The 144,179-nt window shown below is 41.6% G+C and overlaps 6 protein-coding genes across 8 annotated transcripts; 2 read left to right on the forward strand and 4 right to left on the reverse strand.

The window, feature by feature from the left end:
- Positions 1-11,469: 11,469 nt before the first annotated feature.
- On the forward strand, positions 11,470-14,128 carry slc35g2b (solute carrier family 35 member G2b; the record flags this gene model as incomplete). Its single annotated transcript, XM_080050543.1, has 2 exons — positions 11,470-11,586; positions 12,846-14,128. Exon 2 carries the CDS (start codon positions 12,878-12,880, stop codon positions 14,126-14,128), a length of 1,251 nt encoding a protein of 416 aa, XP_079906669.1. The 5' UTR covers positions 11,470-11,586; positions 12,846-12,877.
- A 2,596-nt stretch (positions 14,129-16,724) lies between these two features.
- On the forward strand, positions 16,725-48,548 carry nck1b (NCK adaptor protein 1b). Of its 3 annotated transcripts, XR_013845424.1 has the most exons (6): positions 16,725-16,862; positions 27,928-27,981; positions 29,021-29,261; positions 43,087-43,841; positions 44,311-46,733; positions 47,193-48,548. XR_013845424.1 is itself a non-coding variant. In XM_080050393.1 (5 exons), exons 3-5 carry the CDS (start codon positions 29,036-29,038, stop codon positions 44,509-44,511), a joined length of 1,182 nt encoding a protein of 393 aa, XP_079906519.1. In that variant the 5' UTR covers positions 16,725-16,862; positions 27,928-27,981; positions 29,021-29,035; the 3' UTR covers positions 44,512-48,548. The 3 variants fall into 3 exon arrangements, 2 of the variants coding, with proteins under 2 accessions (XP_079906519.1, XP_079906520.1); XM_080050393.1 differs by having other exon boundaries at positions 44,311-48,548; XM_080050394.1 differs by lacking the exons at positions 16,725-16,862; positions 27,928-27,981; positions 29,021-29,261 and adding an exon at positions 32,434-32,535 and having other exon boundaries at positions 44,311-48,548.
- Positions 48,549-48,837: 289 nt separating this feature from the next.
- On the reverse strand, positions 48,838-55,216 carry bdh1 (3-hydroxybutyrate dehydrogenase, type 1). Its single transcript, XM_080050621.1, has 5 exons — positions 54,916-55,216; positions 53,326-53,436; positions 52,999-53,140; positions 52,757-52,909; positions 48,838-51,939 (listed from the first exon to the last, which is right to left on the reverse strand). Exons 1-5 carry the CDS (start codon positions 55,126-55,128, stop codon positions 51,473-51,475), a joined length of 1,086 nt encoding a protein of 361 aa, XP_079906747.1. The 5' UTR covers positions 55,129-55,216; the 3' UTR covers positions 48,838-51,472.
- A 3,178-nt stretch (positions 55,217-58,394) lies between these two features.
- On the reverse strand, positions 58,395-69,074 carry gyg1b (glycogenin 1b). Its single transcript, XM_080050252.1, has 7 exons — positions 68,946-69,074; positions 66,789-66,924; positions 66,510-66,684; positions 66,249-66,411; positions 61,118-61,244; positions 59,832-60,048; positions 58,395-59,315 (listed from the first exon to the last, which is right to left on the reverse strand). Exons 1-7 carry the CDS (start codon positions 68,950-68,952, stop codon positions 59,166-59,168), a joined length of 975 nt encoding a protein of 324 aa, XP_079906378.1. The 5' UTR covers positions 68,953-69,074; the 3' UTR covers positions 58,395-59,165.
- Positions 69,075-70,454: 1,380 nt separating this feature from the next.
- cpb1 (carboxypeptidase B1 (tissue)) lies at positions 70,455-76,698 on the reverse strand (the record flags this gene model as incomplete). The annotated part of the gene is made up of 11 exons (XM_080050521.1): positions 70,455-70,787; positions 71,098-71,182; positions 73,413-73,615; positions 74,219-74,309; positions 74,444-74,554; positions 74,637-74,741; positions 74,834-74,935; positions 75,039-75,138; positions 75,291-75,415; positions 75,851-75,926; positions 76,634-76,698. The coding sequence occupies 11 exons, from the start codon at positions 76,696-76,698 to the stop codon at positions 70,600-70,602; spliced, it is 1,251 nt and encodes a 416-aa protein (XP_079906647.1). The 3' UTR covers positions 70,455-70,599.
- A 366-nt stretch (positions 76,699-77,064) lies between these two features.
- Positions 77,065-84,061, reverse strand: agtr1b (angiotensin II receptor, type 1b). The gene is made up of 2 exons (XM_080050524.1): positions 83,926-84,061; positions 77,065-79,194 (listed from the first exon to the last, which is right to left on the reverse strand). Exon 2 carries the CDS (start codon positions 79,086-79,088, stop codon positions 78,000-78,002), a length of 1,089 nt encoding a protein of 362 aa, XP_079906650.1. The 5' UTR covers positions 79,089-79,194; positions 83,926-84,061; the 3' UTR covers positions 77,065-77,999.
- Between the last annotated feature and the right edge of the window lie 60,118 nt (positions 84,062-144,179).

The raw sequence follows: 144,179 nt of genomic DNA on the forward strand, positions 1-144,179 counted from the left end.
GGGGCTGGTGGCTAATACGCTTCGATGGACTTCCCGTCACACAGCTGAAGTATAAAACAGAAAATCCTATTGATCTGTTTTCCTCTTTCATGGCTTTGTACATGGACAATAGTATAGGGATACTACAGTTTCCCATCTGATACCATGTATAAAGCTAGCCGGTTATACTCTCGAAGGTGCCGTTATGAGTTTATCCTGAAGTGAAATGAAACCAGACAGACCACAAAAATCGAAACGCTGTTTGACTACATGGAAAGTCAGTGACAATGGGATATCAGCTTCCAGTGTCACTTCCCCATGCTCTTGTCTTGTATTCTTTCAGTAAGCATTTAGCTGGAACAGTATTCCTCAGATGTCTGTGGCCTTTGTAAACGAATCATGACATATGAACAAAAAGTTTCAGAACAGTTACATACTCCAGTGATGTGCTAAATTTAAGGCTGGGTCAAATTGGTATTTAATGAGATCTAAAAAATACAATGTTAGACAATAGTGTCAGGCATTCTGCATTGTCTCACCATGCTTTTGCATTTTATCGACTAATCGAAAAATTGCCTGGTCTGTAAAATGTCAGAAAATAGTGAAAAATGCCCCAAAGCATGTTTTGCTTTTTGACTGACTTTCTCATGCAATACAATAAAAATTAAATGAATGGTGAATAATTGTCATAATTTGCTTTCAGAGAGTGACATCGTTATATACATGCATCAATAAGTTCCCAATGCCATTTTTTAAGCTTTAGCTCTTGGGAAATAATTTTAGATAGTAAAATGTTTTTACTGGCATCAGATTTGTGTGTTGGATACAGTCACTCTTTCTTATAATATAATCAATACTACTATTGATGCTAAATGCATCCAGTTCAAACTGCAGGTGTGACTTGCTGACTTACACCTTCGCACTCCAACATTTTCCAGTGTCTGAGGCTTTGATCGATGTTGTTATTGTTCTGTGTTTCTACAGCAGCTATACAGCCTGCAGTGCCCTTGTTACACAGTGAGAGTGTGATTCATGGAGACACATTTTGGCTCATTTTGCACCTCTTCATTTGAGCGACATTTTGATGCTCTACATTATAGCATGGCAGATGTATCCTAATTAACTTGCGTAGCTTTCTGCCCTGTAATAACAAAGCCAACACAGCTACCTCTTGTACGTGTGTACTGTCTACAGTCTTTATCTCTATCTTTTTGAGCTTCAAACTGTCCCTGAGAACAGAAAGGCGTTTGAATAAAATAGGAAGCATGGCAGCATAATGACCCCTTTTAAGACATTGGCATAATTGTAAATGTAATAAATTGAGCAGCACGTTTCTATGTGAATCGGGATCAGAGGAGATGTAACGTTTTAATGGCCGGTCAGATGCAAAGAAAAAGGGTATTCTCATGAGAGGAGGTGTCTGGTCAAAAGTGTCACATGCATTATGGATCAGCACCTACTCACTCCCAACACACAAATGCTGCTGTACCAGGCTGCCTTGCGGGCTGGTCTGTGGCAGCAGTAAAGGGGTTAAGGCACAGGTTAATCTAAAGCAGATATGACCATGTCCTAATCAGAGACTCTGACGTAGGGGAAAACCACCTGGGGCAAAACTGGATGTTTCTGGTCCAGATGGTCCTTCTTCTTTTAGTAAAATAAATAAAATAGTCTGTAAAATAAGAGACTTTTCTTTCTTGTCCATTGAATTCGACAAAAAGAATTAGGCTTGATTTAATGTTGTACAGTCTAGGGTTACAAAAAAACTAAAATATTCCCTCTTGAAAGGGTACAGTGCTCTCCTTCTCCTCCTACATAGTCATAGTGCCTTTTAAACTGTTGTTAGGTTTTTCAATTCCACTTACAAGAAACACAGTGGTACAACTGTAATTAAAAGACTCTAACTTCGAAATGTCACTGAGCCTGGCTTTCCAGCAGACCCCCCTTTTAACTCAATTGTCACACATGCAGAAAAGGCGTTGAAGGCAGTGTGCAGCACCTGCTCACAAAGTGTTGCCTGCAGAATAATTATTCACATAGAAACAGTGAAGCATTGATCTAATGTTTATGTGCATCTTATCTGCCTTCATTTGGATGCCATTCTCAGCCTGCTTATCAGTCAGTCCTTAGTTTAACTGTTAAACTGCATAGTTGGATCCTTAACATTATTGTCTCCAGCCTTACCTTTTGAAATGCCAGCTATAATAATTAATTAGATTTTTTTCATTTTATTTGAGGGCGCCTTTCATAGGACCCAAGGTCACTTTACAGGGCAGTGTTTAAAAAACAAAATCAACTATTATAAAAAACACAAGAACAAGATACATTGAAACAATTCACGCAAGTGGGGTGAAATGGGTGGGAGACAATGAATTAGATTGAATATGTCAGTTTAAAAATATGTGTTTTTAGACGGGACTTAAAAGTGGAGAGAGTGTCAGTTACGGATGTCAGATGGGAGGGTGTTCCAGAAGTCGGGGGCAGATCGGCTGAATGCCCTGGACCCCATGGTGACCAGGCGGGCGGTTGGTACAGTTAGTTGAATGGAAGAGGAGGACCGGAGAGCGCGGGTGGGTGTGTTGGTGCGCAGGAGTTCACAGATGTATGGAGGGGCGAGGTTGTGGAGGGCCTTGAAGGTGAGGAGCAGAATCTTGAAATGGATGCGGGTTTTGACCGGGAGCCAGTGAAGCTGCTGAAGGACAGGAGTGATGTGATTAATGGAGGGGGTTCTGGTGATGATGCGAGCGGCAGAATTCTGGACCAGTTGAAGCTTACGGATGGACTTGAGGGGGAGACCAAAGAGGAGGGAGTTACAGTAATCGCTGCGGGAATTGACCAGGGTGTGAACAAGGATGGCTGTGCTATGGGGTGTGAGGGATGGGCGGAGGCGGTTGATGTTGTATGTCTGGATAGGCTATTTCCAGAATCTGTGTCCCATCCAATGACAATATCCCATTCAATCAAACTGAGTGTTTTGCCTATTCAAAAGAATGTTATGATTTATGCAAATATAGGCCTGCATTAGGCTAAATTATTTTGGGAATTGGTGAAAGGTTTCTCAAAGCAACAGATGCCCAAAGATGCCTTTGTAATTAGACCCAGATAGCCTATCCCAAAACAGGTGCTCCACGAAGAAACAGGATGCAGCCGACTGTCCTCTCTAGCGAACATGTAGCATTTCTTATTTGAATTAATAGTTTATTTTGGAGATACTCTCATTTCCTTTGTTCCCTATGTTTGATGAGAAAATTGATAGGCTACTACTGTCGCTGCGCAGTCAATATGATGTTACATCAGCCAGTTAGCTTAGCCTATCCAAGGAGAGACAACAAGCGGGAGCGTGCCTGTTCCCACAGCCCTATTTTCCCACAGCCCTAAATTCCCACAGCCCTATATATACAAAATTAGGCCTTATGGGGCGCTCCGGTGGCGTACTGGATAGAGCGCGTACCATATTGGCTCCGGCCTTTTGAACCCGCGCAGTAGTCGCGGGTTCAAATCCGACCCGTGGACCTTTACTGCAGGTCATCCCCCCTCTCTCTCTGTCTCCCCATTTCAACTCTGTACTATCTAATAAAGCTTAAACATGCCAATGAATTATCTTTAAAAAGAAAAAGAAAAAAAATTAGGCCTTATGTTCCCAAAGCCCTATGTTCCTAGGCGAATTTGGCAACATTTGGACAGAGCCAAGCCAGCTTTTTGCCCTATTTCCATTTTTTGTGCTATGCTAAGCTGACCGACTGCTTGTAGCTTGATAATGTTTAGACATTAGAGGGGTATCTTCTCGTCTAACCCTCTGCGGGAATGCAAATTGTGGCCTATTTCCCATAATGTCAAAATTTCCCTTTGAAAGTTGGATCTGATCCATCATGAGACCATGTTTTGACATTTCTATATTCATAGGCTGATCTTAGCCTCGTAATAATGCCAGTTATGCTGGCTATGTAGTGATTTTTGAAAAATAAGCCTGATATTTGCCATGCTAGTGTGATAAAAGAAGGCCCATGCCAATGCAGTCAAACAAACTCATTATCAAAACGTGCAAAAAGGAACAAAAAAAACTCTCCTCAGGCTAATACACAGTGAAAAATAAATGAGGAAAACTATAAATGCGACCCATCTGCAGCTCGCACTCAATCAAGCAAATCAAAGTCTCAAGGTACAGCCACATGTAGCTGTCAGACATCTGAAATCTCCCAAATGGTGCTGTGATTTACAAATCCCTTTAGAGAGAAAGGGAGAAATGTCCTGGCTGGTTGAGTTATGAAAAATGATCACAGGCAAAGCAAATGCTCTCAGCAAACTAACTAAAAGAGAGAGTGAGAGAGAGAAAGAAATAATCATCTGCTGGAACTTCAGGATCCAATTAAATGTAGCCTCAGCTGCTCAGAGGAGCTGATAAGATCATACTAAGGGCTAAAAGAAAAGACTCATCATCTGCTACAGTGAGGTTTAATCACAAGTGTCTCGAGGACGATCCTAAATAATAAGCTTGCCACAGTGTAATCGCATCAATGTTTTATAGATTACATCTTTTGATTGATTTAAGTGTGAATTCTTTACACAAAGAATTCCAAGTAATAATCTTCATGTGCTTATCACTTTCTAAAATGTAAACACGTGCATATGGTTAATTATCTCCTTCTCCAAGATGTAGGCCTACCTCTGGTGTTAATTTGGATTCTAGTTGAGAGGATACTTGATGAAACATTCAAGTTTATTTTGACGCAACAACTTTGAGTCTTTGTGAAACCATAACTATTGTGAGGACTGATGATTTACCTCAATATTCCTCATAGTTTTCTACTTGTCATTTTGATTAAGTTTCACCAATTAATCTTGGGTTACCTGTCTGTAATACAGCAGTTGTTTGAGGCTTTTTGGTGTCTGGATGAGGTGGTTGGGTAGGCCAATCATTTTAAAGTTTCTTGGTGAAATAATAGGTGCTGGTTTCTCTACAGAGTTTTTTTTAGACTAGCTTAGCTAATGGTATGTCGATCAACCTCTCTAACATATCCCAAAACAATATATGGTATGGTTTCATGACTTAACAATGTTTCGTAATAATTAGCTAATGCTTGCATGTCAATATGCTACAATGATGGATGATGGCCAGCCTTAAACAAATAGCACCTTGCCATTGTGAGCATGCTGTGTAGTGTTCTGACATTAACATTTAGCTTGAAGCAACCTTAAGTATAGCCACGCCGTGCTGTAGCATTGACATATTTATTTAATTGCTCACAATGCCTGTTTTTGTCAGTGTGGAAGAGAATATTATAGCCAGATGTAATCACCCTCTGCTCATCCATAATTAAAAAGGCTCGATTTCAAATTTCTGAGTTGGCCCATGTCTGATTCATGGTATGAGTATAATGCTCTGTTTGATTTTGAAATCAACTCTGGGTTTATCAAATAGACAACAGCAAATAGACAATATCTTGTTGACGGAGATAAGCTATTCTGTGAGAAAATGTTTGCAGGCGGCATCATGTTGGATACAGTTTGGCTTGGTAACTGCCAGTTAGGCGAAACGTTACAGTGTGTTCTCCCTATCAACCTTGAGCCTGTCCAAAGGAACCTTCGATCAACGGATACACAAGCTAAAATTACTGTTAATGTGTTTATAAATTGGTAAAATATGCACTTCATGTTAATGTGTGGATATTTAACAATGGTTTTGTGTAAGAAAATTATAATTGAGCTCTTGATCCTATTCACTGTGGTTCTTGGATTCCTCAGCCCTAAAGTACCATCCATTCTCTCACCACCCACACACTGCAGAAATTGCCTATTTAAGCCACACTCTTCCATTTAATCCACCTTATTTCCTCCAGGTCAGTGACAGCCCTGCTCCCGGCTTCCCTATTCCCCAAATACTTCAATTTGCTGTATTAGCCTGTCAGTCAATGCACCAATTGAAGGGTCGCTTGTGGCTCTCCAGTCAATGAATTGGAGACATAACTGCTTAATCAATGACAGACGGCATAAGCCAGATACCGACTGTAAACGAGCCACATGTGCATCATAAAAGCCTTTTGCAGGGACAAGACCAGACAAGCGGTGGGGGGAGGGGGGTGGCAAAGGTGATCAATACAAAACACACCTCAAGGCTTGTATATTTTCTCCAATATGCTCACCAAAAAAAGCCAATCTGGGCTTGAAAAAATTGCATATTCAGAAGAAAACTACTCGGGGAAAGAAAATGATAAAAGGAGTAAGAGAATTCCAAGGTGATGCTTGCAGAGACAGGTTAGGAATTGTAGCTTGTACCCCTCTGAGTAACTACGCCTCAAAGGTCTAGCCACGGCTGATATATGTGAAAGCGAGACATCAGCTTGCCGATATGGGAATGGAAACGCTTGAAATGTCAACCTAACAAAAGCTCACTGTGCAAGTTTTGGCGTAAAATCCCTGAGATCACGAAATCGGTCGGGTGCCCTTTCTCATTTCTGTTTTCAAACACGACAGGCTCTGAAACTGAAATAATTAGGTGTCCCATAAAGAAAAAAACATTTTCTGGCCTCTGCCTGTTCATTTCCACTACACTGTACTAATCAGTGCACAGAGAAAAAGTAAAAGGTTTGGCGCATGACTTGATAGGTTACCACATGTGGTGCCATGTGGAGTGTTGCTCTGTGACAAATTCTCAAATGATCAATTGCTGTATGAATGCAGGATTTTTTATTGTCATGCAATCTGTGGGATCTCCTGAAACTTGCTGCATTTTAGGGCATCATAAAAAAACTTGACCCACCATCGCCAGTGGCTTAGTTACTCTTCGTTATGTGCTCACATCTGTTTAAAATGGTCCTTTTTCACATGAGCTCAGGCAATATGAGGTATGCAAGCAAAAGTTTGCAAAAGCCTCAACTTTCCTGGCTGATATAAATTACAATCAATTCACATTTATCTTATGGAAAGCTTCTGCCAGTAGAGCCTGAAATATAATGAGTGTAGTCAGGGTTCAGGGAAGACGAACGTGTTGCTCCCTCGCTGGAGATATTCAACAGAGCCGTGTAATTCCCCTGGTAAGTAAGATAATAGAAAAACCTCCAGCGTTTCACTATCTTCAATCCCCACTTCAACAGTCTGATTGCTTTCTTCAAGTATATCATCAAAAATCATGCATGGATTTCTTATTACACGATTATGCACCCTGGATGGTATAATAAAGAGACACCTCGCTATTGCTCCCCAGTTTCATTGTGGTTCAATGAGCCTTGAGGCAGTTGAGAGTTAATGTTATTTGGTTTGTTTTTTTATTCTTCTATTCTTCGACTTGTTCCGGTGGCACAGACAGCTATAGCCTTAAACACACACCCGGCAGTTTTTATTAAAGTCAAACAAAGGTGTTTTTTTATTAGTTTCGACAGGGAAAGAACACATTTAACTAACAAAGATCAGAGAAAGGACTAAATAAGCTCACAATCAATCAACCAATGACAAGATTTTAAAGTATGCAATGGTTTATATTTTTGGGCCAGACACCAGAGTGGTATCAAGTTTGCCGTCAACACATGGACTAATACGATGATGTGTCAGTCACAGCAACCTATTTTGTTAGGATGGTAAATATGTTGTGTTATGGATATGTTTTTCTTTCATTAAAGCACAATTCAAGCAATATTCATTGAAGTTGTGATTATTCTGGTAGGTAGTTATGCCAGTTATTCTAAAAAAGTCATTATCCATCGTACCCAAATGTATTTAAGCATTGACCTTAACTGTGACATTACATGTGTGCTGGACAATCGGTCTGTCCTCAAAGTCACATTGTTTGCTTAAATGTAATTCCCATCATATCAATTGATTTGCTTCTGTTTGTGCGGGAAGATCATGATTGAATACTTCAATTATTACAATAATAGTAGATTAATGATATCCCTTAAAGTTCATATTCCCTGCTGTTGGATTTATGGGGACTTTAAACTCGCTGTAAATGTCGACAGAGTTAATTGCCACGGCATCACAAATCACCTTCTGTTGTGGACTAAGTCATTGAAAAGCACAGCAGTGTAGCAGAGGCATTGGCAGTTAGTGGTTGGATGATCAATAGGCTATTAGCCCACAAGCTGAGGTTCTTATTGCACAGGATCAAACAGAACAATCTAATTTTAGTGCCTTTACTCCGTATTCAAGTGAACTATACAGCATTATGCATTTTCACCAGCCTGCAATTAGCATACCATTAACCTGCCATTGATGTGGCTTCCTTTATGCAAAATGGAAAAAGAAAAAATTGATTTAGCATATGTAAGCAATTGTTAAAAGTGTTCATCTGAAAGGTGTCACTCATGGGAAGATAGCGAATTGTTGCACAAAAGACAGTGCCACTGTTCTCATTAGAGTTTTCTTGGGGCATATTAGAGGATCCTAGAGAGGATTATGGAAATTCCAATCACTTTAAGTTGCAACACCAACAAAAAAAGAAGAAATCCATCCAGTATATCTTTTTGCAGATGTAGGCCCTGTTGCAAAAAATTATGAGCAGGGGGTAGACTAAACCCCACCCATTTAAGCTAGGCTTCACCATAATGACAGAATGTGTGTCAATTTGAAATGCAATTAAAACTGATGCATGTTCAGCATGGACGTCGATTTGGCTAAACAAGTGGGGGGGACAAACAGGCATTCTGGAGTGCATTTTCAAAAGTGGGGGGGACATCTTTTTTTCTCTTTAGTGCAGGTAATGAACGGTTCTGAAAGACGGCATACCCGCTCACTAATGAATACAATGTATACAAAACACTGATGTCTGACACATTTGATGAAAAAAGCATTTTCAAAAAGCAGCGGACATATGAGCCACTAGCTGCCCAACCAAACATGACGTAAACAAAAGGAGCTTGGGAAGGGTTAATATGTTTGATGCACGCGCGCTCACCGGCCGGCGGGGAGACAATTCTTATCAGCGGTATCTTGACAGGCTATCAACACACACCTCAGAAGAGAAGGTGCAGAGGGGTATACTACGAAACAAACTCAACAGAGCCCGGCTCTCTTTTTTTGATCTGGTTCAACATAACACACACCCTCGCTCAGAGCTAACCGGTATCACGAAGAAAGTTATCAACCTCTTATGTTGAACGAGGGTTTCGGCTTCAGGCTCTGTGCGCGTCCCCATGAAAGGGGGCGTTTGACCCGTCATTTGACTCTGCATCCGCACAAAATGGACTGATCTTGTGCCGCTAACTTTACACAAACGGACTGATTGTGAGCAGCTGAGTAAAACAAAAGTGTGTCGCCAACTTCATTCAAGAGGAAGAGTTTGTCAGTCTGAATTATTACAGCAGAAATCAGAGAGCCGAAAAAAACTCTTACTGCAAATAGGCTAAGGAGAGTGGAATGCTGCCAGCATGGAAATGATTTATTTATCTTGCCGATCGTTCTCGCAGTGCGTAACGTGACATTATAAAACAATGAAACGTTGAACTCGGATTTAAACACTATACCATTTAGCCTAATATATATATATAGGCTACTTTGCTATATGTATAGCACTACGCCTATAGTCCCACACTTAAGAATGTAATTTAAGTCTGACACTGTCCCCAAATGAATAGCCTATGGAAAATCACTTTAGTTTTGGGCCACATCATAATGAATACAATTTGATTTAGACTATTAGCCTTTTATTTGAATCTTACAAATACCAATAGGCCTACATTAAAAAACCTGTAGTCTGGATTTTTCGGACAAATATGAATCTACTGTGAGAAGCTTAAACTGCGAGTCTGCAGCGATGTCCGAACTGTGACAGCTGTCACCTGTCACGTCCCAACTGTAATCGCTACTGATGAAAAGAAAGAAGCCCACAGTGAAATAATGTTGCAAACTGTGATTTTATAGAACGCTTTATTAAGAGCCAGTGTGTGTATATCGCCAGGTAAAACCATTTGAGGTGAGAGCATAGAGTAGCGCTGCATACAGTAGGTCTAGGCCATTTAACATTTTCTGCATCAATAACTATGCATGTGGCAAAAAGCCCCAGCGCGATGTTACAGTTCACTCTGCTGTAAGCCTTATGTTACGGCTTCGTTTCGTTCATTAACTTACTGATCAATAAGTTTACTTATTTAACGAGTTTCCTCAGTGAGAATATATCGCTCAGACAATATAGTCAGGTCCGCGGGATTTCAAAATGTGTAGTTTCCTTAAAGGGCAGCGCTCTGAGCCGAATTTAAGCTCAAACTCTGAAACAAAAACTGCTCTGAGCAGGTTAGCCGTGCAGCCTGTGTTACCACGGTAATCTAGCCAGGTAAAAAGGGAGCCACCTTTCGTGATACTGAAAACTCTGGCTTTAGACTCGACAGACCTCGCTCAGCCCTTAATCTCGCTTCGTAGTATACCCCTCAGGTAGGGGGCTCGCCTGTCCCGCTTCTAATGCACAGTGCACATCAAACATAACGTTAATGCGCGTTCAGAAAGAGGAAGTCACGGCACTCATGTCTGTTAGCTTTTCAAAATAAGAATTTGAAAATAAAAGTCCGCAAAACAAATGTTATTTTGGGGATTAATTTCTCCGCGTGAGAAATTTGAGGTGTGGCGTGTGAGAGTGTGAACGGGTTGATTTGCGTGTGTCTCACGGCCAAATAGTGAGACTTGGCTACCCTGCTTAAAGCCACTCGCCTTTGTCTCTCTGCTGCTGATTGAAATGCATCAGTCTTCTCTGGTGTGCAAACTAGCGGAGACTTCGGAGCATGTTCACTGTTTTGTCGTTGGTAGGCTATCCACTGCTGTTGTGCTATTTAAAAAAAGTTTACGGTCTAAGCCTACTAGTGCCGCTTCTACGCTTATCTGTTTAGGTTTAAACAGAGAGAAGGCGAAAAAGAGAGGCGAGAGGCTCACACCATGAGCCGACAGTTCAGCGCGCGCACAGAGAGAGAGAGAGAGAGAGAGAGAGAGAGAGAGAGAGAGAGAGAGAGACACGCTGTGTTTTAATACGGCTGGACGCACTCCATGTCCGGCTTAAAAAGTGGGGGGGACAAAATGAGTCTTGACGAAAAGTGGGGGGTACATGTACCCCCCATACCCCCCGTAATCGACGTCTATGATGTTCAGGACGCTGCAGACTTCTATTTACGTCAGCACGTTTCGACTAACGCATGTAGCCTAGGTGAATGAAGTATTTTTCTTCAAGGATGGGTTTTGGGTTTTAACCTCAAGAACATGTGGATGACGATTTGATGATGACGTTTTGATGAAGACTGGCCGACGCACATCATTTATCCCTTCAGAGAGATGACGAGTGTGGAGAATAGGAGGAGGAGAAAGTAGCCTACTTGCTGTTGCAGTGACAGTTGCTTTCGCCACCAACCGGCAACCACCCACCCTCTCAATACATATTCTTCATCGTCATCTTCATCACCCTCAGCAACAGCAGCTTCAGCCTCAGAGGCAGAAGAAGCAGCGTCCGTCGACAGCGTGAGCAGCGAAATAGGCTACTAGCATCTCCAGGAGGCGCTCCACGCGAAGGGAAGGGGGAAGATGGGGAAATGGCAGATGCAATTGGGCGAATGTGAGGATCAAGAAATCAAGCGAGGTCTAGGCTTATGATACAAACCAAGGTTCATGCAGCAATAGGAACTATTCAAAGAACAAAATAAGGTAAGACCTTTGCCAATTAAGTGTTTTCGTGGCTGCACTCAGTTACTTGGACAATGCAATTATTTTTTTTTAATTACACTGATAACGATTTCACAGAACGTACCTGCAGGACGACTGCAAATTCACGCTCTTTATTCCAGTTATTAGCAATACTAAACTCCACTTTAATAATAGGCTCCACTCGACAAGATCTGCATTTATCGGCCTAAATGCTGGTCGAAAGGAGAAATAAGGATTTGAATCCGTGATTTTTTTCTGTCGAATTTCTAAAAGAAAATTATATGTTTGACTGTTTCTCTCCAAGATATTAAGCCGTCGTTAAATTGGCTCTAAGTGCTCACAGCATTTCCCTGTGGTGTGTTTTCAGACTCCAAAAGATAAACAAATGTTTCCTTCCATTTTTATTATGCCACTATCTCTCATCATCATATTGCCATCGTTTATTTATAAAGATGTAGTTATAATGATGTGTATTCCAAAAAGGAGGAGCAACCGCATATAAGAGGAGCGTCTATCTGCCCCCTTGTGGTTTTGTTTCTCGTTGTGACAGGATGGATGTAGAAGTAAAAATGAAAGAAAAAAAATACACAAATTAATTGATTAGTTCCTGATATTTAATAGCTTTTCTCTTTTAAAAAAATGATATTATTATTATTTTTTTTTACCAACATTTGTTAATCTCTTCCTTGAACCAACTCTTGTTATTTAGAGCAAGCATCAGAAATCTTTCTCATGACCAGAGGGACCATTCTGACTATTCACCACCATTTAACTCTTTCCATGCAGTCTCCTTTTTTCCAGGGTTTGATCATTTATGGTGTGCAACTCCATTCATCCCATAAGTGGCCCACATCCATGCATGGTGCCCTCTGTGGTCGCCTCTTATGTAATTTCATCCCCATCGGTCTGCATCAGCCTCAGAGCGATTGCTGCTTGGCTTATATGAGCTTGCATAGGATATTTATAGAAGTAGCATTACACAAGTGTAAGGCTTGGCAGAGTAAAAAAAAAGGTAAGGGAGATGGGGGTGATAAGTGTGCATGTGTGAGTGTGTAAGCATATGTGTGTTTTTGCACGTGTGTGTGTGTGTGTGTGTGTGTGTGTGTGTGTGAGGGTTGGATACTGTGAAAACAAGTGATGAATGATGCAAACACAACTAGGGATCAGGGGGAAACAAAATCAGACCATGAACGTTGCAACAATAGTTTAATATTCTTTTAGCGCAATAACACTGCAATGATTTTTATTTCATTTTTCAGACTCCAGCTGACACTTAGAAAATAAAAGAAACATGGATTTATCATCCTCCTCCATGCAGTATGGATCAAAGAAGCGGGTTAAGATTCACCCGGACACGGTGACAGTAAAATATGCCAATCACACGCCCCAGCCTGGCGACGAAGGGTACGATGATGCGCCCTCATTTGAGGACTTTGGCGCCTTCGCGGAGGCTAATGTGGGAAAGAGACTGGTGTCAGACAGCAAGGGCGGCAGGACTTTCTTTGGAACCTTGGAGACCCCTCCTAAGCCGCCAAGTGTGCAAAAGGACAAGGGAGTGGGGGGCCAGCTGGCCAGCTTCGGCGAGGCGAATGTCTTGGCCTCCAGGGTGACCTGGATGGCCTTGTTTGGGGCAGCGGTGGCTCATGGCTGTGTGGCACTCATTACTCGCTTGGCGGCCGACCGCTCTAAAGTGCCCTCCCTGGAGCTGCTCTTCATCCGCTCCGTGATCCAAGTGCTGTCCATCGTGGTGGTCTTCTACTACCACGAGGCCCCCTTTGGTCCCAAGGGCTACCGGCTGCGTCTCTTCTTCTACGGCGTGTGCAACGTCATCTCAATCACCTGCGCCTACACCTCTTTTGCCATAGTACCGCCCAGCAATGGCACCCTCATGTGGCGTGCCTCTACCACAGTCTTCAGTGCAGTACTGGCCTTCCTGTTGCTGGACGAGAGGCTGGGCTACACGGATGTGGTGACGGTGGTGGGGAGCGTTTTCGGTCTGTGCCTGGTCATGGTTCCAAACGTGGCGGACGAGGAGAAGTCCAGGTTGGGCTTCTGGAAGGAGGCCTTTGGCTACACAATGACAGTGGTGGCCGGCTTGACTGCGGCCCTCTCCATGATCGTCTACAGAGCCATCAAGGAGCGCGTCAGCATGTGGACGGCGCTCTTTACCTTCGGCTGGACGGGCACGGTGTGGGGCGCCTCCACCATGTTTATCATGCAGGAGCCCATCATTCCTCTGGATGGGGAGACCTGGGGCTATTTAATTGGGATCTGTATCTGCTCCACCGTGGCGTTCCTGGGAGTCTACTATGCTCTCAACAAGTTTCATCCAGCCTTAGTTAGCAGCGTGCAGCACCTGGAGATCGTGGTGGCCATGTTCCTCCAGCTCATCGTTCTGAGGATGGTCCCGTCCGTCTACGACATCCTCGGAGGCCTGGTCATAATGATCAGTGTGTTCACACTGACAGGAGTCAAGCTGTACAGGGTGAGCAGGGCCATGCGCCAGGATTATCAAGAGATCCTAGACTCGCCCATCAAATGAGTTTGGATATGCCAGCCTATCTGTTTACAATGTTGCTTGGTTGTGCAATTTAAAGAATGTCTGTATCTTCATCTGAGGATTTTTGTATTGTTGTGTTATTGAAAGCGTGCCAGTTGTGTAACTAATGTCTTAATATTTGTGTGTGAAATAAAAGACAAATAGTACTGCTGTAATGTCAAATTGTGTCAAAGTCCAAAAGAAAGGGAACAAAACAGAGTCTGTTTAATATTTGTGATTATTATTTATTTTTATTTTTTTGCCCTGACATTTAAAACCATGTTGAATCTGGTCTTGTGAGTGACAGTGTAAGGTGATCATTTGAGTGACATGCACCTTTTTTAAAATAATGGTTCCATCAACAAGGTATGGTGTATCCCTCTGTTGTCACACTGCCACTCTGTGTAAATGTCAGCCCAAGAAATCGTTCATACTACGTACAAGGAATGAAAGAATAAAAAATTATTACCACCCACGTTTCATAAAATAACTGGTATTGCTTTTCTTAGCCTTTATCTGTTGCTGTGCAATTTTATCTACATAAAATACCATTATACAGGAGCCAGCATATCGATCATATCGATGATCGATATGGTGAATATGAGCTGGGATAAAGGCCCTATCATACACAGTATAATTGGGAATGTTCTTTGGAAAATTTACTCAAAATGTACAAGTAGCTGTTCAAGTTTATGGAGGATTAAACCTGGCTTTGTGCACCGGAAAGCACTCTGTTTGTCCATATGTTTTGTGCACAAAAGGCATCTTTCATTGCTTTCTAACTGCCTCTCACGTATGTTTTGGCCCGAACAGCTGCTTGATATTTAACGCTAGTGATTACATGCCGGGACGCTGCTTCTGTTTACTTTCAGACGCATATCAAACTAATGCCCAGAGGCAGGTGCCCTGTATTGAATTAAAGTCCCCTTTAACAACATAAGACCATTTTCTTTTCTTTTTCTGTAGCAGTGCTGCTTCCTTTCTCTGTGTAGAAAAAACAAGCAGAGGCAGTCGGCCTCTGCTTGTTTCCTCCCGAGGCAAAGCAACAGGGATGGAATAAAACAAAGAGATAATGATGATTCAGAGGGGATGGAAGACGACATGTTGCGGTTCAAAACTGACAAACTGTAGATGTTTCACTTCATGTACAGACCAGCAGGTGGCAGTCACAATCAAATTCATTCCTCAGTCATACTGAGCTGAAGTCATAGTTCTATTACAGTCGATTATTATGGTAATTAGTGCTGTATCCATAGATATATAAACTTGATTCTGATTCTCTTGCATCAAAACAAGTTTTAGCACATGCAATAACAAACTACACAGAAGCCTATGTTCCCTTAATGAGCAGTGGCAGAATTATGGGACAAATGTATGCTGATTGAGTAAACAGTGTCACCTGTATGAATATATGACACTGCTGATTGTTCAACATATTTCTATTTCAACTGGAAATACTACATCTCGTTGGTCTAACCACAATTATGGAAGAGCTGTTACTATCAGTGACAGTGCAATAAATGTAATGGTGTGTAAACTACAAGCTCATTTAATTTACAACCAGAAGTTGAACAACCGCCATCGTAAAACACATAATAATGTGGAATTGTCATTTACTTTGAAGGCTGATCTTGTTGCATTGTATGTATCATATTCTTGTTCTGAGATGGGGTTTTGGGTTCAGCAAGCGGAGTACATGTAGAGGTGGCCCATCTGTTTGAGCAGGAAACAGATTGCATCCTGCAGCGAGCTGCACCACCTTCCAAATTACTCTGCAACACTCTTCACCACATGTTTCCATGGGGCCTGAATGGAATTTGATGATGAGTTATTGCATGTCGGCTGCACTGTAGGTTGTAGATGACTGATCATTGTTTTTTATTAAAGGCTCAAAAACACCAGAATATCCAAATATGAAATATATATTTGTATTCATCAGATAAGTCCATATAAGTAGCCTACAGACACCATATTGCAGGCAGCTGCATATCAACAACATTAGGAAAAAAAGGTTCATATACTTTTTATGTAAGCTGATTGTGCACACATTTATACTTTAACCTTTTATTAATTAATTCAAATAAGAAATTAAGATTTAAGATTAGATAAGATTAAGAAATTTCAAAAAGGGCAAAAAGTAGACTATCACTTTCACTTATTTATAGCTACAGGATGCCACTTGTGTGCCAACAACACAAAGTTGTGTTTGTGTAGCCTACTGTGTTTGGACAGTTGATTTGTAGCCAAATAAATAAATGATTCAACCTCAAGAATTAAACAATACACAATATCTCTTCAGTGGTGAAGAGATTCGGCGTAGGTTGACCCTATGGCCTCACAGAAGGAAAAACATGATGGATATGGAAACGCGAAACATCAGCAGCTGGGGTGCGAATTACTGACAGCGCCGTTGTCCAATCAGCAGAGAGCCGATTCCCCGGCAGCCAATTGGATGCTGGTGGGCGGGACCTTGAGCCTGAACAGCTTGTGGAGCTGCTGCTAGCTAGCCTAGCTGTGCTGCTGAGCAATGACATGCTTTGATATAGTAATGCTATTCCAACGGGGCACCGTATCTCATCAGCTAGGCTAGCTTGTTGGAGTGGGGAAAAAAATAGCTGTTAGCCCAGGGGTCTGGATATCATTTATGTTGTGCCGCCAGCTACATTCTGTGTCACGCTCCTACACGTTGAAAATTCCCTAAATAAGGAGATAAGAAGAGGTGGCCGTCAGCAGTCGGGTAAGAAGTGGTATGACTGAGCAATGTATGAATCTGAGCTGAGGTTATCTGATGCAGAGCTACAGGCTAGCTCCTGCTATTCTTGAATTCACCGAGTAACGTTTCAACTTACGTCGGCTAACAGCTAACTGTAAAGTAAACCCGAGACAAAACCAGTCTGTCGCCTTGCCAACATGGCTAGCATACTGTTAACCAGCTGGCTAACGCCTGCTTCTGCACTAACCGAGACATTTGTAATCATTGAAAGCGTTTTCGTCTGACTGTGTGTGTGCGTGCGTGTGTGTATTTTCTGAGCCAGCGTAACGCCAAGTTTTACATAGCATGACGCGCTGTCAGACTTAAGTTATACGATAAAAAGACTCCAGTCAGGAAAAATGCTGTACAACCTTTTAAAATTATGCTACAACACTTTCATTTCGTGCAATGGACCACGTTAACGCGTTTATTCCCGACAGTGAAAAATGGAGAGGACGCCTCATCTGTAGCCGCAGTAAACGGCTCTCAGAGCAAACTGCATCTTCCAATTCACTGCAGTCACTATGTTTTGCTTTAGTATGCTGACTAACTAGTATGCTGACTTGCATGAGGTTACGTTAATGCTCAAGTTGAATTTGTTAGGTGTTGTGCTGCCTGCACCTATATGACACAGCTCAGTCATGGTCACGACGGAGGCATTCTTCCCTCACATTAACTTATGATTATCTGCACTGGTGTTAAGCAGCCTGTTAGCTGTGATTTATAATGGTTATTCTAATCAGTCTATCTATCACCTCTTCTTATATGGTATTTTTATTGATGCATTGTTGGAATGCATTAGAATATGCATTATCTTGTTTTAGCTGAGCAACAGTCCCCACATATACCCTAATCTGTTTAAAATGATATAAAGTGCAAAAAGAAAAACGTCAACCATTCACATCAGAGAAGCCTGCGCAATCTGACAACTATCTATGCATTGTGTACCCTAAATGACTCGGATAACTCAGTTTTCAAAATCTTATTCAAAGAGGGAAACTAACACCTGCGTGCATACTAGGAAAATGTGAAGTTCCAACTGCATAGGGAGACCGGTAAAAGGCAAATGCACTGTGCTAGTGATAGACATTATGTTACGGCAGGGGTTTTCATAATTTTCTCCCTCTGTTTACCTCATATTGTTTCTACCTTACACAACCAAAGCCCAGAGAAAATGTCATCGTTCGGCAGCACAATGGGCGATAATAATAATCATTGGCAAGCTCTCATGGCTTATGTTTGTGTGTTGCCTGTCGCACAACTTCACACAGCAGCGCTAGTGCGAAACAATCGTCAGATTGATATTGCTTGAGTGTTTTTTCTCACAGATATTAATTTAGGAAATGTGTGGTCGGTTAGATGTGAATGATCTAAAAGGGGTGGCAGGCATGTGTGTCTTTCCAAAACGCCAAAGGGTGCTGATGGTGGGGGTGTCTTTCACAGCTGCCGAGTGTTATAGTTTCTGTAATTATTGTCACACTGACAGACCTCTTCACAGTCTCTCATTAAGGTTTCATGGAGGTGAGAGAAGGGAGGAGGAGGAGGGAGGGCGGGATGGGGGCATTTGGTCTATGCTCTCAGTGGGAGTCAGAGGGAAGATAGCCACAGTTTGCAGGGAGAAAGATGGCGGAGATCTTCTTCTTACTTAGCAGCGTGATCTGCTCGGGCCAATTTGTGAGATGTGAAAATGTCCATTAGGAGACCCATGGAGAACATTTGCGCCCTATCAGCTGCCAGACCGTTCAGGATAGAGAAGCCCCCCCCCCCTGAACGGGCGCTTCCAGCATTCAGCCTAATGTTTGTTGATATTGCAGTGATTTGATTTGCCCCCACTCTTTACTTCACCCGCGGCCTATTTATAGTTCCTGTACACTCAGATACCCTCTAGCAGCTGCCTTTGTTTGAATGTTATGACAGTGTAATCTTAAGGATATGCAGTGATGAGCTAGCCTGGCATTCCCAGACCTGCCACTAGGCGCTGGCAAATTAAATTTGCTGCGCCTGTTGGTCTGGACACTCTCCATTGAAGCTTTTTCAAAAAGTCGAGAAATCCCGACTCACGTTTCAATTGGTTCTATCTAATATGGGCGCGCCAGAGCCCTTTGTATGGTGCTCTGGGGCGGACGTAACCGGATGACGACAGTGACGTACATGCGACGTCGAAGCCGTGATAGTAAACATCAAAGATGGCTGCGGATATGTTGTGTGAGTTTGAGACTGCTTTGGCCTCGACCCTTTACGATTTGGAAGACTGCACTGAAATCTTTCATTAGCAAGTAAGTGGAATGTTCTGTTTTGCCGACCGACCACGGCAATAGTTTAATTTAACAGTTTAACAGCTGTTTGCTAAACGAACGGGGCTTAATACGGTTGTAGTGCTATCCAACTGCGTGCAGTGGCATTTGAAATGCACGAGTAGGAGCCGCCCCTTGAGTTGGAAATTACTATTGATCGTGGCCAGACCCTCTATCGTTCAAGATATCAGGGTCTGGATTTCCAGGCTAGTGATGAGCCCTTATTTGTATCAGATCCTGCTCTTGTCTCTCTCTCTCTCTCTCTGCTATGTGCCACCGGTGGCCCTCAAGCAGCCAAGTCTGTTCCCACAGCCATAGGGGAAAATACCAACTGTGCATTTTCATGATAGCCAAACAGCTAATGTGGCTGAAAAGTTCCCTATTTTCAGATGACAACACCAAGGATTGTAGTCTATTAATTTCAATTCGGGGTTGCATTTGAAATTGAGAAATGGGGAAATTTTTTTCCTCTTTACTTAACTTTCTCTTCTCTCTTGTTATCTCCATAATCTCAGTCGTTGCTACACTTTCTTCCATTTCCTGATTTTTCTGTCAAGGTTTCTTCTCTTTCTGTGTGACACGTTTTCCTTTTGACGTGTGTGAATGTTTGAACAGTCAGTAACAGGTGCTTTCTATGTTAACCTAGGTAACCTGCTGAAAAGGCATTTGAGCCCATTCGTCAGGGCACAAAGAGCAGGAGCAATAAAAGGAAGAATGACAAGTTGATTTAAATTTTTTTTTTACCGTTATCTGTATAATGAATTAAATTTTTATCGCAATTACAATTTCGACTTTTAACAATTATGAAAAAATTAAGACAATGGACTTTTACAAGATGTTTTTAAGTCGGGTCAAGCCAGCAGGTCATGTTTTTATTTTACAGTTGAACTTAATTTGAAGGGAATCCAAAACGGCAACGTAAATCAACGTAATCATGATTTTTGGCATAATTGAGCAGCCGCCCTTACCGTTATCAGTCCACCACAGAATCACTATTCAGCTTTGAATATGTGCAAAGTCACCAAGTTCCTCAAACTGCACAGTTGATGGTGTTTGGTGTGACAACACTCCTCGCCACTTCTGTAAACCTTTACAGACTAATGTGTGGTCAAGAGATAAATGCTATCATTTCTCATCTGGAGTGAGTGATTTTGACTTCCTCATGTGGGACAAAAGACGTGTGCAGTCTCAGTGGTGCTTTTCTCTATTAGCTCATTATGATGTGGGGGTTTTCTTTCAGTGGTATTGCGCGAGTGAAAATGAGGATGTGTGTACTTGCAACTGCGGCTGTTATTGAAGTGACAGTTGATGTGTATCCATGACTAAAAAAAGCAATATTGTCCAAATGTGTCCTAAAAATTGTACATTTTCTTTGTGGATGAAAAGTAGACTTATGAGGCACCATCACATCGTCACTGTGACCCATTGAAGCTATGTTTAGTCTTCTGTGAATGTGTTGAACCAACAGTAGATGTACTGTAGCCTACAAGTATGTTTAGCTCTTCCAGTGTTAGAAACATCTAAGCATCTCCTAAGGACTTTGAATCAATCGTTCCTTCATCAACATTGGTCGCTTCATATGAAGAACTATTGAAACCTTCAAATGGTTCTTGATATAGCTGAAGTAGGGCAATATTCTTTATTTTTTATTTTTTAAAGATATATCTTTTGGCATTTTTATGCTTTATTGATAGTGTAGAGACAGAGTTGAAATGGGGCAGAGAGGGGAGTGACATGCAGAGAACGACCGCGGGCTGGAATCGAACCCGGGTCCGCTGCTGGCCGAGGCCCATGGGGGGGACGCCCTACCAACTGAGCTAAGGGCGCCCCAAGTAGGGCAATATTCTAACTAAAACATTGTAAGAACCATTTTTTGGGGGAAATTATTTTGGAATTTATTACGATTTTTCAAAAAATAAACAAATAATGCCTGCAGACCGCAAACACTGCAGGCAGCCTTGTCAGTTGGCTGTGGAGCAATGTTATTGTTTTTCATTTTTCACCTAAATATTTACAGAGTATTTAATTATATAATAATCAGTCGGCAGGACAGACATTTTAAAGAGCCAACGCCAAGGGATGCCAAGTGCAATAGACAATGCACATTTTCTATTTTCAAATATTTATTTGTGTCTACATTTATTTAATTAAGGTTAATTTAAGTTCTATTTTGTTTCTCATTTGTTATTATTAAATGGTTATGTTCTATCAAATGCAAAAAAAACACAACAATAACAAAGTGCTATTTGCAATACATCAGCCATCGGCCCTCCTGTTCTCTGAATATCAGCCACAGCATGTATGTGTCCAATAATTAAACAACTAAAAAGATCAACAGACCTGTAAAGAAAAATCAACCATCCAGGTAAAAAGTTTAATGTGTTCTTTATAAATGATACCTTTAGGGGAAATGACTTGACAACATTCTAGAGATTTCTGCCAGTAGTTTAAAACATGAGTAGGCTGTCTCAGAGGTGATGCTTTTTGTGGAAATAGTTTTTTATCTTTCATGTCTCTCTCATATCAAACATCTTGTGGATTCGCGCAGACTTCAGATTTTTTGTGGCATTGCAATCGCAATCTGGAATTCCTTCTGAGCTCGAGATACTCGTACACAAGTTGCAACACGTAGCCCTCCCAGACATGTGTCCCAAGTGGCTTGTTTGGTTCTATTGTGACAGCACCCTAGGGCTCATATATGCCAGGATGTAACGAAAACTAATAGGAAGCCAGTGTATCCATTTCATCGCTCCAGCACACGCTGTCTGGCATTATTATCTTGTGGTTTACGAAATGAGCTGCTATTTTGACTTCAACAATGGCTTTTTCCAGAAGGCTGCAGTTGCAACGAGGTATACTGCATCTACACTACACTGCGTGGCCAGATTTAGATGTTATGTGAATTATCTCTTTTACTGACTGCTTAATTATGTTGCTTTAAGTAGCCACACAAAACCAAACCACAGAAAGATGTATTGTACTGTAGCACTTGGATGATAGGAATCCCTCTGCTTTGTAAATCTATATTAGTCATAGGGGAAATCCCCCGGCGTGAGCTCTCTCCAGTTGGTGAGGTAACCTGAAGGTTTATTTTGCTGTTGCCTTGATCCCAGATTTCTTGGAACTTGTCATCATTTGGACTTAGTCGCTGTAAGCAAAAAGGCCATCCAGAACAACAACTGGACACTCCAGCAACTAGCAGGGCGTGGATGCGGCTGTGTAAGCTCTGCTGATGTAGGTGGGGGTCTGCGGAAATGGATCCTGTCTTATATAGAGGTTTTACATTAGGATGGGTTATTTTCTTACAGAGAGGAGGTAGGTGTGTTCATGCTGATGGGCTGCTGATGAGGACATGCAGTGTAACTGGAAGGCAATATTTAGATAATGTGCGAGTCTGGCTTATTTTCAGTTTTCTTCAAATACTAATGCCTGCCTGTTCTACAAGATTTCAGGTTTATTACACACAGTTATTTGGTTATGTAATAAGGCTTTTAAGGTCTGATACCACTGATTCACTTGGTTGTGACAATCTTTTTTTTATTTTTATTTTTTACAAGAGACTCTGTGAACCCACTGATATTGTCTTATGTTTTGTCATCACTTTTTTACGTTTAGCTAGTGTCACCATTCCAAATATGAAGGACAAAAAAAAGGATGACTGCATTAGACATTATTTATATGGAAAGGAGACATCTAGCTAAAATTGCTGTGTGCCATCTCATCCCGTTGTCCAGCCATAAAAATGGCATGTCAGTTCAGCAGTGCCTCCTCCCTAACATCCAGCTGAGCTCATTGTGAAGTTCGCAATATGCTGTTGTAAACCAACTGGAAAGTGAAAACACTTTGGAGCAATGCTTGTTTATTTGCCTAATCTAAAATACTACGATCAGTTTTTATTGTCACGTTAAATAATGAATACTCTTGTTATGAATGTGTGCCAAACATATCAGAATGTGTTTTTTTTTTCTTCAATAAGATTGACAGCTTGGATTTTAATAAGGAATAGTCTGTGATTTAAAGCTTCAATAACATGTTGCCAAGATTTCCATAAGCTTCATAAATACTGTTCTTGTCTTGTTTGTGAGAGGTTGGGCTCGATTTTTTTCAAACGATGGAATTTGTGTCGCTTCTCACAAAATGAATTTGGAGCACAAGAGAGTGCGCCTTTTTGATGTGAAGTTGGTCCGAAAGAAAGCCTGAAACTTTTGGTGTCGGTCGTTGCTACGATAGTAAATCTTTGGCGATTTTTAAAGGACATGAGCCTGGTCTATTTAAGGCCATTCCCAACTGCTGAGGGTGATCCCCAGGGGTGAATAACCAACTGCTTTCACACAGTGAGGCTATGTGCTTAGGCCCAACCACTAGAGGCCCCTCTGCCCTTAATTAAGTTTTAATATGATATTACTGCAACAACACTGTTTTTTAATACGCAACATCCTATTTTGTCTCTGGTGTTTTAAGTTTAAATGTGTCCCAAACTCAATCTCTCATCTCATAAATGAGGTACATTAAGCGCATCAATGCAAAGAAGAGATAAGATAATTACCCATCTGAACTCAGAGGTCAAGCCTGCACTCTGTCAGATTGCATCACTTTCCCATCATCCGGTCACCCCTTGTGTCCACACTTCCTGTCTCACAGCTGGCCTGCCAAGTCTCCCATGACCCTTTGCTGCTATGCTGCTGTTTTGTTTTGAGAGAATCTAGGACAGCTGGGATGAGATGCAGTCCCGTGGGTTTTTTTTCCTTTTTTGCTGTGGTTCCACGTGAAAGAGAAGAACCTCAAGTACCTATACATCAGTCCACCTCCGTCTCCCCAGTCTGGCCCGTGGCCAAACTGTGAGTTTTGGTGTAAGTTGGAGGAAGTGCAGCGTTGCCAAAGGGGCTGAGTGAGCAGTGAGCACATTCCAGAAGGCAGCAGAGGCTGTGATTTTAGCAGGCTGTCACAGGGATTAGGTTACTCAGTCTGCCTCTGTGAGCTCATGCTGTTGCTGTCTCAGTGCCTCAGCAATCCTGTCCAGCAGGCAGTGGTACACTTGCTATAACACTACCACTGCGAAGAGACACACAGATCCCTCCTGGGCTTGTTACGATCATACAGTATCCAGTTGTTGTGACATAATTTATTTTACGGAGAAGCTGTAATGTCAGTCTGCTAAATAATTAATTCACTGTAATCCATTCTGAACACATAACACTATTCTGGTCCTTTCCTTCTTATTCAAATCTCTAGTGTTGTATCCACATATCATTGGTTATCAAATAGGCCACTGGGTGTGCTCTTTGACTAGAACTCTACTTGTGTTTTATTTCCTCCACAGATACAAGGGTTTGTGTGGCAGCAGCTGTAGACAGCAGGATGTGGTGAACTCATGTCACTCACTGTTGTTTCATAGTTACTCGCTGAGTTACACATAGGTCCATGAGTTACACTCTGTATCTTTATAACACCGCTCATAACGCAGTTGTTAGATTGGTGGTTAACAGCATTGTTAACTTAGGCCTCTTCAAATTTGACACCCTGACCCTATGCTTTTTAAATCAATCTTAACAATGCTGTAGATGTGGGTTGGTGGTCTTTTGCTGATGGGAAACGGTTGACCAGTGTTAGCACTTTGGAAAACACAAGTGGATTACTGATAACAACACTGGTTGACCTGTCACTGGCCCACGACTGCTGCTATGTCCATAGATAAGATGGACCCACTCTTTCAGCTTGGTATTTAGTAGGTAGTTAACAGTACTGTATATTTGCATAACACAAATGGGCTCACCTCTCATTTGTACACATTATATCATGTAGTAATATCACATCACAGTTTATTAATTATTTTGTTTTGTTGTTTTAGTGTGTGGATCATCAAATAGGACTTGAATGACGATTATACAATTACCACACAATGAAATAAATAAAAAGCAAAAATGACGCGGCCTTTGTCTAAATTATATAGTTTAAATGTATTATTAAAAAGCATAACCCATAGTTTCATTCATAACTAAAATAATGATTGCAGTCCTAATATATAGTCTTATCCATTGTTGCCTTTGGCGTACCATAGTAATCAGTAGGTGGGGTAATAATTTGCCATATATGGGAGCTATAATTAAGTCCTCTGCTGTTAAGATAGTATTAAGTAATACTGTCTGCTCCTTAACCACCGGTGAACCACTGGAAAACTCTTAATGTGAAGCAGCCCCTTTAATTACTTACTGTATGTTTTTTTTCTTCTTTAAAAACAAAAATATCCTTGGGGATATTATTTTTGGTGCATTTTCCGTCTGAAACTGTTTTGAATATTTGGAGGGCAGAATAGTACTAGAAGCAGTAGCCACAATTAGCTGAAAAAAACCCCTGCAGTTCTCCCCCAGCCAACTGCCTGCCACCCGTTCCATGTGCATATAGATCCTGTTTTAAGTCTGGTAGTGGTACCCAAGTTGGACACTGCTCCTTATAAAACATCTAGTTACTCATTACAAAAGTCATATTCTATTTGATGGAAAGCACTGACTCATCATTACATCTTAGATAAACTTTTCCTGATTCACAAATTAAATTTTTTTTATCAACCCTTTAAAACAAATCTTTAATAGTTCTCTCCACACTTATTGCATATTACGTCCCACTGTGGATTGTTTGCAATTACAACATTAGATGAGGTTGTTTAAAACTCCAAAAAGACAACAACACATTTAGCTCTGGTGCAATTTTAGATTACTTTTTTATTTATTTAATGGAAGCTCAAAAGCTGTCGGAAATTGATCAAAATTGCAGAACCCTGCTCTAGTTTCATGTGCACTCACTGGGTGGGTGGATAAGGTACCTGTTAATTCGGCTAGGCGGCGTGGTCAACGGAGATCCACTGTGGATATGACACCATTTGAGCAGTTTGACCTGTCTGACCTCGTGTTTTAGTGCTTTGGAGTGGCAAGTGGCCTTGGCTCAGTCTGGGGCTGCGCGGTTAGCTGGGAGCATCTGTCGCCCAAACGTTTTGATCCTCCCTCACATCTGCACCATCGTAAGTCACTGCGGTGTCAATGGGCGCTCAGCCAGCCCATAGAGCCAGCCTATTAGACGCGGGGGGTGGTGGCAGTTTTTTGAAGATGTTAAACTGAGAATAAAAACATAGGAGATAGCTGAAAAAAGGAATAGTCCTACATTGATGATTGCTTCCATGCACTGGTGGTAGTGAGAGCACAGAGAGGAAAGAAAACATGAGGGAGGGATGTTGTAAATGGAGAAGGAGCACACATACTCACTTTGGCAGACAGTTATCCAGCCCAGCCTAGGGAGTGGAGAGATTGTTGCCTTTGTCTAGGTGAAAAGAGGCAGTACTCGAGGAAAGTAAATGAGCTTGACTTTGTTTTTGTGTGCTGCGGGCTAATATGTCTCACAGTGTTCATTAATTTAATTAGACATGGATAAAGATCAGGTGATAACATGCCACGAGATAAAACCACTAATGTTTATTTGGATATACAAAGTCAATAACACCCCACATGGGGAAGGAGAGCTCAGAACGCAGGTGTCGCCCTTCAGAATTGTTATAAAGAATGCAGAGCCAGCCTTCCCTTTTTTTTCTTGTCATTTCGTATCCAGAAAGAAGTGATAAGTGGCACTATCATCCAGAGTTGTGTTTCATTACTTTCTTCTCAGCTCCTAGCCTATGCTCATTTACTGTTTATTTTAGACACTCTGGCTAGAAGTTTGTTGGCTCCTTATGTTTGCCTAAGATCAGGTTTGGGGGCCTATCTCAAGGCCAGCTGCAGCTGAAACCTAGTCACTACTTCTTCAAATAAAAAACCAAGAGCTCTGGATCAATGAGGTCAGTGTCTGGTCCCTGAAGTTAGTGGAGTGAGGTGGGGGTTTGAAACTCCATCCACTCCCGTGACATCAGAGCAGCTAAGCAGCCGCTTCGATATCGCCTCAACCCCCTCAATGCTGCAGTATTAACCTAAGCGTAGCGTAGCTGTGCTGATGGCTACATGGGTCATAAGACCAGCTGTTGTGAATGTGCTCATTGTTGAACACAAACAAGTTTTGATTGTGGATGGCTGTACTCCCAAATCATACTTTTAAAAATGACCCGGGGGGGGGGGGGGAGGACTTGAAAGCTCTGGTGATAAGCAAAACTGCAAACAATGGAGCCATGCTTGCAAGTCGGATCACATAATCACATAATTTGCATATAGGCTGCACATAGGAATATTTTGTAAGCCTGTGCCAAACTTAAAGCAATATCCTGCATCATTAGTGCTCTGTTAGAGCTGGGCTTTCTGACGTAGCCACTCTGCTGACGCACAGTGGCCCACTTCTTCACTTCCCTGTTACAGGAATCTTTGCTGTCTTCCTGGCTCCTAGGTTCATGTTTGATGCCTAATACAATAGACAATCATTGGACTGCTTCTCAGGAGAAACCATCCCTTCTGTAAACTTATGAAATATGTTGATACAGAGATTGGCTGTAGATTGTCTGGCAGTTCGTTAGTGTTGAAGACGTTAAAATAAAAGTCACTTCTATCTGTTATTTCAAGAGTACAATTGGTGGTGTGGGGAAATGATGTCTGAAGAGACTCAACTGGAAATGGTAGCTGGCAGGATTCTGACCTTGCTCTATTATATTTGGATAACCCTGTCCATATTTTGGGAATGAATATATCATTATTAGAGTACCACAAGGGTAGTGGCTTTTAAGTCAGTTTGAGCCTGAAGAAATATTTGGGAAAAATTTTTAATGATTGTCACTGTTCTTTTCCTAGGTCAACAAATGACTATCCGGTCCCCTTGAAGTTCTCAGCTTTGATGCAGTACAGGTACAGCTACATATTTCTTAACAGTTTCTCCTTTGACCTTCAGTGTGTCTCTCACAGCACAGTTAAATAATAAGATGTAGAATTATAGGAGTTCCAAATGAGTTTACCTGCTTAATTTAACCCATTGATGACTATGGCAATCTAGGATACGTGTCCTTATTTCCTGAAGGTTTTCTGAAAAAATACTACAAATTGTCAACGTCTACCAAAACCTTAATATCTAAGCCTGTAGCACATAGAAACATGAAATAAAATACATTTAAAATGTAAGGTTCACAGGTTTTATTTAATTTGTTTTAATATTTTGTTTTAGCCGAGTTAAATCTTCTTCTCTTCTGTTCTCCTCTCTTCTGTTTTACCTCTCGTTCGTATTCGTGTAGAGTCGGTAAACTCCGGCGATGGCCTGTTGCTTTAAATATTGCCGCCGTAAAGGATTATGGGATACCACCACTATCTCCTTTCCTTTCGCATAGGTTGGTAAGGAGTAACCTATGCTAAAGGAGGGTTAAAGGATGCATCGAGGCTCCTTTCCTAAGCATTTTGAGAATTAGAACCACCTATCCGCCGAGTACTTCCGGGTCATCTCGTTAGGAAAGGAAATTTCCTATGCAAAAAAGAGAATCCGTAGAGGCCCCTAGATTCTGTGCTCCGAACGCCACTAACTGTTCTGTAATACACTATCGCTGACACAGCCGGCTTATTTTATTTATTTATAAAAAAAAAAAAATTGACGTGATTTTTGGCAAACCACACAACATTTGGGTGGTCACGTGGTTTTAAAAAATCAACAAAACCCACCTCATGTGTATTTGAACCAATGACAGTCGCGCAGCACCCGGTGTCAATGGGTTAATAGTTACATTTATGCATAATTATTGCAAAATGTTATCATCACAGAAATTGAGACTAACTTTAATACGACTACATAAATACTCACATGAGCCAACGCCCAGATTATCAAGTATGATTGACTTTTTGCTGATCCAATAAGTTTAAATATTCATGTTCGTTCTTTTGTCCTCTCTTCCCGCTCCACCAGTGTACCCGGTGCAAGATGACGGAAGAGGTGATTGTCATCGCCAAGTTTGACTACATGGCCCAGCAGGACCAGGAGCTGGACATCAAGAAAAACGAGCGCCTCTGGCTCCTGGACGACTCCAAGTCCTGGTGGAGGGTTCGCAATGCCACCAACAAAACGGGCTTCGTGCCGTCCAACTACGTGGAGAGGAAAAACAGCGCTAGGAAAGCTTCCATCGTCAAGAATCTCAAAGACACACTTGGTAAAGAAAACGTTCTGGCTTCTTCGGTTTGCGAGCATTGAATTCAAGTTAATGCTCTCCAAACTCCCTCTGTTTATTTGACTGTTTAAGAGCTCAGTGTATTCTTTTGCGTTTTAAACATTTATATATCTCCAGTCGCTCATCACCTCTTTCTGACTGAGACGGACTAGCTTTCATGCACAATTGGTTATCGTTTCTCAACCGAGATGGAGTCATTTTAGAGAACATCCTTTATCTAGGCCAGCACTACCTCAGTTTGTTTTCGACCACATTGTTGTGGTATGTTTATACTGTTTAACAGTCCCCACAGGAAGATGGTCTCAGGCTAATGTCTGATTGGTTGAAACACTATAAGCTACTTTGTTCTCACAGCGCACATAGACGGAAGCTTTAGTGTCAGATTGGACTGTCTGTAGGGTTGTGTCTAATGAAGGCTGGCTTTTTTCCACTTCACTTAGAAGCGTCTGCACAGGTAAGGCAGCAATATTTCTTTAATTTATTTGTAAGGGTTAAGTACAGATACAAACAAAGTGAAGTTATTTTTGTTTTACTACTGTGGAACAGCAACAACATCAATCCAGCCAGTCTGCTTTGTGTTAACAAATCTAAATATGTCCAATGTGTCTGTATTCTTGCACCGTCCTCCTGCCCTTTTTATCACGATCAGAATGAATATGGTGCAGGCGTTGTCTGCCATGAGCAAAGCCAAATGTAACTGTATGTGTAAGCCAAGGTTACCATTTGTCTTGGCTTAATTCTCCTTGATGACAGACATTTATGATCATTTTGGATATACACACTGACCGCCGGCATCCAGTCTCAGAACGCAGCCAGATTCATTAGTTATGCCTATGATTTTACTTTTTCATTGTTTCTTTTAGTTGATTTTCTAAAATGTGAAAGTCTGGTCTTAATTTCCTGATGCTTTTAACCCTTTAACCTCCAACATATCTGTCTGTATTAAAGGCATAATAAGGGATTGTAATCCATAAAACTTTTTGTCAAAATCAGCTAATATCTACTCACCATCCACCACCTGTCTGTCGTGTGTGCACACTGGAAAAAGGCATCTGTTTGCACACAGCCATGGCTCCTCTAACGGCGAGCTCAAAAAGCTGGCTCAGAGCCAGCAGCCGCTCAGAACGTCACGTAAAGTTGTTCGGGGAACAGCCCAGGCACTTGCTCTGACCGTCAAATATTGCGGCGGTTAGTATAAAAATAAACAAACGTGCGGCAAAAGTTTGCTGGAGATCGCTTACCCCACCTTTAAGCGCATTATGGTATTTCCAATTTTGTTGGTAAATTGTTTGGCCTAAATCTAATTAGAGAAGGTCCAAGTTTGTGCACTTGCATTTGCCATTGAGACCTATATGCAAACTAAAATGATATTGATATTGACTTTCATAAATGTTTTAGGTTTTTGTTTGTAATCATTGCAGAACTTCTTTTTAGTCTTTGTCAGTGTTTAGTGGCTTTCTTAAACTCTTGGGAATCTGAGCAACAAATCTTTGCTTATCTTTGATGTGGTGGCGATGACCTACTGCTGCGTGGTTTGTCTCTCTGCAAGGAAGCCTTGGTCCCCAAAGTGACTTTTCCTCGCATACAAGGGCCGAAAGAACACACGTCCTTCTGCTAAGTGCTAACCAGAAGTGTGTAATCATTTTCTTACTCTATCGCACACTGCAGCTTCTTTTATTATCTGTTGGACACGTGAACTGTGTCTTCCTGTTAGCTGCACATTGTTGTTTTTTTGTGTGTTTAAGTGTTGTGGTGTGTTGTGATACTGGCACAGAGCGGTGTGTCGCAATGCTCTGAGGTCCAATGATATAAGAAGAACAGGAAGAGGCCTCTCAGGGTTCTTTTTATACAGTATACAGCTCATTAATTTAATAATTTTTCAGCACATTTAGTCATGTTCCTGATAAAGAAACTCTGACTTTAAATTCCAAGACTTTCCCCATTTATTATTGCTTCACTCAAGCATATAAATGGTTTAACGGCTGTGCTTCCAGACCAGTCTGGTTGGCCCTCAAGTGCTTATAGGTTTATTTGTCTGTGTTATGTGTAGGATGTATGCATATGTTGTCATGCACCACAGTCATGAGCCCTCCAAACAACTCCCCACCCGTCACCACACACACACACACACACACACACACACACACACACACACACACACACACACACACACACACACACACACACACACACACACACACACACACACACACACACACACACACACACACACACACACACACACACACACACACACACACACACACACACACACACACACACACACACACACACACACACACACACACACACACACACACACACACACACACACACACACTCACTCCAAACCCTAATGTAAAACATGAGTTAAGCCAAAACCGAGCCTTGTTTAACACTACTTCAATCAGAGAGACTTGTAAATACGTCACCTTCATTTGTCCTTCTTCATGATCTATAATTTTAACATTGTTACTGGCAGATAGTGGGCGGTTATGTTTTGTGTGTGTGAAAACAATAAGAGTGTGATGACCACACTTTTTAAAAAGAAAGAGGAAAAAAAGAGATTTTCCTCCCACATAACATTTCAAACAAGCCTGTTGCTGGGTGTGGAGTGGTGTCATCGTTTGAAAGAATGTGTGAGGGTATGATCCGTCTGCAATAGGCTATGTTTTAGTGTGTGAGTGTGTGTCCATGTTTGAGGACTCATGTTTTCTGGGTTTGTAAAGTGTGTCTCTACAAACAACTGCAGTCATGTGACACTGAACACTCGCTGACTCACTCAGCCGTTGCAGCGTCCCCATAGATCCTTACTGTTTCTTTTCTTTTTTTAAGATCACTAGCCTCCTAGAAAAGCCAAATCTGCGTTTTAAATGTAGATGGAATAGCTTCCCCACTTTTCCCCATATCTCTCTCCTTTCATCTCTTCTTCTTTCTCTTGAGTCTGAAGCCTCAACCCCTCCCTCCCTCCCTCACCCCCCCCCCACCGTCTTTCCCTTTCCATGAGGCCTCTGTGCTCTGCCTTCCAGAGCCGAGCTGGAGGCCTCTCTGTCCCGCGCTCTCATTGGCCGAGCCTGGACCACATGGTCCCGGAGTGGGCTGCCCTGCCCCGCTATCCGCCCAGCTCTCTGGGTGTTCACATGGAATAACTCTACAGCTGCAGTGGGAAGAGGGCAGGGGCCGGGAAACGGACAGAGAGAGGGGAGAGACAGCGAGCCCAAAATGGACATGGCTAACCTATTCAAACATTTCTTTCGTGAGTTTTTCTTTCACTTCCTTCGTCGTCTCTAGAAGTTGTTCGAACTTGTTTTGTTGTTGTGGTGTTATAGAGCTTTAGTGTGAAGTTGAGCGTTTTTTTTTCTTCTTCTTTTTTTCCCTCTGACTTTGCAGAAGCAGTTCTCAGGTTTTTTTCTTCTCCCCTTCATCTTCCGTTTGTTTTCTTCTCTTTGGTTGTAGGTTTTTCTCAGCTTTGGGTTAGCACGACGAATGTGTCATAATTAGAGCAGGCGGAAACTGATTTTTTGTGCTAACATGTTGCTGCTGGCAGGGAGAGGGAGAGAGGGTGTCTTCACAACTTTTGAGGCTGTGTCTGTTTGAGCGGCTGCAAAGACTGGGTGGATATGCTTTTTGAAAAGCCTGCTGCTGAGCTGAAGCCTGTAATTGCCCCGGCAATCCTTCTCTGTCTCTTTCTTTTAAACACACACTCAGACCCACACACACACATTAATCCTACTTCATGTATTTCCTAGCATTTGTTCTACTGAGTGGGCTGCAACTCGTGGATTACAATGTCATGCTTGAAGACTCCCTCTCCACCCTGTCTAGGAATATCTCAAAGTCTGTTTTTCTTTTATGCTAGGGGAGAGCTAGCTCATTTCTCAGAGGGTCCCCACCCCACCACCAGTCTTGAGCTACAGTGGAAGGGGACGTGGGGTGCTGGTGCAGAACACTGAAGTCATTGTGCTGCGAGGTGGGGAAGGGGGTCTCCGCTGATGGATGGGACTCGGGCGCCCATCTCCTGCACCTCGCTCCGTTATCAGAGGAATGTCATTACCTCGGCAGCTCCGTGGGCCGTGGCTACTTTACAGCCACGCCGACACACTTTTTCAAAATGCCCCTGGCGCACACCCCATGCTGTAATCTCACCTTGTAACTGTTGAGTGGTATCTCCTGTCTCTGCCTATCGTGTGTGTGTGTGTGTGTGTGTGTGTGTGTGTGTGTGTGTGTGTGTGTGTGTCCGTCCGCTCAATGGCCTGCTTGTAAAATAATCCAGAGTGCTAAGGACTGAGACGAACCCTAGAGATGAGCTAACAAACCTTTTTGCTTGTGTAAACTTGAATTGTTAGTCTCCTCTCTCTCTCTCTCTCTCTTTCCCCCCTCCCTCTGTTTTCCTGTTTCTCAGCCTCCCCAGCGAGCGGAAACTCTAATTTGAGCCACATTTCTCCCTGCGCTTTGGAGGAGTGCAGGCCAGAGAGGAAGTGAGAAGTTAGAAGGAAGTTGAATCATTGTGCGGGGGTTTGTCCGCGGGACTCTCTGGCAGTCTATGTCCCTTCGCTCTTCTCCCTTTTTTCCAACTCCCGCTTCCTTTTCTTCAAGCCCACTGTTCACTGCTCCCCCACCATGGAAAAAAAGATATAGACATAATTAGAATTAAGGGATACACCAAAGAGTCGTCAAGTCAGGCTCGAGGTGTTTTTTTCTGAAAGGCTATCCACCCATCCTTGTTCATTTCACTGTGGTTAAGAATTGCTAAAAGAGGAAGTGAGCTATGGTCTGGGATTTACCAGCATTGTAAACATGCTAGTAGAGAAACGTTTGTTGGACACAACAGGACTTTTCGTCTTGGGCTGTGAGACATTTAGAGAATCTTTTTTTACAATTGTCTCGCATATTATAAACAAAACAATTGATCAATGATTTAGGAAAACAATGGAAAGATGAGTCAATAATAAAGATATTCCCAAATTGAATCAATTTTATTTATACAACCCAAACTTTACAATCAGTACAGCATATGACACCCTCTGTCCTTTACGCTGTAGTCTACACAAAATGTCAGCAAGTAGCAAAAGATTCCAAGGTCATGTCTTACATTGTCCTGTTTTTGCAAAAAAGTATAAACCAGAAAATATTGGCATTAAACATGCTATCACCATTTATTTTAAAATTTTTTGACAGTTTTGCTTTAAATTAGGGCTGTCAAATGATTACAATTTTTAATCAGATTAATCACAGGATTCTGTGGATTAATCAAGATTAATCACGATTCATTTTACCATTCGAAATATGCCCGAAAAATTTGAATGGTCTCTGTTTATTGTTGTATGAACGGAAAGATAAATGACAGAAGGTGGATATGTACATTTAAAATTAGTATTTTTATTAATTGAAAATCCAAATTATGGTTTTAATACTGAAAATAAATTTAAATCAAACTAAAATATACAGCCTACCTACCATACCATAATTCAATTGGTCTGTCTCTTTACTATGTTTTTGCGTAGCTACTGATCCTGGGTCAGCCACAACGTTAGAGTGACTGTAGTGCAGAGCCGGTGGGATGTACGGGGCGGACCATACTGCACATGCGTTAATTGCGTTAAACGCGTTAATTCCAGAAATGAATCACCCTGCGTTAACGCGTTTATTTTGACAGCCCTACTTTAAACTAATTGTTTCAGCTCTCATGTTCTCATTTCCTGATCTGAATGGTTTGGATGATAGCTTGGGAGTAATAACCTCCTGCTAAAAACTGAATCAATTGTGTTGGACCTAATGGTATGTATTATTAGCCAGTGTTTTAAATCATGACATGTCATGAGTATAAACCATGAAATTAATTTATTCTGAAAGCTGGCATCAAGTGACTGCTCAGTTTCGTAATCTTATATTTTTAATAACATTTGGAAATTATGCTTGTCTTTAGACAACATTTGAAAACGTAAACTATGTTAAACAACACCATCAGACAGAGGCCACCAAGGCTAATTATTATTTTCAGTTTAGTGTCCTTGCTGTGCCCGCAAATATCTAACTTTCGATATTCACCACTATAGAACAATAAGTGTAAAGACATATGTTGCTTTAATGAAGGAAACCATAGTATGAATTAAGGATACCTTTTGATTTTGAGCTGAGGTTCTCGTACTGAAAGGACGTGGAACTCTAGATTAAATGAGTTTTAGATTTAGATCACTAGAGTAGAGGTTAAGAAGAAAAAAAAGTTCACTGTCTATCAAGACCATTTTACAGTGTTGCAACAGTTTAAGAGTGAGATAAGGATTGCAGTGATGCTGCAGTGATGCAGGCATATCATCACAAATTCCTAACAGAAGGATAATGGAAACAAAGTGAATAGTTTTTGGAATTAAAAGTGGAGTCAGCTATTCTGGATAACGCTTGTTGTCAAAATCACTTTGTCAAAATCAGTGAATATCTCCTAATGATCTGCTACCTGACCATACTGTGTGTGCGCGCTGACATACAATCTGTTGTTGATACACAGGCTAGGCTCTGTAAACTGTTATGTAAACAAAGGGTATGTAAACAAAGGAGGCCCATCATAGATGGCCACATGCCTGTTTACAGAGCCTTGGCTGTGTATTAAAACTGGATTTTTTTTCTCAGCTCACACACAGTAAGTTAACCGACGGACAGGTAAGGGATCATGAGGACATATTCACTGATTTAAAATAATATATATATATACAGGTGAAACTCGAAAAATTAGAATATCGTGCAAAAGTTAATTTATTTCAGTAATTCAACCTAAATGGTGAAACTAATATATTATATAGACTCATTACATTCAAAGTGAGATATTTCAAGCCTTTATTTGTTATAATTGTGATTATTATGGCTTACAGTTTATAAAAACCCCAAATTCAAAATCTCAGAAAATTAGAATATTACATAAAATCAATAAAAAAAGGATTTTAAATACAGAAATGTCGGCCCTCTAGAAAGTATAATCATGCATATGTACCAAGTACTTGGTTTGGGCACCTTTTGCACAAATTATTGCCTAAATGCGGTGTGGCATGGATGCTATCAGTCTGTGGCACTGCTGAAGTGTTATGGAAGCCCAGGTTGCTTTGATAGTGGCCTTCAGCTCGTCTGTATTGTTGGGTCTGGTGTGTATCATCTTCCTCTTGACAATAGTCCATAGTTTCTCTATTGGGTTCAGGTCAGGAGAGTTGTCTGGCCAATCAACACAGTAATACCATGGTCAGTCAACCAGTTACTTGTGGTTTTGGCACTGTGGACAGGTGTCGAGTATTGCTGGAAAAAGTAATTCAGCATCTCCATAAAGCTTGTCAACAGACAGAAGCATGAAGTGCTCTAAAATCTTCTGGTAGATGGCTGTGGTGACTTTGGACTTGATAACACAGTGGACCAACACCATCAGATGACATGGTGCCTCAAATCATCACTGACTGTTGAAACTTGACAGTGGTCTTCAAGCCCCTTGGATTTTGTGCCCCTCCACTCTTCCTCTAGACTGTGGAACCTTGATTTCCAAATGAAACGCAACATTTAATTTGGATCAGTGATGATTTGAGGTATCATGTCATCTGCTGCTGTTGGTCCACTGTGTTATCAAGTCCAAAGTCACCACAGCCATCTACCAGAAGATTTTAGAGCACTTCATGCTTCTGTCTGTTGACAAGCTTTATGGGGATGACAATTTCCATTTCCAGCTAGACTTGGCACCTGCCCAGGATACCATAAACCACTGGTAACTGGTTGACTGACCATGGTATTACTCTGCATGAATGGCCAGACAACTCTCCTGACGAACTCCATAGATAAACTATGGACTATTGTCAAGAGGAAGATGATACACACCAGACCCAACAATACAGACGAGCTGAAGGCCACATCAAAGCAACCTGGGCTTCCATAACACCTCAGCAGTGCCACAGGCTGATAGCATCCATGCCACGCCGCATTTAGGCAATAATTCATGCAAAAGGGGCCCAAACCAAGTACTTAGTACATATGCATGATTATACTTTCTAGAGGGCCGACATTTCTGTATTTAAAATCAATTTTTTATTGATTTTATGTAATATTCTAATTTTCTGAGATTTTGAATTTGGGGTTTTTATAAACTGTAAGCCATAATAATCACAATTATAACAAATAAAGGCTTCACATATCTCACTTTGCATGTAATGAGTCTGTATAAGATATTATTTTCACCTATAAAGTTGAATTACTGAAATAAATTAACTTTTGCACGATATTCAAATTTTTCGAGTTTCACCTGTATATATCTCTTCAGAATTGCTGACTCCACCTTTTCACCTGTTTCATTTTCTATTTTTTACTAGGGTTATGGTTTTACTCAGTGTATCCCTGACAGTGATGCTGCACTGTCCAGAGCTGTAAAACAAACAAATGGAGGACCAAGCCTCTATCCTACCCTCCCTCTGCTTCATCACAGACACTGATGGCTGCCTGTGTTTGATGTCCCAGACGGCTGAAGTTAAAAGCGCCCTGTACACTTCCTGTGCAGCTATCTATCAGTCAGTTACGTTAGCAGCTTGATTGAAGCTGTAGTCTTTGAAAGGCAGCCCCAAACCTTCCCCATTGAATGATATGCCAAGTCTCTCTCTCTCAAGTCTGCTCCCTTTAGTTTGGTTTGAATCACCCTTTCTGACTGCATGTGGGTATCATTACATTTAATGTGTAAGTCTCACTCTAGACCATATGGCTGAGTGTTGCTGTGTCACATGTCTGGTTAATGGGAATGACACATTGTTGTCAGACATTGAATTGCCATGGACACACAGTGCTTTGCTTCATAGTAATTAGGTAAGCTTGTGTTCTTCTCAGTACCAAACTTTATAACACACATTTGGCTCAAAAATATTATAGGTCATATATAATGTTCATTTTCCAGGTTCAAAATTGTAATTTGTGTTTCTACTAGAAACTGTTTTCATGGTGTAGTGTCCAAAAAAGCCTTAATATTTCTCACTGCCATTGCTGAATCTCCACTTTTCACCTTCTGTCTGAAACGCTCCATTTTAGCGCCTGTCTCTTTAAGCCTCACCTTCTTTAAAGCCCAGTCTGCTCTGATTGGCCCTGAATCTAACTGGCAGTTTGAATCCAACTGCCAGTGCCAGCAGAGAGAAAATCTGACTGGGGTTTTTGAACACAGGTTTTCAGGTGGAGTTAGCGAAAAGATGGTGGTGTTTTTTCTCATCGTTTGGGGGCCTCTAGTCACACCAACCCATATTAATGTTGAAAAACAATGGATAGGGAATTTTGCAAGAAAGGTGACCTTTAAGATTTATTCTATGGAGAACACAAGCCATTTTACTGCTGTCAAATATGTCACAGGGATCATGACCTGTTCAAGTGTGGGGATGTTCGGACAGTGTCAGACAGCCTGACGCGGGGTGTTGTCGTCCACAGAGGAAGAGCGCTGGAATGGAGGGAAGCCGAGGGGTCGAAAGGGCTATGGCAGACAATGGATAGCAAGCCAGCAGAGGGAGGCCAGAGTTAAAAAACAAAACTAGTTCCTGTCTGTCACTGGTAGCCAAACAAACTCACCCTACACTTTCTTCTCCTCCCGCTGGCGCAACTTGCTCACAAGCGAAAAGTGAAGTTTTCTGAGGGTATTTAAACATGTGCGTGTTAAGGTCTTTGTCATTGTTTGCAGTGATTTAGTGCCGTTCGACGCAACATGATTTCCTTCCTCCGCATCCTTCTCTCAGGAAATGCACAGGAAAAAGCATCTGACGTCGAACCAGAAAAGTTTCCAGCAAGCGCACAGTGCTTCTTGGTTTCTCTTCTGTCTTGAAGAACTTTCCCAGGTAGTGGCAGAGTAGTGGCATTGGTTTGTGGGTTTCAGGGGAAGTGCTGAGCTAACACATCTGCGTATGTACACATGTAAATTTCATGCAGCTGGCAGTATTCAGGGTTAAATTCAGGTGAAGAACTGAAGTATGGGCACTGGAAGGAGGCCTGTGCTTCCCTCAGCTAGGGAGGGGTTAGGGGATTCGTCAGGAGTGGGGGCCAAATGTTGTCTATTTTTAGTTTTTCACCTTCTGCCGACTGCTATTCCTGTATATGTTTATGCAAGTTATTGTGAAGTTAGTTATTTGAATTATTTCGCTTGTGTGTTAGATTTGTTGGCCTTCTCGTTACAGTATTTGGGTACTAAATTAGCACTTCTATTATCTAGTTAGCGACCACCTAAGTATGTAATGTAAATTATTTTCTACTCGTCCGACTCCTAACTTGGTTGTGTTGTTGTAAACGTGGAAGGACAGTACCATGGTTCGCTGGTAAGATGGTCTGTCCCATAATTAAACCTTCAATCCTAATTAGAGCTGCAACGAATAATCGACAAATCGATTATTAATCGATTATTAAAATAATCGCCAACTATTTTGATAATCGATTAATCGCTTCGAGTAATTTTTTAATAGAAATGTCCAAATTCTCTGATTTCAGCTTCTCAAATGTGGATATTTTCTGGTTTCTTTAATCCTATTATGACAGTAAACTGAAATATCTGCGTGTTTTGGACATAACAATACATTTGAGGACGTCAACATGGGCTTTGGAAAATTGATCAACATTTTTCACCATTTTCTGACATTTTACAGACCAAAACACTAATTGATTAATAATCGATTAATCGAGAAAATAATCGACAGATTAATCGATTATCAAAATAATCGTTAGTTGCAGCCCTAATCCTAATAATCAGTGATGTGTTCATCACAACAACTATGAGTCCTGTCTGAAATATATGACCTCAGATAGCCCAGTCCTTGTAACTATGTGAGTGTTATGCCATATGCAGGGTTTTTACAAGACTGTGTTGCGTACAGCACATAAAGCAAATTAAGAGGAAAAACAGCAATTAGCAAAAACACTAACAATTTAAAACAAATTCTAAATTTTCTTATCATAAATAACAAGATGATCATGTGTTTCTAATTGTAAGAACATATTTAGATATTTCTGTACAAGTCTCCAAAAAGTCTTAAGTTGCATTGAATGTTTTTCTCCATGCTTTTTCACATATATGGTTTGGCTTTTTATGCTTTTGCTCCCCATACACCAGATAATGCTTCCTTCTTATGTGCTGTCAAAACTGATTCCTACAAACATTCAGCCTCTTGTCTGTACCAAAAATGCCACTAGATGTCTTGATAGGGGTCTGCACAGTAAAAAGTCCACAAATTGTCCCCTCATTTCAGCTTCATTTAACTTGCAAACCTGGCAGAATATCGAAGTCGCCATCAGTCGAGCAGAATGCATCTGTGTCCACCATTGAAGATAGTGGCCTTGCTCTAAGCAGCAACACGCTGTTTGTATTTGGTGTGAGAGTCCAGATAGATAAGAGCCTCTCACAGTTGTTCTCAGCTGCCTCACAAGTGGGTTCTCAGCAATTAATTCACATTCACTACAGCATGACAGATGGACCTCTGAGTGAAGCAGATGCCTTCAATAACAACCCCCTTATCTTCTGCCAGGACCAGCTACCTGTAGCCGTGCAGATCCCAACTTCCCTTTATTGACTTGGCTTAGATTAAGCATCTAGTCAAATGCAGTGGTCGTGGGCTCTGCTTTTTAAAATGCAAATTGTTCGTGTGACTGCAACAGGAAGTGTCCAATAAATTCCCTGACGGGGACACTGATAAGGCCTGTGTTACCTGGCCGGAGAGATAAACTATTGAGCTCCGTTGTATCCGTTCTCATTTGGTGCTAAAATCTGCTTTATTTATGCAGGGTTGACCCCTAACCTCTGAGTGGAGCTAACTAGGTCATTTCAACTGTGCACTAAATACATCCTGGGGGCTGCACCTGCACGAACATGTTTGCTTCCCCAACATCCACATGTGATATTTTAGCTGTAGATTCTTTCATTTTTGTATAATCTTAAACACTGACGTGGAGTTAACGGTTTGTGTTGCTATGTGTGCTTTTTATGAAGGCAAAATAAGCTTGTGACCGGAATCCTCCTACAATGAGCTACTTCTATATGTAAAAAAATATATTTATAGGCTATAGTTTGTTTGTTTGTTCTCCCATGGAGTTATGTAGGTTGCACAGTCATAACTACAAGACCTCTACGTACCGAGATCGGCTCTTAACACCCTGTCTGGAGTCTGTACTTATGTACAGTGGTGTGACTAATAACAGGGTCTACCTGGAAGCAATTTGACAATGGATTCTCAGCACTACCATGAAGTTTGTCTGCGCTCCTTGAGTCACAGACACTTTTTTCAGTTACAATTCACTCGTGGTTTAGCGAATTCAGCTTGGCATTGTAAGAAATGCGTCCCGTTCCTCGCTGAAGAAAACAAAAACACGCAACCAACCCTCCCAGTCTACACACACCCTGGTCTTCCTGTATAATTTCACCTAGCTGATTTTGGATTATCCCAGCATTGCAAACGTAATCAGAAAATAGCCTCTACTTTGGTCAGTTCACTGCTGTCTGATGATGGTTGGCTGAACAGACGTTGATACCAGTAAGGCCAAAGATCTGATAATAACAGTAATGTCATATTAACTTTGCAGAACAAGCGGAAAAGGTGGACTCGCATATAGAGAGATGGAACTGCGAGTTGCTGCTTTTTATTCTCTTGGAAAGTTGGAAAAGGGTGTGCTCTCCCCACTGTCATTGTCCACTGCTAGCTACACATGAGTTTCATACAACTGTCAGCATAGCGGGGATGCCAGGTGGAAATTATTGTACAGTAAGACTAAGGCCTCCGGGCTCCATTACCCAGGAAGAGGCTAAAGGGCCTGGTAATCCCCTTTCTGTTAGCCTGAGTCTGGGCTGTCTCACGCTGTGCCAAGAGGGTGACTTGCATGTATGATAAAATTCACCCTGTGGTCAATCCCCGTTTGACTGGGTGACATTTAGCCAGCAAAACAGAAATTAAAAAGCTAGTTCTCAGCTCCACCACTGTTGATAAAATCTTGATGAATAAGTCCTTTTTTTAATCATCCCCGCTCCACACGAAAGTCGAACGGTCAACTCTGTGGGGTGCTTGGGGCGTAATGGGGTTAAGGGAAGGGGGTGGGGGGATTTGAGGAAAGAAGGGTTGGAAAGAGCATTGGCAGAAATTAGTTTGGTATCCAGCTGCTGTGCAAGCAAGGCCGCAGGTGTCAGGGCAGCCGAGGTGATTAGCGCAATGTGATTAGCAACAATGAAAAGTGACTGAGCCAAGGCAAGAGTATTTTAATGTTAGGCGGCTAGTGCAAGACTAGTGTTTCCACAGGATTTATAGTCCCATGCCAAAACAAGTTTTCAACCCACTCAGATTTTTTTTCCTCATTTTTTTTCGCGAACTACTCCACCATTGCTTTTTTTTTGTTTCCTAAGCACCTAGGCCTAATCCCCAAGAATGTATTTGGATTTGGACGGTGGGGGGTTAGGGCACTGCTATGTGCAAAGGAATGATTTTTTAGCCCTACTTACCCACCACCTCCCTGTATTTCAGCACAACCTCTAATGCTTATTATGGCTGCCTGGTATTTTTCTCCACGGTACATTTTGAGAGTTTTTTTTTATGGTGTGTGTGTGGTTTTTGTTTTGCTGTCGAGACTTGTTTGACATCAGTGGAAGGATCTGAAATAATTGAATTCCAGGGACGTACTGTTTAAGTAAAAATGGTGACTTTTTATTTACACAAATACACCTTAAGGCCCGAGTGTCTGCTAATTCAGGATGTCAGATGCCTTGTGGTTAAGTTTCTGAACTTATTCACTTATCATGATGTTTTTTCTCTTTTAAATCCTTCACATTTTCCTTGATTATTTTCTGTAGGAATTGGGAAGGTGAAGAGCAGAAAGGGAGGAATGAGAGACACAGCCTCCAACGCCGACTCAGACATGTATGCAGATAATGGCGAGCGGCTGTACGACCTCAACCTGCCCGCGCTGGTCAAGTTCAGCTACACAGCAGAGCGCGAGGACGAGCTCTCTCTGGTGAAAGGCACGCGGGTGGTGGTGATGGAGAAGTGCAGCGACGGCTGGTGGCGTGGCAGCTACAGCGGACGCTCTGGCTGGTTTCCCTCCAACTACGTGACGGAGGACATGGATGGGACGGCAGGGGGAGGGGGCATGGGCGGGCTGGGAGACCCCGCCGGATCGCTAACGGAGAAGCTGGCGGCCGTGGTGAACAGCACCACCAACGGGAACCGGGTGCTTCACACGGTGCAGGCGCTCTACCCGTTCAGCTCAGGCAACGACGAGGAGCTTAACTTTGAGAAAGGAGAAGTGATGGAGGTTGTGGAGAAGCCCGAGAACGACCCCGAGTGGTGGAAGTGTCGCAAAGCAGACGGACAGCTGGGCTTGGTGCCTAAAAACTACGTCACTGTGCTGGACTCCACCTCGCAAACACCCGGAGCAGGGCCCGCGGGGCCGCCCACGCCAGACTGTGACTACATATCGCCCTCAGCCAGCGGGCGCTTCGCGGGGAAGGAGTGGTACTACGGCAAGGTGACGCGCCACCAGGCGGAGGTGGCTCTCAACCAGAGGGGCGTAGAGGGAGACTTCCTCATCAGAGACAGCGAATCATCGGTCAGTATTCGACAGCCCTGTAAACATTGATAAGTGATTTGTTGTACATGGTTTACAGCATAAAGGTGCTTTTACTCTCTGCTATTCGGCCTGTCTGAGATTAAAAAGAAATGTGGACCAAATTATCACAATGTAGGTGTTAGCTATACACCAACCAAACACAATAGCACCAGAAATCAATGTGGTGTAGGAAACAAAAAAAATGCTTTAACTCATTTGAAGTTAGTGGAAGCATAGAAAAGTCACCGTTCCGGTCAAGGTTTGTTTATTGTAATGCCACATTCAAAATATAAAAGCGGAAAATTACCTCTCATTCATTGCACAACCTGACGTGTTTGAATTTGATATTGCACGGTTTGATTGTACAGATTAACACACATTCAAAAGGCGCCTTTACTTAAAATCTTAAAAAACACTTCATGACCACTGATAAATAAACAACTCCTTGTTTGTGCATTTCATTTTACAGCCAAACGACTTCTCCATCTCTCTGAAGGCACAGAGCAAGAACAAGCATTTTAAAGTGCAGATGAAGGAAAACCTTTACTGCATTGGACAGCGCAAGTTCAACTCTATGGAGGAGCTTGTGGAACACTACAAAAAAGCCCCTATCTTCACCAGTGAGCAGGGAGACAAACTGTACCTGATCAAGGCCCTGGCCGCCTCCTGATCCCTCTCTGTCACACACTAACACAAAGACGCACGCACACACACACACACACACACACACACACACACACACACACACACACACACACACACACACACACCCACCCTAAACATTGTTAACTGCATCCATATATACACATACACATACATAGATACTTATGCCCGAACACACACTAACAATTAAACTCCCAGCCTGAAGACTTAACACATCATCAGGACTTCAATGCCCGGTTTGTGAGCATTCCAAGAGGAGCTATGGGAAAAGCATGGGAGAGATACTGATGAATGGAAAGGGGAGACAAAAAGACTATGGACTCCTAAGAGTTGACTACAGACCTCTTGGTCGCCTATTTTAAATTATCCAGATGTGTTAGGTCATAGGCAATGCCATGTATTTCCACCTTGATATCTTTTAGAGTTACATTTAGTTTTTTTTTTTTTTTTTTGTTTTCTTCTTTTTTTGTTAATATATAATCTTTTTAACAGCTTCTTTTTAAAATGTGATGATTTTTTTTAACTGTATCCAATACACAACAACCACCCGTATGCGTACGAGGAGGTTTTTTCTTTTTTCAAACTCGGAGTGTAGCCTGCCGACGGTCTGTGTTGCAACTCATTTGTGTTTCGTCTGTCTTAATTCGTTCTTTATGGTTGCGGACTCACTAATCCACAACTTCTGCTAAACTGCTATCATTAATAATAAAAAAAACAAGTGACCAAAAATATATTTATTCTGTTAGGATCATGTTGAAGAAATTGGAATATCACACACCACACACCTTTCTTTTTTTTCTTCTTTTTTTAAGATTTTGGTTTATTCCTCTTCTTGTGCAAGGTCAAACTAATTGTTAAAAACTTTCGTTTTGTTCCACACAACTGCTTGTCTCACGCATTGCTGTATCCATATCATGTGAATGTTTTTGATTTCCGAGCCGTCCCCGGTGACGCCTCAGAATCCCATGGCTAACAGAATAGTGTCCTTGCACCTTCACCGTATCTCCCATTAAGAGAGAGATTGACGGTGGACATGAGTCATCTGGAGTTTGAGTGACAGCTGATGCATCCTACCAGTGTTGCCAAGTGGGGTGTTTCTCTGGAGATGAATAGAAACAAAGGAGGGGTGGAGATCTGAGGGAGAAGAAGATGGAAGATAAGTCCAGGCAGTTTAGAGAATGATGTCACTGCTGCTGAATTAGTGATGACTAGAGGGGATGGAGCTGTTTATAAGGGGGTCACCCAGAGGTCGTGCTAGACAGAAGACGCCCAACAATTTTCAGCGAGCAATTTCTTCTGGCTTAGTTCTGGTTTCGAGAAAGCAAACTGTCCCTAAATGCTCGATAGCTGGGTGTTTTTTGAGGGGGGGAATCCGGATTGTTTTTCCAAATGTGTGGATCAGTGTCAAGTCAAGTTAGAACACTTAACACCGAAATGTCTTTAGCAGAAACACATGGTTTATATTTACAGTATAGGTCGCTGTGTGTTTGTTTGGGGGGAGGACTAAGGAGAGTATTGAATGTTTTGATGGGGGGGGGGCAGCTAGTTGGCAGCGCCTGCAATCAGAGCTGCAGCAGTGTTTGGCAAGGAGCCACTCCAGCAATGGTCTCAGGGAAGAAGAAGAAGAAGATGATGATGTTGATCACGATGCTAGTAATGATGAGTTATCCAGCTGTGGACCGAGTGCAGAAAGAGAGGGAGGGAGAGGGATTTTTTTCGAGGAGCAATGGAAAAATGGAACCCCACTTCAAAAACAAGAAAAGTAGGATCCAGGGAGGAGACTTTGGAGGAGAGAGTATCTGGATTACAGCTCCCAGTCGTACAACGGGTGGGGAAGTGAACGCACGCCAACGCTGATGCATCATTGCGGAGAATAAAGGAATTTTCCTTTTTTTTTTTTTTTTTGGATGGCTGTTGTTTTGGGAGGGCTTTTCAAAGGGTCTGATCGGGGCCAAGCATGAAAAAAAAAATTACGTCGCTATGCCACAAAGAGAACAAAGCATGGGTGGTACTCTTTATTTCATTATTTTTTTCTTTCTCTCTTCATTCCCCAGGTGATTGACAGAGCTGTTCTTACCAGAGCTGTGGGATGAACTCAGTGTTCTCTCTGTTATGGGGCTGTAGAAGAGGAATGAGAAAATGGTGAAACAAGTCGCTTTTAGTGTTATTTTATGACGGAAAGCTCTCACTGTACACCTCCAGTATCTACCGTTCGAGATCTTAATCTAAGTAAGAGAGATATATATATATATATAAAATTTAATCAACTACAAAGAAAAGGAAAAAAAACATTCCATGATTATAAAGCTTCTGTGACATTGTCTTGATACCTTAAAAGATTCATGACTACGTGGTTCAAAAATGCAAATCATGGGAATGTTTTCATCAGTATGGCTTGAGGGATATTTTGGTTCATTTTGGGTCCCAAGTATTTAAAAAGGTTAATCTAAAATTCACATGTAACACGTAGTGCAGGAAATTGTGTGCCTGTATTCCCTTTTTGATAGTTATTCCCCATTTTTGTATTTAGATAACAGGAGTCCTGTTACTTGTCATCTATTGCACCCGGAATCCATGACTGTTGCATTGGTGCTATTATATGCGAGATAGTGCCAGTAGTCATCGACTGCTATCCAAATGCAATCCCATATTGAAATCTTTTTTTTTTTTTTCCTCCTCCACGTCCAGCTCTACAGATCCACGATTATGACGCAGCATTGAAGTGACAAAACGCCAACGCAACGTGCCCCAGTTTGAAGGATTTAGGAGATTTTTTTAATGTGCCTTCACAGCTTTTCTGTCAACCAAAGGTTTAGTCCCCCTACTATTTAATTTAATTTCTTTATTTTTTTTATCTCATTCTTCCCACTTCGCTTGTCACCACCGTGTGCTATTTGCTTAAAGCTTTGCATGTCTCAGTTGAACTTGAGTCTGATAAGTGAGCATATTTCCTCATTTGCCACTCAATTTTGTCCACCTAGGCTGAAAATGCTTTTTTTTTCTTCCCTTCATGCAGAAAATGCCCGTTAGGTGACATTGTGTGCGTGTATGTGTGATTTCAAGTGACCTTACCTTTGCTGATTACATCAAAGTATGACTTCTTTAATTTGAACAAGTGAATGCCTATGTGTACAGTGTAAACATACACGCTGATGTTCATTCAGAAACCTATTACCCCCCTCCCCCAGGTGTGATGTAATCATGACCTGAATCTCTTGTGCAAGCACCTCAAGTTAACGGTATCACTGCACCTCGTTGGTTGTGAAGAAACTGTCATGGTTTCCAAGGAAAAAAGCTTTTTTTTTTTCTTTATATGTCTGTATGCATTTCATATAAGACTAGTGTAAGACATTCACTTTTGCAGTTTAGCCACTCAAATATGTAAAAGAAAATCCTTAATGCTTAAATGTTTTACTTGATATTCAAATGCAGAACTACAATATATTCTCCCTGGATATATTGTTATAAACTGGGATCTTTTTCATCTTCCACCAACGGAGGCCGCATGAGCAGAGCCTTGTAGCTGTACAGAACTCATTTCAAATCTGCTTAAAAAGACACAAGTCAGTTTGTGACGGATATCATCAAGAGATTGTGTTCCACAAAACTTTTTTTTCTCTTTTCTCCACGATCTGAGAAACTACATTGCAGCAGCTGGAGCTCTTGGCTCCTCCACTGCCCAACTATCCTGAGAAGATCCTCAACCCTCCCTTCAATTTCTTGATAATATTCAGAACAAGCGGCTCGTGTTTAAAAACTTTGGTGCTTTTGTGCTGCTTACATTTCTATGGTGTTCTTTGTCTCACAAAGCCCCCCCCCCCCCTGTATGAGAGTGAGTGAGGAAAACAGATCCATGCTGTGGAATGATAAAAGGCAGTGCTGTGAAATTTAATGTAATGCTCTTAATACTGTTTTTATGGAGGGGGAGGTCGTCTCCAGATGTAATAATTTAGAAGAGTTTATTAGAGTGTTCAAAAGACGTAATAAACAATAATAAAAAAAATTATCCTCTGTTTATTTTCATCTAACAATGTTTGAATCCTTAGCAACCTGACACAATGTTTTAAAGACTAGGCAGAGTATTTGTCTACACCTCCTTACTATATGGACATTTTGGTATTTATTGTCTCGTGTGATAATAAAGCGGGACATAAACATTATCTGAGATGCAGCAGATCATTCTTGCATGAGCCCACTGTGGGATTTTTGTACGATACATGTGCGCCACTCAGTGGCCGTTTGGATCACTGCATTTACTGGCATCACCTGGGCCTTTGATAAATGAGACCTTCCACAACGCACCAGTAAATTTTGTCTGTTTTATTTTCAAATCATTATTTTTAAAAAATTATACTGTGATTGAATAGAACATTTCTATTTTGAAAATATTACATTCACATTTCATATACAAGATACTTCTCCATAAAGAAGGGAGGGGGAGACATTGGAACCTGTTTTGTTGAAGCGCACCAATTAATCACATCAGTCAACCTTTCTGTTGAAGTAGCACACAGGGTCTGGTGGCGCATGTGATACAAAGTGGGCTTGTGTTGGTATTGCGTAACCTTGGAGGGGGCGAGCCGAGCCAAAATCCGGCCAAAGTCTTACAGTAGCCGACTTTATTTGGGTTTGTTCCGGCGTCTGCCACAACAGCACAGCGGGAGGCCCTTCTTGAGCTCCACCAGCTTAGCCCCTTGCGCATGTAGGGCTCCAGAAGAGTCCTAGAAGGAGGCAACACTTTACAAGTATCAGCAAAGAATAACAAAAAGATTAAAGGGCACTGACAAAGTCTCTTTTGAGATAATACCACAGCCCTTATGGAATATATCTATATAGAAAGTTATGGTTCTTTTCAGGCATACAATTAGGTAAGTTCAGTTATTGACTTCCAGTTTAAGAACATTTAAAAATCAAAGTTTTAAGGCTTGATCAGTGAATTATTTCAAGTGCTGAGGAATACAAAGCAGAGACCCCTCTTCAGGGTAAAGACACGTTCACACAGCACGCGATGCTCGCGATGTATGCTGCAAGGTTACATACAAAGTCAATGTACAAGCACGTCTACATGCGTTTGGGCGTCAAGCGGTGTGATGAACGCGTTTGGCGAGGCGCCATGAAGCGTCCAACATAGCGCGTCAATCGCAGCCAACGCTTGAAGTTGAAAATATTGAACTTCTCACGCACTGCCACGCCGCGATAGCTCTGGGCCATCCTACCACCCGGGAGTGAAAGAGATTGAGCTTCCTGATACATTCTGAGAATATGTCTTTTGCATCTGTTAAGGTGTGGCCACACCAAACGCGTAAGAGGCGTATAAAATCGGCAATTTTTCCATAGGGAACCATTGGTTTAGGTGCGTAGATGCGTTACGCTAAAGCAACACTGCGTATACACACCATATGCGCTTACGCACGGAGTTCAAAATATTTAACTTTGTACGCTCCTACGCGTGACGCTTAGCCACGTTAGCCAATCAGCTTGGAGAATGACCCGACGTCACATACATCGGCACGGTCGGAGAACAGTGTACACAGAGGCTGAGAAACACGTGGAGGAAAATGTATTTGCGGGCGGCGCGGTGCTGTATGACAGCCGCTCGGGGTTCTACAAGACATGGGGAAAGTGAACCAGGCGAATCGGCATCCTGGTTAATTCAGTGAATATGTGCGGCTGTGCTTTAGCCGATAAACCAAGTTAGCGCCAGATAACATTAGTTAACTCACCCGGTTGTGTGCTGCTAGCGCCTCAATATTATGAACCCAAACATGACTGCTATGTCCGGGATACTTTCACGACAAGTACAGCGAAGCACCGGTGCTTATATCTACGCCAGCCACGGTCCCCTGTCCAACCAGGTAGGGGGAATGTTGGCTACTTGCCTTTATTTTGTGCCGCCGTGCACACAATGCTGCTGTAATGTGTTTGTTATGTAGCTGCCTTTCTGTTTGTGTGCATTTCCGAGCGGCGTGAATATGCAATGCTGTTTTAATTCTAGGCTATTTGTGCTGTTCAGTTGCTGTTTATTTGTCTTTTGGCACAGTTGTTAGCCGTGTGGTTGTTGTTTTTGTGCGGTTGCACGCTGTTGTGTTGGGTCGGGTCTGATCGCAGCCATAGTTGATTAGGGGAAATAAATTATTGGGAGGGAGACTAGGCGCGTTGCGTGCGTAGAACCATTTTTGACACAAAATGATCAAGCAACATTTTAGGCGCATAACGCGTTTGGTGTGGGCGCACCTTTAAGCTGTCGGTTGTACTTTAGCCAAGTTAACAAAGTTAGCATAGTGAAACTCAGCCAGCTGTGTGCCGCTCCGGAGGATAATATGAACCCAAACTTGACGGCAGTGTCGTTCTGGAATTCCACATTATGGCTACAGCGAAACAACGATGTTGATCTCCACCAGACCACACTCTCACGTCCAGGTAGGACAATGTATGCCTTTAATTTGTGCCGCTGCGCACGCAATGCTGTTGGTAATGTGTTTAGTATGTTGCTGACTTGGTTTTAATTTGTGTGTAGGCTATTTCCAAACGGCGTGCGTCTTCATGTAATGCTGTTTACACAATGCACTGATGCAAATCTGTTTTGTACGTTCAGTTGCTGTTTATTTGTGTGTTTGCGAGCTACATCCGTCTTAAGGCACAGCTTGGCCATGCCCATGTTCTTGTTGTCAGGCACATAGTGCACAGTTGTGCCAGGTCTGATCTCAGCCATTGTTGATAAGGGGAAATAAAATAGCAGGAGGAAATCTAGGCACGATAAAAGCGTTACACGCGATGGTCACAATTAATCCAACTATGATCAAGCAGCATGTCACTAGCGTAACGCGCGACAACCATCGCCAGCATCGCGTGCAGTGTGTACGTACCTTAAGACTTATGCGTGGTTCTACATAGTTGAAAAAAAAAGCCGATATCTGTGAAATTATGACTGTAACAGAGGGAGCTGGTGCATGAAGGGCTTCTCTCTCTCAGAAGTAGAGGAAGTCCGATATTGCGCTGGGCAGATGTGTCATCACCATCATCCTGATCCACCAGTGTGGCTCCATAGGGTTGTACCTGGTGTACGGACGTTTGGACACAATAGCGTCGGTGATGTCATCCAAAACGGGGGCCACTTCCTTCTGCCCGCTGCCGCAGTATGAGCGCATCAGAGCCATGTGCTGCTCAAAGTGGGCTTTCCCATAATCCTCCTGCACCTGTGGGGGCGCCTCACTCCACAGCTTGTTGGCAGTGTTGGCCACTATCTCGCGGGTCAGGATGCCCGTAGCAACGATGAAGTTCCCTGGTTCGATTGTGGACACTTTGACCCCCCAGGCCTTCATCTCGTAGCGCAGGCAGTCGGAGAAGGCTTCCACGCCGTACTTAGAGACACAGTAGGGCGACCGCATGACATTTCCCATCCGCCCGTACATGCTGGCCATGTTCACAACACGGCCTGCGGAGATATAAAGGTCACAGACATGTAGGCAGGTTTTTATACTCTACTTAGACCAAAACCTCAATGGTATTTTTCCAAATGCTTAAATTCAATGAGTTGTATGATAACACGAGTATAATAATGCTGTAGCACCAGTAAAATCATGTAAAATGAAACTTAGTGCCTTTGAGGCAAACTCAAAACATCCTGAGCCTCTGGGTCCAAAGGGAACTTCTTGTGACATTTGCATTTTCTGTACAGTAAGCATATATGTTTTCTTTTAAAACATTATCTATTAAGTTAATAACTAGGCCGTAGAATGAACTACCATTCAGAGTCCGCACTGATAATGTTGTACTTTCTCTGAAATGTCAGCTTAAAGAAAAAAATCCAAAAGGGAACAACATCCACCAAAACCGGATAATATAATAATTATTATTATTTTTATTAATTTTTTCATTCTATTTCCTTTCCATTGCATGTTTCTTATGTTGTCTCTCATGCACATTTTCCAAGAACTTTGTAACTTGTTAACCTATTTCATTTCACATTACTGAGAAAGGCTTCAAGTTTTTCTTGTAATTTCAGGCTTGTTTGCTTTGTCAGCATTCCTCACATGAATCACGGGAAACAACTTATTAGTTGACCCTAGGATTTTTCTTTCAAATAGGAATTCAGAGAATGCTTGTAATCCGAACGAAAAACCAAAGAACAAGTCTGGTTACAGAAATGCCCAAGGAAATTCAAAAGGTGTTTGTCCCTTTGGCACTGCCATTCTGGACATCATTTAACACACTTATATATAAAATGCAGTGTTACTTTCCCCAATACTGACCTTTGGCCCTGCGGATTAGCGGCAGAACAGCTTTGGTGACCCTGATGGTTCCCCACAGGTTGACCTCTGACACCTGCTTGTAGGTGTCCATGGAAGTGAACTCTACTTCTCCGAACGTGGACACGCCGGCGTTGTTCACCACGGCCCACAGACCTGCGACAGAGAGGAACAATGAATGTCTATTAATGAACACACACTCCGATACTCCTTAATGTGAGATGAGTGAAGGATTGACAGTATACCGCTCTCTGAGTCCTCCAGGTTGTCTTTGATGTATTCCACGGCCCGGTTCACATGCTCCTCACTGCACACGTCCAGCTGGACCACCTTCATACGATCGGAATGGAACTCCTCCAGTTCCTTTGCGCCCTCTCCGCCTTTATCCTGCGAGAATAAAGTAACTCCTCAAGAGAAATATGTTTTTCCACCCCAGAGTTTCTTGGCTGCATCTCCATTGTAATGAAATGTTTGCTTGTTTCGCAAGTCGTTGGGTTTCAGTCGCCACTGTGCTGTTATTCCCGCACAATCTAAATCAGCAGTTAGTTATACTGTAATGTTTTTCTCCATACCTTAAGCAAACATCCAGCAAATACGGTGAAGCCAAGCTTGTGCAGATGTTTGGCAAGTGCATGACCAAATCCACTGTCACAACCTGTAATGAAGGCAGCTTTCCCATTCACCTGCACAGAGATTTTCAGAATAAAGTGAAGGGTTTTGTCATTCTCCTCCAATAGATGTGTAGGGCTATAAAGATATTCAAAAACATCAAGTCCATTAACCAATGAAACAGCACTGTCATTTTACTAAAAGTATGAATGCATTTTGACTGCAAACCCTTTCATTGACTGCAACACCTTGTAATTATTTGCTTTGTGCTTGGGTCACCACAGGTGTGAACTTCCAATACCGTTCTTAAAATAATGAAAAAAGAAGCTTCATATTAAAAGTGATGTCAGTTGGAATAAGAACATTTAAGTTATGTTTTGTGAAACTTTTCTGAGAATAACTGTTTCCTGTGCCATAAAATCATTTATTTTTTAAATGACTGGCACTAAAATATCTGTATTTGCAACAGTAATTTCCTCCAGACTTTGTGGAATGTGTACACAAACCAGAGAAATATACGTTTGCAATATTAAGCGTACATCCAGCTATTGGCGTAGTAGTTATACGCGTTATGACGAGTACAGGCTCATTTATGCTCTACGTTAGATAGGCCTACGCATACGGATACGGACGGAGCCTTCTGTCCGTACTCTGCGTACATTACGTCCGTATTTCTGTATCCTGCAAGCTTGCGGATGCGTACCAAACGGACAGAACGGAGCATTACTACCGAAGATCACGGGGGGCGCATAGCCAACAGTTCACTTTCACTTACTGTACATTTGTTTACAAACATAAACGAAAGACATAATACTTTAGAAAATGTCTTAACTTTTGAGGAGAGGTTTGTGTGAGTTAGTACGAAATTACATAAACGGCCGGGGCACAGGGTCCGGACAGACAACTACAACAGAGCATGAGCGGGGATCGCACGGGGAGGAATGTCAGCTAGACGGCAGGCTGTCAGCTAGACGGCAGGCTGACGGCAGCAATAGAGAAGTGCAGGAGGTCCGTGGGAGACTAGTTTGTTTGACATGTCGTGATTAATGTCCTCAGAGCCGCGCTGTCTATAATACAGCCTCCAGTTTAGCCTCTGCCATCGCTACGGTAGTAGGCCTATATCGCTAAAGCTGTTTCTTCCATGGACCTATTATAAAATATTTATTCCAGTTAATTCACTCTTTGACTCTTCTTCTTCCTATTTGTGTAACTTTTTACTCTGAGCGGCGCTGCTGTCCACTAATGGTTGATTTGCTTAATGTCCATTCCAACATAAAGGACGCATGGAAGTATAAGGGCAGTGACGGATAACGTTGTAAACGTACGTCTCTATTTACGCACGGAATTGGAGCATTTATGAGTGGTATGGTGATAGCCCTACGGCTCTTGACATAGCCTACTGTATGGCACTCAACTGGTGCTGAGCTATTATATTTGCTTCCTTCTTAATGTGCAACAGGATTATGAAGGCTAAGGTCTCTACTGTAGTTTTTATAGGACAATAGCTGGTTGTCTCGTTTTGGAGAATAACAGTCCATATACTGTAACGTTACCTCCACCAAGCCCCTGGGCATCCGAGGCATCGCGACGTACAGCACAAAAAGTAAATACAGCCCAACTATGCACTCGGTCACGCTGGTTTCCGGTAATCCCAACATCCTCATGGCCGCGTTCAGCAGAGCAGGGAGTCCAAAACCCAATACGACAGTGAGGAGGACTGAAAACGAAGCCAGCAATGCCACTCGGAGCCTGGGTAGCGGGGCCATCTTGACGGAGTGCTGTGTTTACTTTCCTGACAGAGTGGTCTGCATCACCCACCCACTAGTCTCGCAAAGCCAGACCAAGCTACAGCAAGTACCCACCCACCGACTCACCGCGCGCGCGCACGCCAACCGCGCCCACTGTATAAATCTCCCAAAATGTGTGGGCTGCATTTAGCACGGCAAATTTAGCTCAGTCTCAACTGCTGCCAACGAACGTGTCATGAAGATCTTTGTAACCTAACACAATCCGTTATTGGGCCGGTTTCAATGACAAGGCTTAAAACTAGTCCGAGACTAAAATGCCTGTTTGAGCCGGATTAATTCAAAGATACTTGCACAGACTCAGTTTAAAATAGTCCTAGATTAAAGATATTCTGGATTAAACAAAGCCAATTGCAAGACAGACGACTAGAGCTACTCTAGGTCTAAATTTGATCTTAAATTAATCCTCCAAAGAGGCTTAACTTCAGTTTAGTGGTGTGAGAGAGCATGGACTATTTGGAATATCTAAATCACGTGTGTCAAACTCAAGGCCTGGCCCGCGACACCTTTTGATCTGGCCCGCGAATCAATTCTGGAAAAAAATAAAAATCATATAGGCCTATTTGTATTTATTTTTTGGACTGTGCCATATCCGCACGTTGCTTACGCTCCCAACAGTTAGGAAATGTATGTGGCTCACAGCTAGGAATGTCTGCTGAAAGTTCCACAGAACTTGCATCTAATTAGAAGAGCTGTCAGTTTTCTGAGGGCTGTAAATAGGCCAATATATGTGGCTAAATAGCATGCTAATTAGCATGCTATGCAATATTAATATTGATGGTTGATTGTGTCAAGTGTATAAGGATTAATGCCAAAATGATCTGGTTTCTAACTTTTGCTTTAAGTTACAATATAGCCAACTAGCTAGCTAGCTAGCTGCTGATAGCCCACCCCTTTCGTTTCCAATGGTGGCTTGGCATTTCATTACCAATGTAAAGTGTCATAAATAGCTAACACTGGTGCTGCGTCATGATTCCTAAAAAAACTAAACGTGATATGTTTTGAATGTGCTGAAAGTTTTGAAAAATCCAGGACAATAAATATTGTGGCTCAATCCAGAATGCCTGAGAGCCTTACTGCATTATAGTCCTTTATAATTGTTTCACCAGGAACCTGAATGTTGTCTTTTCCTTTACAAAAATTAAGACATTTCCACCATAAATTGTTGCCGAAAAGGCACAGATCGGTGGATAAAAATCCACCAGAAAGCAGGAAATTAAGTGTTTGACATTTAAAAATTTCAGGGGGAGCACCCCCATACCCCCCACCTATAATTTGTCCCCGAAAATGTTGAAGCGAAAACTAGACATTGTACGCAGTTTATATACTTAATTAGATATGTTCTTTTTATTTTTCGATTAAAAAGAAGGTATGTCAGTCTGGCCCTTTTAGTGTGATTATCATATCGTAGAGTGGTAGCCTGGAAATCCAGACCCTGATATCTTGAACGATAGAGGCGCAGCAAATTTTATTTGCCAGCGCCTAGTGGCAGGTCTGGGAATGCCAGGCTAGTAGAGTGGGTGTCAAACTCATTTTGTGAAAATGAGTTTGACACCCCTGATCTAAATGAAGGCCAAATCCCACTGCAGAGGCCAGCCAGAAGAGTACTTGTGGATAGGTCTTACATTATACTATCTATCTTATCCAAAACATTTAGGCCTATTTGATGAACTTACATTTCGAGACCGCTTTCAATATGGAAAATGCACTGAAAATAACAACTTTGCTTGAGTCTATTAGATGGATGCATTTAAATTGAAGATGTATTCAGCATAATAAAATGAGTGTCTACTGTAAAACAATTCTGTTTTCAAATGTGGTTGTTGTGATTTAAAATACTGACACACATGAATAACAAAATGACAAAACACAAAATGAACACCTTTTATTTTCTACTTATATCTTCACTGTGATTAGTAATCACAATTGTCTCAGTAATGTATCTTGTTTGAATCATAGCTTTCTCTTCCAACTTCATGTCCAATTCCACCTGTAGAATTTTAATTTTCATGTCATACTTCCTTCAGATATTGCATTTTCTGTTCATGGAATTCTCAGGCTAACTTTCATACAGCGTCATCTTTTTTGTCCTTTGTTGAAAGGTTGTGGCAAGCTCTTCTTTAAAGCGAGATTCGGATTTTTCCAGTTTATCAGTGCAGATATTAAATATGTCAAAATTATAAATGAGAAAGATGTGAAATACCGATAATAATGAAGATAACCTGAAGTTGGTGTATTGTTCTCTTAGTAACATTTTCATTAGAATTGAATTTGTTGCAAATAGCGGCCCAAATATTTATTTGCTCAGTCCCAGCAGTAGGGCTTTTAGATTCAATAACCGGATGGTTTCAAACTATATTTTTTAAGAGATTATTTTCAAATTCATTCAAGTTTATTGGCGGGATTTTTTTAGCCTCTGCCATTGTTTTTTCTCACAAGCAATGGTGTTTTTATGATCACCGTTGGACCAGCAGCATGTGCTCATGGGCAGGTGTTAACAATCAGGCTTACTTACCTTACTCCAGGACTTCATAGTCTCAGACTAACTAAACCAAATTTAAGCCATATCCATGAAAGTGACTTAAACGTCCCAGCCTACTCCTGGCTTAATCTAGGCCGTCTGTGAAACCGGCCCAAAAGGTGCCATCTCTGAGCTTTCCAAAAAGTGTTTTGGAAATGAGGCGAAACCGGAAGTTACCAACAGTTAAAGCTCTTGTTCCAGGCATGGACCCTATGGTAAAGCTTTGATGGGAAATTGACTAAAATTGGCTTCGTTAAATATATACATAAACATGTGATTTCATTATTTCAAGTGTTAAAAAATAATGTAAATTTTAGCCACAATTAGGCCTTTCTTTATTTTACATTAAAAACATTACTTTATAACCTGCTGATCCTTATTGTATTTGTTGTGAAATAAATGTAGGACTGAAAAGTATAAGTGCCTTAAAAATTGTACTAAAGAATTTGTTTTTTTTCCCCACATTTTTAATATACTGTATTTCCCACCTGAGATAGTCAGCAACCTCACTTTCAGCATGCAGAACTTGTTTAGTATCAAAACTAACAACTGTAGCCAAAGGGATTGGTTGCGTTGAGTATGTGCTGTTGGTTAAATACATGCCTCTTAATTAAAATAACCAAATGATGTGCACAGACCAGTCCAGTGGTATCAGTACCAACAATATTTCAGTTGTGTTGATGGAAAAAGAACTGAGCAAATCCAAAACCTTTCATGATGTTTTTAATACTTCCAGGTGAAATATTGTAGGATACAGCCAAAAACTTGGTCAAGAAAAATGCAAGAAAGTTAAAAAAAAACCTAATCACAAGAACAGATACGATGATGGCAATATAGAGAGCAAGGCACAAAGCATCTATTGACTATGTATAGCCAAATGACCATATTATGGCCTTAAGAAGTGCTGTAAACATGTTTTCATATCTATGTATTGTGTTAAACAGAAGCTGTATTAAATCAAAAGTTAGATCAACTTCTGAGAAAAGAAAATGTGAATTCTCAGAAAACCGCATGCAGTTCACCGCATAGTAAAAAATAAAATAAAGTGAGAAAAATGTTTTACATGTTAAGTGACTGCTTAGACAAAACAGATACAAAAGGCCCAGTTAATTCTTGATGCCATCCCCTTTTTTCACAAAAACCATGACAAACAAATACTGAAAAATATTTAATACAAGTTCCTTTTTCCACAGTGTAGCCGAACAGATGCATGTGGCAAGATAACATGAACAATGAGTCTTGCGTAGACAATTAAAGCTACTTTTGTTATTTAACTTGTCATTCCTATTTAAAATAGCGCCCTCTTTGGACTATGGAGGGGGAAGTGCTGGCAGAACAAGACACTTTACACATTTCTCGTTTAGAAATGGGTAGGAAGGAAAAATGCAACCAATTTTTACAGTATTTCCGTGAGAGACCGTTTGTGATAGTTTGTTAAACTGCAAGTGCTCTTTTGATAACCCGCTTCATTGCTTCTCTATTTGAGAAAACGATCAAGTTTTTTCTGGATATTCTCAAAGGAGTCTGTTCCCATGTAGTCTGCTTGACCTTGCTCCCATTTCTGCCTCCGTTCGTCTGAGGAAAGCTGGGGTTCCAATGACCGTGCAGATGAAGAGCTTCCCTCAATCTGAAAAAATTTAAAACACAAAAGTGAAATGCAGAAGGAAAACAGAAAATCAAAATTATAATTGACAATTGCTTTTTTGAAAACGTTGAACTTGCCATACATAGCCTTTCCATATTAATGGCCATAGGCAAACACACTGAAAGCTCTGGTTTTAGAGAAATAGCAGTGATAGCATTACACCAACAAGCTGTTATTGACTGCTACTACAACAATACAAACAGACCCATACCTGTTGTTCACTCTCAAGAGCGAGCATTTCAACCATTTCAACCAATTGAACCATTTCAATGTACTGGGACTTTATGAGATGAATAGGAAGACAGAAAAGAGTTATATCATCCAGAATGGGAGCAAATTACAACACAAGGTAGAAAATAAATGTAAAAAAAAGGTGAAGGAAAAACCAACAAACTTTGGTTTAGAAAAAGGGTAACAATCTCCAACTCTGCCTATTCCGATATCCGATGGAATTGACTTTATAAACCAAGTTGTCCAATAGAACATGTGTTCATTCACCTCCACACATCCGGAGTGGAAAGGCTGTTCTCCATAGTGGACCTGCAGCATGGGCACCACAGAGCTGGAGTACAGGGTCCACCAGTCCAGGAGGAAGGAGGGATGTGCCCCGGCCTCATGCACACTTCCCGAAATCTGTTTGGCTTTAGGGTCAAATGTGTAACTCCATGGCTTGGTCTTCCCCAGGAAATGGACCACCTTGGCATTGCCACCATATCTGAAATGAGTAATACAGTAAATGTCAATTAGAATGACACCTAGGCATTTTAATTGAAGATGCTTTATTATGGTTATATTTATTGAATCACAAATCGTCATTGTTAGTTATATGATCATAAAATGGTTCCACATTTCAAGCAACACTATGTTGAACAGTGTCCACTGTGGCTTCAACCATAAGCTTATGCTAAATGCTAAAGAAATGTTTTGATTCAGCTAAAATGCTAAGCAATTGGAACAGCAGCATGAAAAGACAACATGTATTACATCATCTTAACACTGTCATTAAAAAAAAAAAAAAAAAAAAAAAAGGTTTAAAGTTGCACTTTGTGTTGTTTTTAAAGTGACATAAGCTTGCTTGTATGTATTGTACAAGATTATATTTAATGATGACGCTATCACAAATCCTACCAATATGTACACAAACCTGAATCTGGCTCTGGGGGGTTGTTTTTGTTGCGTTTGCCAGACCGCTTTAGCACTACTATTACTGACAACTACCCTGACACAAATACACGTTTATCTTCCTGGGCATCCTGATTTGATGCCAGGAATGGCTGAACCTTGAGCTTGTTGATGAGGTTTGTTTCTATGACTGGGAGAGCTTAAGAGGCAGTGAGGATGGGACGGGGAGCTTAAAAGAGTGCACAATGACCAGTCCTAGAGGCAAACATAAAAAGGTCTTTGAATAAACTGCTCTATTTTAGGATTTGGTTTCAGCTGTTGGAAGCTCAGGGTGGATATCCAACCCAGCGCTGACACCTGCTGGGGGATTCTCCGGCAGAGCCGCTGGAATCTTACTGCTCCTCTCGCTAGAAACCTGATGTCATGTCACACAATGTGAGTACATGTTCATGTGATTGAGGATCTGCTTACTCCTTGGCTTTACACCTGATACGCAAGATTTCAGTCACATTGACAGACTCCCTGCTGTAGTATAATGCAACTGTCTAGTGAAGTATACATGATAGACAATGGAAACGCAGCAAAATTAAAATCCCAAATCACACTGATATACCTGATGAATTTTCCTAAAACAATGATCTCCTTTGTAGACTTGCACTTACTGCTTGAATGCTGGAGTGTAAGTGTAGATGGCAATGCTGCTGAGGTTGTAGATGAAGGGGAGGTGTTTTGAAATGTCAGCTGTTGCCCAGGTGTTGAAAAAGCCATTCAAAACACCTTGGTCTCCTCCTGCAACAGAGAGTGGGAAAAATAATGATTTACACTTCTTCAGTGTCAGATGTGGTCTCTTTGAAGGACACTTTTCAATACTTAGAAATGTGTTTTCAGGGTGAAAAACTCTGTCATGGTAGCATGACGGCCAACTTAGCGTACAATATGCTTTGACCGGTTTGGGCGCATTACCTTTCTTAAAAGTGCAAAAGCTGAATGAGAGTGCAGTCAAATGATCTGCATACATTGACAGCCAGATTAATTAGTCTTTCCGCTTGGTCTACATTAGTCAGCAGTTTGCTGGGATCAGTACAATCGAGCTGTGAGAGAAATGTGCTTGAAGCCCTGAGCTACAAATCCTTCCCTTGCAAATTGCTACGGTTGTTTTAAATGACATAACTTTCCCTTACTGTGTTCTATCCCTGGGATCTAAAATCATACCATTTGAAACCATACATGTGCACAGACGGAGACATAGTGTACAGGACAAGTCTGTCACATGTGCATTACTGTCGACACCCTACTCTCCACTGATGGCATAACATCAAAGATCAGTGTGCTGTAGGTAGGCCCATACATAGAGATAGCTATAGAAAGGAAGGCCAGGTTCTTTTGGCTAATCCACCAAAACAGTTGAGATTCATTCATCTCATAAAAGACAAAGATTGATTGCCTGCTGTTTACATATTGACCTCTGACACTTAGCTCAGTTCAAGGTCAATTTGCTCGGCGACACCAGAAGCCTTTCTATAGGCTACATGTTTCATAGCCTGTGACCAGATGGCAATAATAGCTTGACTGCTCTATTAGGCACTTAGATTGAATACTGATCTTATTTTTGTCAATCGATGAAGCTAATATAGTAAATGATATACATAGTAAAAGGTCTGGTTGTAAGAGATATGGTGGTTTTTTACACCACATTGGCTGGTACGCTGTAAACACCATACATATTACCATATGAAAATGATATGACAAACATGTTATCAAACTGTTGCCTTTTTACACATCCAGCAAGATGGAGCAACAATAGCGTTCATATTTCTCAAAGTACCGATATTGAAAAATGAGTTTCCTTTCGGTATTGTTATTGAAGCGCATGTACTGCATGTGCATTTCTCTTTCCAAGATTCCGCCCTATTCATGACTACTCAACTTTAAATAATACAACCAGACTGTCTCTCTTCTGGTGAGTCGAATTAATGTTGGTCTCATTTAAAAGTTTGTACTTAAGGTTCTAGGGGCCTGACTGGAGGGCTGGACTGCCACTCACTCAATTTTGGTTCAAAACTAGGTCATTGTCATGGCAGCCACTTACGTAACACAGAACTCTGAGGACAGTTTGGGGTGCATCATCAACCTGCACCCGACTATCAATGAATGCTAAACTTTAAAACCAAGCAAAAACATGAAAAATCTCAATGACTGTTTATGCTGAATTGCTTCACCGTAGCCATATATAGCAAGTTTTAGGATTAAGGAACTCGTTGAAATGTTGGCCTTTCATATAACTTAGGGCGCACTCACTAGTGCCGTTTGCCTGTTCCGTGCTCAGCACGATTCAGCACGATTCCCCCCCTCCCCACTCCCCCCGCAGGCCCGTGCTCACACTGCTCGTGGCCTGGGCACACTTGCACCTTGCCTACGTCACTGTGCGCATTTAGGATTTGGAGCTTAGTCTACTTGTAGGCTATACGACTGTTTGTGAATATTTTCATCCGGCCAAATTTGCATCAAATATTCCACTTCCACATTAGAGCAACGAAAATCCTTAAGCTATTGTTTTTTTTAAATGTAGCCTTGACGTAATAGGTCGCGGTGGACAGTCTCATATTTGTGCAGCACGCCGTTTATTATTAATATAACGGCCCGTCATCAGACCATATGTATCCGGATGGTTTTGTACACATCGATCGCTCCATCAAATCCAAGTCAGAACTTTTTGTATGGGCAGAGATCGTTTTTTTAAGTGTCTTTATAAAGTTTCTTGTTAAACCTTAGTTTAGGCTATACTGTTTCCTTATCACCGGGCCGCGGTGTTGTTTTGGGTGCGTCTCCACCGCCATGCGTAAATGCAGTTATGACAGCTGACTGGAGGAAAAAGAAAAAAAATCATCTGACGAACGTGAGTAAACACGAAAACCTTTTTGCTGTGCTTTCTGAGCCGACCTAATTAGCTCTCTCCCTCTTTTATTAGCCCACACCTAGGCTTACACACACGTTAATTCTCACACATTATAGCTACAAGTCCAAGTGTTGGGCAATTCTGGTGCCGACTAGTAAGGCAGCGGACGTTAACGGACAATGCATCCTTAATAAATTCACATCAGGAACGCCGCCTGTGCGCTTGCTTGTGCGCGTGTCATCTCATTAGCATCTGTACTTTGGCCAAGGCACACCTCTTCCAGGTGGCCGTGGCCAAGCGGCTGTTCCGTGCTGGAATACGGTTGGCGTGGTCACACTAGGCCAAACGTTCTAGACTTTAGTATGCTAATAAGCTTTGGCACGGGGCCGCGGCCCTAGTGTGAGTGGCCCCTTACACATTTACATCCCGAAAAGCAAACAACTGTACAGACTGTTAAACCGCACGCTGCTGCAGTTTTAAATAACACACATAGTTTCTGTTTGTTCGTACCCACAACCTCCAGTGGGGATTTCAAACCTCATATGGGATCTTCATTTTAAGGGGATGAGCAGAGCTCAGCAAGAATGTGAATCTTACTTTGCCAGTTTGTCTTGGCAGCAGACAACACTGGAGCTACAGATGAATAGATACAGCCTCTGGGTTCAATTTCCACAGAAATTATTTTCTGCTCGTTTTTCCTCAGGGATTTTCATCATCCATGGACTGCAGAGAGACAGAGAGCTGCATGTGCACATCATGTATTCCTTACAGTGGAGTGGAACAGAAATGCTAAAAGGTCAAAGCAATTTCAACTCATGCCCCAGTGCACATGCAGGGACTGTCCATGGCTATAAATAAGACGGCGTTATTCATTAGCATGCCATTAGGCATACAGACGCCAAACGTCACATTGAAATATTGGGGAAAAGATATTAAATTAATTTAAAAATTGACAAAAGAGTTTATCAGTGTTTCATCTGTGGTTATGATGGACATATTCTTGCCGACAAACACTTGTGGCAGCCAGAATGAGTCGGCACTTGAAAGCGTTGGCCACGATGAAGCAAACTAATTGGTTTTTACATTGAACTCTCCCTAAAGGAATCTCTTTCACAGTGTGACAAGGGGAAACAACCCGTCACTTGATGCTAAAGACTTTACTGCTACTAACAAGGACAGGCCCCAAATCTTCAGAGATCTGCTATGAGTTGCATCCGATTTTGTTTATCCCACAACTACTTCCTTTGTTTGGTAGCATTATTGAGGTCAGTCACCCAATTTGAAAAAAAACAATTAGTTTGATTAGAGCCCAACCAGTATATTGTCAGGTGTGATTGTAGCTCAACGCAGATAGACAGTATCGGGAGTGTCAAAAGTTATTCTAGACGACCACAAAAAAAAAAAAAAAAAAAAAAAAAAAAAAGGTACTCTGACAGCCTCAAACACTGATTAAGAGTTACCTCAGTTATGATGTCGTCATCATGTGACCAACGTTTCATTTACTTGATGAAGACTGTAACATCTGACCAATACGCTAGTGAAACTTGTGTTAAGATATTTCTTTCAAAAACACACTTAGTCTCCTACATTGTATTTTTGCCTTAAAGATTGGAGGAAAAAAGGGGCAAAAACAGCAGAGAAACTAAATACTTTGTTTTAAGGTAACAGTGTTGCAATTACACAGTTAATCCAGCAGATAGCATCACATTTATTTTTACAACTGTAAATAATCACTTTGAGCTCTTGCCTTTGTCACAATGTATCAATTAAAAATGTAGGCCATTGTTTTTTTACATTATGGACATCCGTCTCAATAATCTAAAATGCAATTGTATAGTCTCATGATGGAAAAAGCTGTTCAGCACATAACAACAATGTACAAAGTTCTCAGCTAGTGTATTTAAAAAAGGTAAGTGAAGCTGAAATGAGGTGACCTAGTTAGTTGTATACTTTAGCAAGTCAAAGTGTTTCAAGGGGTATCAATAACGCTTACTGTGATTGAATGTTCTGTCAAGGTAAAATGTTTACTGTATAGCTTTGGATTTTTTTTCTCTTTATGGATTCTAGCCGTTTCATGTAATGTTTAGAAATGGCTGTCACTTCAATCTGCTGTGAGCAAAGGTGGTAAACCAGCAGCATGAGAGAACCACAGCACCCTGCAAGTAAGGGCCAATTATTTTTTTTAGCTGCTGATTTGAGATGAGCTAGACACCAAAACGACGACCACAATTCAGTTACAGTACGCCCCACGAAGAAGGAGTTGCTGAATGTCAACCGGTGCCCTGTGCAAAACTGGGCCTCTCAAATTTAACCTCCACCCCTCCCCACCGAGTCCCTGAGAATAACTCAGCAGAGCAAGACAGTCTGTGACAGGAGGGCCTTGTGTATGGGGCACCTAGCTCAATAAAGAGCCTCACTTAGAGCAATAGATAAACAAGCTTGGTTTTAACATCATGCTACCAAGCCCAAATGTTTGAGAAGGACTGAAAAAAGATTGCTGACATCAAAACTCATAAGTTATGAACCACAAATACAGAGATATTTTAAATCCTTACCGTCTATTTTGAGGGAAACTTATGAAGGGCACAAATACATGTTATGCAATACCAACATGTAGGAAAAAGTAAAACTGTATAACAGAAAGAGTTAGATGATAATATTGTTGACTTAGCTTAGCATAAGGACTGCAATCCAGTGGACAGGAAGCCACCAGTGTAGAAAGTTTAAAATGAGAAAAAGATCCACCATCATAAAGCTGATTAATTAACACTATTAATTAACACATTCTAAAAACAGATGTGTGAAGCCGGTCTGGGCTATATTCCATGCTGGTATTGAGCCTTCCCCAACTTTTGACAAATAGGTGTATGTCCAAAAATGCATTCGTATTGACTTACCATCAAAGCTGCCGTGTTCTGTACAATACTGAAGAAGTTTGCCGTAAGTCTCCATGGAAGGACAAAAAACAAAGACACCAGAGTTGAAGCAGTCAGGCCAGCCGGGGTCAGGAGCAGCTGACAACTCTTCTCTGTCAAACAGCTCATCTATATTTGAAAGCACCTGATGCAGAGACAAACCGATTTAGACAAACATGTACACTCACAGTCCATTAGTCATGAACTTTTTCTCCCCAACGACAAATGCAGAGTCGTTCTCACCAGTGTGTCTGCGTCCATGAAAACACATTTGGAGTATTGTGTGAGAGACCAGCAATGGAGTTTGGTGAAGGTGATGCCCAGATCCGGCCTCTTCATCATGGCCAGGTGTGCCGTGTCGCCGCTGTCCAGTACGTCAACCGTCCTCACCTCATCATAGATTCTCTTCAGCACGGCCCTATTGATTTACAACACAGGTTACCAATCAACAATCCATGTGGAAAACAAGAGTGGACAAGGTGTTAAAAAATAATGCACCACTGGTAGTTTCAGCTTTCTTACTGGACAGGCTCTGACACCTCTCGACCTATGAGTGCCACAAGCTTCTTGGTGGTATTGTGGTTGCGGAGGGATTTGCCCAAAACCATGGCTCCCCGAGAGTAGCTGTCGTTGGTAGCCAACGTCACAAAAGCCTGGTCTGTAGAGGAAAGAAGAACATTAGGTATTATAATTGAAAAACAACGATGGTTCCACTCTCGGGACACTGTGATACAATGAGAATTATTGTTTTATTGGTCGGTCATATTAAAAATGCTCAAACGTAACATTAAAAATTGTACTTAATATTTAACACACATTTTCCGCTGATTTTCGGTGTATTTTTCCTTAATTTGGATTCGCTTTGCTCATTTAATGAAATTTCCCAAAATAATGAAAAACAAACAGAAAACCGGTTTCAAAGTGAAAGAACAATATTTAAGTCAAACAACACCAGTAGCACATTAACGCTGGGGTATATGATTTCTGATTTGTCAAAGTTAACATGAGCTGTACATTTTGACCAATTCTCTGTTCTTATTGGCTGTTGGGACTGTCCATTCACTTTGGCACAACTTTGTTGGTGTAGAGCGTGTCGTGGAGGGACCATAGGGGAGGGACCAAAGAGAACAAGTGGAGCGTTTGAGGTATTTGGATTCGAATCTCTATCCAAACTGCCATTTTCTCCCCAAATCCTCCACCCCAGCTTTAAGCTTGGCACTGAGGTTTAAAAAGTTTTTTTGCCGGTTCACTACAGTTTAAGTAATTAAAATATCGTAAGTAATATTTTTCATACAGTATTTTACCAGTTATCTGCGGGAATACAAAACGTACACTAAAAACGGGAAAATAAAGCTAGAATGCATTCAAAGTGTGACTGCATCAGCTTTTTTACACAAGATATAGCATCAGAATTTCTGCTTTTGACGACTGAAACAAGAAACTTTAAGGATGAATTTCAAGCTCTATGATCTGGCCTCTGTTAAAGACTTCTCACTTGTTTCAAGTAAAACGACTTCAGCAACCAGTGCCAGTTTAAAAGTCTCATTAAAGCTGAATTTTATTCGCATTGTGGTGCCACCTCTGACGGTGGGGAGGAAAAATCTGCCAGCTACCTGCCAACTCATGTTTTCAGAACAATGACTGGCCTGTGAGAGGACACATTAACTGAGATGATGAAGTCAGCATGGCTGCGGGAGAGGCATGTGAGCCAACGTGAATGAATCCCACTTGGATTGTATAATAACCTCTCCTCTACAGGACCACCAGATAATGGGAAAATAAGATAATTGGCTAATAAGGCAAGACAATTGGAACAGTGTGTAGCAATGTTAGTGGGGTTGAAGTTCCTATCATTTCCAGAGTGTTAGCCAAGTCCAACAGTTACCAGAAGAAAAGTTGTCCTGTTTCACTGGCTCTACAGGGCATCACACCTCCTTTCTCCCACGCCCCCTTTTCTATTGGTACAAACCAGCGCTGCAGTGTTCATGCCATGAAACAGTGAATAAAAGAAGTTATTTAAAAGAAAAAAAAAGACTGAATGTAAAGTACACATCCCGTTCCCATATCTCCAGTGAGATTACACAACAAGTGGGAGATGATTTATAGGGCACCATGACATTAGCACAGGGTTTCCAAAACTAAGCTCCAGGGACTTAAAAAGGGGTCCCCTGCTAATTCAATTTAACCATTATTTTATTCTTTACAAGTTGTCACCAGGAGAAAATATAAGCTACATAGCTTAACTTCTCATTAAGACATCTTATTGGGAAGTTTAGGTTAACAAGGCTACACACTTATCGAGGCTAACTGATGGTTGCATGCCATTTCATGTAGGCTATGGCTTTTTTATATGGTTATCGTGTTTCAAAAAGGGCTGTCAGCTTTGAAGTTTGCTGGTCACCGAGATAGGGAGCAAAACACAGAGACAGAATGTACTTTCACTCTGCCCAGTAGCACAGGACGGTGCTCCTGCTGCTGCTGTGCGGACATTATGACCCCAAACAACAAACAAACAACTTTCACGACTGACTGCTGTTTCACACAGCCAACATCCGCGAGATTTTTATACTTTTATGAACTTCAGCAACAACAACAAAAAAGAAAATTAAGAAAAAGACACGTTTTAGCAAGAGGTTGAAAACGACTGCACTAGTGTCGCGTTATTGAAATGTTACCTACCAGCCATGTCTGAAGAAGAAGTCGAAGCTTCTTTGTAGCTCAGACCTGGAGGAGGGGACAACAGACGGCTATGCCTGGAGAAAAAGGGCCGACAATTTATAAAGAGGTGTATTTATACCAGTATGACCAGCCAGCCAGTCGCAGCGTCACGTGACGTGTGGTCTCCGCACACCCACCTGCTCCCAATCCCACCACGAGCCACCACGCCCCCCGGCAGGTCACGAGGTTCAGTTATTCCAAGATTTACAACTATTCAATGTACATGCACGAGCAGCATTTGGGGGTATTTTCTGAACAGACTTCATATTGTTTTTTGAACCCGTTTGGTTCAGTTAAATTGTGTTTACATATGGTCTCAAGGGGTAAAAAAAAAAGAAAGCCAGGACAGACATAGCCAAGACATAGTTTTACATTCCCACAACATCATTCAGCAGCCTTGACCTTTCAAACAACTGCAATGCAGCCTATGGATGGTGTCATATTTACTCTTGATGACAATGTGGAGATGGTGATGAGGTGCTGAGGTCAGGAACATGATGTTCTATAATGGACATTTGGGGTTTTGTTGCCACCTTGTGGAATACAAGTATAACACATTATTTACAGCATAGCAAGATAGTGACATACAAGAAACTGTTGCAGATGTTCCTGGTTCTCTTGCACTGTTATATAACAATGAATTATATGCTAGTGGTCTCAGTAGAGCTAATTTTTGGATCAAGTGAGGAAGTGGTACATTTAAGATTGGTCTTTAATGTACCACTTTAAAGGAATATAAAATATAAAATATTTTGTTATATTTTGATAATATATAAAAATATAACAAAACAATGGTGAGTTTGAGTGGTGTGTACTGTACACCATCGAATATTCCTTTAACAGCATTAGTCCTATGTTTTTTTTATTTTTATAACAAACACATGTTTGGTGACCTAGAAAAGAAATAGCCCACAACCACAATATGAAAGATTGCATTTGTTACAAAACCAACACTTTATTTTCTTCACTCAGGCAGATGCTTGCAAGTACTCTGTGGTTGTCCCGTACTGTGCTGCTGGACTGAAAAAGTCTCATACCCCCACCCATCCAATCTCCACTGCTGGAACAGTACCAGCTCAATGGTAGGGATCACCAGGATTCAGAGGCACTGATACATTAACTTAGTGATGATGCAATTGTTTCTTGTGTGCTTTTTTAATTGAGAGGCATTTTCTAGTTTAAGTACACGGACATTAATTTGTTAACAAACAGGATGGTTTGCCTTGTCAAATGTAAGTGTCTCATTATATTTTCTTGGACCATAAAGGCAGCAGACACATTTTCTGGACTTCTAACAATGGACTGCAAAGTCTAAGAATTTTTAAATCCAGCACACATCTCTGTTTTGTTGAATATTTTCATACAAATGTCAAAGGCCCCAGTGCATCAGTCACTATGTTATCAAATATACATAAAAAAATTGATTCAGCATGTGGGGATGGATCATTGATTTTATTGTTTGCACTCATCTTGACATTCTGTCAGGCACAGCGAGGAAAACATGGCGGGTGGTGCCCGTAGCCATGGCTACAGGCTGGAGATGGCTGAGAGATTGGAGGGGCTGGGGGCTGATACAGAGGAGCTGCATTGGCGGGGGTCCTGGCAGTTCCGCTCTTTAATAGAGGTTCTTCTGCACGTGGGCGGCAATGTACTTGACGGCCAGCATGGTCTCCTCGCATGTGGGCTTGATCTGAGACTCGGGCAGCAGGAAGCCATAACGACCAGTGTCACGCAACTCGAAGGTGTAGGAATACTTCACTCCCAGGTCGTAGGCCCAGTCGTCAGAGCCTCCAGCAGCGGGGTCTGGGGGTAGATAAAAAGGGGGGATATTATTCAGAGAGGGATATGCTGATGACTTGAGACAGCATGGATGTGTTTTTATACAAGTACAGCTTTTAGGGGCCAGAATAAATCCTTTGTTTGCACACAAAAAAAAGTGATATATTATGGCCTTTTGTTGCCTCTAGGGGCCATATCCCTTAAAAGAGGTTTGTGCACAGTGAACACATCCTAATGCATGCTATTATAGGGTGGCAAATAGACTATCAAGCTGCCTCTCAATACAGTATTTCCCTATGGAGACAAGTGCAGCTGCAATATTTGCAGTACTTACAGATGGTGGTAGCACCGGGTCCACTGGTGTAGCGAGTACCATACAGACTACGCAGAGCAGCAGATGCTCCCTCAGCAACCTTCATCTACAATACAGAGAAGAAACAAAAGTCAGATGTGGTTACCAATTAGTCAGAACCAATCAGAAAATGTTTGACCTTAAATGGACAGATATTATTCAATATATTACTGAATTATTTTATAAATCAGGCCGGTTTTACTGAATTTACAAATAGCACACAGCATCAGAGAACCCGTTTCAGTTAAACAGCAATGCCTTTCTAAGGTTAGTTAGCATTAGCCAACATAAGCTAATAGTCATAACAGACCAAGTTGCATTAGCAAAACAGCTGAGTGTGCAGAATATCAATCAACTGTGCTTTTCTTTTCCTATGAACTCAACTTTTGCTTTTTAAGTGTAAGACTGTGTCATTTATTATTTTAAAGGTTATATAGTCTGGCTTTATAGTGAGAAGACAGATAAAGGAAAAATACTACTCATTACCAAACTTTTAAATTACAGCTGGTCGTAAGAATAGTAAATATATGTGTTTTGCCCTGCAGAATATCAAATGGCCATTGTATTCACTCAAACAAAACATTTTCTTTTCTGTTGTTACAGAGAATAGCAAAAACCTTCTGCGAGTTCAAACAGGAAATTATATCCCCCAGAGATAAGCACAAGCAGGAAAGGATATTTCGGGGAGAACAGATGAATTATGACAGCTCCCCGGAGTTCTTTTGTTCTGTAAAGTGTCAGAAGAGAGCTTAAATTACGTGTGAGTGATAGAGAGGCAGGGATGTGTGATTTGCCCCCGTTAGTGTGAGAGCTGGAGCCGGGGTGTGAGTGTTAACTGTGCAGTCCTTGGACACCCCAGTGAGAGGTAAAAGAGCCATGAGAATGAGGCGTATGAGCAGGGAGTAAATGATTTGCAGCAGCTAAGCGGGGCCTTTAGATGAGCATCATAATGGGGCTGGGTTGACTTCTTGCTTAAGCTTTTGGAAACACATTTAAAGATATAAGTATCAGCTTATATTCATATCATACAGTATAAACAGTATATATACTGTATACTAGAAAGTTTTGATTTGATGCTTTTCTTTGAATTAAGATGCAACCCTTAGTGGAAACAGTTTATGTTAGTCCTATTTAGTCTGCATCTAATGAATACAATTAGTGTATATATTAGGGCTGTCAAGCGATTAAAAAATTAATCTAATTAATTACAGGCTTTGTGATTAATTAATCTAAATTAATCGCATACTTTTATGACACTTTTATGCCTGTTTATAAACAGCTGTATAGCCTACTACAGTTTGTTTCTCTCTCTCTCTCTCGCTCTCTCTCTCTCCGTCTCTCGTAACTTCTGTCTCCTCCCCTCAGTCAGGTTTCGAACTAACTATTTTCTCAAAAAAAACAAGCAGACTAAATGACTACTTTCCATCTCCCACAACTGAGCCGATTCATTCACCATCGTCGTACTCATAGGCAAAAATATTGACACACACACACACGCATACATACACACACGGGGCGGGTGTCCGTTTATGCGGAGAAGAGACAGCTAGCAAACAAAATTGAGACACACGGAGGTAGATTGAGAGATACTGTTTTGAACCTACATGTTTGCACCCACTAAATCAATAATGCACAGACACTGCGGAGAATAAAGTAAGATGTCTTCCCACCTTCATGCTTATTTGCCCGAAGCATCCCATAAACCGTCCATAGAGCCCTCGCCTCGCCCCCTTTCCCCTGCTTCTCTCTTTACTTTTCTCCCTTCTACCCGTGCGGGCCGTGTAAGCAATTGGCTACAGGTGCAGCTGCGCAGCACTTTTGCACCGTGTCAAAGGGCATTATTGAAGTGCGATTAATCTGCGTTAATTTTTTTAATCGCGTTAATTTTTCTGTGATTAATTAATCGAAATTAACGCGTTAATTTGACAGCCCTAGTATATATATGATATTTCAATAGATCTTTATCAGCAAACTAGTTACTTCAAAATCTGCTGTCAATATCATTTGTATAGTGACGCTACTTTTACCTTTCATTTTCCTCTGACGATCATTATACAAAGAGCCAGATTTATACGAAATTTAACATGCCCACGTTCAATGCAGTAAATCTATTGTTATTGTGTTATGTATACGTTTCCAGCAGGGCTGTATACACTGGGCTGCTGCACTACATCGATGCATGTGACACTCCAATGATAAATAATTATAAAGTCATTGTGACAAGCATGTTAGCTGATATAGTCACTTTCCTTAATCAGCTGCATGCAGAATATACGCCAAGAATAATGATGACTCACAAGCTCAGCGTGGTCAGCGGCCAGATCATAGGTGTAGGAGTAGGGGAAGAGCAGCAGCTGGGAGTAGGAGTGGACGGTGAGGTAGGCCTTGATGGTGGACTTGTTCCTGCGGATGAAGTCGGCGACGTTCTTGACCTCGATCTCGGACTCAGGAGAGTACCCACAGAAGGTGTCGCTGCAGGGGCTGCTGGAGGCTCCAAGGGCTGCAATATTAAATGACATGGTGGAAACAATAGATTCATGTTTAAGGTCTACACATGTATTGGTACTGTGCTTAAAGGTGCACTTTTCCAGTTGTACACATGAAGTTCAAGTTTAGGTGCCATGAGGGGTACTATACAGCCTGTGAAAACTGTGGACTTGTGGAGGGTCCATAGACTGTATATTAAAGAGGGGGGTGGGGTCTGAGAAAATAACCATTGTGATGTTCCAGTGATGTAATCATGGTGATCTCTGTCTTATCTCGAGACAACAAATGTTTAAGAGGTAAGCTTTAAAATTGTAAAGAATTGAGTGGTGTGCATTTTGAAAGATGTGGGTGTTTAGTAGTCTAGCAATAGATTCCACCAAGTTGCATAGGATAGCGTGTAGGATTCAAGGTTTGGGGGGTTTGACTCAACCATTTGACACAGGAATTCCATGTAATATGTACAGTACTCTGTTGCCCAGGTTTTAGACCATTCTTCTATTTTCTATATACATACTGTATATATATTTTACTTCACATAAACCCCTTATCTTCACGGAAAATCAACATAAACTTTATAAGTACCCCTTTAACGTATGACTGTCTATTTTGCACTTACTGCACCAGCCAGCGTTGAAGTTCCTGTTGGGATCGGCTCCAATGCAGCTGGATCCAGATTTCCTGGAGCGAGTCTTCCTCCACATTCTGTTCTAAAGTACCCAAACGCGATGGAATAAACATGTCAGACGTGCCTTCACCAAATCAAACGGTCTTTAGGACAAACGGGGCAGCTTGGCCTGTATTAGTTTGGACTATAACACTTGGGCTTGAGGTTGTAACATACGCTCTTGTGGGTGTAGTCGTAGCCATCAATGTTGAAGACGGGCAGAACAAAGACATCCATCTGGTCGAGAAGGCTGGTCATCTGAGAGTCCTTGCTGTAGGTGGACAGAGCCTGGGGAACGTTGGAAAATCAGTACAAAATCAGTGGAACACTGTGTAAAAGCTTGCCATGCCCATCCAGGAGTCTCCCTTACCTCCTTGACAAACCACTGGCAGAAAGCGGGAGAGATCCACTCTCTAGCGTGGATACCACAATCCAAGAAGATAGCGGGCTTGGTGGAGCTGGACTTCTTACCGATCTGTGGTTGTTAAAAGCGATCACAAAGCACTTGTTAGATATATGAAATACTTCAACACGATAGACTGATAGAGCAAATAAGTGTGGAAATACCTTGAGAACAGTCATGGGGCGTCCCTCGTAGGTGTTCCCGATCACCTGCTTGCTGATCAAATTAGGGTTGGAGCTGGCAATGGAGCCAATCCAGGCCTGGACCTGAAATTAAAGGGAGAGTAATAACGGGAAATTACAGTCAAATCAGGTTAGAGATTGTGACAAATTATTTGGTATTTTAATGTATTTATTAATTGTGCCTTACTTTGTTCCAGCTGTTGTAATTGGTGTAGCTGTGGGCTCTGGGAGAGATGCCGGTGTCAGCCTGGCCATCGACAGCTTCTTGAATATCCTCAATGAGGACCCTATAGAGGGACACATTTAAATAGTGTGTCAACATTAGAACTCAATTAAAAAAAAGAAGAAACCTTGTGATGAGATGTTTTAATTTCATGACTACTGATTAAGTTGAGACCAGGTAAATAAATGTATTTAGCATATTTCTCCGGGGACCTACTCATGCTCCATGCCACTCTGCTGCAGGAGAGTGTAAGCCATATCCAGGTAGATGGCGGGCACACGGATGTCCACATCAATGTCGATGGTCACCAGCTCGGCGCTCTCGGGGCTCCAGAAGTCGACCTGCAGATGGCGCCAAAGCCAAACACTTGAGCATGTTGAGATGCTTAAATATGAAATCCAAATACAGCTCATATCCCTATCATTTCAAAAACTGATATATAGGCTGAAAGAAATTATTATTGTGAAGTGAATATGACCTGACAACGAGCCAAGAAATACAGACAGCATTTGAGCTAAGCATTTTAGGAAAAGTGGGTGCAATTAGTTATGATTTGCACATCTGAATGGGAATTAGGGGACTTATCGTAAATACCCAAATGTAGCCCCTCCCGCCACAAGCAAACCTAGTAAACTCCATTTAATGAGTGTGTGTGTGTGTGTGTGTGTGTGTGTGTGTGTGTGTGTGTGTGTGTGTGTGTGTGTGTGTGTGTGTGTGTGTGTGTGTGTGTGTGTGTGTGTGTGTTTGATAAAGATAGAGAAGGTAGCAAGGCACACCTCGACGCTCTTAGTCAGTTCCTTAATGAGAGACACATGCTCAGCAAGCACAGGCTTCAGACGGAAGACTTTCTCTCTGGAGGGGAAAAGGACATACATATAATAAATACAGTTTCTTAATTACCACACAGTAAAATACACTCTTCTTGTGAGACACACACATGCACTGTTTGCTATGATGCCATATGTTGGTTGGCATGGCTGTATCTTTACACAACATCCTGAAATGTTAAAACTCCCCTGTTGCATAGTTTTCTAACCTCAATTTGAAAGAGGATAGACGCATTCATGTTTAAGAATATTTTAGTGCCCTCCAAAAAAGTGTTATATAATCACTTAAATACTATAAATTATTATATATTTATTTTAAAAATATGTTAAATTCCAATTCTTGACTCATTTCCCTGAACAATTTGTATAAATTGAGTAGCAGCTGCATAAAGATACAAGGGGTTGAAATCTTTTTTGGCGGAGTGTGTAGTTTTGTCTGACAACAAATCCTGGAAAAGACTTGACAAATGCTTGATTCAATGAATGGTTTAACAATGGGCAAAAATATTTAAATTGACAAACTCTCAATTGTTGAGAGGCTAATTCAGTCGAACTACGTTGCTGTACTACACAGTACTCACTTGGTTCAATAGTTATAGGCTAACATTGTCCTATAATGCATGAGGCAAAACACAGCATGCCATTGTGCTTGAATCAGTACAAAAACTATTCAGAATAATTGACAGAAATATATATATTTTTGTGTTGTAATAACAAAGACTAAAGATTTACCCTTCAAAGCGAGTGACATCAGCCAGGGCAACAGCCACCAATCCGAAAAGCAGAAGGACCTTCATGTTGGCAGTGAGACTGGTAGCCTGTTGACAGCCCTTATATCCCTACCTCTACCAACCATCAACCAATCCCCATCTGTGATTAGTCAGCGTGTCATAGATCCTCCCAAAAAGATCCATGCACCTGTTATGTTTAGGTGCTACGTGGAGGAACAGGGGCCTGCCTGATGCATAGTCAATGATTAATAGATGTTAGAGGTGTTTGGAGAAACTTTGAGCCAAGGTCACTTGGTTTTGATGGCGAAATAGTTCATTAATCTCTCATCAGTTGTTATTTCTGGACATTCTGGTGACTGATGACACATTTTCATGACTAATCAAGAAGATGTTTACTCTTTAAGAAAAATAACTCAGGACTGTGTTCTTTAAATTTTATTTATATTTTCATACAGAATATTCACAAACGGTACACTTACAGAGTAGGAAAGAATGTATTAACATGTTTAAATATCACAAAGATAACCACCCGAGATAATGACAATGATTGGCCAACATGGAGTGTTTATGTAGCACTCTTATTCATACAGCATGTTACTCACAGACAAGGCAACATTTCAGCATTTCATTCTTATTGTGCAAACACTTATTATGCAATTTTAAAAGGAGGAGCACATCATTTGATATAGCCACATAAAGCACACAGGTACTATTACTGTAGTCAAATATGCTAAAATTGTTATGAACTTCACATTACATTTTTGCTACACTTTTCCAATTGTTTCCTGTATACAGCTGCTGGCGGAGCATGCATGGGTGGCTTATGATTTATTTTAGCTTTGACATCTTTGCTAAACACTTGATCACTGTTCCAACTGGTGAGAGACCTGCTGAGCACACAGAATGGTTATCACTGGACAATATATTACTGGACAAGTTGTGACAAAAACCTGCAGTACATGCATATCTTATATAAATAATGGGATAATCTATCTAAAAATATGTTTTTTTTTTTTTTTTTTTTTACCTGGACAGCACTTCATTGATATAGTTAAATTCATGGATTTGTGTGATAGTGACACTGATTTCACGGGTTTGTACACAAACATCTGACACCAATGAATGTGACTAATATGAGCGTTATGTGATGTGATGGTTTATGAATAATTTTTCCACAGATAAGCGTTGTACAAAGTAGCGAAAGTCTCTTTGAGTTACTCACAGGGGGATGTGAATACAGTATTTCAACCATGTTGCATGGTTCAGTGCTTGGTAATACAGTTGGGGTTTGACAAAAATGGAATGTCTCCATCCCCGGGCCCCTTATTAACCACAGACCAGGGGAGTGGGGTGAGTGAACTTTTTTTTCACTTCACCTCAGAAGAGGCCTTACTTTTGGCCGTGAGGCTTAGTGCCTCAGAAGCACGAAAAGAGAGGGCGCTCATCTTGGAGCTGATGCTCGGGTGAGGCCCTTTCGCTCCACCTGGTGAGCAGCACAGCAGACGCAGTAAGTTTCTGCGAAAGTTGCGCCCAACAAAGCCGTACACAATGGGGTTAACGCAGCTGTTGAAGTAGGCAATGCAGATTGTGAAGGGCATGGCGGTGTCAATGATTTCCAGGATGGTACAGTTCTCCCCCAGTATCAGCTGTGTGAGCACCTGCATTAAGTGGAACACCTGATGGGGCACCCAGCACAGGAAGAAGGCCAAGACAGCTGCTGCAAGCATGCGCAGTACCTCATCACCTCGGGAACGGGAGCTTTTCTGGATGTGTCTTGCGCACATCAGCGCCCGTCCAATGAGGCAGTAACAGGTGATGATGATGATGAAGGGCACCAGGAAGCCCAGCAGGCTTTTCGTCAGGCTGATGGCCAGCAGGAGCTCCTGCACCCGAACATTAGTAATGTTCGGGTGAAGAATGCCACACACTGTGGTGTTAGAGTTTGTGATGTTGTGGACATCCCTGGTCAGTGCTGTGGGCACACTAAGCACAAAGGCAAAAAGCCAGATCACTACGCATGTGATTCGTGCATACACAATGGTGCGTAACCTGCGTGAACGCACTGGGTGAACAATGGCAAGATAACGGTCAATACTGAGTGCTGTGAGGAAGAATATGCTGGTGTAGAGGTTGAAAGTCACCAGCCCCGCACTGGCCTTGCACAGGAATCCTCCAAATGGCCAGTGATAGCCCGTGGCAGTGAAGGTGGCCCACATGGGCAGAGTGATGAGGAAGGTGAGGTCAGAAACAGCCAGATTAAGCACAAAAATGTGGGCCACCGTCTTGAGCTTCATGTAGCAGTAGATGACAGCCACTACCATACTGTTTCCGACCATGCCGAGGACAAAGATGCAGCCGTAGACGATGGGCACGAGCGTGAAGATGAATTTGTGACTCCCAGACATGCCGCATGTCAGAGATATCCCGTCTGTCGCTCCTGCCGTTATATTCTTCATTTTCCCTTTATAGCGCAAGATCCTGGGACTTTTAAACAGGGGGCCCCGACGGCAGGGTGCGTCTGCGGTGACTGATACAGGCCTTGGGCGAGGGCCTCAGCGAGTCCTATAAAAGAAAAACAACAAAAATGTCACAGGCAGACTGGGGGAAGAACCATCAATACCGTGGGCATGGCCCATAAACGCTTATCCACAAGAGCACCCATGAAAGTGCTCACCCTACACGAGCTCATTAAAGACCTGCACATTACAGCCATCTGGGTGCTTTGTTATTTCTGTAAAATAGGAAGCCAAGGAAAACAGATGTTGTATGTTATTCAATATTCCAAAAATGCCCTTTGAAAGATCATTATTCAGACAGTCTGCATTCTTTCTTCTCCTTTAAATCGTCATTGGGCTAATGAATGGCAACAGTAAAACCGTACAGTGATTATCAAATGGTCCGTCCATCTGGGTGGAGTGTCAGCACCCGGAAGGAGAACATTTATGCCTTGTGTTACGACTGGTGTTAATGAAGACTGTATGGCAAGTGTAAACTTGGATAACAAAACCATTAAAACACTGAGGTACTGAGGGGAAGAAAGAGAGGGGTCTTGTCTACAGTCACTGTAAAAGACATGTCACATTTCAAACACTTGGTGTGCAGAGATACATTGTACCCAGCATGGGAACTTCTAATCAGCACACACCTAAACAAACAGGACAGCAGGGATTCGGCTCAGTGGAAACTTTGCTCTGTGAGAAAATGAAACCTGCGTGCGTCGGAAAATTTGCCTTGGGGCTAGTTTTGTGCTTCATTTGTACAGGCGGAATGTGAAATGGGAATATAAAAGAAACTAATTCTCCCCTGTGTTGGGAGTGTATGTTTAATGGGATAGCTTAGCGAGCGCCATTAGTGGGGCTGATGTAATAGTATTAACATAAGCCTGATGTATACTATTACTATAGCTGCAAACATAATTTTTGTTGCTAAGTAATTACATAAAAAAATTACATGCTTGAGAAGTTTATTATAGCCTAACAGCAAACAGGGGACAGCATGCTTTCAATTTGGGGCTCAAAAATAGGGAAATACAATATAATACATACAATTTTATGAGCTGTTATAATATGAAGTTGACTATTTTGCATCATCCAGTTAAATTTTAGACTATTGACGTGATAAGATATGAAAATCCTCTGGTAGCCAGTTTGACAATGCTAAGCCGGTGTCCTGCCACACGATGGCAATATAGCTTCAAGATTTCAAGACTTCCATTTCACAGCTGACAGTCCAAAGATATCATTACAGAAAACGTACAAACCCTTCCCTATCTGCATTCCTACTGCCCTTTGGTTGGCCTTAAGACAGGTTGTGCGCTTCCACAAGACGAGAACTATTTTATCTCCAAGTCAAAGATCTCGTCGTTTTCCACCATACCATGCTTTAGGAGACAAATTGTTGAACGAGAAAAAAAGGCCCTCTGTGCGCTAAAGCAACAGCCGTATCGGTTGCAGATGTGGGGACTGTTGAGTGTGGAAGATATGTGGGCGCCAAGGGCAACAGAATAATGAAATATCTATGCGAGTTTCCTGCAAAGACCCTGGTGTAGTGGTGAGGGTGAAGCACCAACCCAGATGTCAATGCGTGGATTTACTGTATGCGTGTTTTCTTTCTTTAATGAGTATAACAGTGGGTGGCAGTAAATTTCAACTATACAGGAGAGAGTGACAAAACACATATCAGTTTCACAGTTCAGGGGTTTAACACCGTTTAAAGACATCTCTTCATGCCATGACCATTTCTGATGACCACAAATGGAAATGTGGGAGAAAACCGACACCATGTGCCTTCACCATTATTGGAACGGTTAGCATTTTAACCACCAGTACTTTTCCATGAGGAGGGATGCTCAAGGCGAGGGGAGTGAATATAAACAAGCCTGAAAGTTATTGCTGCCTGCATGTAAGTGAGCCCCATAATAAAGGTGAGGTGGCACAGGCAGAAGGAAGCAGCCAATTTAGTGTGGCTGTGTCCAGTGAGCTATAGCTCGCAGTGAGATGGCACATTACTGAATGATAGCCATAAACCCTGGGAAACCAGAGACAGGAAGGTAAACAGCTACTTCACAAGGTCCAAAAGCAAGCTGCATCCTTGTCAGACACGACAATGGACTGCGAGGGACTACACTCTTTGCAAACACATTGCTGGTGACAGTGAGTGAAAAAAGATCCCGAATAGGAGGAAGTTTGGGGACATTTGTCGCTCCACAGGGCAGAGGCTGACTCCTGAATGGCACTGCTTGGGAAACAATCAATTTAAATACTATTTTGGGCCATGTAAATGCAGCTCTCTCCCCGGGATCATGGGAAATTCTCAAAAAGTTAAACCTAGAAATGTTCACATTGTGGGCTAGCCGAGCTTTACTGAGACATGGTTCCCATCAACAGAGCTATCCGAGGCTGCGTTCGGCCTGAGCGCCCACTGCTCTGACATGAGCACCACCATCTGGCTGCCCATAGAGAGAGCCAGTAAAATGTCTGGTTGATGGAGTTAATGATTTATATCGGCCCATTATGAAGTGATGGTTCATCTTACTAGGAACACACCATCACGGCCGGCCACCTCACGATCGTCCTCTCGTTAAGGCCTCGTTCGGTCAACAGAAGGTGCGGGTGCTTCCCGTTAAACTCTATTTGCATCCTGAATCCTCAAATATGTTGCCGGAATACAAACTTAATACCCAGCTATCCACCACAAATTATTGGTGGCTTTATATACAGCATGACAGCTAATGTAACTATTTAAACAAACTAGTACTCTTTGAAAAGTAATAATATGGGTGCACCTCAACTGTAGCCTCCTAGAACTCACTTCCTCCTCTGTCCCAATTTACAGGGTGTCACATCAACTAAAAGGGGTTTGAAGTAGAAAACTTGACCAAGAGTAAACTTACAGAGTGCTAAAGAAACTCTTAAAATGAGTTGAGTATGATGGTGCCATGCAATACAATGGATTGCAATAATATGTGGATTATATCCAATTAAACAAAAAAAAATATTTTGATGAAAAACACGTGTGTGTGAGAGAGAGAGATAGAGAGAGAGAGAGAGAGAGAGAGAGAGAGAGAGAGAGAGAGAGAGAGAGAGCAGGGGCGTTTCTAGGTTTCTGAAACATCCGGGGCTTAGCCCAAAACGGAATAGGATAGTGCGCGCGGCACATTTTTTTGCTTACTTTATTGCGCATGCACATTTTTTTTTCATAATGCTTAACCTAAATAAACAAAATAGGCAGGTAATTATAGCTTTACATAGCTACCTGACTGCTGCTTATCCCCAGACATCTAAAGTTCCGTTCAAGTTATTTCAGAGTAAAATTAATACTAGTGAGTCAGACCATATATTACCCATTCAGGGGTGTCAAACTCATTTTCACAAAGGGCCACTCTATGATGAAATGATAACCACACTAAGGGCCGACATGGAGTTTACTGACATGACTTCTTTTTAATCCAAAAAGTAAAAACAACATCTATGAACATATTGTATACAATCTGCGTACAGAGTCATAGGCTAGGTTTAATTTCAAGATTTTACGGGACAAATTATAGGTGGGGGGTATGGGGGCGCTCCACCAGAATTTTTTGAGCGTCAAACACTTAATTTCCTGCATTCTGGTGGATTTTTATTCATCTATCTGTGCCTTTTATGCATCAATTTATAGTGGAAATATTTTTTTTTCTGTGAAGGAAAAGACAACATTCAGGTTCCTAAAGAATCAACTTTAATATAATAATGCGATTAAGGCTCTCAGGCATCCTGGATTTTTCAAAACTTTCTTCAAATTCTAAACATATCACATGTTTAGGGTATTTCTTTTTTAGGAATCATGACTCAGCACCAGTGCTAACTATTTATGACACTTAACATTGGTAATGAATTGACAGCCACCATTGGAAATGAAAAGGGTGGGCAGTTAGCTAAATTGTAACTTAAGGAAAAAGTTGGAAACAAATCATGTTAGCATTCATCCTTAGACACTTCACACAATCAATCATCAATATTAGCATGCTCTTTAGCCTCATAGATTGGCCTATTCACAGCCCACAGAAAACTGACACATTTTCTTCAATGCAAGTTCATCAATCCATGGCTTAAAATCTTGAGCAGTAGAACAGAAATTCCTAGCAGTAAGCTATGCAAGAGTCCTAACCAATGGGAGCATGTGTGACATGCGGATATGGCACAGGTTCTGGTCAGGTTTCTGTCTATAAAACATGCTGATGATGCTGAATTTTAAATTTCACCGGTCTTTCTCTTCCTTTATTAATTTACCCCTTCTAGCTCTTTCTGCCTGACCGTCTTGGGAATTCCATCCTTCATAAGTGAGGATTTTCAGGCAGCTCAGCGCTACTGTTTATCAGGAAGTGGCTCTAATTCCCCACGGAGATATGAGACCATGTAAACTTTACAATAGATCCCGATGCAGTTCTGGATTGTTCCCATCCCTAGCCGCTCGACTACACCAGTGGCTTTAAAAGGCACACACAATAAAACTTGGACAAACAGTAGCAACAGGTAGCACCAATCAACTCTGTGTATTCATGTTTGTGTCGTTTAGTCCTTTACATTAGCTACATGTGTGCGTTCCAAGGGTACCATTAGGGTTTTTTTTATTTTTGTTTTTTACGATAGGCTTGTACATAAACATGTTTGTGCTCGTGTTGTCACCAAATAAACGCCTTAAAAGCAGCTGTGACTTAATACTGAAACGTATTCTGTCAAATATATACATATATATATATTTAAAAAGTTGGTAAAACATCTTCCTGAGATTTAGGGTAATGTAAGTTCTTACCTGTGGAGCTGAACCAGGAGGCGGCTGATGCTTCAGAGAGACAGACAGACAGGGAGGCAGAGAGAGACCACAGTGGTGTGCCAGTGACTGCCTCTGATTTAACTTAACTGGTGGAGCGAGACGAGCAGGAATACCGTATGACACACAAACACACTTCCCACAACACGCCAGCCCCCTGCTACTCCCCCCTGCCTCTCTCTCTCTCTCTCTCTCTCTAACACACACACACACACACACACACACACACACACACACACACACACACACACACACACACACACACACACACACACACACACTACAATGATGAATTACATGGGAGCCCGTCAGCTATTGTCCTAGCCCATCTCCCTCTGTGGCCAAGAGGCTGCGCACACATAAACAAACACACTCACACACACAATCTTACACAATAGCACCTCTACTCCTCCCCTCTCTCCTCCTATTCCCCACCCCCCCCCCTCCACACAAAAGCACCATCTCTCCCCTCTCTCTTAATGTCTGCTTTTAATCACTCACTTTCTCTTCCCTGGGACATTTACTGTTGCCTTTGACAGGTCGAGCTTATTAAAGCGCCAAATCTCGGCCTGTTGCGCATCCTTTTGAGGGTGTTCAATTCCGCTTAAAGTTTAATTAAGTAGACACACACGCACACACACACACACACACACACACACACACACACACACACACACACACACACACACACACACACACACAGGGGCTTAGCACCAAATTCTGGGCCCCTATACAAAAAGTCCTGATGGGCCCCCTGAAAGGCGGTCTTACAATTCACACGGCTCTCTGAGCCAGACAACTCCACAATATATTTATTTGAGGAATGACCAAATAATTACTTTTACCAGTGTTTCCCCCAGAAAATGTCTTAGTCAAGGTGGTCACTGGCCAGGAGTCGCGCCGCTGCGAAAATTTTGGGGGTATTTTGCTCAAAGATGCCAATGCGCACTATAGAAATAAACAACTGTTTATTTGAATACAAAAATACAACAGACACTGACCTTACAGTTGTGCAATTTTGTTTGCTATGTGCAGGTACATTTTTGCAGACAGTACAAAACACAATTAAAGAAAACTTCTACGGTTTTGGTGCAATACTATGACACACAGACACACTAAATCAGGGGTGTCCAAACTACGGCCGGCTTTTTATTGGCCCGCGGCCGATTTAATACATTTTTTATTTTTATTTTTTATAGTTAACCCACTTGTGCAGGGGTGTCAAAACTGATTGATTGGCCCGCGGCACATTTAAAAAATATAATGTAATATGGCCCTTTTAGTTAAATGCATTCATTAGATTACAGAGAAATATGTCTCATAAAAGAAAAAGAGCACCAAGCCCATCCCAGAGGACCCTGCATAATATTTTATTTTAAATTAATATTATTATGGAAAATCCATGTGTCCTTCTTCAATAGCTTCTAATTCATCTGACACAGTGTCTCCAAATGATTTTTCAGATTAAGCCTCTTGATTTTACTCTCAAAGTGCATCAGATTCATGCATTTCACTTTAAAAAGTTAAAAAAAATCTCCCAGGGGGACATACCCCCGGAACCCCCTAGCAAAGTCGTGAACTCAGCAGCCTACTATTTTCACCCAGCTGGACATTGGAGGCAATAGCAGAAAACACTGGGTGTCTGAAGGCATCTAACAATAGTCAATGATTTGGGCAGCGCTAACATTGGAGAGGGCCCCCTAATAAAATTCTGCTTGGAGGCTTGGGCCGGCTCTGAGGGGAAATGTGTCTGTTTAATTTGCAAGGAAAGTGTTGCCGTGAAGAAGAATTACAATTGCTTGCTGCTCCTGCTTACTCTCCCGCACACATGCCTTAGTCATGCGCAGGCCCCTGATCTCCTTGCAAGGGTCAGGGGCCTATCATGAGCCAGTCAATTATTTCTTTTTTTGGAATGGCATTGTTCAGGGCCTTCGAAGATCGGGGCCCCACATTCAGCTTGTTAAAAAAAAAAAAAAAAAAAAAATGATGGGCCCCCCTCTGCCTTGGGCCCCCCCGTGACTGTCGCACTTTCCCCCGCAGTCCGTCGGCCCTGCACACACACAAAGAGACGGCACTATGCTTAATCTTGCATTAATATCTCGACCACCTCTCATCCTCCAATGGCGTTCATCTCTCATCCTTGTCGTCTGCGCAACATGAAAGGAATGGCCAGGTTGATTGTGACTGGACCTGTCGACACACTATATTAATAGCTGCCACGAGCTCGCCCTTGGCTTGGATCACGGTGTATCAGGGGTGATGAGAGAGAGGTCGGGGGAATTTGGGGGTGGGGGGAGGGGGTGGAGCCAGAGAGTTTCTTTCACTCCTTGCTGGGCTTCCTATGGAAGTTTCCCTGTTTTCCAGTGTGATTCAGCTGTCACTCATTTGTCAATTTAAAAAAAAAATATTAAGATGTGGATATACTGTTGGAGTGTGTAACCGTATGAGTATGAGTGTGTCGGGGTTACTCCCAGTGGACAAGCTGGCTTTGTCCGCTGATGAATTTCACGAAAAGAAACTGTATAATTTGACGTGCGTCAATTCATTTGTTTGGTGAAAGAATGTGGCATTGGAACAATATGGTTGTGTAATCCGGCTTTAAAAAGAAAGGAATTTCTATTTTTAGCAAACATCCATCAGACACACTTTGGCAAATAAAGATATTTGTCAGTCGCTATTCTTTCCCTTCTCAAGGTCTTGACAGGTGTTGAGAAGTGGGTCACACCCTCACCTCTCCGCCTCAGTCCAAAGCAGCTATGGTAACTGTCACAGAGGATGGATAGTGATGGATGATGGGCCGTGGCTGTCATCCCCCAAATCCCCTCAGTTTCAGTGTCCGCAGTGTCGATGGTGAAAAAAGCGATCACCTGGGCTTAAAACAAACAAGGAAAGAAAGGAAAAACAAACACTTCTGGGGTAAGTGGAGGTCCTGTTTGGTGGCTTTTGCTCACTCATGTGTGACCCAGTCATTTGAGAATGATCACATTTAGCAAGCTTTCTATGGCAAGCAGCCTCTTTGAGGTCACATAGGGACAAAAGGCAACAGGTAGGCTACGAAGAAACTTATGAAGACAACTGGAGAAACTTTCTTGAAAACAACGTGGGCTCTTCAGTCTTCATACTTGTGTCAGTTATGGCGGGAAGGGGCAGGTCGCTCAGAGGAAGACAGCGTCTTACTTTGTCTGAAACACAGCAACAGAGCCATTTACACCTCCATTGGATTACAATCAGGCTCCATTATGTCTTCAATTACTGCGAATGATAAGAATCATCCATTAGGCGAATGTTATCTCACTGCGCCTCCTGTCGCAGCAACGAGCAACTGTATGGTATCAAATCATTTGTGCTGCCTTGGTCTCGCTGCCACAAGAAATGATCAACAATCGAAATCTGACCCATGAGGCCTCTCAGGAAGCGAGGAGAAAGTTAAGCATCAAGCTGCGATTCTGTACTGTACTTTCCACGAAACAAATATCTCTCACTAGGGACAGGATGTTGTTGCAACATCCCGCACTACAACATTGATTTACACTCCTTGAGTTGAAGCAGAAACAGATGTTGATGATGTAAAATGGTGCTATTGAGGGGGGGGGGGGGTTATTTCAGGTTGTGGGTTTGTGTCTGTGCGTTAACCAAATGTCCTTAAAATGCACTCCATATTTCACTCTAAAAAATAAAAATCCATTCCAAGATCATTTCCAAATTTAAGTGGCACAACTATGAGAGATTCTTAAGAAATTGCAAGATAATTTATCTTCTATTGGGTAATGCATCATATTTTGGCAGGACAAGGTTTCATCTCAAGCGCTCAAACCCTGGAGGTGTGATAGTTTGGGCGATGTTCTCGATTATCAGAATAACTCTAACAAGCTGTGTTAGCACTTAAGCTGCGGTGGAATTAATAGATGACTATGGTAATTACTGGTAGCACACAGCACCGCGGGAAACGACGGACCTTTTACACCAACACAACACAGGAACTAAATTGCCAAACCATGACGTGGTTACCTGCTGAAGAAAAACAATAGGCCTAGTGGCTACTCTTTTAAGGGGGACGACTGAGCTTGAGGTTGGTGCTTCATGGTTTCAATCAAAATTCCACATGTAAAATGTTTTCATTTTTTAACAAGCCAAGCGGCCGAGTTGAATTTCTTTAAAATAAATCAAGAACATGCTGCGTGTTTCTGTCCTCACATGACAGGATTTTGAATGAATATTTTGGATTTCTTTGACATGTTGTCTTAATGGGCGCCATCACTCTTTCTTCCAATGTCCGCACATCAAGCACTTTGTTTAAAGCTTCATATGCAACTGGTTTCCTCGCCTGTCCCAAGTGTGTCGAATTCATAGACCTGTTTCACAACAGCAGAAGTTTTGAGTTAAAGCAAGAAAAAGCACATGTGGAAGTGGAACTAATAACATTAAGGATGTCTGCGCTCCAGAATTCATTGCAATAAAATGCAGCAATTAGTAATGTTATTACATACCTGTGTTTGACAAGTAGAACTGTAATGTGTGAGGGGGATCAAGCTTGGTTTAACTGGACCTTTTTAAGCTTTTGTTAAGGCTTTGAGTCAATAATGCTCAAAGGCAAGCTCCAAGTCCATACAAGGTTGTAAAATAATTAATTAGCCTACTGCATCAGTTAAAGCAAATTTCTGCAACACAATGAACGTACCCCTGTGAATTAAAGGCACTCTAACCTATTTATACTACCTCCATCATACAGGCGATTCACAGCTTTAGGCTATCTATTTCTATATATTTTATAAACAGTCTATGATTTAAAATTAACCTTACAGGTGTAGTGTTAGGCCTATTAACATGGTATGTTAACGCGGTCTATTTATCTGCCCACCATACAGGTGATACCCAACTTTCTGCAACACATTGAACGCACCCCCGCACCAAACCGCCCCCCCAAAAAGAAGAAGACCAGAACCATTTGATGCAAACATACCTGTTCCTCTTGCTAATGTAGCATTTGTGCTAACTCATCCATATCCTTCAGGATCCCTTTGCCGGGACAATAATTCGTTTGGTGCTTATGGACCTGCTACTGAATCCATTCGTCGTCCTTTTCTCGTCGGCATCAAACCTGAACTTCAAACCAGAAGCGACTTGGGACCCACACATAGACCTACTGTAGCCTACTTCAACAGGTAGGCTACCTGCTTTGGATGTTTGGTTCTGCTGCGACCCTTACCAAACTAAGTGCCTTGCTTCAGTAAGGTAAGACCCTGCTGCTTGTGCTCATACTGTGTATTGTGAGTAGCCTACATGTCTTGTCTGTGTTGTGTTGGCTGTCTAGCTGCTTGCTTTTTTGATTTGCTCTCTGCCATCTCTGTTTGTGACCTATGTCATGGTCTCTGCTGGTGCTGTTTACATTTTCTTTTGCTAGGCTTGGTGGGTTTCCTTTTTCGTACGTGAAATATGCTTTCACTGTGTTGATTTGCAAAGTATGGATAGCATACTCTTGTGTTGGCTGTAGTGTGTAGCCTAAATAGTTAAATTGGTGTTGCATCACCATTCATTTTGCTGGTTGTTTGAGGATGGTGTCTTTCTGCACGCCTATGTCAAGCTAGGAGATACATATTGTACTTTGAATGTAACAGTTTTATTGCAAACAACCTTTTCACATTGTAAGTGATGTAGGCTAATGTTGGGAAGTAAAAATGGCCTCTGCTTTACCACATCACATGTACTCCACATATACAAACTAGAGAAACATTCTTATAACAACTTCCTTCCTTTATCAAATTAACTTTCCTCATATTCTTCTAATAGGCTAGTTTGTACTACACAAGTATTGGTTTCTTGTTTATGCTGTTTCTTCCCTGCTCACATGCTTTAGTCGTGCATCCATGTTCCAATGGTTATATGCTGCTTGTCACTGCTACATAAAATATCTGCCGCTGTTGCTACTATTTTGCTGTGTAGGCTACGTGCTATGTTTCTATATGTTACATTTCATAAGCTCTGCCACAGCATCCACATGTAGAGTCCAAGCTCCCCCTGTGAGGTAAGCAAAGTTTATTATCATTGCCATTCCTGCTGTGCTGAACTTGGTGAATAACAGCGGGGACTGATAGGGTCAGAGTCTAGATGCCAAATATCAACACACATTCATATAGTAGATCCCTGTCTTTTCAGTTGGTTAAATGAACCAACAATGTCTCCTCTTCTAATTCCCTAACACCATGATATGTATCGTAGCATGCAAGTTATTATGTAAGTGGTGTGTGTACACAAATTATTAACATTAAAAGAACTAAAACCGTACAACTGGTTTATTGATGAAAACATGTATATGTGTATAAATCAGTGATCCCTTAGTCATATAAAACACAACATCCCAGCATACAGAGATAATCAGCATTTTAACCCCCCTGATTAACAATAACGGTTATGTTTTAAATAGTGCAGTAATTATGGTTGAATGGGTGAATTAGGGTAACAATGTAACTTGAAAATTAGACTTTCCACAATTTCTCAGTTCCATATTACATCTTCAGAGTTTTTCCTCTATATTCATTTTGGAGGGAGCCACCACCGCCCATATCCAGGCAGCCATCACTTAAAATGGTCAATGTCGGCAAAAACTCACACTGTAAGCATTCCACTGTTACAATATTTTCTTACGAACATGCAAAGACTGTAGTTTTCCACCGCGGTGCTGTCGCAGTGCCTGAATTTTGGTCTTATCCCAAACTGGATGCAGAGGAAGAAAAAGTAAACTTAAATTTTCTCCATGATTTTCTGCATGGAATTTCCTCCAATCTGAAGAGCGTCGGCGTCAAGGGGTGCCATGATTCTTGAATAGGTGAATATTGTTTCTTTTGCATTTCTTAAAGGGGTTGCTTAAATTAACGTTACATCAACATTTTCACTCGCGCTAAAGCAACATTTTTACGCGCGTATATATTACGTGCGTATATATTACGCGCGTATATAGCGGAGAACGGGGTAATTTGTCACATGGGTTGGATGTCACATTCGTTATATCTCGCCACCAGAGCGCGCTAGCTCTGAAATGTTGATATAAAAAAGGTCCAGAATTGGGATCAGAGGTCACATACATAGACTTCCTTGGAGGAAGACAGCTGCATTTCAGGTGAGAGGATGTTTTGTGTTTTTCATGTCAAATTCAAAATATTTTGCTTCTCAGTATTTTTCTTCTAGGCTTTTACACAATGGGTTTATAACAAAACACTTGTTACCCTCAGAAAGTGTGAAGGGTAAACTATAGTTTAGATTGTGGTTAGCAAGCTAATTAGTTGTCAGATGGTTGTTGGCCTTGATGCTAGCAAGAAATTCAAGTTGGGGTTGGTCGTCAAATTTTTTGGGGGGTTGGTTGTCACATGTTATCTCAAGGCTGCAGCCAGAAAAGGAACCCAATAACGAAAGAAATTGTCAAGCTCTATCCTCACTGACACCCCAGAGAAGGAAAGAATAGAGCAGGAAAAGGCAGCTAGCAAGCAAAAGAAAAAAGGGCAACAAAATCAAAACAACCCAGTGCATCCCAAACTAGACCAGCTGCCAAGGCTACAGAACGTTATGTAGGCCTATTTGTCAACTTGACAATGCATTTAAACATTCAAATTTGGTTCTGCCTCCTTGCCTTCTTTTTAAGATTTTTCCCATTAAGATAACATTGTGACAAACAACCCCATAGTGTGTGACAACCGACCCCTTGATGGGGTTGGTTGTCACAATGTGTCAGAGTGTCTTTGATGGTAAATTACTTCTTCATTACAATAAGTTGGAAAAAAAGAGAGACACACATTTCTAGCCAACACCTTAAGCTTCAATTTAATGTAGGAATGGCTATTGACAGATGTTTTGGTGATGAGCAATTCTCACTAGAGTAAAAAGTGTGCCTACTTACCCCGTTCTCCCCTATTACGCAGCTACGCGAGGAGTTCAAAAAATTTAACTTTTGTTGCTCCTACGCGAGACGATTAGCCGCGTTGGCCAATCAGCGTTGAGCTTGACCCGACGTCACATACATTGGCAGGGTCGGAGAACAGTGTACTGTACACAGAGGCTGATGAGAGACACCAAGGAGAAAAATGTATTGCGGGCGGCTGGTGCTGTATGAAGCCACTCGGGGTTAGAAGACGTGGGGAAAGTAAACCAGGAGAATGGACTTCCTGGTTAATTCAGTGAATATGTGCGGCTGTGCTTTAGCCGATAAACAAAGTTAGCGCCGTATAGCATTAGTTAACTCACCCTGTTGTGTGCGGGTGGCTAGCGCCTCATATTATGAACCCAAACATGACGACTGTCCGCGGGACTTTCACGACAAGTAGAGCGAAGCACCGGTGTTGATCTACGCCAGCCACGGTCCCCTGTTAGCCTGGTAGGGTAATTTTGGCTACTTGCCTTTATGTTGTGCCGCCGTGCACCGATGCTGCTGTAACTGTGTTTGTTATGTAGCTGCCGTGAATATGCAATGCTGTTTTAATGCTAGGCTATTTGTGCTGTTCAGTTTGTCTTTTGGCACAGTTGTTGGCCGTGTTGTTGTTGTTTTTGTGCGGACATGCACGCTGTTGTGTCGGGTCTGATCAGCCATGGTTGATAAGGGAAATACAATATCGGGAGGGAGACTAGGCACGTTACGCGCGTATAACCATTTTTGACACAAAATGATCAAGCAACATTTTAGCTGCGTTACGCACGTAAATCTTACGCGTGTAAAATGCCTAGTGTGTTCGCACCTTTAGACCTTAAAGTTAGTTCACAGGAGGACAGTCGATCATTCTAGGCAGTTAATTCAACAACTATTGCTCATGACATGCCGTGGCCTATGCTTATTATCACAGTAAAGGGCCATTGTTAGGCCGACAAAAGTAGGTAATTCATGTTACAGAAGTGATTCGGTATATTTATTAGATCAGAAAGTAGGGAATGATGAGGAGTCAAGTCGGGGAATAGATTCAGCTGCAGTGTTATTAGGTGTGTATGTACGGAAATCTGACTTTTACATGATTTTAACATCACCTTTTATTCTTCTTCACAGATCAAATAAACACAGGGCCAGTGGTTTTGATCCACCATGGCTGAAGTGTATAAATGGCTGAGAGACAACGAGGAAGGAGCTACAGCTGGATTTGTGTACTGCAGTGCCTAATATTAAATATTATTTTCTCACCAGCTGTATATGAATAGCTTTTTTAATGCAGGAATTGTGTGTGTTTTACATTGTTTTCTCTTGAAAGGGTGAAGCAACTGCTATGCAACTAAAGGAGAGACATTTGGATGTGTGCTGCAAGGTGGCCATCGATTGACCAGAAGAGGCCTTGTACTACAAGGAGTGCATGATGAGGTTTTAAAATGATCTGCCTCTGGCTGTGAACTGTGTCAAACTGGAATACAATGCAACTACCCTGTAATGTGGAAACATTTTGATGGTTGTGACGTTTAAAATCCTAATTTAAATAAGTATATTTTTTTATCTTTGAACGTTGGTTTTAATGAACCACCTGAACACATTTAAATAAAAAATATATATTACTGAAAAGACACATTTTGCCGTCTTTGTAAGTTGTTATAAACCTAAATTATCTGAAATTTTGGTTAATTAGAATGAAATTTAAAATAATGTGAAAATTGTTGTGCCAGGAGAAACCCTATATCGTGTACATAGTGCAACAAAACGTAACCGATCCATACTTATAACCAGCCAATTACACTGTCTGTTGTGTAACTGTTTTGTCGCGTGCTTCCTCGCGCGTATTCTGCGGTCGGTCAGCTTGCTTGCAGGGCTGAGGTTGTGTTAGTTTGGTGATTACTTGAGCAGCTGGCCGGCAGGGTTTCTCCCATGGTGCAGTCGAAGTGTTTTGCCGGTGCTCTCAGCTTGCTGAGACGCTTGTGATTACCGTGTGTACCGTGTGTACCGCCACTGTCATTGAGAAGGACTTTCTTAATTCTGTATATTGCACCTTATAAAACTGACGTTTATCGAGGAGGGTCTAATGGTGAAAATGGCAAACACTATAACTGATTTACATTTTGTCCAGGGTGTTAAAGCCTTTAAAACATGGTCTTTTTAAATTAAGTGATTTATAAAATACAGTATTATTTTTGTATCATAACATATTGTATGTAATGGACACACGCTCCACTCTCATGCTTTTATATTGACATGGCAAACATCCATCTGTAAATAACTAATTTCTGGGCTCTTGACAGTCCTCAACATCCAGCAATACATATATCACCAACGGATGGACCCATAAGGGACCCGTCCAGTGTGACTTTAACAGGGCTTTTATTTTCTCAGTGTGCTGCTTAGGTGTCAAGGACAGCTCTAGCACCATCCCTCTGGTGCAGTCAAGGCTCAGCAAATATTTACTGCATGTCTCACACTCACTCGACCTGCCTTCTTAACCGTTGTAGCCTGCATGCGCCTGACTCAAAAACTGTGTTTGTATGGGAGGATGAGATGGACGAGGACGGATAGGAACAGGAAGTTAATTTTGTCACATCAACTGTGTTGTTTCTTTTTTTGTTTTTGTAGTTGATGTGAGGAGTCAGTAAACGTGTGCAACCTGTAAGCACTCTGTTTTTTGTATTATTTGTATTGCTCTTTGCCCATTAGCTTTTCAATCCCTGTCACGGAAATAACTGACCCAGCAGATGACCCTGGAGATGTAAAATTGTGCCGCCGCCATACTCCTCTTGATGGGAGTAAAAAAAAAGAGCAGATATGTCAAAGAAAGCAAATCTTTTACACAAACAGGAAGCTTCCAAGAGATTGGGAGGAAAGTGGTGGGAAGGCTTGAAATGGGCCTCTAAAGAGTCACATTGTTTAGGTCTGGGCTCCCCAAGGTTGCCTTTTAACAGCTACATGCAGGGAGGGATGGGAAAATACTGAGGGGGGTGCTGAGGGAGGGTTGCTACTTTTCCTTTAGTGTAACCTCTCCCATGCATATTTTAAGCCTTTCATTAGATCTGTGGAGGATTAAAAATATAATAAAAAAAGGCATTTGTACTTCATGCAGTCATGTGGCCCTTAACTGTGATATGACAGTTGGATTCAATATAACTGTGTCATGCAGATGTTTTTTACTTCCTTACAGTGCTATCTGTTCAGCCAAAGGAGCATTATAGACTAAGATAATGGAGAAAGGAGGTAATGTTGCCCTCAAGCAAGGAAGTGGCTATGTTGCTGTAAAGGTTAGCTAGTCTTTATTAAAGAGATTTGTCATTACAGTCAGACATCTCAGACACAGATAGTAGGGAGTCTAGACAAATAAAGCTTCCCCATGTTCTTATTTTCTAATCTTTTTACTTGGTTGCAGTGGACTCTCTGTATTGGAGGGTTATGTCAAACGCTCATGCTTTAACTGGGTTAATAGTCCAGGCAAAATAGTGTTTTACGACAGTGTTTTTCAGCACAGATCATTTCTATGAGGTGTCCAGAACAACATACTAAAAGTCCTAAGAAATCCTAGTTGAGGAAATATGTTTAATTCTCATCAATCCGAGATGTGTGCCAATAAGGCGAGACACCAATAAATCCCAATAGGGCTATTTTTTTCCTTTAGTCCTATCAAAATGAAACTTTACACAATGAATGTATCCATGATAATTAAAACATGTTGTATTACCTATATTATTAATATGCAAATTAGCTATACACTAATCGTACATGCCCAAAATAAACCCAAATAGGCTTAATTTTTTCCTTTACTCCTACCACAATAACACTTTACATAGTAAAAGTATACTAGAAAAGTTACTTTTTTCGTATTACAAGTTTCTTTTTAAATGCATTTGAATATGCACATGAGCTCCACACTTATTGAATATCCAATCATCCTACTGCCAATGGGTGATGGCAATGCTGCTTTTAGACTTCTGTCGATCCCTCAACCCTGTTGGTTTCAACGTTCATTGAAACCAATTTCCAATTGCCTCTGTTTGAGGATATATATCCAGGAGAGTACAGTATCTCAGGCTGCACCCACTTCCCGTTTAATCCCCCCTCCGGCTACACTGTTACTCTCCGGGGCTGCTGGGCTCAGCTGAGTCAATAGCCCTGAGGCCGTCCAGACCGTATAAACACCTCCGTCCTTCGGGAAGAGGGTGACTCGCGCCATGCTGGCAATGTTCTGTCATGTCCTCATCCCTCTAGTTACAAACAGATTAGTCCTTGACAGATGTGTGTGGAGGGAAATGGTTCAGTTTGAAAACCAGTGTATCCCCTACCATTATATTGCGGGGGCAGCCTGTCTCCCCAACAAAACCCATGTCATGTCAGTTAACATCACCCGGAGGTGCACTCACACTCAGCTCGGTGAATATCCTGTGAAATTTTCAAAAATCATTTCACTGTGATCTTGCTGCAATAAATGTGGGAAAAGTACACCAAAATGAAACCATCATAATCTCACCTTGTGACAAGCCAGAATCTGCCACGTGTCGGCTAGACGACAGGCAAACTACGGTACTGTTAAAATGCTTGTTCCTTGGATGGAATTCGGATATCCCCTTCTTCTTCAAGAAAAGACAGATATTTGACTGTGATCTCACTGTAAGAAATGGGTGATATTTACGCCGTAATATCGACAAAAAAATGCCGTCTTGTAAAAAGCCTTAATGAATGTTTTGACAAGTCTGTCGGCTAAACAAGAAGGAAACCACTATTAAAATACCTGTTGCCTGGATGGAAGTCGGCTCGATTGGAGCCGCTGTGCTAAGCTTTAAAATCCTGACGTCAGTGTCATTATCAACGCCGATTGGCTTTCACGTCAAAGGTTCACTCAAAATATTAGCTTGAGTTGAATATTTTCAACTCAAGTGAATGAGCATTTGACGCAAATTTTTGCGTGATTGCCTGAATACGCGTTTTTTTTTCGTCTGTAAATTGACTTTGTATGTAAGGTGATCGTGCCAACGACTCAAACGCATTTGGTGCGATCACTTAACGTTAGTGTCCAAGAAAGTCCAAAAGCCAATGAGTAAAACATAAATTGAGCGACGTCGACCCCAACCGTCTAAGAAGTAGCAAAAATATCAGCGTTTTTTAAACGCACCCAACGTGAATCTAGCACCAATGACAAGATGCTAATGTTAGCTCTGCTGTCAGGCATTCTACAACCAGTTAATGTTCATGTCAACACAAACGGCCGCAACAGGCTGCAGAGGAACAATATACAGTACAGCTCGCGTGTGGATCTCAGTCCAGGTTACCCCCAGAAAAGGCCTGGTGGCAATGGTGCCACACGATTTGGTTTAGCCTATTTATTATTATATTGAGCCTATTTGGTGCCTTTTTATTGGACGTCAACCATGGGCTCACTCACCTGCATATTATTGAAAAGATGACTTGAATCATAAAAGGTTTCATGTGGCGATATGACTATCGGGCTAAACTACTGTTAGCTAGCTAGCAAGATTAGCTACAATTGAAGCTCATTGCGTTAATTGTCACACCACAGACGATTGCTGCGGATGTAGCGCTCTTGTATACCCACCAACAGGAACCAAGTTTCAGTTCGGGGCTTTACTATCACTGCTTCGACGGGGCATGCACAGCACTGTCGCCATCCGGTTAAGTCCGCCCCAGAGCATAAATAGGGCTCTGGCCCGCCCATATCAGAAAGAACGATTTGATTGGTAGCTCAGGAGTTCTTGACATATTTAATGAGCTTCAATGGAGAGTGTCTTGACCAACAGGCGCAGCAAATTTAGCAGGTCTGGATTTCCAGGCTATCATGATTATTGACTTTAAACCGAAACCTAGAGATTGAGATTCTTTCCTTTTAATACTGCAGTAGGTATGTTTTCCTGTAATTACCACTTAGATAATTTCCCCAGTGTCCTCTGGGCCATAACTCAGTAAATGGAGGCATTAACCTTTTAAAAGAACAGGCTGTACTGCTGTAACATAATTCTTACTCAATCACGACTGCTGACTTTGCGTGTAAACAACCATTTGCAATATGAAAGCCTGACTACATGGCCTAAACTGGCATATTTTATTCATGTCTCTTCTCGTCATGTTTGCTCACTGGGATGTGAGTTCACTTGACCTTAAGTAAGCAACAGGTCAAGAACTTTGTTCCAGCCAACTCAAACAGTCTTCTGTCGATCCCTCAACCCTGTTTTTGCACACTGAGATGCAGATAACAGAACTATTAGAACATAGTTGTGTTTATTCATGTATCTACTAAATTCCTATCAATTCCCTTGTAAGATGCAGGAGTGATTCTCCAAGTTGTTCTTGCATTCCCAGCATGCCGTGCTGAGGTGGCTTTGCTTAGGTAGTTTGTCTTGGTCCTGTATTTAAAGGAGTGCCAGTTAGTGGATGACACGTGGTCTTGTGATGAGCACATATAGTCCCTGGGAACGATGAGATCGTACTGGTTTTCCTATTTTGTTTAATGCCCCTGTTGGTTTTATTTGGATGCTAGAGACAGAAATGACAGTTGGAGCATCTTCAGCTTCTGTAATGTGATGTATTTCCAAGTAAAGTAGAGTATGTGGGCATGGGATCAGTTCAGGATAGCTGTGAAAGAAGAGAAAGCAGAATCATTTACACAGGGACACATGACAAGGGCTGTCTTTAATTTTACTAATAACATTGTGCACCTGTTAATCTCTACTGCTATACATCCAATCACAAGAAAGAAGAAGGAAATAATGGATTTGAAATTACTGTAGCCATGATGTTTGGTTAGTGTAAGTAGAGCCTCACTTTAAAAATAAACAACTTGGTCTTAGTTTTGGAGACTAAGCCAAAACATTCCCCAGCTGCTGCTGAAATGCAACAGCAGGTTTTTAGTCACAATAATCATGTTCCACCAATGACTAATGCATCATAGCGACAGACTTTATACAACCAATGTAAACACAGGAAAACACAGACACTATTTGAAAATTTTTAATATATTATGACCTAAAAAGTATTTTTTAGAGAGGTCAGATTAAGTAACTATGTAATTCTTGCACTTCAGTGTTTCACTTGAAATGTATTGAACTTGAACAGTTTGTCGACCACGGCTTTATTAAACTTTATCTCCTCCAAAGTAACTGTGGGTGCCGGCACAACAGTTTAGAAAAATAAAAATGTTTGCTGTCATATTTTTATATAATTTGTCATAGTTTGGAGACCAAGTCTGACACATTGGTCACAAGATGCATACTTTGTTATTTCCCCCCTGATAATCACAGAGGCATTCAGCTGCCCCATGGGTGCTTTTGCTGTTCGTTTTCTGAGGTCAGTTAACCCCTGATGGGAGAGCTGGAGTGGGTGGGAGGAATAGGGCGAGAGGAAATAACAGAGCAGTGGGGTATCTCATGCCAATCAACATACAGCAAAGCGAGAAACATTGCCCAAAAGACTGAAGCTCGCAGATTTCCCAAGACTGTGAGCTTCTTATCCTTGAAAGGAGAGAGTCGTTAATGTGCCTACTATAGTTTGAATCATGTCTCAGGGCGGTTATGCTGTGGTTCTTTGGGTATTTCTTTATTCCCTATGTTTAGCCTTTCATATTCTGAGTCACTTTAATAAGTATGACTGTTTGCTTTGTTTGTATTTGTCAGGATTACATACATGAGTAAATTAGCATCTTATTTTCTGTCGGATGTCTTTTTTCGCTGTCACTATGGCATATAACTCAGTTAACACATGACTTGACATCAAGGGTCAAGTTTCCAAGTACTCCCACCCTGCATCGGCGTGAAAAGACTGGAGTCAACTCGCCACGAGTCAACTCCTAATGAAATCCCTTTCTGGGAGCTCTGTAAATATTTGCATTCTTCTCCCTCTGCCTGCTGATAGACTAATTCCACTCACTTTCCTAATTAATCACAGAGGAGTGTAGAGAGAGAGAGAGAGACAGAGGCCGAGAGGGGAGGAACTGGACAAGTGGTCGCACAACTGTTGTTGGAAAATATCCACATCAACACCCTGTGTGCTGCCCCATCATGTCCTCTCATCACACACACACATCTAAACACACATGTGCACGGGCAGGTAAAAATAGCCCCTAAACTATCTCTCCAAAGCAGAAACTATTTGTTGATTTATTCATTAAACAGTTGATTAGTAGATTAATTCATTAATAAACAGACATGTATTGACAATGATTGTGATAAACAGGTAAAATCATATTTTAAGCAAAAATACTTGACATTACGGGGTTCCAACTTCATTATTGTGAGACTTTCCTGCTTCTCTTATTTGGGTTGTGCACTGTTGAATAAGACACATTATCATATGTCATGCAGTGACTTTTGAGATGCAAAATCAGTTTTATAGTTTTTTTCCAAACAGACATTTCTAAAATATAACTGTCCAAACATCCACAATTATCTAGGCCAGGGGTTTTCAAAGTGTGAGAGAGTGAGCCCCCCCACAAATTTCAGCGGAGGCCCCCCCCCCCCCCCCATAAAAAAATTTCTAAATTAATTTGTGTTTTGAAAGATCTTTTAATTATTTTACACATTTTAAACAACTGTTCCTATTTTACACATTTTAATTTTTTTTTAAACATTCTAAACATCTTTGTGCGTTTTTAAACACATTTTTAAAAACATTTTAACATCTTTATCTAAGTATGTTTTTGTTTTGCTTTTTCAAAATACATTTGAACATCTTAATCTAGTAGTTTAATCCTGCTTCCTTTAAGCATGAATAGTAGTGACTGAGTGTGCAGTGGAGTTAGAAAGATAGGCAGAAAGACTTGTCCAAATTATTGACTTTTGTTAAATGTCATTCCCAGTGTTTTTTCGCTAGTGCCTCCAATGTCCTGCTGGGTGAAAATAGTAGCCAGCAGAGATCCTGACCCTCTGTGGTAACTTCTGCCCAATACAGGCGGGCGGCCGGGTTGTAAATGAAGAATACTGGAGGCGTAGTGATCGTTAATGACTTTATAGGTATGGCACATCTCACGGCATACATCTACTGGTCATATCAGGAAGTCAACCAACCCGCTACGGAAGCCCCGAGGAGCTTATATTCATTCTGGCGATGCCAGTTAGTTACAACACTTCTCCCCCTTTAACTTCCAACATTCCCCCAATATAGAAAACATCAATGGTGTTATGACTGGCATACCTCTAAACATATACTGATACCTTAGCACAGTTAAGAACTAAGAACACCTGAATAACAGTCACATTTGAAGTCTATCTGGAGGTTTGCGAGTGCGCTGCGACCTGCGCAATTCCCCCTCTGACTCCACAGCTACCACTAGTGGTGAGGGGGTTCTGGGTGGACCTGGTGTTGGTGAGTTGGGGGAAGACTGTGGGTCCATGTGAGAATGTCCATCCTCTTCAGGTGACACAGACACCTCTGCATGTGGCTCTCTTTCTGGCCAAGTCACTGGAAGACATGCTTCCTCAGTCGTCTGTCCCACCCCTGGAACACCTGTGGCACTGCCTGTTTCAGAGTCTGTGTTATAGCGCATGCGCACATGGTCTTGATGCCTACGGAAAATGCGTCCGTCCGTCAGCCTGACAACATAGGAAACTGGACCACTCTGCTCAAGAACAATCCCAGGTAGCCACTGCTGCTTGCTGATGTTGCTGAAGTTCCTCACATAGACTCTGTCATCGGGTTTTAACTGTCTCTCTCGTGCATGTTGGTCATGCAATTCCTTTTGCTTCACCTGCTTCCTCTCCACCCTTGCCTTCATGTCTGGGCGCAGCAGGTCCAACTTTGACTTAGGCCTACGCCCCATGAGCATCTCTGCTGGCGTGCGTGCAGTTGTAGTCTGTGGCGTGAGGCGGTATTTGAACAGGAAACGTGAAAGCCGGGTGCTGAGAGAATCCCCTGTCATTCGCTTCAGGCCTTCCTTCACTGTCTGCACGGCCCGCTCAGCCAAACCATTCGAAGCTGGGTGAAAAGGAGCTGTCCGTATGTGGTGAATGCCATTTTGTTGCATGAACTCACCGAATAGCTCACTGGTGAACGATGTGCCATTATCCGTGACCACTGTGTCAGGCAGCCCGTGGACTGCAAACACTGCCCTGAGCTTGTCGATGGTTGTGGGAGCTGTAATGTTGCTCATTATGTGGGCTTCTATCCATTTAGAGTGCGCATCCACCATTATAAGAAACATCTGCCCCATGAAGGGGCCAGCAAAGTCCAAATGTAGCCTAGACCAGGGACGGTCTGGCCATTCCCATGGGTGCAATGGCGCAGGTGGAGGCATGTTTTGATTGATCTGACATTGTGTGCATGATTTTACCTTGCTCTCCAGATCCTGATCCATTTTTGGCCACCAGACGTAGGATCTTGCAAGGCTTTTCATTCGAGACACCCCCGGATGTGTCTCATGTATTTCCTCTATGATCTGTGAACGTCCAGGGGGAGGCACGATGACTCTAGCACCCCAGAAGATGCAGCCATCCTGCAGGCTCAGTTCTGTTTTGCGTTTGGCATAATGCTTCAGTTCCTCTTCCTCCACCGTACTGGGCCATCCTTGGAGAAGGAACGTCTTAACTCGGGATAGCACTGGGTCCCTCTCTGTCCACTGCTTGACCTGAGTCGCTTTGATAGGGGATTCTGACAGTCTCTCCAATGAAAACACCGTCTCTGGCGGCACAAATGTATCAGCGGGTGTGTCCGGTAAAGGCAGCCGGCTTAGTGCATCTGCGTTGGCATTATCCTTACCCGCTCTGTAGACAATAGTGTACTGGTAGGCTGACAGTGTGAGCGCCCAACGCTGTATCCTGGCTGACGCTAGTGGTGGGATGCATCGGATTTCACTGAACAGGCTCATTAGTGGTTTATGGTCTGTATAAATTGTGAATGCGCGACCATAAATGTACTGATGAAAGCGCTTAACAGCAAACACAATGGCCAAACCCTCTTTGTCCAGCTGTGAATACCCCTTCTCGGCTGCCGTCAGTGTCCGTGACGCGAAACCAATGGGCTTCTCTGAGCCGTCCTCCATTACATGTGAGAGCACTGCCCCCACGCCATATGGTGAGGCGTCACATGAAAGGGTGATCTCCTTAGCGGGGTCATAGTGAACAAGCAGCGGCGCAGAGTAGAGGAGCTCTTTTACTTTTTTGAATGCTGCCTCTTGCTCATCACGCCACTGCCACCTTGTGTCAATGTGCAGCAGCTTGTACAGTGGAGACAGCACCTTTGAGAGGTCAGGCATGAACTTGCCATAATAATTCACCATGCCTAAAAAGGACCTGAGTTCAGCAACGTTCTTAGGGCTGGGGGCCTCTTTGATAGCTCTCACTTTGTCTTCTAGCGGCCAGAGCCCCTCAGCTGTGATTTTGTGTCCCAAATAAGTCACACTCGGCGCCAGGAATGAACATTTGCTGCGCTTTAATCGCAGCCCTGCATCCAAGAATCTCTTCAGCACCTGCTCTAAGTTAGCCAGATGCTCCGCCTCTGTGGCCCCTGTGATCAAGATATCATCCAAGTACACTGCTACATGTGGAATCCCCTGCAGTACAGTGTCCATTGTTCTCTGGAAAATGGCGGGGCTCGACGCCACTCCAAACACCAAGCGATTGTATTTAAATAACCCTTTGTGAGTGTTGATAGTGACATACTCTTTTGACTCCTCGTCGAGAAGGAGCTGCTGGTAAGCCTGGCTCATGTCCAGCTTTGTGAATAGTTTACCCCCTGCCAGAGTTGCAAACAGGTCATCCACCCGTGGCAATGGGTACACGTCCAGCTTAGAGACTTGATTTACTGTGAGCTTATAGTCCCCACATATCCTAGCCGTTTGGTCCTGCTTCAAAACTGGAACAATGGGGGCCGCCCACCTTGAAAATTGGATGGGCTCAATGATACCCAGCTTCTGTAAGCGTTCAAGCTCCTCCTCCACTTTGCCTTTCATGGCATACGGCACCGATCTGGGCTTGAAAAACCGTGGCGTGGCCTCAGGGTCAACATGGAGTCTCACTTTTACGCCCTTTAATGTGCCCAGCTCATCCCTGAACACGTCCCTGTACCGCTGCAGAACATCCTCTGTTGTGTGTGCATACTTAACTTCATGCCAGTTCAGTCGGATCTTGCGAAGCCAATCACGGCCCAAAAGACTGGGCCCTCTGCCTTTAGCGATCACCAGCCTGGCCGTTGCCTTCTGTCCCTCGGCTGAAATGTCCACAGATAGCACCCCTAAATGTGGTATAGGCTGTCCCGTATAAGTCCTGAGTTTGAGCTTTGACGACCTGAGGGGAGGTAGATTAGACCCCCATGTCCTCCTGTAGGTCTCCTCGCTGATGACAGACGCTGTGGCACCTGAATCAATCTCAAACTTGATGTCTTGCCCCTCTACCGTGACTGTGGCATAATAGGGTTCAGGCGGTTCCTCATCTGTCTCCACTCCAAACATGTTATAGGAACACTCAGCTTCCTCTGTTTCTCCGTCAAGGTGGTGTGTGTCTGCCTGAGGATTTTGTTTTTTTCCCTGTCCTCTTGAGCTCCTGCACGCTTTAGCTAAATGTCCCTTTTTGTTACATGCATGGCAAACAGCATCTTTGAATTTGCAGTCATTTGCATAGTGTGCCCCTCCACACCGAAAACATTCCACCCGCCTTGCCGTTTTATCAGTCTCTCTCCTGACTTGGTGCACCGCCACTGCCTGCTGCACCCCGTTCCCTTTTTGGATATCTCTTGCATTATTAGCTGCCATTTCCATGCCATGGGAAATCTCTAGGGCTTTCTTAAAAATCAATGGAGGGGTTTCCCCCAGCAGGCGGCGCTGTATAGCATCATTATTTATCCCGCACACCAATCTGTCACGGAGCATATCATCCAAAACTGCCCCGAAGTCACAATGCTCCGAGAGCTGCCGTAACTCGGCTACAAAGTTGGCAACAGACTGACCTTGCTTCCGGAAACAGCTGTGAAACTTAAATCGCTGGACTATCACAGACGGTTTTGGATTGTGGTGGTTCCCCACGAGCAGGACAAGTTCATCATACGGGATCTCCCCTGGTTTCCGCGGTGTGGCCAAGTTCCTTATCAGCTTGTAAGTCCTTGCTCCACACGCACTCAAGAGAATAGAGCGCTTTTTAGCCTCATCTGTAATCCCATTAGCAAGGAAAAAATGTCCCAACCTTTCCTCATACTCCGGCCAGTCTTCGTTTCCCTCCACAAATTCACTGATAGTCCCGAATACAGCCATTTGCACTCGAGGTCCCTCGTCGTCACTGCTCATGTAGACAGCCGTCTAGTTAGCCTCCGAGCACGCTAACAACAACAACGGAACGACACGTCCAAAAATACCCGTTCTCCTTGTCGCCAAAAATATGTGGTAACTTCTGCCCAATACAGGCGGGCGGCCGGGTTATAAATGAAGAATACTGGAGGCGTAGTGATCGTTAATGACTTTATAGGTATGGCACATCTCACGGCATACATCTACTGGTCATATCAGGAAGTCAACCAACCCGCTACGGAAGCCCCGAGGAGCTTATATTCATTCTGGCGATGCCAGTTAGTTACAACACCCTCCTAGGGGGATCCGGGGGTATGCCCCCCGGGAGATTTTTTCTTACCTTTTTAAAGTGAAATGCATGAATCTGGTGCACTTTGAGAGGAAAATTAGGAGGCTAGATATGAGAAATTGTTTGTGAACAAATAATTTGGAGATACTGGGTCGGATGAATTAGAAGCTATTGAAGAAAGACACATGAATTTTCCATAAAAATATTAATTTAAAATAGAATATGCAGGGTCCTCTGGGTTGGGCTTGGAGCTGTTTTTCTTTAACGAGACATATTTCTCTGTAATATAGTGAATGCATTTAAATGCAGTGAGAGGAACGAAGCAGAAGAACTCTTGTCCAGCTATCTTTATTTCCACAGATGAGGCTGAAAAAGGCTGTAGACTATACACAGTGCATGGGCAACTGAGGGCAGCCCCATTTCCATATTTTTTTTAAAATAAACTCAATACACACTGTGCATGGACGTGAACGTGACGTGATCAGTTAACCTCGGATTACCTCCCACATGATTAACTATCTAGTCCAAAACATTGTATTCCTTTTTTTGTATGATAACTTACATTTGCGTAATATGTTGTTAATAACAAAAACACAAACTAAAAAAAAAAATAATATAGGGGAGAACGGGGGAATCTGAGGCATCGGGTAATGTGAGCCACCCCCTGTATCTAGGCAACGGAAAACATTTTTGGTCATGTGAGATATATGTTTTTAAGCCCCTCTCATTTCCCCATGGCCCTGAAAGAGAGGACCTCATGGTGCTGTGGTAAGCATGTTTTTTTTCACCAAAATAGGTATTTTGCATGTAAAAGTAAATGTTCTTGCTGTCAACTTAATCAACTGTTGTGCCAAAGCAAATGTATTAACGTAGAAAAACTTCTATCATACGTGTTGATGAACTACCAACATATAAAAACCATGTGATGATATTAGCCAAAGATTAGCCTGAAATGCTAAGAGAGGTAGTTTTTTCTCAAATTGTGGTGGGGGAAAGTGAGCCAAATGCTGTGGGGGAAAGTGAGCCACTGTCTCACTTTCCCCCACCATGAGGCACAAGTTAAGTTTAGTCTTAAACATATATATATTTTTTTATACTTTATTTTTCGTTTTATATATGAGCATAAAACAACAAACAAGCAAACAAAAGAGGGCTAGGACATGACAGTACACACATTTGGAAGCAGGTACAAAAAAGAAAAGCATAGGTGCAGTACACAATACAAATATTTCTCACATTGGAATGGAGTGAAATAGAATCAGGAGTCTTTATGTTTGTAGCGATCCCATTTTTTCCAGTATTCCTCTCCTTTATCCTTTTGAAGCCGCAGCACAAAAGTCAAATTCTCCATTGCCTGGATAGAGTTTATAATGTTTGTAAAGAGTCTCATGGTAGGAGGATTCTTCTGGAGCCAGCATTTAGTAGGGGAGAACGGGGTAATTTGTCACATGGGTTGGATGTCACATTCGTTATATCTCGCCACCAGAGCGCGCTAGCTCTGAAATGTTGATATAAAAAAGGTCCAGAATTGGGATCAGAGGTCACATACATAGACTTCCTTGGAGGAAGACAGCTGCATTTCAGGTGAGAGGATGTTTTGTGTTTTTCATGTCAAATTCAAAATATTTTGCTTCTCAGTATTTTTCTTCTAGGCTTTTACACAATGGGTTTATAACAAACCACTTGTTACCCTCAGAAAGTGTGAAGGGTAAACTATAGTTTAGATTGTGGTTAGCAAGCTAATTAGTTGTCAGATGGTTGTTGGCCTTGATGCTAGCAAGAAATTCAAGTTGGGGTTGGTCGTCAAATTTTTTGGGGGGTTGGTTGTCACATGTTATCTCAAGGCTGCAGCCAGAAAAGGAACAGAATAACGAAATAAATTGTCAAGCTGTATCCTCACTGATACCCCAGAGAAGGAAAGAATAGAGCAGGAAAAGGCAGCTAGCAAGCAAAAGAAAAAAGGGCAACAAAATCAAAACAACCCAGTGCATCCCAAACTAGACCAGCTGCCAAGGCTACAGAACGTTATGTAGGCCTATTTGTCAACTTGACAATGCAATTAAACATTCAAATTTGGTTCTGCCTCCTTGCCTTCTTTTTAAGATTTTTCCCATTAAGATAACATTGTGACAAACAACCCCATAGTGTGTGACAACCGACCCCTTGATGGGGTTGGTTGTCACAATGTGTCAGAGTGTCTTTGATGGCAAATTACTTATTCATTACAATAAGTTGGAAAAAAAGAGAGACACACATTTCTAGCCAACACCTTAAGCTTCAATTTAATGTAGGAATGGCTATTGACAGATGTTTTGGTGATGAGCAATTCTCACTAGAGTAAAACGTGTGCCTACTTACCCCGTTCTCCCCTAATTGCTTTTTTACTTGCAACCATGAAAATCTTCAGGAGGTAAGTGTCTCCTTTACTGAGACCTTCAGGGAGTTCTCCAAGATATAAACAGTTAAAAGAAAAGTCAAATATTATGTCCAGAGTCTCCACAATTAACTCTCTCACTTCCCTCCAAAAAGGTATAATACAAGGACAAGACCAAAAAACATGGACATAGTCTGCAGAAATCCCACCACACTCCCTCCAGCAGGAGACCTGCGTACCGCTAACTTTTGATGTCTGGTTAGGGGTAATAAAAAATCTTATTTTTCCAAATTTGAAGCCACGTTTCTTCTGGAATTACTATATTAGCTTCTTTTTCCCAGCGCTGTCTAATATAATCTGTTGAGTTTTTATTCAATAAAGTAAAGCTTTTGTATAGTTTTCCAGTGATACCTTTGGTACTTTTGGAATCATAAGCGTCTATAAAAATTTGAATTATTTTCGAGGGTTCAGTTAAATTAGGGGTCTTTATTGTTTTCAGAAAAAAGTGGCGGATCTGTAAGTAACGATAAAAATGTTCTTTACCCAACTCATAAGATTGACGCAAATCCTCAAAAGATTTTAGGTTTCCGTTCTTTATTATCCTACAGAAGGAGGTGATTCCTCGCTTAGTCCATTGTTTGTACCTATGGTCCTGTATAGCTGGAGGGAAGTGTGGATGGAATGCAGGCCAGCTCAACACTCCAATTTCTCTACAGAGCTGATATTTCTTTACTACATCTGACCACATTTTCAGAGAGAAACTAGTACAATGATTATGTAGCTGGTGAACATCATTAAACCTGCCAGGGAAACCCATAACTGACTGGATAGGTATTTCAATTAAAGACAGCTCAATATCTTTCCACCTAGCTTCATAAGATGGGTTACACCAACATACAAGATACCTCAGCTGAGCTGACAGATAGTAATCTTTAAGACAAGGCAGGGCCATGCCACCCCTCTCCCCCGGCTGTTGTAATGTTGAGTATCTCACCCTTGGTCGTTTATTGTTCCAAATAAATCTTGAAAAATGTTTATCCCACTCTCTGAATTATTTTGCAGGAATCTCTATTGGAAGTGCTGAAAATAAGTATAATAATCTTGGGAGAATATTCATTTTGATTGTCCGAATTTTACTGCCGAGGTCGAGGGGGAGCAAGCTCCACCTGCCCAGATCATCATATATTTTCTTATTTATCTGTTTATAATTAACATCATATAATTGTGAAGGGTCTTTAGTCAGTGAGACACCAAGATATTTAAGTTGTGATTGGTTCCAATTAAATTGGTGCCTGTCCATCAATTGCTTTGAGGGCGTAAAATGAAAGGTCAAGACTTGGGTTTTTTGTACGTTCAGTGTATAACCAGAATATTGCCCATACGTTCCCAGGATGTTCATAAGCAATGGGATACCAGATTCAGGATTTTTATTTGTGACAAGGACGTCGTCCGCATATAGAAAAATGTTGTTCTCTACACTTCCCACATCTATACCCTCCAGAGCAGTCTCTTCTCTGATAGCCTGGGCAAGGGGCTCGATAAAAAAATTAAAAAGTAGTGGACTTAATGGGCAACCTTGCCTACATCCTCGTTGTAGCATTATTTGATTCGAAAGGCTCCCATTAACTTTTATCCTCGCTGTTGGGGAGGAGTACAGCATTCTTATGCATTGTATAAATGAATCACTAAAACCAAATCTTTCCATAACTTGAAATAAGAAATCCCATCCTACCGAATCAAATGCCTTCTCGGCATCAAGGCTGAGAAGGACTGCGCTTGATGTTCCTTTTGAAATTTGATTAATAATGTTTAGGGCTCTTCTAATATTATCGTGTGTTTGCTTATTACTTATAAAACCTGTTTGGTCCTCATCTATCAAGGAAGACATTATTGTGTTTAATCTTTTAGCCAATATAGCTGCGTACAGTTTATAGTCTATGTTTAAGACACTTATTGGTCTATACCCTTTGCAGTCCATTTTGTCTTTTCCCTCCTTTGGTATTACTGAAATAAATGCCTCGCTCCATGATGGCGGGAGAGCCCCACCCCTGAGAGTGTAGTTGAAAGAAGCCTTCAGTAAAGGAACCAAGAGTTTTTTCATGCACTTATACCACTCCGGAGGAAATCCATCACAGCCTGGTGATTTATTGGCTCTAAGATTTGAGATTCCATTATCTATTTCCTCAGTTGAGATTTCACAAATTAACTCCTCGTTTTGATTTTTACCTATTGAGGGGAGATCTAAAGAAGAGAGAAATGTTTGGATTGTAAGTCTGTCTGATTTGTCTGGCTGTGTATATAGTAATCTGTAATATTTTTCAAATGCACTCTGAATTTCCTCTAATTTAGTAGTTACCTTATTTGTGATAGGATCCCTAATTTTGTGAATTGAGTTTTCTGCTTGCTGTTTTCTAATTCTCCATGCAAGCATTTTAGATGCTTTAGGCCCTGCCTCATAATATCGCCGTTTCAAAAATTTCATTTTTTTTTCAATTTCCTCACTAAGAATTTTGTCTATCTCCTGCTTAACAGGCCTCATTTGCTCACATAAAGAGGGGTCGTTGTTAGTAGTATGAAGTTGCTCAAGATTTTTTAATTGCTTCTGCAAGTCTGACAGCTTTTTATCTCTGATCTTTTTTAGCCTAGCACACTTAGCGATGATTTTTCCTCTAAGAAATGCTTTTGCTGCATCCCATAGAATTGCAGGACTGACTTCTCCATTATCATTATGTTCTAAATAAGTTTCTACTTCCTTGGCCATTTCAGTTTTAAATGAATTATTATTTAATAAACCAGTATTCAGCCTCCATAAAGTAGTTTTAGGATTTCTATCTAAAGTAAATTTCAAAGTTAAACTTGAGTGATCAGAAATATCTCTCTGTCCAATTGTGCAATCTTTCACCTTATGGAAATCTCTGCTAAACATGAAGATATAATCGATTCTAGAGTATATATTATGCCTTGCAGAGTAAAAGGTAAAATCACTATCGTGTTTGTGTAAATATCTCCAAATATCAATTAGTCCAAGGTCTTGCAGAATTTTATTTATTTGTTTTTCTAAGAGATTCTTTCTTCTCACTCGATTTGTTGTGTCTAATTTAGGATTAAGAAGTAAATTAAAGTCCCCTGCACATAGACATGTGCCACATGTTTCTGCAGCAATGAGGTTAAATACCTCCCTGAAGAAAGAGATGCTGCTACCAGGGGGTGCATATACGTTACACAGAGTAACTTCTTCCTGCTCTATTTTTCCCTTGACTAGAACAAATCTACCCTCTTTGTCTTTATGTTCTGCGATCAATTCAAAACAAACAGAATTCGGAATAAGAATGGCTACTCCCCTTTTCTTTCCTGTCCTGTGTGAGGAGAAAAAGGTATTTCTAAATCCAATTTTCTTAAATTTCTCATGTTCTATAGCAGACAGATGCGTTTCCTGCAGAAAAACTATATTAATTTTTTCTCGTTTCAACTTTGCAACTATTTTGCTCCTTTTGATGGGATTGTTTATGCCATTCACATTCCAAGACTGTATATTATAATACTGCATTCACATTAGTCACCATAAACATGTTTTCTTGTACCTTTTAAGAATTCAGTCAAAGCCCTCACAACACAAACAACACAAGATATAACATTCACTGAACATGTGATAAACTTACAGAACAGGTCTTCCAGTTCGGAGGTTCTCTTGAAACCTCTTTAGGTTGAGGGGGGAATGCCACTAAGTGGGGCCCCTCGGCAGTACTTCGGAAATAAAATATGAGAAAATAAAACGCTGAAAAAAGTGGTGGCCTATTATGAAGGTCAGCTGCATCGAACCACTGCTATAATGACTTATATTTAAGGGAGGTCACAGGTTCCACATGAGTCTTTACTGTGCCTTTATGTTTATAGCTTATTTAGCTTATTGTAACATTAAATTAAGGTATTGATTGCTTAAGAACCATGAACTTACAGGTGGAGATAGATTAACATATCTCTATGAGGAAGGGGCGGAGAAAATTACTCCTCCATTATTATGGCATCCTGGCTGGCTGGCCTCTGAAACACCTTCAGCTTCTCGCGTGCGCTCTCCTGATAGTTATGCGCGTTCCCTGCTCGCCCAGTCCCTGCTGTACTCCACGGTAGAAGTTTGTTGATGGTCTCCACGGTGATGTCTTTGGATCTTCTTAACGATAGCGGACCCACTGTGAATCCACGTCTCTTTAAATCCTCCGCGGCATCCTTGGCGTTGCTGTACGTGACCGTGCCTGAATCGAAGTGCACGCGCATCCTCGTCAGCGGAGTTTGGAAGCGGATCCTTTTTTCTTTGAGCACTTTTTTGATGGGAGTGTACTCTTTCCTCCTCTGCTGTACATTCTCGGCGTAATCGTGGTCAAAGTACACTCGCTTTTCTTGAACACAGATGGGTTTCTTCCATGCAGCGTGGAGGATTTTCTCCTTAATATTAAACTGTAGGAACCGTAGCACTGTAGAGCACGGGGGTGCGCCCGCAGGTGGCTGTGGGCCGAGCGACCTGTGTGCTCTCTCGATTCCCAGACTCCCCTCTCCGCGGAGGCCCACGTTGTCCCCCAGTTCAGTCAGAATCATATGTTCCACATACCGTAGCAAAGAAGAGCCCTCTGCGTTTTCGGGGATGCCATAAATCCTTATGTTGTTACGCCTTGAGCGCCCTTCCAAGTCCGTTATCTTCTCCTGGAGAAACTTTTGATTGTCAAGCAGTTGGATAAGAGTGTCTTTAACGCCAATGTCCCATTTCTCCTTCCCTGTCATGTTCTTCTCAATTTCTCCCAGTCGTTCCGCCACCTCCTCTATTTTGCCGGTAGCGGCACTCACTTGTTGGTTAATTTCGGTAGTCAGCTCGTTCAGTTGCTTTTTCATGTCTTCTTTAAAGCTTGTTCTTACTTGCGACAGTTCTTTTTTCATTTCTGATTTAAGATCCCGCATTCCAGCGGCTACCACCTCACTCACCACTCTCCTCAGGGAGCTGAGTGTGGCAGGTGCAGTCTCATCCTCCGTGTCGTCGCCATTTTCACTGCGAGTTTCGCTACTGCTAGCATTGCCGTTGTTTCGAGTTTCTCGGTCGGTTTGACTCTGAGACCTGTCTCCCTCCTTTTTCTTTTTACCCCCACCCATCATTCTTTGAGTTTAACTCACTTTAGCCGTGTTAAGAACTTGAATTACGGGGTATTATTTATGTCGATGCAGGAGCTCCTTTCTATGCTGCCATTCTAGTTGCCGGGCCACCGGAAGTCTTCGTCTTAAACATATTTTAATGTAATATTACATAACATATGTTTTATTTTAATGTCATACACATTGTAGAAAAGCCATCATGCCAAGGAAATACACCAGGAAGACGACCTGGGGCAACCACACGGAAAGAGCACCTTCTCATCTTTCCCTGTAACCTTCAGGGCTGGAATGTAGAGTAGGCCTAGTTGTAGAGTATGACAGGCTGATGTTATAATCCAGTGGGGTCTTCTCCTGTGTTCTGAGTCCCAGGCTGTTCTCGCTGGTTCTGATTTTCCTATGCTTTGACCCCCAGACACAAGCTGGCTCTAAGGGTCCTGTGTTCTGACCCCCAGACTGTGTTCTAATCTAACTGGTTCTATCTTTCATTTGAATCTTATTAAAACCTTTTGAATTATAATATGTTGTATTTGATTTTGTTCAGAGTTACTTTCAAGTGTTTGGAAAATTTGCTTTGCTTAATTGACCAAACCCCATCATTCTTTTACTAGTCTGACAGTAGTTCTGGAATGTGTGGCTAGCTTTCAGGATTCTAACTGTTACAATATGTGTTGTTATGGTAGTTTCAGAGTGGAAAAAGTAAGTGGATCAGTTTACCCCCTTGATTTTTCTGGTCTGTCTCAGTTTACCCCACAGCTGGGGTAAAGTGAGCCACATGACAACTTTTTTTTAAACAATCATATTTTCTTGAAACAATTCTGCTAATGCCCATTTCTAGGAAACATCCTGAATTAATGGGAAATGTGTCAATTTGAGTGATAAATCATTTTAGCTCGCTTAGAGGGGAGCAAATGTAAAAAGTGGCTCAGATTACCCCGTTCTCTCCTATATATTTTTTTTTCACATGTTCATCCACACCCCCCCTGCCATAACTCCGCGACCCCCGGGGGGGCGCGCCCCACAGTTTGAAAACCACTGATCTAGGCAATAAGCTGCTGGTCACCTCACATAGGGGAAAAACTACTTTCTATTATGTGGTGGTGATGCTTTCATTAATAAACATTAATCTGGGGCAGGGGATATTCCCAAACTAGGAAAAATATTACAAAACTCCACATTGAAACAATATCCTCAGTTTATTTTTATTGCAAAAGATGAATCATTACGATCCTAAATGTATTAATTTACTGTCTCCCTTGAAGATTTATATTTCGGCAGCATTTAAATGCACACGCTGGTTTACGTAATCCATTTTTGACAGGTGAGAGGCACCATTGATGCTGTGGAAACTGCTGAATTTGCTGAAAACTTTTGCCTGGTCCTAAGTCCTTCAGTCATCCTGGTTATTTAAAAAGCATTACTGTCTTGTGACAGTAATACTGATTGATGAAGTTGAGTTTGATGAAGCTGAGCCTCCTCTCAGAAACTTTGGGTACGCCGAACCGCAGATGGATTTCATGTGGGTCTTTATAATTAATGAAGGTACTGCCCATCTTATTTTCGTAATTTCCAGTTTCTCATTTCTATTCTACATAGCATCAAATTGTCCATTTGACATGATTCAGCTCATGAACAGCATCTATGTTTCATATTTTATCGATAAGTAAGTAACCTTTGAAGGGGTCCGGCAAAGGTCGCACGTTCAGAGTGTAAAAGGCTACCATTTTAATGATAACAGGACATAGGTGTGTATACAAGCACATGCTAAACAGACATCACAGTTAACAGGTTACCATAAAACTGTCCATCATGTTTATTTAATCACTCCTGATGGGCTTTGGGTGAGGCAGGCTGATATTGGTCTCAGAGCTATAGCGCAGTGCAAATCAGGTTAGCTCTAACACTGAGTGTGGAGAAGGCCTGCAAATCTGGCCCGTGTTCCATTTCCCCTGGCTGCATTACCCACTTCTAACAAAGTTACAGCACGCTTCTCATTTTTCATTGGATTAAAAGGGTCGTATAGATTTGGACATCAGACACCGAGGTACATCAATCCCCAAGTGCATCATCCCCTCAGTTCAGATCAATGCACACACACACACACACACACACACACACACACACACACACACACACACACACACACACACACACACACACACACACACACACACACACACACACACACACACACACACACACACACACACACACACACACACACACACACACACACACACACACACACACACACACACATTTTATCTTTCACACACGCTTTTGCACTTTTTCCTCATATCAGGGATTGGACAAGGTTTAGAGTGTCGCTGACCTCCCTCACATTAGACGCTGTTCATTATCCTTTGTTCTCTGTCGCTTGCCTAATTGCATTAGAAGAAGGGCAACTGTGCTAACAATAACCATTTACAACAACTTAGACCCATTAAAGCTAAAATGAGACAGTAATTCCACTGATAACTGTGTAGATCTTTTGTTGTTGTTTTTGTCGAGTTTGTCTGGAAATTTTGGATCGTCCTTTGACTAAAGAAAGCATTTTGATTTAAACATTGACTAAGTACAATAACATTAACATACCTCTTGATACTAGTGCTAGAAAGCAAGTTTATTTTCTTTTGCATTGATTTCTAAACGATTCTGTCAACCTATCGAACCCGAAATGTTTTACTTACCAAAAGGCTGGTTTCATTATGACATTTTTTGATCAAAAGAGTTTGTCGAGCTTTCAGTCAGTGTTGCACCATTATATTATTCTTTGTTTGATGACTAGTCTCTCATCAATTGTCATGATCTTTTTGTTAAAATGAGACCTGCTGGACTGAGAAAATACCTAATCAGTTCCAATTAGTATGGGTGTATGTCATAGTCTGAGTAACATTCACATTTTCCAGAATAGCCTAACCCTGTGGATTCACCGCATTCTAACGTGGGCCATTTCCTTTACTGTACATCTGTTTCATATCACTTAAAGCGTACATTAAACTCCCAATGGCAAATTACTTAAAAGGCACCCTCAAATAATCATGTTCGAGTGACATTTAAGGCACATCTTCCAATATTCCTCTCAGCAAGTGACGGTTAGATTTTGTTAGCATGACCCCTGTGTTTAGTCAAGGACATATGTTAAACATTCCCGAAGAAGCTATTCCCCTCAACCGTTAAATGGGGGGGCTCCCTGGCTGTCCGTTTGCAAGATTCAGCCTGTTTCAGAGAAGCAGTTTCCCATGCCTGCTTCCCATGTAGTTGTACTACACACTACAATGAAAGGTCTGGAATTGTTCTTTTCATGCTTACAGTAGGTTGCAAAGCACGCTGTAAATTGCAGAACATTCTGAAATTCAAGTTTCTGATGGGATTATGGATGGCCGGTTTAAAATGATCAAAATAGGTTTGATATTGGTGCAAAATACCAGACCAGACCGGCATAACATACTTTTATTAATAGGTGTAGCACGTCAAGAATGTCACTCGCGTCACTCAGAAAACACAAAGGATGTAGCTCCATTAGAGTGCGCTTCTTGTTGTTTTGTCGTTTGTTTTGGAGAGATAGAAGAAGACATGCTGCTATCAATGGTGGATTTGAAAGAACCACCACATTAGGCTATGCAATTCATCATGATTTAACAGCAGCAGCTATTCCATTTACATAATTGGGGCATATGGGGAAAAAAAGCAGGAAGCAGTTTTTTTTTAAACAAAGTTTTCCGAGGAGCACTTGAATGTTGCATTTGCCGTCGCACATCTCGCCCCGGCCTTCCTCATTAAGTATAGCATAACTGGAGTCACAAAACTCCGAGACCAACCCAACAAAACGGATAACGAAACAAATTTGTGATTATAAAACCAAAAACACAAGACGATGTAGGCTAAGTTCAAGCAGTGCACTTCACCAAGCCAAGCCAGACTGTTGCTGTGGGCTTGAACTGTCACAAGAGGTGAATATATGAATCGCACGGTATACAAGGATTAATACTTTCCTCATAAAGAAGTAAAGTCAGTGAAATGGTGAGTTAAAAACAAATCCAATGTTTATGTTTAGTAGCTGTGTGTGCCTGTGTTGTTTTAACTAGTGCAGTGCCCGTAGGAAGCAGGTAAACAAAGAAACATATTAGACAGTACATTTGGCTGCTATCAGTGATGGCTAATTTTACACTGTTGAAGGTTATTATCAGTAACTTACTTTGTAGAAGTTGGCTATAGAGTAGGGCAACATTCCTTAGTGTATTGTGTAAAGATAACCACAAACTAATTCCATGTGTTTTGTTCAGTGAAATGAAACAGAAAGTGTGTTAATTAATTAAGTGTTGAATCCTAAAGAAGAATCGAGCTGTACAGGTGTTACCTATACAATCTGATATTATGGTACCTTGCAAACTGCCATCCATATTGCACAATGCACTCAAACGTACAATCAGTTGCCTATATAGTAAATGGCTGCACTGTGTATAAAAGGAGGCTATGCTGCACGCCATAACAACATGGTCAACCCCATTACCATCAGGCTACTGTTAGGTATTTGAAAGATAAGACAGAGTTTGGATAACTGTCAATTAAAGTTACTGTGTCAGTAGCAGGCAGCAGTAGGCTATGTATGAATGTGCCGATGTCTTTACCACTAAAGCGGACAGGTGGAGCAGATGAGGAGTTGATGAGGAGTTGTTGAGGAAGTAAGGCTGTGTCGGTCTGCTGTGTGTGTGTGTGTGTGTGTGTGTGTGTGTGTCGCTCGTCAGAGGGAGGCGGGGTTTAGTCGGCTCTGTGCGCACGTAAGCTACTATTCGCCAGCATGATATAAATATGATACAACTACAACTTCAAAATGAAGGATGAAGGATGCACACCTTCGTGCTGTGTTTAAGCAATATCCGGAAGCTCATGCCGATCTGACCAAAACTCAGAGAGATATGCGAGCCACAAGCAGACACACACACAGACAGACGTTTCTTGCTTTATAGATAGATGTGTTTGCAGTGTGCTTTACTAGCCTAAATAATTTCGCTGGTAGGCCTATTGATTTATTCAAAATTATACCTTATACCGTCTAAATAGCTTATTGTGTGTGTGTTTGTGTGTGTGTGTGTGTGTGTGTTAGTTCGCGTGCACGGGCATGCGCGCATGTTTACCTCCGCTCTCTGTCCATGGTGCTGAACAACTTGTCAAAATGAGCGTTATTTTCACGTTTCTCTACTATATGCATTGTTAACGTGAGTTGCAGATCTAGGCAGGTCGTATTTCGGTGCTTAGTGTGAGAGAGGAGTGAAAGAGGAGAGAGAGAGAGTTAGAAATTCCAGGAATTGTGTATATAGTCGGAATATAGGACCGTCGGTCTAATACGCCTCCTTTTTGAATAATCGGACAAACGGCACTTCGGACCAATGGGTTCCATTTTCGGAACATTGAACCGTCGGAATAGTGGTATGTCGATATAATGGGAAATATTTCGGACCATTGAGATGTCGGAACAATGAGGCGTCAGAATTACGGCATGGCATCCTGGCTGCTACCTTTATAGGTCCATGGCTGCTACTTGCTTTGTAATGAGTTGGTGCAGTTGCTGCATTAGACATGTTCTGGTGTATAGTGAATATTAGGGCTGCACCATTATGGCCAAAATGATTATCCCGATTATTTTGGTCAATATTGATATCACAATGTTTTACCACGATTATTCAGTAATTTTAGTGAGTAAAATATTTGTATCGGATTGTCACGTAAACATAACACTGCTTTCATATCCATGTGATCGACTATGCAATATTCCTGCTAATGTTCTCATCTTTGCATAAAAAAATGTATCCTCAGTATTAACCTGAAGTCAATGCATTTCCACAAAGAAAAATATAATCAAAATATTGTACCAAAACTTTACACAAAATCAAATCAACAGAGCATTGCTTTAACTTTTCCTTGTGCTACATTTCTGTTAAATAACACATATTTGCAGACAAATTAGGTGTTTATTCAACTGACCTCATTGCAACTAAATAAATAAAATAATTATTCTAGGATCTGCACCTTGTCAAAATAAATCACAACCTATATGGCTCAACAATGCCAGAATTGAATTTGAAAGGACGAACACAGCAAGTGGCAGGTAACACTCAGCAACACTTCACGTTAGTAAACCGTTGTTGCCTCTCATGCCTTCACTCGCAACCATGCTCGCAACGCGAGGTTTCATCTTCGCTTCAGGTCGTGTGAACGCCGGTGAAACATAGGCACTGACTGTAAGGAGCTATTATTGAGTTATAAATCTTGCGCACACAAAAAAGAGTCTCACAAAGGGATGTATGTGATTTCACACGCGCAGATATCTGCTTACGGCTTGCCCAATAAGCAGCTTCCGCTCGCATGGGAGTGCTTTCTATGGCTGTATCTCGATTCAGGGGTTGCGGTCTACGAAGGCTGCATTTGAAGACCGATTGCGTCATAGCGGCGCGCAAAGGTTGTTCCATTTGCAAGGCTCCTTGCAAGGCTCCTCATATGCGGCCGAGAAATGCAGCCTTCGTTTCACGGTTTTGAAGGCTGCATCAGATGTATCCTTCGCAGCCCAACATATCCCATGATTCATTGCGTTTTTTTCAGAGAAGGCATACAATAAAATAAAAAATAACAAAACAGCAACGTGTTGCTCCATCTTCTTAACTTTCATCTTCCTTTCTTTTTTTCTTGTACTTTTTTTTCTTTTCGTCTGGTAGGCAACTTCTTTTTCTTTTTTCCTCCGTTGACAAGGCTGTTTCCGTTGGCAGCTATCAGGGTTGCTAGGCAGCACAGGAGCGGCGAGTCGTCACGCAAGGTAACGGCTTGTTACGCAAACCGGAAATGCTCGTAAACGGAGACCTGCGGAGACCGTCTCGTTTAACAACGCTCGTTCGGCACTGGTTCGGCCTTCGAATCGGCCTTCATAGGCTATAGCCTTCATAGACCGCGAGACTGCGTCCTACCAAGGAGGCGGTCTCTGTAATGGGATACAGCCTATCTATGCGGGCGGAAAGTATTCACACTTTGGGGGCGGAGCCACTGGACTTTGATTGACAGCTCTCGTGGAGCCTGGGGTTGCCAGGTTGGAGCATGGACAGGCACATGATCAGCGAGTGGTTTGGGGAGTTATTTATTTGCTTCGCAGCGGAGCACACGCTCACAAATATCGCACATTCATGTAAATGATATTGTGGGAAGCCAATATCGTCATCTTGATAAAAATTCAATATATTGTGCAGCCCTAGTGAATATAGTGCCATGGATACAATAAAGTATCAATGCAGAAATCCCATTTGTTGCCTGCCCACTTTATAACCGAAGCCAATGCTACAATAGCTTATTACTTACCTCCACGTTACAAACAGTGGCCATGACCATGCGCCGTTCTGCGCAGCTCCACCCCCCTCCCGTTGTAATTTGATGTCCTCTGTTGTCTTTTCTGCAGCAGCAGTTGCTGTAGCCTGAGAGCTAAACAGAAAAGCGCACACTGTTTGGCTGATATTTATTTTGTTTTATAGCCTAATCAAACATCATAATATGTTAATCACACTGTCTTGTTGCTAACTGTTAATGCAATACGAGTGAGATTAATGTGTTTGTTAGGTTGTTGTTGAGTGTCGGTATGTTGCTGCTGATGTTTGCTCACATGATTTCACATAAGGAAAAATGCCAGTTTAGCTGGTTGGTTAGAGGTTAACCGGTTTAAGCCTGTACACAGGACCGGACTGTCGAAAACCGACCAAAGCCTAAATGGGATTCAATTTGTTGGATTTCATGTGCATCTCCTTGGGCACATATTTGACATGTTCCTGATCTTCATGTGATAGCCTAGTCTCGCAAAGTCAGACCAAACTACAGCAAGCAGTATGGTCTGGAACTACGCTATTTAGACCCGTCTATAAGGGGGGAAACTGGGCTGGCCTGTTTTTATTTCCTTAAACTAGGGCTGTCAAGCGATTAAAAAAATTAATCTAATTAATTACAGGCTCTGTGATTAATTAATCTAAATTAATCGCATACTTATATGACACTTTTATGCCTGTTTATAAACAACTGTATAGGCTACCGTTCGTCTCTCTCTCTCTCTCTCTCTCTCTCTCTCTCTCTCTCTCTCTCTCTCTCTCTCTCTCTCTCTCTCTCTCTCTCTCTCTCAACTTCTGTCTCCTCCTCTCAGCCAGGTTACTACATTAAATGAATTTAGGAACTACTAGCGCCGAAAAAAACACAAAGAAAAACAAGCAGGCTAAATGACTGTCTATCTCCCACAACAGACAGCGCTGCACTGCCACAGGTGCGGTGCTCATAGCCTATGCCGACTCGTTCACCGTCCTTCTCATAGCCAAAAATATTGACACAGACACACACACACACACACACACAAAGGAGGAAAAAAGACAGGCATATGCTTGGAAGAGTGAGAGGGGGCGGGTGTCCGTTTGAAGGAGACGATCGCAGCTAGCAAACAAAAATGAGACAGAGGAAGATTGAGAGATACTGTTTTGAACCTATTGTTAATTAGGCACCCACTAAATCAATAATGCACAGACACTGCGGAGAATAACATAAGACATATTCCTACCTTCATGCATATTTGCCCGGAGCTTCCCATAAAACGTCCCTCTCTATGCTTCTTTCTTTACTCTATAATCCCGTGCGGGCCGTGTCAGCAAGCTACAGGTGCAGCTCCGCTATCGCCTCAGCTCTTTTGCACCGGGTCAAAGGGCAACATAGAAGTGCGATTAATCTGCGTTAATTTTTTTAATCGCGTTAATTTTTCTGTGATTAATTAATCGAAATTAACGCGTTAATTTGACAGCCCTACTTTAAACCAATCACAATCGTCTAGGGCAGGGCTGAGCCCGGGAAGCAGCAGCGGTGTCCGTGCAAAATAGTGCCGGGGGGAATTGTTTTGCTGGAAAGTCTGCACTTTCAGAGGCTGTCAGAGAAATGGCTAAATCCCAACCGCAAAAAAAAAAAAAAAATATTAAAGACAAAAGGAATAAATATAGTTAGTTGCCCTCTCACCAGGATGTCAAGACACCAAACACTTTAACCCTCGAGGTGCTCACAGGATAACTTAACGGGAATTAACTAGTCACGCAGTGTTTACTCTGGTAACATTAACAACGGCGGCCCAATGTCCCGTAAATCACCAATGAAAAGGAACGGCGGCTCTTAATCTAGCTGGTTAAAAGGTCTGCTGCTGGGGGCGCCTTTAGCTCAGTTGGTAAGGTGTCCCCCTCCCGGGCCGGGCCCAGCAGCAGACCCGGGTTCGATTCCCACCCGCGGTTGTTCTCTGCATGTCACTCCCCTCTCTGCCCCATTTCACCTCTGTCTCTCTGCACTGTCAATAAAGCATAAAAATGCCAAAAAAATATCTAACCCTAACCCTCTGCCCGGGGGAAGTTGTACAATGGAGTGGCTAGGCTAAGCTAATAGGCTGCGTCTTGGACAGCCGCTGCTATTAGTATCCTGAAATCTGAGCGTATCTCACACTTTATTTCTGTCTACAGTTAAGTGACTTCTCACACCCTCTAGGATGGCTGTGAGTGAATTGTTTCCGAGTTTGAGGGGGAGCTCAATACGGGAAATCCAGCAACAGGAAGGGGGGAGTTACGCTGGTAGCCGACGTACACGCTTATAGCCGCTGGCAAAACCCGGCAAGCCAGACTAGTGATAGCCTAAAGCCAAACACACTCAACGATATAAAGGCTGATGGTTCAAAATGAGGAAGGTCACCATTTCTTAACAGTTGCCCGCGCCATCTTGAATTGTGTCTCAGACCAGTCAGAGTTGTCAAGAATATAGCAAACAAAATCGGTTGGTTTCTTTAATTTTGCACAAGTATTTTGAGACAGTCAGGGTTTAAGTCATTGTGTGTTCAAGACTTGAATAAACTCTGGGGAAGACATGAATTAAGGGAGGAAGGAATGAAGAAATTCAGGAAGGTTGGAAGTTAGGTCAAAAGGAATTAAGGTTAGGAACAAAGGAAAAGTGTGGAAAAGGAAATAATAAACTTAACAAGGAAGGAGTAGGGAATTAAAAAAGAACAAAGGAAATAACTGATACATTTTAAATGAAGGAATCAAGGATGAAGATTAGATATAGGTCTATTCACGCGCCGGCGTGAATAGACCTTTATTAATATCTCCCTGAAGATATGACTGAAACAAAAAATTAAAACATCATCTCAAACTAGAGGCTCTCCTGTTTCCAGGGAATGTTCTTGTGATACTGTCAGTCCCTTACAGGCTTAGAAAACACTGTGAGAAGCAAGACCCAGAAGCTCCCCAGCTACCACTTAGCTTGTAAATAGTGCATAGAGTATATACATAGTGTGAAAGTAGTTTGTTATTATTGTTTTTATATTTACTTAATGGTTTGTTTGAAAATTTTGTTGTGATGCTTCCTCTTTTATTAGTGTATATCCCATGAATCATCATATGTGGTTCAAAGTCTTCATTCAGTCTAATTTCCTTATGTTTTTTGAAAGTAGAGACAACATTTCTACCAAAAAGCGTCTGGACCAAATCTTATATTAGTCATGTTTTGTGCACTCCCCTACTGTGTTTTGGAAAATTTACACTGCATTTTTGAAGCTAAGGCTTAGGAGAAGCAATTTCAAGAGCCAAAACAACTCAACAGGATGACTAAAGGTTCTTCTTTCACACAAATTTCCAGGTTTTTCAAAAATCGCAATACATTTTTCAGCATTTAAGCCAATTATTTATATACACAATGGTCTAGGACATAAGTAGACCTCAGAAAACAAAGGCCAAATGTGTTCTGAACATTTCCATATGAAACACTTTGGTATAATATATCTTCTTGCACATTTGAAATAGGTATTTATAGAAGTATGTAAAATTGGAGAAAATACCCCTAGACCTCAGAGGGTTAACGGTGAGGTAATAATGCAGTGTCTACTTGTTTTGACTCAATCACCTCTTTCACATGTCTCAACTCTGCTCCATGGTGGACACATGAATAAATAGCTGAATGAGAGCCTCTCTTTGGTTTTATGTCTGGTTTTGGGAATTTTTTCTCTACAGCAACTTTTCAAAGTTGTAAATAGTAATTCTACATCTCTGATTGTCTTTTGTCATTCCTATTTCCCTAGTACATAAATAAATAGGACCCCTTCGTATATTTGAAAAGTAACACTTTTTCTCACAGGTAGATTTATTGTAAGTAATGTAGCATTACAGTACACTACAATAATCACTTGAAATTATTCAAATGGATATCGGGATTTGGCACCAGTACATACGGCCATGACCATTTGGTGCGAGTAAACCTTTTTTGTATGGCTCAGTGGAGATGCTCTTCTGAAAAACAATGAAAAAGAACAGTTCTTCTCACACAGGGATCCTAACAGTAGATTGTCACTCACTGTGCAGGTAAGCAGACATTGTACAGTATGTTGTAAGTTGAATGGCTGCCATCTTGTGGTTTACTATATCAATTGCACAGAAAACCATATCCATTTAGTGAAAGGTCATTTGAAATCTAATTTCAGCAGCAGTGAAGTACGAGTCCTGAAATAATGCATGTGCTGTCTCTGCTTAATGTTTACTTTAACTCAGTTTTTATTTGTATGTTTATTGTTACAATAGGATATATGGTCCCACTCCAGAATTAACGCAATGTTGAAGGTATGAGTAGCATCTATACTACCCAAACACTTCCCTAAAGGCTGTTTCATATTGGCCTTGTTGTACTCATATTAAATATTTATTTCTGCTGTTTCTAAGAACTGTCATCCAGTTTCCCAGCAGTAAACCACCGGCTCAAACAGTTCACAGGTATTTTCTGTCATAGAGTGAGATATTCTCTCCTTTTAATGTTCTTCACAATGTGCCCAGTTTCTCCCCTACACATTAAACTCCTTTTCTACTTTTCTGCTTCATGGAATTTCTTCTTCTTGAAATTATAGTGGCACTTAATTGACCTCCTCCTTATGCTTTCAGTTTGAGGTGCTCAGCGATAAAATGACATCTAAATCACTAGAAGCTTACAGTGTTATCGCTTTAGGTTGACCACGCGACTGGAGTTCAATTGATGCGTTGTAGCGTGCATTAAGTTGCTGAATGTTTGCAGGTCTCATGGTGAGAAGTAAGGGATGCTAACTCTGTGCCTGCACGCCAAGCACATCAACTATTCAGCCTAGGGCAAAGGAAGCAAACATGCTGGAGTATTTCAGTCTGCATCCCTAATGTCAGAGCCAAACGGTAGCCCCGGCGGTAACACTCAACGCTTTACTTGTTCATTTATTTCAGTATTTTTGCCCCCTTCTAATCTCCTGCTCCCAAATTAATTACTCAATTAGCATAGTAAATTAGCGAAACAATTATGATGCATGGAAAACTTCCAGCGCGCACCATCACAGCCAAGTCTGGATACATTTAGTGTAGAGAGGAGGAAAAAAGAGAGGAATGAAAGCAGGCAGGGTGGCTTGGAAACTAAAGCCAAAGAATGAAAGACACGGTCATGAAATAAAACATTTTTACAAACAGAGCTGCCAAATGAAATGTGATACCCTCTTCTCAGTGTGTGATGTAATAAAAATAGCAATGGACATATTTATTAGCAATGTATAAAAGTAACAATTAATTAATTCTTCATGCTTCTTAGAATTTTGCATGGAGTGCACACAGATTTAAATGCTTCTTCCCTAGTGTTCATACACACACACACACACACACACACACACACACACACACACACACACACACACACACACACACACACACACACACACACACACACACACACACACACACACACACACACACACACACACACACACACACACACACACACACACACACACTGTATTAAGAGAAAAGAGAAAAGTTTTCTTAATCAGGTTGTGAAGTTACTCCTGAAACAATACAGTTATTTTCGCATTTACACGCATTAAATGCATCGTGTATTAAGTCAGTCATATCTTCCTTTCTTTTTTTCTTGTCTTTTTGTCTGGTAGGCAACTTCTTTTTCTTTTTTCCTCCGTTGACAAGGCTGTCTCCGATGGCAGCAATCAGGGTTGCTAGGCAGCACAGGAGCGGCGAGTAGTCACGCAAGGTAACGGCTTGTTACACAAACCGGAAATGCTCGTATACGGAGATCTGCGGAGACCGTCTCGTTTAACAACGCTCGTTAGGCCTTCGATTCGGCCTTCACGGGCTATGGCTTTCATAGACTGCGTAGACCGCGTCCTTAGAAGGATGCAGCCTTTTCAATGAGATACAGCTACAGTCTAACGGCACTGTCGCTACACGATGTGAGCTCATATGCCACACAGATGGGTCGTCTGAGGTGGAGGACTTTTCTTATTATAAATTGTTGGCGGGCAATTCGGATGTAGATGATGTCTTTATCGTATTGTTACGAGACAGAGAAGCGCAAGTGTGTGTGTGTGTGTGTGTGTGTGTGTGTGTGTGTGTGCGAGGAGAGCGAGCGGTAGCGTGTGTCAATCAAGTGAGCAATGAACGAGTCCGGGTCTGTGTGTGTGTGTGCGTGAGAGTGTGTTTGCGCAAGCAAGATAATGATGAAATGGGGAGACAGAGAGAAAGGGGGGATGACCTGCAGCAAAGGTCCACGGGTTGGAATCGAACCCGCGCCCACTGCAACGAAGGCCGGAGCCGACATGGTACACGCTCCATCCACCACGCCACCGGAGCGCCCCAAGAAATATTCCTTTTGAATATAGTGATAGTTTACTTGTTGGTCCCACAGAGTTTTATTAGAAATGGCAGTTGCATTGCTGCATGCTCACAAAGTGAAGAAATCTGCCGGATGACGATAGTGACGTGCATGCGACGTCGAAGCCGTGATAGTAAACATCAAAGATGGCTGCGGATATGTTGTGTGAGTTTGAGACTGCTTTGTCCTCGACCCTTTACGATTTGGAAGACGGCACTCAAATATTTCATTAGCAAGTAAATGGTAAATGGACTTGACTTATATAGCGCTTTTCTAGCCGATTTTCTCAGCCCCAAAGCGCTTTACATATCTTACCACATTCACCCATTCATACACACACTCATACACCGATGGCAGTAGCTGCCATGCAAGGCGCTCTCTGAACCATCGGGAGCAATTTGGGGTTCAGTGTCTTGCCCAGGGACACTTCGACATGTGGCGGGTAGGCGAACCTCCGACCCTGCACTCCAGAGGCAATCTTCCTACCCACTTCGCCACTGCCGCCAGTAAGTGGAATGTTCTGTTTTGCCGACCGACCAGGGCAAACGTTTAATTCAACAGTTTAACAGCTGTTCTCTAAACGAACGGGGCTTAATACGTCACCTTGTGCATCGCTCTGATTGGTTGTAGTGCTATCCAACTGCGTGCAGTGGCATTTGAAACGCACGAGTAGGAGCCGCCTACTTGAGTTGGAAATTACTATTGATCGTGGCCAGACCCTCTATCGTTCAAGATATCAGGGTCTGGATTTCCAGGCTATCAATTTGCAATATGCTCACACCAAAAGCTCAATGAATTTTAGTGGCAGCTCCCTGTCATTCATTTTAAATGTACGCTCGCTTTGTACTTCTGTTTGTGTAGGCCTATGCTTCGAGGTTAGACTCAAATAATGACAATTGGAATCACCAGGAAAATTGCAATCGTGCAACCCTGGAAAATATCCAGATCATCTGAGAATGACCTGATATTACATATTGACAATGGATCTACATTGTGAAGCAACACTCATTTGCAATGAATTGGAAATATACAATGAAATACAAGACTGTAGAGAAGAGCAGAGGTTGTAACATGGTTTTACATTATTTCAATAAAGTCGGTCGTGAACTAAAGTGGCCTTTAGTAGCCTCGAGGCATGAAACTCCATGGCTGAAAATGAGTCCCACTCTGGCCCTGTTTACGCCCACTGGACTCTGAATGTGCCCCCCTCCCCCATTTACTCTCTTTGAAGAAGGTAGGCAGGTGTGCTACCGCGCCGCTTTACCACGTGTAACGCATCAACGTGCCTAAACCAATGGTTCCCTATGCAAAAATGACGATTTTTTACGCCTCTACCACGCCTAACGCATTTGGTGTGGCCGTAGCTTTAAGCTGATGTATTTGCATGACAGTATGAGAGGTGAGCAGATTGCACATCACAGTATAACAGTAGGCCACTCTTCAATGTGTAATAAAAGATCAAAAAGTCACTGATGGTTGAAGTGAGTGGCCTGACGTTATGTACTCGACAGCTCTCTGCCTTTTAATTGCATTACACTGTTTGGCAAATGTCTGCTTTAATTAGTCAATTTTTTTATTTAATTTTTTTCCTTCCTTCATTTATCTTTTCAAAGGACAACGCAATCTGTTCAGTCTTGTCATGTAAATAAAGCTGCATCGCAAATAAAGGAAATTAAATCAAAAGCATCCCACTGACTGCCTGGCATCTACATCAAATGGCTGGGACGAGAACCTCTGTTACACTTTCAATGTTTGTTGAAAACGCAACAAGCGAGCTACATTCTGCAGATTGTGACAGAGGTTGGGCTTAAAACTTCCTTTGCAAAAGTTAATTTTTTTCCCCAAGGCATTTACAGTGTTGCAGTGCTGTCATTAACAGTCAACTAGAGTTGTTTAAGAGGGTAAGGTGACTTAATTTTGCAAGGTATGAGTAAAAAAAATACTTTTTAAATAGGAGCTGACTTCTCTGCGTCCGACACATGGGCCGCCATCTTGAATTCTCAGAAGAGACCGACTTATTACATACTCTTCTCATCATCACCTTCATTGGCAAATCTTTACACTTCCCCTCAGATGACAGAAGTCCATACAATAGACATGATGTGTATATTTAAAGAACAAAAATATCAAACTATCTCACTAGCTGTGAAGAGACAAGCTATTACACTTAATTTAAATAACATCTATCTCACTATCTATCTCGATAGTGTGAATGCTGGAGCATTCCTTTGCTGGAGTATTCACACTATTGTTCTTCAAATCTTTATTATTATTCCATTTCCACAAGTTTTTTTGGCTCTCTGTAACTCCTTCATATCTTCAGCCATTTAAACCATTCAATTATCAAAATGTTCAGCACTTTCAGCACATTATTAAACACATTTGAAAATGTTTCTACCTATTAAACTATTTAACATTTTCAGATTTTTAACAAATTATTTTAACATTGAAAACAATGGGAGTAGCCTTCAATTCTAAAACGTCACCTCTTTTGAAATGTATCTCCTCTGGTATAATTTCAGCTACAGACTCCATGGGGAACCAACAGTAACACTGTATAACAGATGTAAAAATACACAAAAACCGACTTAACTGCTTGTAACTCCTATAAATGTAACCCTACATGGATAATTTTAACATCAAAATGTAGGAAACCTTGTGCCGGTCAAAGCTAACGCACCTTCAAATTAGGAGATTTGAGCTTCTAAGCTAAATGGTGTCCAACCAACTGTTGCATAGACTACAATGACTTAACTCAGAGCCCACTGAACAACTTTTTACTAGACTTTCATCTCATATTAGACCCTACTAATAGGGGAGAGTGGGATGAGTTGTGCCAGCAGGGAAGTAGTTCCACCCCTTGTTTCTAGAAAACCCATAGAAGAAATTGGTCATTTGACCACATATTTTTGAAGAGCCATCCATTTGACTGTTCTTGTAAAGAAGGGAGACACATGGAATAAGATGTAGGCACATTTAAGCAAAAAAAAAAATGTTGCCTTTCAAAGTAACATTTCTATGATCAAGTTTTTTTGATTATTGTGTCTGAACAATTATAGACACGTTTGGAAACATTTGACACATGATTTAGTGCTTTAGTATGCTACACTTTAAGTCTATACAGTTGGCACAATTTAAGCCCCAAACTGCTGCATCATGCTAGTCTTTCCAAAATGCTGGGTTTGGGGTGATTTGTGCCAAAGGGCCTGGGGTAAGTAAGTTAAATGTATTTATAAAAGCCCATTTATAACAGTTCGCACTGACCAAAGTGCTGTACATAGTGCATTCAGTATGTGGAAAATGAAGGTAAAATAACAACAACAAAAACATAATAAGACATAAAACCCAGACATCCACATATGAACAAAGATAGTAGTGCAGAGGTAAGATAGTTAATGGGGAGGAAAAGACAGGGTGTACAGATGGGTTTTGAGCCTTGATTAAAGGTAGAAATGTAGGGAGCATCACGTATGTCAGGTGGCAGTTGGTTCCACAAGCACGGAGCAGCTACTGCAAAGTCAATTTCTGAGAGTTGTGCCAGTGGCATGGCTGTATACGCTGGTCACCAAAAAAAAAAGTGATTGTCTACAGTAGATCAGAAGAGACTGACATCTCCATTCCACTTAACATCACCACTGATGAGAGTTCAGATGGCCAGAATGATGATGATGAGTCTGCTGGTGACTTTGTCATTGTGAGCTTTGCAGGTAAAACCACCTTGACCTGCTAGGCGTTGTTTAAGAAAATTGACCTTCAATCTTTATAAAATATATACTTTATTTACTTTACATAAACCTTAAATGTGAAATGTTCTAATGGATTTGTCTTGCTTTTATATAGCATTACAGTTTATGCGAGATATATCAATTGCACAATTTACCTCAAGGTATTCTCTCCAAAGGCACAACTTACCCCGCTCCGGGGGCAAGTTGTGCCACGAGACCACTTTTTTTCCGAAAGCTATATTTCTTTAAACAGTTTATTTCTGATCCAAAGTTATTGTTGTCAGGGATGCACCACATCCTGAAATATACATACATATTTTATAGTGCTGTCAGTTTAACGCGTTATTAAAGGCGTTAACGCAAACCCATTTTAACGGCGATAATTTTTTTATCGCCCGATTAACACTCGTCATGGCCTAGCAAACGTTGTGGTTTTTTCACAAGCTGTTGAATCAACTAGTAATGTTTGAACAACTGAAACACCACAAACTATACATTTGGCTCACAGTTAAGTTACTGTTAATTCAAACGGAACATGTCCTACAGCGTAATTTCACATTAAAATCATTTAACTGGCAAAACGGTTAAATGTCCAGTCAATTATCACTTTGTTTTTGAAGCAGAAACCGGAACCTAGCACTTCCTAGCTCAGCTGCGCGACCTTTACTAGTAGCTTCTTCCGTGTGTGAGTCTGGGAGTTCGCGGAAAAAGAACAGAAAAGAAAGCTTGTCATTTGCAGAAGTCTTACTTATAACCCTGCGCGCACACCAACACCTCCATGAATGTTAGTGGCAGCCGGCAGTCATTCATTTTCACTTTAATTTTCGCTACGAATGGCGACTGAAGCCTCGGCTGCAGCAGCGCCATAGCAACCACTCCACATACACAAGCGTATAGCCAGCGTGTCCACTCCACACAGTCTGAAATAAGCCGTGGATGAAAAACTCCCAAAACATTTAGGCCTACAACAACCAGTTTAATTTAGCCTGAATACTAATTTGTTTTATATAGCCTATGTTGTTTTATGGTTTGGTTTTTAAATAAAAAAATAAGTTCCAAATCTCTATGCTGTTTTTTTTGGGGGGGGGGGATCTACATTGTGGGTTATTTGCACTGCATTACAAATTATGATATTTTCGAAGAAATACTCTGAATTACAAGGGTGTAGAGAATGGGTGTGATAAGATCATTAAAACTAGAAAAAATAATGGGACAAAAAGAAATCAAGGGACATAGATAAAAATGCGATTAATCGCGAGTTAACTATGACATTAATGCGATTAATCGCGATTAAATATTTTAATCGTTTGACAGCACTAATATTTTAGTTGGAGACATTACTGTCAAAGCCTCACTTTAAAGTCACTTTGAGTAAAAAGTGGCACAACTCAGCCCATTCTCCCCTATATTACAAGGACTCTTCCTCTTACTATTTCACATTTCCGCATTTTCAGCACTATTTGCAATTCCATTTCAGCATAATTTTTCATTGCACATTTTCAAACTTCTTCAAATCTTCATCCTCATTCAGCAATCCAGTTTAGCGTCAGCTTTTTCAGCATTCACACATTCACGAGCAAATGCATTTTCTAGTTCTTTTTGGTATTCGTTCTCTTTCTCCCTCTCTTTGTGGGGGAGGGAGTCAGAGGTCGGAACGTCACTAGTCTTCGATTGTCAAGGCTGTCACAGCTGGACTCCGCTTGTGAGTTGATTAAAAAAGGAGAGTCCATAGCTAATTATAAAGCTCTTCACTTTTCAATGCGGGAGTGTTAAATAAAGGAGCAGGAGAGGAGATACTGTATAAACAGCCTCCTGACAGATCGTTCATTTGCAGAGACTCCAGACTCCCTGTTGTCCGTGAGCGTGTGAGAAGAGTGTTGATTTGGAGTGGAACTGCAGTGTCAAAGGTCACCTTTATGGAGACATTGGCCATCCTTTAATTGAGTGTCTGCCCTGAGCATCTCCAGTGCGTAAAAAGTTTTATTTTGTGATTTCATACCAGGTTTTGACATTATATTATTTTTGTATGTTATTGGTTCTCCTACCCACAGAGAAGATGGGAAAATAGGTTAAAAGCAGCCTTCCTATCTACGTTTCCTCTTTAGGCTCAAAGGGCAGGTAAAGTCTTCAGCCCAAAGTTTGTGTTCATTTAACGAGCGACCCCCTGCTGCTAACCCGACCCCCGGAGGTGGAGATGATGGGGTAGAGTGTTTTCCAGTTTAGCGTTACAGTATTCTTGGACTCCTGTCTAATTTTTCTACCGCAACTCCTCATTTGCTCCACGTTTAGTTAAATTTCATACTCAGGATTTCACACTAAAACACTAATATAAATCTACTCTACACTGTATGGTGTTTGAATACCTTAGTGCCTCTTTCCCTAGAAAGCTATGGTTTGGTTGGTCGTGATTTTTCGTAATTTTCTTCCTTAGTTCCACTAATCCCCCAAGAGGCTGAAGGGTAGCTGGTGCAATTTGAGGATTGAAGTATTTTTTTCCATTGCTGATGTAAAGCAAAGATTGACCCTCATTTCTGAATTGACCGAGATAAATTTTGCTCAAAGAAATGAATCTTGATTTAATTTGAAAGGAGAAAATACAAATTTTTAGATATGTTTTTCTGCTTATTGTGATCCCCGGGCATCATGGCTTGCCGGAGATATGCCACGTTGTGCATACTTGCTGTGTAGGATGTTGTGTGGCTGGCTTCCTACCAACGGTCCCAAAAAACAAACAACTATAGTAAAAAAAAAAAAAGGTCAAACAAAACACGAGCATTGGTGATGGCGGTTGCCGTAAAGAAATATTTACAAGTAGTAAATCTCATTCAGTCATTCTATCTACAAAGATGGACAAGAAAGGAAATATTGTTTTGAAAATAAAAAAGCGGACAACTTGACTTCAGCCAACAGATGCATAAATAAAGCCGGACTCACAAAACAGCGGCCCTTAAGAGCTTTTGTGTGGCCGTATAGTTTTATGGTCCTAATTCTTTCGCATATATTGCCAACATAAATATGGCACTTCACTATGGGAGGCTCCAAGGAGAGTTGTAAAGACTGTAGGCATTGGCTGCAACAGGTTCGCATACGCAACTTTACTGCAGGCCAGATGGATTATTCCTATTTGTGCCTTACCGGTGTAACAAATCTGGATTTCCCTTGATGATGAAGGATGATAAAGATCTTAAACACAGGAAAGGGAGAGTAAGAGAGATTTCTTGTTTCAGTACGTAGGGCCTGACATTTCTCCAATCACCTCTGTCCTATACATTAACACTACATAAGGGTTTCCCACTCAAGACTGATATAAAGCTAGTGCGTAATTATTATCAAGATAGCTTTTTCTTTATACTTTTGTATCCAGATATAGATATATTTGACTGCAGCATAAGGTAGAGAAGTTTCTGTTTATCATTTACCATTATGACAATGTTTAGAAAAGTAGAAAAAAGCTCCCCTTTTGCAAAAACAGAAAATAACTTTCTGCTCTACCCAAATTATTTCAGATCTTAGGCTTTGAGGAAAGAGAATATGAGAACTTCAAAGGCTATGATGCACAACAGGAAAAGAGTGGTTGACTATATCATCATAACCCTTTGGCAACAACACTGTGGTGGGTGATTCTGAAACATGTGCTGCCATTTTATCATGCCGAGGGCCATGTTTTGGAGCCTTAAACACCCTACCAAGGCTTGATAAATCTGGCTTGAAAAATCTCATTTGCAGAGAGTTAGGCATCTGCAACAATATTTATCTTCTTTCCTGTCCAAGGGTAATGGGTTAGGCACGATGGATGAGGACACAGTCCTCTTGCCTTCAGGTGCAGCGATCTCACAGAGGCCCCGTACACAGGCTGCTTATGACGAAGCAAAAGGAAACACATCAACTCCCTCAGTAAACATATCACCATGGTTGAACAATTGGCTATTAGCATAATTAGCCAGCCTGATCTTAGACTTTTTATGTATGAGACTGTGTCGTGTGTGTGTGTGTTTGGAGGGGTGTTTTGCTGTTGTTCCACAGCAATTAAACCCATCTAATTTCAAGAAGAACAAACATTCTTTGGTGGCTGGGGGGAAGCTTGAGGGCGAAGAAACGTCAGGAAAGAAGAAAGTCCTTGGTGGCACCAAGTCTTGTCTGATGATGTTTGCTAATTATGCAGCCATGGCACTTCCTGGGAAAAACACAAAAATTAATAGGCAAGGGTCTGTGCCCGAAGCTTATCAAGAAACAAGCAGGCAACTCTGTCTGGGTACGGCCTTTTGTAACTTGTATAGGAAAGAGGAAAGCCAATGGAAAAAGAAAGCAAGATGAAGAAAACAGAAAATCTAAAAGTCAATTTCCAGTGAAGGACTCTGTCTCAGATGTAATTAACCTTTTGATTTAGGACACTCTGTCTCGTAAATAAGCTGGCAATTAGTTGATTTGGCTATCGTGTGATAGTAATGACTCTCATTAGCATGATGTGACCTCCTCTAATCTGTTTCCTCCCAGACTCTTTACTGGGTTTCTTTCTCATGCCTGGTGCACCAGCCTCTGATGACTGCTGATGTGTTCCAACTGATAGAGCACACGTGTCTAATGCAAAAGGAAGAGTTGCTGTGAAGGCAGCACCTCTGTCATCTTATTTCCTGTCCATCACCCTCTTCACTCTTTGAGGGAGTTCCTATCTGCAGAGAGAGGGAGATCCGAATTCAGCATTTGGCATGTTCTTTTATAGTATGTACTTAACAGTCAACACATGCTTGAATTTTCAAATGCTTCACAATTCCTTTCCAAATCTGCCCGATAATTTATTTCGCCCTTACAACGGTTATATCAGCTGGCAAAGGCAGCCTGGGTTCTGTAACTTTTTTTTCTTTCTGAGAAAAAAGTAAATTGGGAAACAAAGTTGGATAGATAATAATCAAGGACAACAAAGCGAAAAAAGAAAACAAGTCTCTTCACACTATCAGTTCTGAATAAGAGTTAACGAGGCAGATCACACAGGAAAATGTGGAGAACATGGACCTTGAGACTGTAAGGCAGGAAACCACAGGGTAGTAAGATGTGTGAAATGGTCTTCCCTTCGCAGCCTCGCTCAGCAAGGGCCACAGATGTAAAAAATATGGCCAGTTTTTACAGCACACTGACTTTATTGGTGAATTGTCAATGTAAATGGAGGCAGCGAATGCCTTTTTACTTGGAACTTCTTCTCTTTTCTCAAGGATGAAAAGTTTTTATACCATCGCTCGCTTTGGATTTTCTGCAAAACTACAACCCTGGGCACAATTTGGTTGTCTGCTATGCTAAATGATATAAGCCTACCTATTAAACTTCCAGTGATTAATATGGTTGTACATATTTAAATTACTGAACAGGCAATACTGACACTGAATACATTTGAGAACACAGCACAAAGCATAAATGTGATATAACAGTCATATGCTGAAAAGAAAAACTCTTTGCCGTGTGCTGTGCAATATATCAACTAATGCTTTAGGGTGACAAGCTGCAACTAACCGTGGAGTTAGAAGACATTTCTAAGCATTTTATAACTCATCAAATATTTATTTATCTTACAAGAAGGGGCTTTTTTTCAAAGCTTCAAACTGACTGACTCACTTGCTTTTCAGTGCCATGTTCAAAGTTGTGGAAGTAGTCGGTGAAAAATAACAAAAAAAGTAAATAAATAAATGTGAGCAATATGTGTCCTTTCATCCTTGAAAGGGCATACAAAGATGGAGAACGATGAAATTACCTTAGACGATACCTTTATTCCCTTAAGATACTAAAAGATCGGTACAACATACTACCTTTGGGATTCTAAAATTCACAGATTTCCCCTGAGCCAAACACATGAAAAAATCCATGTAGACATGTATTTCTATCTGGAATCTTTTATTATAGGCCTCTCCTTTCGGCTTCGTCTTTCAAAATCACTGTGAGATACAGTGTTATCTCTGAAATAGCCAGTTATACAGGATAAAAAAGCAGGGGCTGCACGAGGAGCAGAAGGCGGTGGCATAAAAACATAGCTCCAGTAAATGTCAGCGCCACTAAACGGCAAAGATTACGACCCCTTAACCCCCCCTCCTGGCAACATTGAAATAACAATGATCATAAAACCTGAAGAGGTTACCAATTCCTGTCGAAATACTTGCATGATCAAATCATAACCTCACTGATGAGTCCCAAAAGAGAGGACGAATAATTTCATCTGCTCAGAAATGTCCATCCCCGCAATAGAAAACACAGACTGAGACATTCCTTTGGTGTAGATAGTGAATGCATATAAACTGATATTTGTGTTCCACTTGATTGCTGTTGTGATTCAAAGAAGGCTAGTTTTTTTACCCACCCCTAATACACCCTCAGGCTGACTTCACACTGTCAAGGAGGCCCAATCACATACACTATAATCTGACAAATGTGTCCTGTATGTATGCAAAGGATACACAAACAAATCCTCCGACAAACCATGACACGAGAAAGATCACAATGGTCCACCTTGTACCACTTATCTGAAAACAGTACTCAGGCTCTATCATAAAAGAACCAATAAAGCACTGATTGGAAACAGTTGATCAAAAGAAAAAAGGGTGTCTCTTTAGTGTTTCTTCGAAATTTCCTGCTTGGCATGTTTGTATCGGCTCCTGCTCGGCATCCAAATCATCATCCTCGAACATCAAATATGTCCAGCCCCAGCTGAGATTTTATTCTGTCTCGGAGCCACCCGCCAAAAAGAACAACAGTGTTTTCTCACCATTTTGGCATCCCGATGCTCAATCGCCGTACTGCTCGGAAGGTCATAGCTATTGCAGCCATTAAACAATCACGCTCTGAGAAAGCCGTGTCTGCTGTGTTTGAGAAACGTAAAAGCTTCTCTTCCATAATCACTCTGACCGACGAGAAAAGTAAACCTCCTCATGTTTGAGTCCAACTAGGTTTCCAGATGTTCCCTGGGTCAGGGGTTAAAGATAAAAGTACCAGGATGTGGCGTACCCCAACCTGAAACCCGTTTGCAGTGTGTGCATTCCTCACCGGAGGGGGGCGAAGAGCAAGAGTGCCTTGTGTTTCTTCTCTTCCACCGCTCCCAGTGAGCGGCCTCATTTTGTGGTGGTGAATTATGACACCACAACTTTTTTCGTGCTTGCTACTTTGGCGATGTTTACCAATTTCACCGTGGCAAAATGTCAGCCATGTTAAACATAGGGGGACGAAAAACAACTGGTGAAGTGGTTTTTCGGTTTTAGCTGGAGTAGAATTCATAACCTGCCTCCGACCTCCACAGGGAGTTGCCAGAAGTGTTAAGATATTCGCTGTCTTTCTTTCCAAAGGAAATTAAATCATTTAGCACTACATTCTTGATTAGAAAATGTAAGAAAATAAGTGCAGAATGTAGCAGGCCAAGCAAGAGAGCAGGGTTTGACTGATCGCTCTGTCTAAGGACTGGCCTTTTCCACCCCCTGCCTGGTGCCAAGCAGCAATAGAGACATCAAAACTTATGAATAAGAGTCTATTACGTCGATTTGAGAATGTCTCCCAGAAATTGGGCTAATTTCACACACACACACACACACACACACACAAAAAAAAATTGCTAATACGATTATTTCAAGTGTGTCAGAGGCTTAATAAGTGTGGAAATTGACCTGTCATATAAGACCTGAGAGTGGTGGTAAATTGCGTGATTACAGTCGCAAGCCTAGGCCTCCCTTATTGTTTCTTTACATAGTGTAATCTGCTAAATGAAAATGGATTGGACCATCTTCATTAGAATATTTTTTTTTAAAGTTGGAAATGTTGGTTAATATGACAGAGACAACATTATTGTGGTATTTGGGTAATAATGAGCTTTAGAGGATGTACAAAGATTACATGTCCCTTGAGATGGCTTCTTTATTACTTGTGGGCTCTGAATTATAATTTTTTTGTTACCCCCAGGCTCTGGCATGCTGGTCCCGCAGATCATGACCACAGTGGCCCCAGCTATTAGGAGATGAAAATCCAAATTGGTTTATATAACGCATATTCAGACACAACTGACAATTGATTGCTCAAGTATTTACATGTCCTATAAGGTTAAATATATTTATGAAACTGTTATGAGGTTAAGTGTACACAGCTATACTATTGAGACAGGTCTGGGAGCATCCTGCATGCTGAAGAGAGCCCAAAGGGCCACTAGATGGCGCTAGATCCTGCAGAAGAGCTTTGGGACCTTGGCATAAACCAGACAAACTTGCAGAAGTGAAGCAGAGGACATGTAGCCCCTTGGTGTGCTCAGACCTTGGGAAGCCAGCATGCACAGTCTCCTGCACAAGACCATGAGACCACAGCACAATCTTGCATTGGCCCGATCTTATTTAGTATCTTATGGGCCCACAATGGTTCATAAATAGACAATACACATACATACCATGGGAGCAGCTACCTTTTATTAAAATGAAGATGATAATCACCCTGAGTGCTTCTCCCAGCTTTCAACCTCTCTCATACAGGGAGCTAATTACCTATGTTAGTGTTTGGTTTATATATACAGTAAGTTGGCCCTGTGCGACTGGAGTAGGATTTTGTGTTTTTGTACTTTAAACTTTAGAAAATGAACAGCCACTACATGCGTTTTTTAACATATGCATGCCGTCATACTGTTGAAAAATACAGCGACTGCTTAACTCCCTCCATGGTTTGTTAGTTTAAGAGGAAATGTGTAAAAATCCTCTCCTTCTCAGAGCATTTTGTTCAAATCTTACAAGGTTCTTTCTGTGAAATGAATGTTGGGGTCAATGATTATTGTGAGGAGGTGGGTTTCTTTCTCTTTTTTTTTCTTTTTTTTGGAGAGACAAATAAGAGGAAAAAAGGGAGGTGGGGAATAAAATGCATCATGAAATAGGCTGACGGCATGCCTTACTGTGTGATATGATAATGCTAATACGGGAGCTTGTCCCAGTCTCTAATGGAGAGAAAATTATATAGTAGATACATTGATAAGGTTAGAGCGACATGCCTTTCTTTCTCTTTTTTTTTAATCCTCTCTCTGCTTTGAATCCAAAAGGAGCATTTTAGTATTAATGGCGGATGGGGGGAGGCAGAAAATGATTGTAATTGGAGAGCATTACCAGTCCAGCTATAACACAGACATACACAGTGCAGTAGGTTCCAAAAATAATAATCAAAAGCTAAAAATCAGCTTAAGTTCTATTGTTTTAAGTGCAAAGAAAGGAATCTTTTTAGCACAACTATTTGTATTTTTATTTTTTTTGGCCATATGGCCGTGTTGTGCCACTGACACTGACGGTTCAGTGTCTTGACAGCACGTAATGTAAGATTAAAGTAAAACAAATTGAAGTGCTAGTCCCTCAGGAGTAAATGTGAACTATATCAACAGATGTTTAATGCTGTGAAAAATAGGGAAGTAGAGGATGAAAATAATCACAATTTTTCTTGATCTCTCATGTGAATTGCATTCAATTGCAATGTAGCAGTAGTGACAGGTAATTGACTTTCAGAATCCAACGAGGATTATTTGTGTTGCGGTAAATAATGCATTGTTTCTGAGCCTTTATGAATATTCATAGATTACGTTGATTTAAAGACATGAAGCAAATGTGCTTATATCTATTTTAAGTTTGTTTGTCTACCAGTTGTGAGATAAATCATGTTTGGAAAAAGAGTTACTAAGAAACAAAATGTCACGGTTCCCGTTTCTGTTCAGCTGGCTTTCTGTTCCACAAAAAGTCCACACAAGCAGCTGATACCTTTTGAAATACAGCAATGAATTAACCATTGTTGTTGGGTGATCTCATTTGCGTCCTTCTTTGAGCTCCAAATTCTAATTCTCTTTATATACTGAAATATTAAAAAGCCTGTCACGACTGTCATTTATCATCTTAGCCACAGTGTGTCCTGTGGCCTTGTAAAGATTTCCGTCAAATGACTTTTTATTAAATTGCCAGCATTTGTTCCTGTTTATACACCCGTCCTTACGTTTCATTTTGAACTTGGCTCCATTAGCAGCTGCTTATCTGCGTCTCGAGGTTCTGCCCTCCCATGCCTTCATTTACCAAATTGACCCAACATCCCTGTGTCTGTCAAGGCCCAGACGGCTGAGCTGATAAAGAAGTTGCCTTTTGAATACTAATGTATTCCACTCCACCATTTATTTTGTTATATGTCCATTGTTTTGTTTAAAAGTTTACCGTGATATTCCTTTCGGTGGAGTCACGCTAATTTTCATTTCCTTTTTGGAAAAGGCTATTTAGTTTTACAATGTATGATGGATCTGATTAGTCATTTAGGCCGGCCTCTGCTTTTATGCTTACATTAACTAACACAAAGAGCCCCCCTGCAGGTTAAAGTTTAAATGCGGATTAGCAGATAAAGCAACTCCTGATTAGGTTACTGCGGGGCTTAGAGAAGGGAGGAAAAAATGGATTTCCACGCACATTATTTCACAAACATCTTCACTCACCCCTTTCTTTTTTCCCCTCTCTTCTCTTTTCTTCTCAGGCGTCATCCTCTCACACTTGCTCCCAGCATGGATATCTATTTTGGCGCAAAATCTTTGAACAATTATGCAAATGCATGTAAGGCAATGCACAATACAGTATAGAAATGGCTCGGAGAGAAAATGGACTCATTAAGGACAGATGGCATGAGTTCTGAAAGCCATTTGTTATGGATGCAGGAAAGACATTTCAGACAATGTCAGAAATCTGAAAGAAATCAGATATGTTTTTCACACCAAGCACACATTTGTTGTGATGGTGTAGTTCTTCATTATTTCAGCATGCTGATGATAACAAATGAGCCTATTGTAGAAGAAGACAAGGCTTGTTCCCTTGATGTGTGTGGCATATAGATATGCATTTGTTGGATTATAGATTTTCATTTTTGTTTTAAGTAAGGACAGACTTGTACCCATTTAATTTCATCTCACTCTATTTCCCATTGTTACTGTTGTGTTAAACAATATCATTGATCACTGCACAACCTGTTTAACAAAATGATGTATGTTTGATCAAAGCGTGAACATGCTTCCATACATTAAATACGGAAGTAATACGGAAATACATTGTGATTAGATCATTGCGAGCGAAAAATGAATGGTGCTGTAGAAGCAGTTTCGATGTAAGCTTATGAAATTACATACGCCATATGAATGACTTCTGCCCTGATATCGCATACGTTTCATTGTCAATTCATACAACATGAATGGAGCTGCATATAAAAGGGGAACCTAAATGCTGGTAAGAGATTACAGTTTCCACATATTGAAACGACAACATATGCCAGACACACATAGTGAACAGTGGGGATTTTTTTCACAATTAAGAAAATTAAGTCTTTTTATTGTCTGGTGGGGATAAGATGGCGCATTATCACCCAGGCCAGAATTATCCCCGGGTGGGAGATAAATTATTTGCCGCCAAGATTAAGCTATGCAATCTTTTGCAGATGGCAGTAGAGAACACAACAGCGTGGACGCAAGATTCACTGTGAAGACCTGTAACAGTAACGTGTCTAAAGAGGGGCAGGGGGGTGGGCAGGTTATAGGTGGAGCTATGTGGGATTTGACGTAGCCACTGTTTATTTTGTCTTAAGGCCTCTGTGGGCTTCCCCAGTACCACTGTCTGGGCCTTTGATGTCACTGAGGTTATTGTTGACTATTCTCTGCTGTCTGCCTCAATTTTCATCTTCTTCGCATGGGACACGGAAGAGAGAGAGGGAGAAGCAAAGTCTGCCATGTATACCTGCACTAAATTTCCTTTGTGATGGATTGCTTTCTTATTATGTCATTTTCGCCTTTTGAAAAATTCTCCTTGGAGCAGAAGAAATTACCAGCATCAAAATCAAGCATCAGCATCATACTATCAAACACAGGTCTGTGTAGAAAAAAAATTAAGCCAGTGTGTTGACAAGAAAGGCTACTATCCAAAACGGTCTAAATTGTAGAAGAAAGTGGTTGTTGTTACTCTTAATTAAACAAATTATTAGGTCAAACAAACCTGTGAAAATAAAAGATAACTTAATAATAATATTCAATTGTTTGATTTTATTTTTATTGAGTGCTTTTATATTATAACTCATATCTGTCAACAACAGAATGAGATAAAAACAAGTAATACAAGAAACCGTCTCAACAATCTGTATAGGGTTAGGGTTAGTTAGTACAGTATGCAGTAGCATATACAATATACATCATCCTTGAATTATATAAAATTAACAGTGTGCACAAACTACAAAGCAAATTACTTTTCAGAGGAATTCCACATTTTTTATATTAAGTTTTTTCTGCTCTAAACCAAATTTAAAATGGAAAATCATAGCTTTTGTTTGCTTTTGACACATGCATAACCAAGTGCGACCAAGCTGCGAATCTGAATATTTTAACATCAGAGTCTGCCATGAAAAGTAAATCCTACAAAAGTCACAAAACAAATAAATGAAGTGGTATCAAAGGCTTTCATATTCAGCACTTTCTCTTTGTTGTATTCAGGTTGTCTTTTGTCCATCCTGTGACTATTGTGACACGACACACATACTTCTAAAGGCAAAGGTTTCTTATTAAATTATTTCTGGGTGAGATGAACGAAGGCTGAATAGAATCATTAAACTTCACCAGTTCCCGGAATGCATGCGCCTCACTGCCGTCTGCTGCAAGATGAAACGCTGTGCATTTTCATGCTCCTTCAAAACCTTTAAGTTGCCATGAAAAGATATGACATCAATCCTGGCAAAAAACACAAGGGAGAATTGAATGATACTATTGTGGACTCTAAACATCAATCATGCTCAATACTTTGTAAAAAACAATGCATTTTTGTTTGCATTTCAGAGGTGACAAACAACACTTGTGACTGGCTTAACATTGTCAATTCCCATTACTCAAAACCTGAACCAAATCAGAATTAAACTGTGGCCCTGTTGCTAGGCAGCTGAGTTCTCTTGACATGGTGGTTAGTTTTTCTTTCATTGCTTGACAAGAGCGAAGTGAATGGAGTTTAGAAAAACTTGCTTAAGGCGCTCAGAGGAAGGGGATAATTGGAGTCTGTGGATTGTGTAGTGGCCCTTGTGTGGAAACTTCCAGAGCTTGGAGACAGAGAGAGTCGGACGCCACAAAATGTAGACTCTTGTATACAAACTTGACCCCGGGACTATGGCGGGGCTTTCCAACACTTCGTTTGCAGAGCGTTTGCCCCAGCATGGCCCCGGGGACCCTGTGTCAATACTGCAGTGTATAGAGAAGCAGGTGAAGGGGAGCATTGCTGGAGAGGAAGTCATAACAACAATGACAGTTCTTAGGTTTTATCTACATTTTGAAGTACAGAGAAAGTGTTAAAACAGAAACAGAAAGGGTCAGAGGGCAATTTCTACTATTATGTTGTCTGGGTGTGGTGAAACACCATGTCCATGGTTCAGATTTTTCTATGTCAAACAACAATTGAGGGAGGTCATCTCGATACTGTAGCCATGGTCAAGCTATTAGTCAGTCTCTTGAAATATAGTTGGAGCTAGTTAAGTAAACAATGAGAAGTGGTTTATGCCTTTTAATGACCCGCGGAGGAGCCTGGCCTGTGCGAGTTCAAACCCTGTTTAAGAGGGATCCAATTAATGCTGGATTAACATTCATGGTTATTTACAGTTGCTTTTGTGCTTGTTTCTGCACTCCGACTTCCACACAGATGAGAGAGAGAGAGGGACAGGGAGACCAAAAGAGAGGTGAGAAAGGGAGGGAGACGGAGAGGGAGAGAGAGCACTGAGGGGCTCAGAGGTTGTTTGGAAGCAAGAGGTGCAGCGAGGTGGCTGGGTCCATTGTGAGGACACCACCTCTCTCATTATGCCCTCTCAATCAACACTCCTGCTCACAGGAAGCCCCTGTA

The sequence above is a fragment of the Ammodytes marinus genome, assembly GCF_949987685.1.
Source record: "Ammodytes marinus genome assembly, chromosome: 21".
In the NCBI taxonomy this organism is placed as follows: domain Eukaryota; kingdom Metazoa; phylum Chordata; class Actinopteri; order Uranoscopiformes; family Ammodytidae; genus Ammodytes; species Ammodytes marinus.

Bases quoted from the DNA above. Each gene is read 5' to 3' on its own strand.
- nck1b (XM_080050393.1), top strand. From the start codon at position 29,036: ATGACGGAAGAGGTGATTGTCATCGCCAAGTTTGACTACATGGCCCAG. The intron at 29,262-43,086 runs GTAAAGAAAACG...TATTTTCTGTAG, and splicing joins GAATCTCAAAGACACACTTG to GAATTGGGAAGGTGAAGAGC. The intron at 43,842-44,310 runs GTCAGTATTCGA...TTCATTTTACAG, and splicing joins TCAGAGACAGCGAATCATCG to CCAAACGACTTCTCCATCTC.
- bdh1 (XM_080050621.1), bottom strand. From the start codon at position 55,128: ATGGCCCCGCTACCCAGGCTCCGAGTGGCATTGCTGGCTTCGTTTTCA. The intron at 53,141-53,325 runs GTATGGAGAAAA...TTATTCTCGCAG, and splicing joins TTGCTGGATGTTTGCTTAAG to GATAAAGGCGGAGAGGGCGC. The intron at 51,940-52,756 runs GTCAGTATTGGG...ATATCTCCGCAG, and splicing joins GCTAATCCGCAGGGCCAAAG to GCCGTGTTGTGAACATGGCC.
- gyg1b (XM_080050252.1), bottom strand. The intron at 61,245-66,248 runs GTAAGTCAATAC...TCTCTGTTGCAG, and splicing joins AGAACACGGCAGCTTTGATG to GAGGAGACCAAGGTGTTTTG. The intron at 60,049-61,117 runs GTAAGTGCAAGT...TACTCATTTCAG, and splicing joins TACACTCCAGCATTCAAGCA to ATATGGTGGCAATGCCAAGG.
- agtr1b (XM_080050524.1), bottom strand. From the start codon at position 79,088: ATGAAGAATATAACGGCAGGAGCGACAGACGGGATATCTCTGACATGC.